Source organism: Heloderma suspectum, chromosome 3 (genome assembly GCF_057233095.1).
Source record: "Heloderma suspectum isolate Gila_16-S chromosome 3, 16-S_ref, whole genome shotgun sequence".
In the NCBI taxonomy this organism is placed as follows: domain Eukaryota; kingdom Metazoa; phylum Chordata; class Lepidosauria; order Squamata; family Helodermatidae; genus Heloderma; species Heloderma suspectum.
The window spans coordinates 123,266,989-123,411,167 of NC_139460.1; the positions used below are offsets into that span (position 1 = coordinate 123,266,989).

A 144,179-nucleotide genomic window follows, 5' to 3' on the forward strand; every position below is an offset into this window, starting at 1 on the left:
GGTGGGTATATAATCATAGATTTGGAAGGAACCTCAAAGGTCATCCAGCCCAACCCCCTGCCAATCCAGGAAATCCACCACTACAGCATCCCTGATAGGTGGAGATATATTTGCATGGCCTGTATAGCTTGTCCGCTCATTTTTCAGTCCAAGTTTTAAGAGCATGTAATTACACTTGTCTGCATTCTTTCCTTCATACTCTTGGTTTTTCCTTCCATCCCTCAATTGTTTTCCACATTGTCTTAGATCAGGGGTCCCCAGTGTGGCACCCGTGAGTGCCATGGCGCCCCCAGGACCTCTAGTGGTGCCCACAAAGCTCTCCCCTCCCTGTCCCAGTCACAAAAATTGTTTGAAGAAAAACCTTGGAAAATGTTGGGGCAATCTTCTTTCCCTCCCCTCTACCCCTTTGCGTTGCTGTTTCCCCCTACCACCCAGCCGCTAGCCTGGCTATTCCCCCCTCCTCTTAAGATACTCTTTCCTCATCCTAACTTCTAGCCTTGCTCTTTCTTTCCCCTCTATCCCGTTGACTTGCTATCTCCCCCTCCCTCCTAGCCTCACTATTTCTCTCCCACACCCCTCTTTAGCTCACTTTTGATTAGCCAGGTCCCCATGGCATTATGTGGCTAGCCACATCCTCCATGGGAGCCATTTTGTGGGGTGCCCACAGCAGTTTCTCAAATTCCTAAATGTGCCCACAAGCCCAAAAAGTTGGGGGGGGGGCTTTCTTAAATTGTAAGCTCCTTGCAAGTAGAGATCTGCCTATATTGTCTTTGTCACTCTGTTAAGTGCCATTCACATGCATATATATATTGCTTAATTATCTAGTACTACAGTACCTGGGTACAATAGATGGACTTCTTTACATTTCCTCCTGACTCTGCCCAGATGAAAGAGTCAGGAGAGCATTTCCTGGACATTGAGGAACAGACAGACCACCCCTGGACCATTGTATTGAGGACAGAATCCTGAGAAGTTACTTACTCTAACAGTTGGGACCACAAAGAGATATTCACCATCCACCCAGGAATCTAGGGACAGATAGTGTTAGAAAAATAATCCCCAAAGCTTACTTTTCAGTTCCCTGGATGGCATTTGATTGTACAGTATACTGTCAGATGAGTGGGCCCTTTGCTATTGAAAGGGTGCTTACAGCTTCTAAGCAACATGATAATCCATGCTAAAGTTTCAGTCCATGCTATCTCCAGCCCTGGGTCCCACAACCTTGTCAACATTACTTGTTTTTCATTTATAATTACCATATACATAATAGGTTACCCGCCTATTGGCTTCCTAGGTGCCAAGTCATATTGTCCAACGCAACTAATGGTTGTCCCCGCAGCATTGTGGACCATGTCAGTCAACAGCACTTTCTAATAGGCAATGTGCTTTCCAATCCTTCGATCACTACTGTTGTGGGGTAAGTCATCATTATTGCCATGTGACAGGTTTTTTAAAGTGTGAGGCTGAAAATGTGATTTGCCCAAGGTCTTCCAGTGAGTTTATTATTTGAACCCGGGTTTCACAGGCCCAAATTTGATGTGCTATATTGACTGGAATATATTGGCTCTCTATGGGCTCCTTCACATGGAGTTTTTATCCTGTGATTGAGATCGCTCCTTCATGGAAGTTTGCAGCTCTTTACATAACGCCGTGATCATCCAAGGCATCTCCTGCACTAAATGCCCTGTGCTCCATTTTTAAATAGATCACAGATAATGAGCTATCAAATTACCCCATTGTGTTCCGCTTGAGTTCCCTCTGTGAAAAGAGGAAAAATGGCAAGAAGAGGAGAGAGATCAATGAAAGATAATGGAAGACTCAGATACAGGGAGAAGGAGGGGGAAAGGGGTGGGGGGAAAGGAAGCACATGAAAAAGGGAGTCGTTGTGATCCTGCATTTAAAACAGAAGCAGAAAGCCCCATTTTAAATGCAGGTTTTTAGGCTGGTGTAGAGATGCCGGATATCTTATATAGCCTCCGCATTCTCAGGTTGTGAATGATTTTCTTCTTCTTCTTGAAGAGAGGCAGCCACTTCCCCAAATAATGGAACTCCTCATGCAAACTCACCTAAGTTCATGCCTGAGCATCTTTTAATAAACCTACTTGCCTTTGGGCTCCGGGCCGAGTCAGGAAAGGGTGAGGAAAATTCAATTAAGTTTTAATTTAATTTAATTGTATATTTTGCTGGAGGGGGAGTTGTTTGGTTGCTTTTTGTTTTGTTTTTGTTACCCACCACAAGCTTTCAGTATGGGGTGGCCTATGTATCTAAACCAGTCTTCCCCAATCTGCTCCCCTGATGTGTTGTATTACAACACAAAATGCAACAAAAAGGCTTTCTTCAGATACCTGCATAGTAAAAGACAGAGGAAATAAATGGTTGTTCAGCTGTTAAATAAGGATGGCAAAATGATAACAGATGACAAAGAAAAGGCAGAGGTGCTCAATTCCTACTTTGGCTCAGTCTTCTCCCAAAAGAGGGTCTATGACCCCCCTGGCAAAGGCGAAGTACAGGCTGAAGGGGCAGGATTGCAGCTTGAGATCGACAGGCATATGGTCAAGGAACACCTCATTACTTTGAATGAGTTCAAATCTCCAGGGCCAGATGAACTGCATCCTAGAGTAATAAAGGAACTGGCAGAAGAACTCTCAGAACGGGTGAAGTGCGAGATGACTGGAGGAGGGCTAATGTTGTCCCTATCTTCAAAAAGGGTAAAAAGGGGGAACCTGGGAACTACAGACCAGTCAGTCTGGCATCAATCCCTGGGAACATTCTGGAGCAGATGATAAAGCAATCCATCTGGAAGCGCCTTGAAAACAAGGCAGTGATGACTCGAAGCCAACATGGATTTGTCAAGAACAAATCCTGCCAGACTCATCTGATCTCATTTTTTGATCAGGTCACCTCCCCTGTGGACTGTGGGAATGCTGTGGACATAATATACCTCGACTTCAGCAAAGCTTTCGACAAAGTGCCCCATGATATCCTGATGAGCAAACTAGCTCAAAGTGGGCTAGATGAAACAACGATCCGGTGGATCCACAGCTTGTTACAGAATCAGACTCAAAGAGTGCTTATCAGTGGGATCTTCTCCAACTGGGGAGAGGTAACGAGTGGGGTACCGCAGGGCTCATCCTGGGCCCAGTGCTCTTCAACATTTTTATTAATGACCTGGAGGAGGAGGTGCAGGGAATGCTGATCAAATTTGCAGATGACACAAAATTGGGCGGGATAGCTAAAACTTTGGAAGACAGAAACAAAATTCAAAGTCATCTGGATAGACTGGAGCGCTGGGCAGAAAACAACAGAATGGCATTTAATAGGGACAAAGGCCAAGTTCTGCACCTAGGAAAAGGAAACCAAATGCACAGTTACAAGATGGGGGATACGTGGCTCAACAACACTACAAGCGAGAAGGATCTTGGAATTGTTGTCGATCACAAGCTGAATATGATCCAACAATGTGATGTGGCTGCAAAAATGGCAAATGCTATTTTGGGCTGCATTCATAGAAGCATAGCTTCCAAATCCTGAGAAGTACTAGTTCCCTTCTATTCAGCACTGGTTAGGCCTCATCTGGAGTACTGTGTCCAGTTCTGGGCACCACATTTTACGAAGGATGCAAACAAACTGGAGAGGGTTCAGAGGAGGGCAACAAAGATGATCAGGGGACTGGAAACAAAGCCCTATGAAGAGGGACTGAAAGAACTGGGCATGTTTAGCCTTGAGAAGAGAAGACTGAGGGGAGATATGATAGCGCTCTTCAAGTACTTGAAAGGTTGTCACAGAGAGGAAGGCCAGCATCTCTTCTCGATCATCCCAGAGTGCAGGACACGGAATAATGGGCTCAAGTTACAGGAAGCCAGATTCTGGCTGAACATCAGCAAAAACCTCCTGACTGTTAGAGCAATACGACAATGGAACCAATTAACTAGGGAGGTAGTGGGCTCTCCCACACTGGAGGCATTCAAGACGAGGCTGGACACCCATCTGTCAGGGATGCTCTGACTTGGATTCCTGCACTGAGCAGGGGGTTGGACTCAATGGTCTTGTAGGCCCCTTCCAACCCTACTATTCTATGATTCTATGAAATCCCATCACCCTCAGGCAACATGGCCATTGGCAGTGCAAAACAAACAAGGCAAAGTAAAAAAAAAAAAGTTTTGTTATGTTTTGAATGAGTGAAGGTGTGAGAAGGAAATCACAGCTGAAAGCTAGCCTGGAAAACAGAGGTTATTTAACTTGATAGGGGGGGAGTTTGTCACATTTTTTTTAAGGTGGTAATGAGTGCATTCTATTCCGTCTGCCAGCACATTCCGTCTCTTTCTGTTATAGTCTTCCAGGTTCAGGTCTGCCCCGTATTCAAGTCCTCGTCTTGATTTGCTATGAGATACTTCAGTCTGCCAGAATGTACCAGTTCCTTTCTGACCAGGCTGACAACTAGGGTGCATCCAGACAAGGCTTTTACTGTGCAATTGCACTGCCTCCTTCACAGAATTTTACAGGGGATCCAGATGATATTGTCTTCAATTTGTAGCCCTTCTGTGTTTTCTACTGGTTTGTCTGTCTTTGTTTCTTACCAGAAAAAAATCCCCATTAAGGAAGGAAGGAAGGAAGGAAGGAAATGGCTGCACAATGCAGTTTTATTGTTAGCAATAGGAGCTCTCTTTCTGAAACTCTTGGATAGGAACTCCACATGCTTCCAGACACTAGGGGGAGATAGAGAATGTGTCTTGTTCATCCCCATTGCTGTTCTGTAACCTCATCAGTTCCTTTTTCCTGTTCTCCTAGCTTCTTCCTCCTCCTCCTCCTCCTCCTCCCTCTGCCTCTGCAACAAGCAAGTGCTATTTGGTCTCCCCAGAGAAGAAGCAAGTAACCATATCTCATGTCTTGGCTCACTTAAGACTTACAAACCCTGCTCATAGTTAAACAGTGTTAGATAGCCTAAGCCTTGTCTGACAATGTGTATAAAAGCACTAATAAAGTAAGTTGATCTGAACTTCTTTTAAACTGGCCCTAGCCTGCATTTATTGCCTCCAGTGCTAAATGCTGTGTTGCCAGAGTTTCTGTGTATAAAGCAACTCTGCTGTAAGTCATACCAACAGGAAGGACACCTAGACACTAGGCCATTGGTACAGTGTATCTGGCTCATGTGTATCTGGCCCAAGCCATTTTGCTACCTAAGGCAAAGATGGTGCCCCTCCCATTCCATATACAAAAACCGACTGGGCTGGCAGTTGAAACTTTCTTCAACACTAACGATGGGTAGCATCCTCCACCATACCTGAGGGCAGCAAGCTAGCTTAGGAGGCACAGGGCAGGTGACACGGCACACAAGTCTCTCCTCCAACACCGTACTGCTACCTCCCGGCGTTTGCTGCCTGGGGCAACCACGTCACTTTGCCTAGTGGTAATGCCAGTTCTGCCAAGTCTGCAAGGAGACTGAAGCAAACATCTGGAATTTCCTACCAGATCCATGACCAGTGCTCAAATTACTGAGGGACCAGAGGAGGACCAGTCCCCTTACCTTTTGTTGCAGACCCCTTAGTTACTGTTTTTAGAAGGCTAACAGTGAGCCATGATGTAGCTAAAATTGGGGCAGGAGAAGTCAGGGGCAGGACTTCTGGATTTAATCAAGTGTCCCCTATTTTTCTCCTCATAATTCAAGCACTGTACATGATATATATTTTCAATAAGGGATGGAAAATAGAAATGCATAGAGGTCTATTTTCAGATACTATGCACCATATTGATTTCCCTGTTATTATTTTTGATATTAAAAATTATTTCAATGCCTTACTGACACACGTTCTCTTATGCACTTTTCTACCCCAATAAATAGGATAGTAAAATTCACTTTTCTTTATGCCTCTCAGTAATAAAGTACACCAATTCTGGGAAGTGTTGCAGTTCGAGACCTGAGTGCCACGTGACGGAGTGAGCTCCCGTCTTCAGTCCCAGCTTCTGCCAACCTAGCAGTTCGAAAGCAAGAAAATGCAAGTAAATAGGCACCGCTTCGGCGGGAAAGGTAACAGCATTCCGCGCACCTCAGTGTTCAGTCATGCCGGCCACATGACCACGGAAGCATCTTCGGACAGCGCTGGCTCTTCGGCTTAGAAATGGAGATGAACACCACCCCCTAGTCGGACACGACTGGTTGGGGACACTTTTTTTTTTTTTTTTTTACCTTTTTAAACATTTTCTTCCCTTACATATTTGTTTGCTTTTTAACCCCCTTTGCTCAATTCCACACTAGAAACCTTATCATAGCAATTTCTTAAACTATATCATACATTCTGGCATTTGTCCAGATGCTAATATTTTGCCTAAGCCTGAAGTGTTCCATTCAAGCTGTTGTTCCCGAAACTGGTGTTACAAGCGTTGCTTGTGTTTTGAAAATGCTTGGATACATTTTGCCATATTGATAGCATAGGAAGAAGAAATAAAGTGCTGATTCATGGAGACAGGCTGATAGGCTGGGAAACATGAGATCTTGTTTCTGAAACTCCCATTCCAATCACTCAGTGGGACTAATAATGTTCTAATCTTATGAGTCATTCCATCAGCACACCAACACATAGGATCATGTTTTAGGAACCCAATGGCAGCACCATACCACATCTAATAGCTTTGCGCTAGATGGGTTATCACTGCCTTCCCAAGCTGGGACCCTCCAGATGTGCTGGACTGCAACTCCCATAATTCTCAGCCACTATGACCAATGGCCATCCTGTCTGGGAATTATGGGAGTTGCAGCCCAGCACATCTGGAGGGTGCCAGGTTGGGGAAAGCTGCCATACCAACATCCATGGGGCCATTCAAGCCTATTTGCTGGAGTTGCAGATAGAACTGGGGGCAGAGGGAGTCTTAACTGAAATGTAGGTAAAGTTCTACATATAGTCAGGGCCAGAAATATTGGAACAAGGATAACTGTTTTGGCAGTTGGCCTCTGTACATCACCACATTGAAGATGAAAGGAAACACACCCAGATGGAAGTGAGGTCAGGACTTTCAGCTGTAATTCAAGGGGTGTGACAGAAGTGGGGCACTACCCATTCAGGAAGTACAGCCAGTGGCATACACACACACCCATCGTTGGTGGCTCATAAGTAATGGAACGAATGGCTGACAAGCAGCTGCATGGCCAGGTGTGGCCTGTTTCCTGGGTACCCCATGACCAATCAAGCAGATAAAAGGCCTGGAGGTGGTTCTGAGTGTTACATTTGCATTTGGTAGCTGTTCACTGGAACTCCCAACATGAGGTCCAAAGAGGTGTCCATGAGAGTGAAGGAGGCCATCATTAGGCTGAGGAAACAAAATAAACCCATCAGAGAGATAGCAAAAAACAGTGGGAGTGGCCAATAGAACAGTTTGGAACATCCTGAAAAAGAAGGAATTAACTGGCAAGCTCAGCAACAGCAAAAGGCCTGGAAGGCAACGGAAGGCAACTAAAGTGGATGACTGCAGAATTCTGCTCATGGTGAAGAGGAACCCTTTCACAACATCTAGCCAGATCAAGAACGCTCTTGCGGAGGTAGGCATGTCATTGTCAACATCTACAGTCCAGAGACGGCTTTATGAATGTAAATACAGAGGCTTCACAACAAGGTGCAAACCACTAGTAACGCTCAAGAACTGAAAGGCCAGATGAGCCTTTGCCAGCAAACACCTAAAAAAGCCTGCCCAGTTCTGGAATAAGATTCTTTGGACTGATGAAACCAAGATTAACTTGTACCAGAATGATGGGAAGAGAAAAGTATGGAGAAAGAAAGGAACAGCTCATGATCCAAAGCAGACCACATCATCTGTCAAACATGGTGGAGGCAGTGTTATGGCATGGGCATGTATGGCTGCCAATGGAACCAGGTCACTGGTGTTTATTGATGGCCTGACTGCTGATAAAAGCAGCAGGATGAATTCTGAAGTGTATAGGGCTATACTTTCTGCTCCGATTCAGCCGAATGCTGCCAGACTGATAGGACGCTGCTTCATATTGCAGATGGATAATGACCCAAAACATACAGCAAAAGCTACCCCAGAGTTTCTCAAGGCAAAGAAGTGGGATGTTCTTCAATGGCCAAGTCAGTCCCCTGATCTCAACCCAACAGAGCATGCCTTTCACTTACTGAAGACAAGATTGAAGGCAGAAAGACCCACAAACAAGCAGCAGCTGAAGGCAGCTGCAGTAAAGGCCTGGCAAAGCATCTCGAGGGAGGAAACTCAGCATTTGGTCATGTCCATGGGTTCCAGACTTCAGGCAGTCATTGACTGCAAAGGATTTTCATCCAGGTATTAAAGGCGACCCTTAAGTTTGAAATGATGTTGGTTTGTACCATTACTTATGAGCCACCAACGATGGGGGTGTATATATGCCACTGGCTGTACTTCCTGAATGGTTAGTGCCCCACTTTTGTCAAATCCCTTGAATTACAGCTGAAAGTCCTGACTTCGGTCCCATCTGGGTGTGTTTCCTTTCAACTTCAATGTGATGGTGTACAGAGGCCAACTGCCAAAACAATTATCCTTGTTCCAATATTTCTGGCCCTGACTGTAACTGCTTAAGCAAGAAAAAGAATCCCATTGGCATTATGCAACTGCAGCATTAGTTGGCTACACTCTCAAGAACTAAGAATCCCTTAAGCTTGCATTTGGGGCAATATTAAAACTAGCTTGATAAATTATTTTAAAGTGACTGTTATATACTCGTATTCACAACAGGAAATTCGCTACTAGTATGAATGTGAGCCCCTTGTAAAGTTTAGGCACTGCAAGTCATCCTCCAGATCATTTGAGGACACAAGCCTATGGATTTTCCTCTGGCTTGTTTTCAAAGGTCACCTCGCACAGGGCTTTCCTTCTGCTACACATTCTTGCTGGCACTGAAACCCATATTTAGGGCTGACAGAATGTAACAAGGTAATGATTGCCAACTAACCTAAGGCTGCAATCCTATCCACACTTACTTGGGAGGAAGACCCATTGAACTCAGTGAGATTTGCTTCCAAGTAACCATAGTAAGACTGACCTCTTAGCCAGAGGTAAACTACAAGATCAGTAGCAAATACATTTGGGGCACGGAGAGATAAAAGAAAAGCTAAATTACAGATAAATGTATTCCTCATTAATGTTAACATTGATAACAAACACTAGAGAGGGAAAAACATGAGATGGTGGCTCTATTCATGTGTTACGTGACTAGCATATACATTGTGAAAGGGGCACTGGGGCTGTGCATTTAGCCTACCGACCCCTCTAGCTGCACCATTTCTTCTGCCCTATCGTGTTCAGCATGAAGTCTGTACTGGGGAGCCTCCTGTACTTGTGGAGGTTCCTCGTGCAGTTTACAACCCCAATTATGCAGGGCTCTAGATGGCATAAGAGGGAGGATAAATGCACAGCCCAGCTGCTGTCCCTTTCACCAGGGATACGCTACTCACATGAGGAACCTGGCTATGGATATGAAGCATCAGAGGACTTGGGGGAAGGGGTGCAGAAGAGTAAGGCACCTTTAAGAGATGGCCTGGGAGGAGTGATTTGAAATATATTAGAAGTGAAGCAGTGTTGCCAGCAGCAGGGGGGGGGAGGGGGGGAGGGGGGGAGAGAGAGAGAGACCTAGAAAGTTAGCTAAGATGGAGTACTTTTGTACTAAAACACAATAAAGTGCTTGTGGTTAACAAGGCTGGCCCAAGACAATTTGCTGCCTGAGGCAAAGGATAAAAGAGTGCATACAGAAGTTGACCAGAGTGAAAGTTGGATCTTACTCCAACAGTGGCAAAGACACAGCTTCCTTCACACCTGAGGAGAGCAAGCTAGCTTAGACAGTGCGGGGCAGGCTCTGCAGCACCCAGAGGTCCCTCCTCCAACACCTCACTGTTGCCCACCACATCTGCTGCCAGAGGCGGCTGCTCCACTGTGCCTAATGGCAGGGCCCACCCTGGTGGTTAAACACACCAGTTTCCAGTAGTGCTTCCTAATACAAGGAAAACCATAGGGTGGCTAGACCAGCACACACTATATGCCCAGACGCAGGCCAGTGGGGTCACACAGTTATTCACAGTTGTGTATCAAATCTTTCCTTCAAGGAGCTCAGCCTGGTAAGCATGGGTGTTCATTCAATATTATCCTCACAACAACCCTAAGAAGTAGGTTAGATACTGCTGAGGCCATCAGAGGGTTAGGAAATGGCAGTCAGGCACCCCTCCATTGTGCCTGGATATAGCTCCAGCTGAAAGCCCCCTCCCTGTTGCTACCAGCTGTCACTGCTGGAGAGGAAGAAGTAGTCAGGCACCATTGTGCCTCAGTATGTATGAGACCATCAGGGGGAGAGGAAGCAGTAGGCTTTGCATTGTGTCCATGACCTGCTGAACTTTACAAATAAGAATCTGGTGCCTGAATTTGCTTTTTTCCTCCTCCCTTCCAACCCCCTTTCCTTTTGTATTTTACAAAAGCACATATTTCCATACCTCAACAAATTCTAATGAGTATGTTGTTTCAGGCAACAAAGCTCCAAAATGTCCTTTATTTTAGACTTTTTTGCCTTTTGTTAACTCACTGTAAAAGCCGAAACCCATAAGAAGATTCTCCTAGCCCCCACCTATTGTGTTTATGCCAGGAAACTGTCCACATGTGCTTATAAATTATATATATCTATATATACGTTGAAGCTTTCCAGAAAGCTCAGTTGTGATCTTGGTAGTTGGTATGCTCCCCTCTCCTTGTAGCCTCAGAGCGACACCATCTGAAACTTCACAGAGAATGTTTTTCTAGAGGTGTCTCCTTCTTTCTCTCAAAACCATGCAACTCTTACAAATGTGCCAGGCTTCTCCACTGCAGTAGTATATGATGCAGTTTGCAAAATACTCAATCAAAGTTCAAAAAAGCACAAACTATCCCCTACTTTCTCTCAGGGGTATATATTATGTTACATTCAGTATTCAAAATGTGGCAAAAGGCTGAAAATCCATGGAAGTCAACAGGACTTTAATGTGCTTGTCAGCATTCACCGGTCTGCATCTAAAACTTGGGATATAAGAGGATTACAGAAGAGAAATTTATCTAAAACCTCCAAAATCCAAGTTAAGGGCAATACCTTAATTAGGCCAACCAAAATGTCACAAAATTGTGTGCACGCACAAAAGCTTGCACGCTTTTGTGCCATGTTTGGTTATCACAGGATGGCACAGCAAAGGAATTTTCAGTCGCCCCGATTGTGGAATCCCCTCCCCACGTGGCACCTAGATTGTAGTATTATTAGGGTGAGATGAAGACCTTGTATTCTCCCAAGCATTTTAGTTGTTCAGTTTTTGTTGCTTTAAAACATATTGTTGTATTCCTAGATCTTTTCGCTGCTGCTGGCCTTGGGTTTCATATTGTAGCTTTAAACTTTTAAAAGTTGCATTTTATGTTTTATAACATGCTTTGTTATTGTGTCATATTTTAAGGTTTTATCTGTTTCGAGCCACTCAGAGAACTTTGGCTACTAGCATAGCAATGTAACAAATAAAAAAGAAAATATTGCCTTTCTTTGCCCCCTTCATGGCTCACACAGCAACCTTTTGCCATTTTCTGTCGAAAACTGTTGAAACGGGAGGCTTCCGCTTCATGGTATTATGTACGTCATGAAGCGTGTGGAGGGTTTATCTGCACTCGCGTGTGGCTGTCAGCCTTTATTTACGCATTTTGAGGCATTCGCTGAAACTGCATTTACTTGCGCACGCTGCCTCTTGCCTCTGCCCGATACCTGCGCCCAATTCCCGCCCTGCTGCTGGCTCCCCGGCTCCCGCCGGCCCCCGACGCCGCCTCTCTCGACAAGCGCTCGCTGCGCCGCCCGCAGCTCTGCTCACGCGCTCGGCCCCAGATTCCACGGGCAAGGGGCACGCCAAGGACAGGCGAGGAGGAAGGCGGCGGCAACGACGCACAGGGCGAGCGCGTAGCAAGGCCCCGCCCCTGCCTCCTTGCCACCGACCCACCCACCCAGACTCTATGGTCCGGGCCCTGCAGAGCGGCGGAACGCGCGTGACGGCGCGGCGCGCTGCCCCCTCCCTCGCCGCGCGGTGCATGCTGGGCCATCCCTCCCTCCGCGCGAGTCCTCCGAGGCTGCGCCGCGCCGGCATCCGTGTCTGTGGCCTTTCTTTCTTTCTTTCTTTCTTTCGCCTTTTCCCTCCCTTCCTTCGCCCCCCGCCCCCCGCCCCAAGATGGTGGCGTGGGGCCCCGGGTGATCCGAGCGGAGCAGGCGGAGGCGCGCGCGGCCCTGCTCAGCCCGTGCCGCCCTCTCGACAGCCGCGCGCGCGCCTAGAGCGCCGACGGCCTTCCCCTCCCCAGGCCTCGCCCGGCCTAGCGCCGTCCCCGCCGAGCCCTCGCCCGCCGCCCCGCGCGCATCGCGTCCCTGCGCCGGCACCACGGCCTAGCCCAGGCAGCGGCAAGCGGAGGAGGGACCGCCGCCGGCCCATCCCCTCGCCGCCCAGGGCTGCCCGGCCTTGCAAGAGCCTGCTGGGCCCCGGGCGGGAAGCGACAGCGACAGGTAAGCCGGAGCCCGGGCAGGTCCCGCGCGCAGCCCGCCGCACGCCGCCCTCCCCGCCCGGGGGACGGCGAGGGGGCGGCGGAAGATGTTCTGCCCGGCCTGGCCCACACAGCCCCACTCCGAAGGCCTCTCCTTCCCGTGGCCGCCCCCGGCACTCCCGCCTTTATCGGGAGAGGCCGCTTGCCCCTCTGCGCAAGGAGAAGGGGGGGAGGAATCTGGAGGAGGCCGCTTTCTTCTCTGCTAAAATGCTTCCACGCCGTGTCGTGCTGCAGCGAGAGAGGGGGGGGGATAGGGAAACCCCTTGAAGCGCCGTCGGGGGCTGGTTCCCTATGGGCAGCGCGATCTCGACTAGTGCCTGGCAGGTGAAAGGAAAGAGACGTCGAGAGAACTCGGAAGTAGGAGTGTAGGAGGTTGTGTTACTTGTGCACTCTCAGGCTGCTGTCCTGCGCGTGTTCATCTGCAGATAACCATAACTGCGCACAGTGGAACTTCGGAGTAAACGTGCATAGCATTGGGCTGTAAGAATGGGAACACTGCACTACGGAATCGGACCAAAGGTCCATTAAGTTCCCACCCCACTGCCTTGTCTCCTGACACCTAGATACGGGTGAGTGGGTGTTTGTTTACAGGTAGATATGTATTTGGCTTGTCAAATCTGGCCTTTCCTTTGTTCTTCCTCGTACTGAGTGTTTTCATCAAATATTTGGGTGTAGCTGGCTCTAAGGATTAGGAATAGTTTGCCCATGGGCTTCTGCTCCGCATGGACATGTTGATTCGATTGTGCTTAAGTGTGGTGCAAGTGGTTGCATCAACTTTCAGGATGCACGAACATTGTCTAGGTCAGTTTCCCAGTGAAATTAGAAATTAAAATATACGCATTTTCACAAGTATCAGCTATTGCAGCTTTATCTGGTGACTAGAAACATATTCCCAGTCCCTAGTTTAGTTGAATAAATGACTTTCTGCAAATTTGACCAACTTTTCATTATCAAAGGCTTCGTACTGAAACCTAAATATTCATTCGCATAAAGTATTGTAGCTGTCATTCATATGGCTGTATAAACAAATATATCAAAACAAGACTTGCGTACGATTAATGGCAATCCTTTTTTTTAATGGCAAACTCTAGGCAATTTGCATAGATTCAAAGTGGTCGCCTTGGCAAATATGTGACTAAAACGTATGATGGTCATATTCATACCACTTCTGTTACTTCTGAACTCTTCCCAGTTGACGAGCAAGACCTTCTTAGCTCAGGTAATCCCTGTTCAATATGTGGTCAGTATTGAATATGGTAGAATATATAGTCAGTGTTGACCCTCTCATACCTTTTCTGATTCCTAGATTATAGTAAAAGAACTTCTTTTGTTCCCCATTCCATCTTCCAGTTTTGCCTCCCAGTCCAACTTCTACTAAACATGATGTTCAGTAATAATACGGTGATTTACTCTTACGTATAATTCTTTTTAAAGAGAGCACTTTCAGATGTCACAAAATCAACTGCAAGTTAGCGCCAGCACCACTGTGCTTCTTTGTGGTGGTTTCTTAAAATCCACTCAGTGAACTCCCCAATGAACTCGGGAACTCCCCATTTTGTCCCAGCATTTGCTCTTGCTAGTCCCACGTCCTCCATTGTATTCCCATTGGCCAGACTATGCTGCCTTCCACATATTGGGGGTGAAGTGGGTAGTCTGCTCTATGTGTGTAGACTCCCTGCATGATTTAGAACCCTGATTGTGCACTACACATGTAAGGCAAGCTCCCTGCTTGGGTTTTAGTGGCGGTGCTTGCTGAATGCTGATAATATTTATTTACTTATTTAAATGAATGCAACTCCCAAATGGAGTCTAGGGTCTTCAGTTCAGACAAAGGAACTGATAGTAGAAAAGCCATTTCCCTTCTCCCAGCCTGATCTACACCACACTAATCTTGGTTGCTGGGACAGTCCTGGTTGCTTGAGGCTAATAAGCATACATTGTCCATGGGATAATTTTGAGAGGAAAACAGTTACTTATCATCCTCTCCAGTATTCTTTGGTAAGGATAGAATCACTACCATCATTAAATGCTCCAATCTAGTTTGGATGACCCCTTCCTCCTGGCATGAAGAGCTAACTATGTGATGAATCTGAAGCACGATGAAAACAGAATTGGTCCATAGACTATTTGGTGACTATTTTGAAACGGGAGTGGATTGCACTGAATCTGGAAGACATCACAATAGCAATTTGGGTTATGGACACAAGATGTGGGTTGAAATGCCAGTGCTTCCAAGAGCTTGCTGAGTGACCGTCGACAACTATCATGCTATCTTGTCTTAAGTTTTCCAACTGTAAAATTGGAATAATGGTTACTCTCACAAGATTTTAAAACTTTTTGATAGCTTTATCCCATTCATTCTTTGGGACTTACAGAATGACTTCCTTGGTGATACCAGGTTGCTCTGATTGACGCATTGTCCAGGCTGCGATGTGCTTTGATCTAAAAATGTAATAGTGCTACAAGATAGTTGTGTGAAGAATCAGGGTATTTTATTTACCTACTTTTAGACGTATATATATATATATATATAATCTAAATATATAATATTTATAATCCAGTTGGGTCCTCAAGTTAGATGCTATATAAAACATTTTCTAAAGGGAAAGCAGACTGATTGAACAAGGGAGATCTGTGTACATAAGTAGCTATAGATGCTTATAGATGATTATCTGGATATGTGTGTTGATAGAAATGTGTATACTGATTGAGGGTAACTACTGTTATACAGCTCAAGCAACTAGAGCTGGATTGGCGCTATAATGTCAAATATTCAATATTTCAAAATAGTACAGGCAATGAGCTTGTTCACATGTAATGCTAAACCATAGTTTAAAAGCATAAGAAAAGTCATGCTGGATCAGACAAAAGGCTTATTTAGTCCAGCATTCTTTTCGCACAGTGACCAGTCAGGTGCCCAAGGGAATCCCAGAACCAGGACATGAATGCAATGGCACCTCCTACGTGTGTTCCCCAGCAACTATCATACAGAACGGTATTGCCTCTAATACTGGAAGTCATATTTAGCCATCACGACTAGTAGGCATTGATAGCCTTATCCTCCACGAATTTGTCTAATCCACTTTTACAGCCATCCAAGTGAGTGGCCATCACTACATCTTGTGATAGTGAATTCCATAGTTTCACAATGTGCTGTGTGAAGAAGTACTTACTTTTATCTGTCCTGAATCTCCCATCATTCAGCTTTATGAGATGACCCTGGGTTTTAGTATTATGAGAAAGAAAAACTTCTCCCTATACACTTTCTCCACACCAAGCACTCCAATCATCTCTCCCCATAATCAGTTTTTTCTAAGCTAAAGGCTTGTGAAATCCTTTTGGAAGTCCAAGTAAACAATGGGTCTATTTGTACAGCACAACAGCCCACCATGGCTGAGGCTCCAGTGCATGTAAAGTGTGTGTGGCTGCCATTTTGAATATGCAAGCCCCACTTGGGGGTTGTGTCATGCGAACCCAGCTAGTGTGGGTAATGCGAGGGTTAAATGACCCTCGCATAACCCATGGCCTGTTTTAGGGTTATGTGAGGGTTGTTTAACCCTCACATAACCCACGCTCACTGGGTTCACCGGACATGACAACCCTCGAGCAGGGTTTGCATATGTAGCCTGGCGCCACTGCTTGTCTTGGGTTAAATAACCCACAGCAAGCTGTGGCATGTCATCTGAACCCGGTCGGTGTCTACCAGATCATCCCTATCCACATGTTTGTTCTTATTCTCAAAGAACTCTAAAAGATTAGTGAACCAGTAGCTTTGCAGAAGCCATATGGATTCTTTTTCAGCAGGATACATCCTCCTATATTAAGAGTGAACAATTTTAGAGGGGCCGAGGGCCAATTTCCCAGCCCTGAAACTCACTGTGGGCTGTACACATATACCCCCGCCACCCCCAAATTGCTGGCAAAATGCAGCACCAGAAAAAGCACACATTTTCACTTTAAAACAAGGAGTGCTTGTTTTGCTGCCATGCCACCAAAATTTGGTGGTAATTCAGCAGCAGTAATTGAGGGAACACAAAAACGACTGGAGGTGCCAGGTGAAGACCTTTTTATTTTCACAGGTATTTTAGCATTTTAGCTTTCTAGACTTTTAGCTTTGCATTTCAAATCTGCATTTTAAATCTTTGCATTGCTGCTAGGTTTTACACTGGTTTTATTCTGGTTGTATTTTTATATTGTGGTTTTTTTATGTTTTTATATTTTATATTGTTTTACTGTGTGCTGGCTGGTTTTAATTTCTGTGAACTGCCCAGAGAACTGCCTATTGGGGGGATATAGAAATGAAATAAATAAATAAGCCATATGTTGTCCATCCCTGTTCTGTAGGCTTGATAATTTTATCTTTAGTAAAGCTTTCCAGCCATTTACCCAGAATAGGTGTTAAGCTAACTCTCCTGTAATTTCTGGAATTCCCCCAGGCCCCTCTTTAAACACTGGTGTTACGTTGGACACTCTCCAGTCCTCTGATACAGAGGCCAGTCTTCTTGGGGCCATATTACATATTTTTATTAAAAAATCAGAAGCAACTCTTGGATGGATACCATCAGGGCCCAGTGATTTGTTAGCTTTCAATTTGTCAATAAGGGCTAGAACTGTCTCTTACCACTATTTGCCTCAGTTCCTCAGGATCCCTTCCTGAATATATCAATTCAGGAGGTACTGGTATCTGCCCTACATGTTCTGCAATGAAGACTAATGCAAAGAATTCACTAAACTTCTCTGCAGTCTCATTATCCTCCTTTACTGCTCTTCTAAATCCATTGTCATCCAACAATTCAAGTTTCTGAAGAAAGTCATCTTTTCTCAAATAGTTCCTTAACCTTGCTTGTTAACCATGCTGGTGACCTCTTGGACTTCGTGTTACTTTTCCTGACTTGCAGTATGCATTCTAGCTGAGCTTCTATTATTGTAGTTTTGAGTAATCCCCAAGCATTTGGAAGAGATTTGACCCTCTTACCTTTTCCTATCAACTTCCTTTTTACCACTTCTCTCATTTTAGTAAAGCTTTCTCTTTTGTAGTCAAATACGACTGTTTTTTCCACTTAAATATAAATTAATTCAATAGCACTGTGGTCACTGTTTCCAGTTGGTTCAACAACACTCACATCTCACACTAGGTCCCCAGGATTAATTCCAGTATTATCTCCCAGTCGGTCAGTGCCGTGACCAACTGTTCTAGGGCACAGTCTTTACCTTTTTTGTCATGACCACAACACACATTTATCCAGTCTATGTGAGGGTAATTGAAGTCAACCATTACTGCAACCTTGGATGCCTCACTGATTTCATTCTCCATCTCAAGATCAGCCTGAGCGTTTTCTTCAGAGGGACAATAGCATGTCCCCAGTACTGAATTATTTTTAACAACCTGGTATTGTTACCCACAGCGATTCTGTGGGTGACTGTGTCAGCGGTTTAGCACACTGAGAACATGCCTAAGTGAGCCTTCCACTCACATGCCTCTCTGTCCTCGTCTGGTGAGCCATGTTGGTGCTGTTTCTTTGCTGTTTTTATTGTGTTTTTTGCTGTTAAGATCATATCGATTTTTATTGTGTGTTTTATTATTGTATGCTGCCTTGGGAGGGCTTCTGCCCTGAAAGGCAGCCAAGGCATATTTTAAATAATAAATAAATAAAATAAATGAGGAATTTGGAAGCTTTCGCTTCCATTTGTGGCTTGCTGTAATACTTATATGCAACAAATTGTGGTTAATCTTGACTATGGTTAGTGGAAATAAGCCAACTTCAAACCATGGTGTATGAAGTCGGCTTGTTTACACCAACCATAGTTAAGATTAACTATGTTTTAGGATTCAGATGACATGCTATGCTGTGGTTCATCGAAAAGAGAAACAGACGTTTCCAATCTTTTCCTCCCAGCCCTGCCAATGCTGGAAGGGACAGCACCCAAGCCCAAGACAAACTGCAGCTCATCCTCATAATGCTAAACCATGGTTTAGCATTACATGCATATTTTTGTGAATGTTAATCTAAGCGCAGTAACTGTAAAGGAAAAGGTTTTGGAGCCTCACATCCACTTGTTAGAAAAACCCTAATGCAACTAATGGCTTTGCTGTGAAAGAGCCGTTGCACCACCTTCAGTTTACTATAAGGCCTTTCTCCATTCCCATGACACCTCTCCTCTCTCTCTCATTGTTGGCTCAGAAGCAGGGGCCTGTGCTCCCTGTGGCAGAGAAAGAGAACTCCCAGTATTATGATCATTTCCCAGTTAAGCAAATTAAGAAACATCCTTCACTTCCTTAGGGTTAGAGTTTTATTTATACATCAGTGACTTTGAATTGCCTGGTACTAGTGTACTTCTGTGCAACCATGCATTGGTGTAAAAGGGTGCTTATGTGGGAGTGAAGGAGATGTTCTTAGGCCAGGGTGAGATACTCAGTGTCCTGCTTATTTAGAAAATGTTACTCTCTCAGACTCAAAAGCGGCTTTTGCAAATACATTTTCTGTTGTAAATTAATTTCTGTAGTCTTCTCCTGATGCTTCATGTATCTTCATGCATTTGTTTCAGCGGCTCTGCTGCCAGTTTCATTTGCTGTTTTGAGTGTTTTTGGAGAAGCTCTTATAAGCAGCTACTAGAGTGAAATTTCTGCTGACAGAAAATGGGGAGGTTCAGAGTAGATGTTGAAGTCCCTAGCAGATGCAAGGTAAAAGTATGTCCTTTTGATTCAGGTGTGGTTGCATTTCAGTGGCTCAGACAAAGGCTCTAATCCAGCTTTAACAGCTATCTGTATCCAAAGATATGATCAGTGAGTTGAATGGAGCTCAGATGATCACAGAAAGTGGGTTTGCAAGACACAACAACCCATCATGGGTTGTTGTTTCAAACAAGCCACGATGGGTTGTCATTTCATCTGAACCTGGCCCACTTCCCACAGGGTGGCTTGTTTTTGGACAACAACCCACCCTAATAACCCACAGCTTGTTCTAGGGGTTGTTTTACCCACGATGGGTTGCCTTGTCATCTGAACCCTGCAGAGCCAACCTACCATGGGTTGCAGCAATTGGGCAGCAAGCCACTCAACAGGACCAGCAAAAACCCCTACCGCTCTTCTGAAGTGATCTCGCCCATGACAGCCCCTCCACCAATACCCAAACAGCACTTTGGAGGGGCTGTCACTCATTCGCCAACCCCCTTCTTTTTCATTATTTTTCGGCCCCCATGATTGCACAAATTGGGCCATAATGTATATATATTTACTTTTTTCTGCTGCAGAATTTGTGCAGATGTCTTCATTATATATATGTGTGTCAGTCTTCCACATTTGCACAAGTGCACACTTGTGGCTGTGAAATATCATAGAATAGTAGGGTTGGACGGGGCCAAGGCCCCATCCAACCCCACTATTCTATGATATTTCACAGCCACAAGTGTGCACTTGCGCAAATGTGGAAGACTGACACACACACACATATACATGCATATATTCATATATATAATGAAGACATCTGCACAAATTCTGGAGCAGAATGGAGCTCAATGCAGGAATCCAAGTCGGAGCATCCCTGACAGACGGCTGTCTAGCCTCGTCTTGAACGCCTCCAGTGTGGGAGAGCCCACCACCTCCCTAGCTAATTGGTTCCATTGTCGTACTGCTCTAACAGTCAGGAAGTTTTTCCTGATGTTCAGCCAGAATCTGGCTTCCTGTAACTTGAGCCCATTATTTCGTGTCCTGCACTCTGGGATGATCAAGAACAGATCCTGGCCTTCCTGTCTGTGACAACCTTTCAAGTACTTGAAGAGTACTATCCTATCTCCCCTCAGTCTTCTCTTCTCAAGGCTAAACATGCCCAGTTCTTTCAGTCTCTCCTCATAGGGCTTTGTTTCCATTCCCCTGATCATCTTTGTTGCCCTCCTCTGACCCCTCTCCAGCTTGTCTGCATCCTTCCTAAAGTGCGGTGCCCAGAACTGGACACAGTACTCCAGATGAGGCCTAACCAGTGCTGACTAGAGGGGAACTAGGATGTCCCAGGATTTGGAAGCGATGCTTCTATGAACGCAACCCAAAATAGCATTTGCCTTTTTTGCAGCCACATCACATTGTTGGCTCATATTCAGCTTGTGATCGACAGCAATTCCAGGGTCCTTCTTGCTTGTAGTGTTGGTGAGCCACGTATCCCCCATCTTGTAACTGTGCATTTGGTTTCTTTTTCCTAGGTGCAGAACTTGACATTTATCCCTATTAAATTAATTCTGTTGTTTTCAGCCCAGCACTCTAGTCTGTCAAGATCAGTTTGAATTTTGTTTTCTGTCTTCTAAGGTATTAGCTATCCCGCCCAATTTTGTGTCATCTGCAGATTTGATCAGCATTCCCTGCACCTCCTCCTCCAAGTCATTAATCAAAATGTTGAAGGGCACTGGGCCCAGGACTGAGCCCTACGGTACCGCACTCGTTACCTCTCCCCAGTTTGAGAAGGTACCGTTGATAAGCACTCTTTGAGTCCGATTCTGTAGCCAACTGTGGATCCACCGGATCGTTGTTTCATCTAGCCCACTTTGAGCTAGTTTGCTCATCAGGATATCATGGGGCACTTAGTCGAAAGCTTTTCTGAAGTCGAGGTATATGATGTCCACAGCATTCCACAGTCCACAAGGGAGGTGACCTGATCAAAAAATGAGATCAGATTCATCTGGCAGAGCTTGTTTTTGACAAATCCATGTTGGCTTCGAGTCATCACTGCATTGTTTTCAAGGTGCTTACAGATGGATTGCTTTATCATCTGCTCCAGAATTTTCCCAGGGATTGATGTCAATGTACACATGGTTTACGCAATATATATAGCCTTGTCTTGTCAATATCCTTGTATGTTTCATCTGTCAAAGGGAACAAAGTACAGTATGAAACTTACAAGGAAATTTACAAGATGAGACTGCATATAGGCTGATTTGACAGCTCTTGACAGTGACCACTTAGCAAGGTCCCCTGCGTCCATTCCACACTTCCCCGACGCTCCAGCAAGTCCTTTAAAGAGAGATCTAGGGTCCAGCTCTTTTTCGCTGCTTCCCTCTCCTCTGCCATTACTGTGAATGGGAGCCACAAAAGGGTGTGGACCCTAGATTATGGTCCCATTTGCACAAATCTTTGGGGACGAAAAAATAATTTTAAAAAGCCGGGGAATGAAAAGAGGCCATGATCAGAGCAGGGAGGGGGACAGGACAGGCTGACAAAGATAGGTTCTGCCGCTCAGGACCCTGGAATACTGGGTGGAGGACTGAGGGGGAAGGAGGGGGAGAACAACCCACGGTGAGCCCCATCATCTGTCAGTGACACCATGGGTTGTTCTGGCAATAACCCACACTGCATGGCTTATCCACAAGTGGGTTGTCGTGTTGTGCAAATGCAGCCAGAGTGGATGGGACAAATCTCCCTAGTTGAATTGGGACAAAAATCATTTAGTGGAATTCCATGCACTATATCCCAAGGTTTAGGGGTAGGCAATCTGTTGCCTATAGGCTATAGATGCTCCAAAGAATAAATTCCTACCATTTGTGGATTTGAATTCACCATGTTATTTCAGCTCATTATTTCTAAAGGATATGGATTAACTATATTTCTCCAACTTCCAAGATAATGCCACTGAGGGCTTCAGTACTAAACAGAGTGTCCACCCAACTGAGCACTGTGTGGTGGGAAATGGAGGGTAATTTGTATTTGCCTCGCTGAAAGCTCTTGGAAAGTCATGGCATGAGTCATACGGATATTTGGTGGATATAATTGTTTTAAGAAAGTGACATTACTACACTGTTGCTTTAGGGAAGAAAAGAGGGGTCCTCTTATCTTCTTCTCCCCCTGCAAGTTTTTCTCTTTTCAAAAAGAAAAAAAAATAGTGGTTGCATGGCTGAAAACAGGATTTTGATATATAATTAACAGTATGGGTCAAGTGGTGTCAGTTTGCTGCTTTGTTAATGGTTCTAGGTTCACATCCTCATGATGGACTGGACTTTTACAAGTATTCTGTAATGTAGTATTCCTTTTCTTTGAACACTGAAGCTCAGGAAAGAGCTTAAAACCTTGACAGAAGAGTTCAATAGGAAAAATATTCTCCGATTTTTCCTTAAATTCCGATTTCAAAGCTCTCTTTTGAAGTACACTTTACTAAAGCTAAGATGATATTGTTTTTCCAGCTTTATGTCCTGTAGGTATCATGCACATAAATAATTATTAGTATTCTAGACCACTTCATCTGTAAGACATCCTGTTTGTTGCTTCACTTTGCAATATGTGTTATGGTAGTTAGCCATCATAGCCCGTGTTTTCTTTTCTGTTCACCATCTTATTGGAGCAAGTCTACTTTTTGAGTCCTGTGAGTTTTCAGTGAGTCTTAAGAGAGAAATCTTTCTCCCATCTTCAGTTGTTTGTAAACAATTTGGAAATAAACTGAACAGTTATCTTTATTACTTTCCCCCTCTCCCCCAAAACCCCTGCCCATAAACATACATGGTGTCTCATGTCTTGAGGTCATCATCAGGAGAGGCCCTGTTGCACTTTCCTCTGAAATTTAACAGGTTGGTACTAGAGGCAGACTCCTCTATCATAGTACCTTTGTAAGGAGCTCTGTTTGGTAATTTGCTTCAGGCTTAGAAGGGGAGTCAAAATGCTTCTTTTTTAGAAGGGCTTGTGTTGATTTGGTTGGCAGTAGTACAGATTTAAATAATAAAAAAGAACTGGCCTGTCTTTGTCTTGCAATTGTGGTTTGTTTGTTTTTTAATGAAAGGGTTTTTTTAATTTGAAACTATTGGTTTTCGCTTTTTCAGGCTGTTGTGGGAACCAGTTTGGTTGAAAGCTGGAATGTAAATGTAAGAAATAAATATGGCTGAGTATGCCTTTCATCCAAATCCTTATATGTGGGGTTGTACATTGGTCTTTCTACTGAAGGGATCTTGTAATTGTTGCTGTGATGTTACTGGATCTTCAGGGAAGACTTCTTTTCCTTGTTCTGTTCATTTTCTTTCCTTCTTAACAGCCATCTGTGCTTTCTTTAGGAGGCCAATTTATTATTCTAACAGATGAGGTCTTATAGAATGTAGATTGCATCTGGCAGTATAACATCCAAACTGCAACTTGGAACTTACTTTATTTTGCCTTGTGAGCCCTAGTTTTGCAATATGCTTTCCTCTTCTTGTTATTTATTTATTTAAAATATTTTTAAGCTGCCCTTCATCATTGCAGATACCAGGGCAGAGTACAATGAGTATGACCAAAACAAGTGATACAAAAGCAAAATATGTAATAAAAGAGTAAAAACAAAATCCTGATAATAAAACAGTTGACAAGCTGGTAGAACAGAACAGACTGACCAACATAGTCCCACTTTAATTGCCTGGGCCAGCAAAAAGAAAGTTTTGACCTGCTGCCAAAAAGATTGCAAAGTCTACCTCTGTGGGGTGTCTGTTCCACAACTGAAGCGCCACTGCAGAGAAGGCACTGTTCCTATAGTTGTCACATAACCTCTTTCTCCTCACACTCACCTCCCCCCTTCCTTCCCCCGCATGACTGGCGAGGGACTTCTTCCGAGTTTAGTTTCACATTCAAAGAATCTTGGCTTAGCATTACATTCAAAGCAGGAATCCTGGTTTGTTTGTTTTTTAATGGTTAGTTAAGCAAGATAACTTTTGAATCCATAGTTTGAAGTTGGCTTTTTTTTAGAAATTGACCAGGAGTTGTTTTAAACCAGGGTCCCTAGTTGGACTGTAATGCTTAGCCAAGATTCTTTTAAAGTGAAACTAAACTCCGCAGAAGTCCTCTCAGCCATATCAGAGGAGGAAAGGAGATGGGGGATTGTGTCTTGGACTCATCCACATAGACCTGGTTGGCACATCACCAACAACCCATGGTTAACAAACCGTGAGTTGTTGAAAGTGCAGCAGGAGTGCATGTGCTGGTTCCCACATGCCCCCACCCACTTCCATTGCAATAAACAACCAGGGACGGGGTGCCGCTGGATTGTTTATGTGATGTCTGAACCCAGGACTTCAGGTTGTTGAGGACAAACAACTGTGAATTCAAATTCATGGAGGAAAACCAGGAGTGGATTTTTGTGTGAAATGACTTGTGAACTTGATTCTAGTACTGATCACAAATTCCTGGGCTGAGCGTAAGCTCAGAGGTACTCTTTTCCTTAATTATTAGCATATGTCTTCCAGTCTGAGCTGCTATTTTGCACCTTGCTCCCATCTGTGGACTACAGGATTTGGGGGGGGGCCACAATGTAGACCCCACAAGACTGATGTCTGCTCATCCCTGTTCTAAGAGATGAAACACCCTCTACATGGGAGATACATCTGTTGCTTGCAAGAATTTCCCTACCTTTGAGAAAATACCTGTAATAATTAAAACAAGCAATAATATTAGAACATCTATAACTACCCTATAACTAAGATGGGGTCTTAGATGGGACTGCACTCCCCTTGAAAGACCAAGTGCACAGTTTGGGAGTCCTCCTGGACTCTGAGCTAACTGGGGAAGCCCAGGTGGCTGCGGTGTCCAGGAGTGCTTTTTACCAACTTAGGCTGGTATGGTAATTGCAGCCTTATCTGGAGAGGACGAATGTTGCCTCAGTTATCCACGCACTAGTCACGTCCAGGCTGGACTACTGTAATGCTCTATACGTGGGGCTGCCTTTGAAGACAGTTCAGAAGCTCCAGCTTGTGCAGAATGCAGCCACCCAAGTATTGGTGGGGCGAGGAGATTTGATCATATACTGCCTATACTGCGCGAGCTGCACTATTCACCAGTGCTTTTCCAAGCCCAATTCAGAGTGCTGGTTTTGACCTTTAAAGCCTTAAGCAGTTTGGGACCAAGTTACTTGAAGGACCGCCTACAATATCAGCCTGCCCGCACTTTAAGATCAGAAAGAGAGGCCCTTCTCATTTGCCCACCCATGAGAGCAGTCAGGAGGGTGACCACACATGAGAGGGCCTTCTCTGCAGTGGCCCCACACCTTTGGAACAAGCTGCCATAGGAGGTCCACCATGCTCCGTCATTGCAGACTTTTAAGAAGGCCTTGAAAATATATTATTTTACCTTGACCTTCTATTGATATGACTGCTATTGTTGCTGCTGTTAACATCACTGTTGCTGCTTTTAACATTATTGTTGGTTTTATTGTTGGCTTTTGTTGTTTTTTATATTTTATCACTTTTAATATTTTAATTGTTTTTATGTATTTTATTGTTGTAAGCCACCTTGGGAGGGCTTCGGCCCTGAAAGGCAGCCAAGAAATATTTTAAATAAATAAATACCCTGATTTTACATCGAAAAACAGAAAAAAACACAAATTGTAATGCTGTCATATAAACTGAGCAAATTTAGGAGCAATCAGCAGTTACCTGTTTTCCAATTGCAATTATCCATGCTAGGTTTTCAAGATATAGGGGAGCTGTATTTAAGAGGGACAGAAGCAATATTGTAAAATGTATGCTATCACAGGATAGCACCAGGGGAATATATTTATGCACTTGAAGTTTCCCAGGTTCAAGTCCAGCAAAACACACCCTGCAATTCACTGGCTCTCAAAATCTTGATTTCCCTCTGTGTGAAGTTCATTACTCTTAGGTTGAGGTGCTATGTGTGTTTGTGTCAGTAAGTTCCATAGAAGCGTTCTTTCTGAAGTTTGTAAACCCACAATTTCTTTTTCCCCGTAGCTTTCTGGCATAGTACTTTAGAGTCATAGTGCATGCACACTGGGTTGATTTTAAATCGGTTTCTCATTGGTTCTCCATCTTTTTCCTAAATGATGCTGCATACTACTAATTGACTAATCTATTTATGAACGTTAGTTGTAAATTAAATAGAACACCTGCACTATCTAGCAGGGTATATGCATTTCCTGGTTGGTCCTTTCTATTTCACTTCTGCTCCTTCTCCTACCCTAGTCTCACTGCAGAAACACAAAGCAATTAACAATCCATAACTTTTGCTCACTTGGGCCTGTGTGTCTTTGCCTGCTTAGAAAGATAAGGCTCCAGAACTTTCCCAAACCAAGGTTTGGTAGTTATAGAGGAGGACAATTTATTTTCATAAAATGAAAAAGAAACGTACTTGCTTGTTTATAGAGGATAAGCATTCAAAATGAGAACTGAGCAAATTGCAGAGCTGAGGTAAAGAACATAAAAATAGGAATATTCAAGATCACTGAGGTAGATACAGTGGATGATCCTCTAAGTCAAGGGTGAGCAACTTTGGGAGGTCCCCGCCCCCTGAAAGTAACAAGGAAGCAAAAGCTTCCCATTACATCTGATCCTGGACTCCTGTTTTTTCAGTCCCCTAACAAACTACAGCTATGAAGCCTGTTCCTGGTTTGTTGTGGGAGCGACAAGCCAGGCTCCAGGTTCAGATGTAATAGGAAGCTTTTGCTTTCTCACTTAGTTTCTGGTTAGTTTAGCCACTTCTGCTGGTAGTAGGAGTCAAGCATGGGCAATCAGGCAGCATGCACAAACACACTGTTCGTGAAAGATGAGCCAAAATTCTCAGCAATTCTGGCTTATTGTTAGGTCTGAACGTGGCCATTGTGTTTGATAGAAGACTCTTTGTTCCGTTTCAACATGCTTGGATCTAGAACTGATTTTAAGCGGACTGTTTTTAAAAACATACTTTCCATACTTAAAATGTTTAAAAGAGTAAACATTCAGTTAATGTTTTAAAAAATCAGATGTCAGAAAATTATTTTTTGTTAACCTTGAGTGGGGTAATGGTATTGTCTAATGAACCTCCCAAGAGATGGTGTTAATTTAATGTACTTTATGATCTTAATGTTATACTACCATTTCAAAAACTGATGTAAGATTTTTGTATACTAGGTCTACAGCCAATCAAAGGCCATTTGGCAAAGTGCAAGAATAACCTGCTGAAGTGCTGGAATAACATGGTATGTAGAATAGTCACACCTTGTATGTTGTATTCCTAGCAGCAACATTTATTAGTTTTAATAAAACTATCATACAGAAAGCCTAAATCTTAAATACTTAAACAATTTAGTATCATATAATGTGCAGGTCTCTTGAAAATTTGCAATTACCAATAATTAATAGACTAAATAAATGAATGATGTAGCATGTGAGTTGCTCCACAAGCCCAGAATAACTCGAGTACTGTATGCTAGATCTTTGTGGATGGAATACAAATTGAGCCAGCTTTTGTTTTATCTTAACTGCTGAATGAACTTTCAGTATGCATAATGGATTGCATACCTTTTGTAAGTCTTGACAGTCCATCTGGTGTATGTTCTGTTCCAGTACCATATTTTTCTCTATTGGTTAAATAAGAAAATTCATGTTGCTACTAGGTTCCTGGCAACTGTCCTCATACTACCTTTGCAGCTTACATTAAGTAACTCCAGTTTTGGTCTGGTTTTAAGTGGAAAGAGGCACTAAAAAGTCACAAAACTGGATAATCTTTAAATTGCAGTATGATTTCATTAAGTTTTCATGTATGATAAAATGCATGCTGAAATACAAAAACACATTGCTTGCTTTGGTAGTTTTTAAATACACGGTACAACAGCAACATTAAGTTCGGTGTTTCCCTAATACTTCTATATTGCTAGTGGATTACATCCTAGTGAGGCCTTATAGTAGGAATTCTAAAGTCCTACCCAATTATTTTCTTTGCACACTAGTTTAGGGACAAGATGAATAAGAGGGTCAAAACCAGTTCATTTACACCTTCTTTGTAGAGTTATCCCTATCCCGAGACCGAAATACACTCTACACATTTAAACCTGTGCATCGAAGTGTTCCTTCCAACCCACTTTTCACTGCAATGAATGGGCAGCCTTTGCAGGTAAATTCCATGTCCATATAGCAATTGAAGATTAGAAGAGCCCGCCTGGATTAATCCAAAGGCCAATCAAGTCCATCATCTTGTTTTCACAGTGGCCAATCAGATGCCCATGGGAGGGCCACAAGCAGGATATGAGGGCAGTAGCCCTTTACTGCTGTTAGCAACTGGTATTTTTCAAAGGCATACTACCACTGATCCTGGAGGCAGTATATATGTCATGACTAGTTGCTATTGATAAGCCTTATGTTCCATGAATTTGTCTGATCTTTTAAGGCTAATTTGGTGGCCATCACATCGTGTGGAAGCAAAAAAAAATAGCTTGCTAATTGGCATGTGTATCTTAGCAGTAAAAAATATCTTTTGGGCTTGGAATGTTCTTTAAAATGAAAACTGTTGGAATGAAGTTAATGAAAGTTGAACTCTAGCTGAATTTACCCCTAAACTGTTCTGTATCAGTTGCTTTCACATACATAATCTGTCAATTCTTAGAAGATTTCTAAGATTGCAGCCACAGATGGCAGCCAATGACTGCTCAGCTACTCTTGCACTCACAGTATCTCTGGGCCAGCCCACCTGCTTTACTGTCCAGAACGTTGCTCTCAACCTTAAGATAAATAAGGATAATAAATGCCATACATGCATTCCTTTGACAATCTGAACACTTAACTTGTGGATTTGAAAGTGTAAAGGTGTTGTATGCCTTGTATTATGAAAATAATGGAAGGGTAAGATCCTTGATTGACCTGTTGTATGATGTAATTGTAGAGCTGAAACATGTATAACAACTGGGCCAACTGAAGATGATACAATATAGGATACGTGGCTCATATGAACACCATGTTTTCAAGCATAAATTCCCCTCTTGGAAAATATGCTCGTTGGCAGAATGAAATGAAAGAGAAGATTAAATTTGGCTTTTAGCCAAGTAACTCATGGCAGTTTAAAGTTTCATTAGTATATTTCATCATGCCTTAAAGGCATCACATTTTACACGTAGAGAACAGCCAGCACAGGAATTTTAAATGGGTAACAGCTACATGAAAACAGTTTAAAATGAAGGCTGGATTATTCTTCTGAGATACTGAAACAAATAATAAATAAATGTGTTTAAGAGGACTAGTTTAGTTTAGCCAAGCCCCTAGGTACTCCGTATTGGGTAGACAAAAACACTTAAGTCCCTTGTAACTGATGAAACAGTGCCGTCTCTGAGACAGAAGGCATTTTGCTATAGAGTACTCAGAAGTCTTTGTTTCTCTTCTTGACTCATCCCTTGTGCATTAACATAAGTTAAGACACCAGTGGGCAGAAGATAGATCAGGATCTGCTGATAATCTTTGGGTGATTTGCAGTAGATTGGCAAGAATTTCTTACTCCCTGTTGTTTAACAATAGCAACAACAGACTTAATTAAAAAAAATAGGCTGCTGAAATTAAGACAGCTTGAGGGAAAAGCAATGATTTTTTGTTTGAACAGATTGTGAATTCTGTTCTGGTATGGAAAACAAACTCCTGGGCTGAGTATGTGCTCAGAGGCTTTTTAATTCCAAGGGTTTGTCCAGTCCCGGAGCCACTACTTTGCACTTGGCTGTCGTTGGTAGGCATTGAGGTTCTAGGACAAAAATAAAATAGATCCTGGAACGCTTAAAATATATGCTAGAATTTCTAGTAAGGTCAATTTAATCTGTACAGGTAATAAGAGCATCAAGAAATTCATGCCACACAGCACTGAGAATATGTTTCTAATACAGGATATCAGCTCTTGTGAAACTTTGAGAATCTGCTTCTTATTTTCTTGAGAGTACAATTGTCTAGCTATCATAATTGCAGTGAAAGATAGATTTTTAAAAAAACTTAAAACCCATGGACAGTTTCTACAATACTCACAAAATGTGGGGTTGAGTGGAGCTTCCAGTTGTCAATAATCCTACTCTTTTCCCATAGCCTTCAGCCTTTGCCTTCTGCTGCTGCTCTTTGCATCTCATTGTTCTGCAAAACGTAATATTCCTTCCTGTGACAAAATTTGAAATAAATTGCACATTTTACATTAAAATGTGTGCAATCAAAGTGTCCAAATTAAATATTAAATTTAACTGGTTCCCATGATTTATTGATCTTGAGCACGTTGTATTTTCTATTATACGCCTCCAGATCTGTGGCTATTTATGTATTTATTTTTATTTTAGATTATTTTTATGCAGCATACAGGATAAAAACAGTGCAAATCAAATCCAGTAAAATTCAGTAAATATTCAATAAAAATTCAGTAAAGACAGATATCACCAATAGAGCCTGCAGACCATGGAAAGACCAATGAAAACAGGTGGGTCTTCAGAGCCTTCTTACAAACCTGCAAAGAAGGGACCTGACAAACCCCTGATGAAAGCCAATTCCAGAAGTGCAGGGCCACCACTGAAATGGCCTTCTCCACTGTACTCATCAGCCCAGTTGCCCATGTCCAGTCTTGCAACAGTGCAGTCATTGTATAGTACCATTCCCATTGACAAAAGTTCATACTACAATATTTAAAAGCACCTAAACATAAAATATTAGTATTCATGTGGGCGTATAGCCAATCTTTAAAAAATAAAGATGACATAATGCCTCTGCATATAACAATAAACTGATAAGAACTTTTTTTATCAGCCTCCTTCAGAGGTACTTGTCACTATCCAGCTGCTCCACTGTGTAAATGAGGAGGTCTGATGTGCACATACATAGCCATCTTGAATGTTGGAGCAGGCAGTAATTTAGTTCTCATACATGTTTTTTGTCCAATCCACTTCTGTAGTTTAGAATTTTCTGATGCAAAATGCTTTAACTCAGTTTTAAAAGTCTGAGGTGAGAACTGAGTGATCTTTAAGCCAAGGACTTAGAATTTTGTACTTAAATGCAGATAAGATCAGATAATAGAAGTAGGTAAGACATGAATTGGTTCCGTTTCAGCAATGGAAGTCTTCAGCTGGAGAGCAAAAAGCCAATGGGTGGCCTCGGGGTGCTGTGGGTACGAGTGTTGCTGAATAATCACTGACTGACAGCGACATGACAGAGTAGAAGATCAGCCTTACATCTTATACCAGTGAAGCCAGATCACAGGAAACAATTGACAGGTAAAATTTTGAAATGGAAATAAAAATTGCAGATAGGATTACTGAAGAGAATAGTCCAAGTATTGTAAATTGCATTACATTTTCCTATGGTTTTCATTAGTTTACTCATAGGGAAGTTTAGAACAATGGCTCCCCATCCTTGTCATAGGGCTAAAAGGTAAAAAGGAAGGATATGAGGATTACTGTACATTTCATGGAGGCAAAACCACATTTTCCACCAATGTACACTCAACAGGAAGTTGCAGCCAACCACAATTCTCTGATAAACTTATTCCCAAGCATATGTTTCTTCAGTCTCATACTCAGATTTTTTTAAAGTGTAGGCCCAGAAATGTAATGTGTGGAATGGTCCTGAAGTACTTGAAAGTGTGATATGATGGGTATTTCCAAGGAGGGGACTAGCAGGGCTCAAAAGCCCATTTTTAGCACTAGGTAGTTGCCAGTTAGTCATCCCATGTCAGTGGGAACAGAGTCCATGTAGCTGTTGATATTGCTCTAATTAGTGGGTCAGTGTTCAACCTGCTAGTTAGCCCACTCATAACACCTCCAAAAAGAGATCTGAGAAGGGAGGGGAAACTGTTGCATCTCCCTTAACTGATTATAGAGTCCTGTCTCATACATTAAAAAATATTAGGTCGAGGTAGGTAGGCAACCTGGTGTCCTCCAGATCTTTTGGACTACAGCTCTCCATCCCTGACCATGGGCCATGCTGGCAGGCTGATTGGAGTCAGAGCATCTGGAGGACACCAGGTTGCCTACTCCTACTTTGGGGTAATGTACTACAGTCTTCCCCAATCCAGTGCCTTCCAGATGGTTTGGAGTACGAATCCCAGCATTTCGATCATTGGTCATACTGGTTGGGGCTGATGGGAGTTGAGGTCCAAAACATCTGGAGGTCACCAGGTTGGGGAAGGCTGATATATTGTACATAATATGCTGTAAATTTCCTTTGCAGTTAACAGGTTTAGCAGCCACTAAAGTTGAATCTAGTGTGGAAATATTTTGTTGGTAAATTAATAAATAATTATGATAGCATTGTGTCATGTGTTTGAAAAATAGCTACAGATAAATAAATGTGGTTTGTAGCAGCCCTATATCTTAGGCTTGGATAGGTAATGTAAAAAACACCCCCCTCACAAATACTAAATCTGACCTTCCTATCACCCTACTCTTAGCCAACAAAGGCCAGATTGTATAAACGGTCATATACCACTTCAGAAAATGCTTTCACTCTCTGTCTTGGTGGTTCTCAAGGGCAAAATTACAGGTTAGCCACCAACAACAACTCTTATGCATTCCGTTACAGTCCTCTAAGTTGGCCCATAAACAATAAACTTAAAAAGACACTCTTAGGGATCACAGTAATATGGAGGGTGGCCTCTTGGGTACATTTGGCCTGCATTATTCAGTACTTTATTGATCATAACCAGCAACCAGAATTGATCCTGAATGGCAATAGAGAAGAAATGCGGTCACTGAACCCTCAGTGTAATGCGCTTCCTGATCATCTATCTCCATCACAAGGCAGGTTTCACATTTTACACCAGCTTAAGCTTTTGAATCATTGTTAGGGATGCCCCTCAGTCGAGTACATGAAATGCTGAAGGAATGCAAGATAGTTATCAGTGGAATTGATAGAAAGCACTCTTAGCCACAGCTGCAATGCAGGCTTCCAGATGCAGCAGTAAACCAAAGGCTGCAAGCCTGAGTGGCCAGACATGGCTGAATCCTATCCACAATCTTCTCTGTTCTACAACTGCAGACACAAGGTTTGTTGGCCATCATTATGTCAGCCTTGCTTGGATTTGGTTTCAATAGTCTCAGCTACTTAAAAGCACTTCAGACTATAAAATTATATGATAGTGGCAAAATGTGTATCTTGATATAGGACATATCAATTATCACAGTTCATTCAGTTGTGTGGCTTAGAACATGAGTTTGAGGATGTTTAACTAAGCATGGATGTATGTATTTATTTAGCACTATTGAGCCTATGCTTGGCCCAGCACAAGAGGATTGGCGAGAACCTATTTTTAATCAACGACACAAAATTGTGATCACCCCAATGTCACCGAATGGCCACAGCTTGTAAAAGGTAAATATTAAGATCATCCTGCACTTTCATGAATTAAGTATTTCAAATGCAAGGAATGCTGTGGTGGGGAGGGGATTCAGAACTGCTTAATTAGTAAGTAGTCTTTAGGAGGACACTGGCAAAGGTAAGTAAATTGGATGTGAGCATCCTTTCTACATTCCTTTGAATGTCCATGTTAATGTTCTTTAAAATGTTATTATCCCTGAATTGTTGTTTTGGAGGGACTGTTCCTGGTCCAGTAGATGCCCGATGGAACCCACTGTGGTCTTTAAAATTGGTTTAACTTAAAAAAAAAAAAATGGAAAAACCTTCATAGTATCTTACTCAGATGGGTTCATAGTTTGCGTAAAAGAACTTGGTAATCTTGTTAAGAGCAGCAGACTTGCAAACGTTTGCTTCTTCTCTCCTAGGGAGTTACAGTGGAGGTAAAAGGGGTGGCTTACAGAATGGAGAAGTTGCTCTAAGGGTTGTTGGAAGTGAGCCACCATTTGAAATTGTTGTTCATGCTGCAGTGTTCAGATTAGTGGGTGTGTGATGTGACCACATTTTCTGCAGTGCAATTCAGGACTAAAAACTGGAACATTTATGATGAAATCATAGTAAATAAACACACCTTTGGGGGTTTTAGAGGTTTTATACTTATTGATCGCTTTGTAGTTCTGTAGTGTCTTTGGATTGTTTAAATATGAGCTAATATTTAGCACTGAAAAGCTTCTGTTCAAATCAGCAAATGTAGCTGACCAACTTACGATATTTGAACACTTTATAAAAAGCTATTATAAACTTCTAACAATAAAGCATAAACTGAGCTTCTGGAAATCTAGATATATGGACTTGTTGGAATCTAGAAACATGCACCAGGGACCACTTCTTTGTTCGGTTACACAGGGATTAGTATCATTTACCTGAGCTGATACTTAGGGACTAACATGAAAATAAAGAAGTGGCAAATTCTTGTGTCAGCTGAAAGATGTGGGTATGCTAAAGACAATGATTTTAAAGAAGTATTTGACATGTGAATGTAAAGTACTGTGTAAAAGAAAAATTCCAAAATCCATAGTAGGGAAGTACCTTTATTAGGCCAACCAAAATGTCACAAAATAGTGAGCAAGCTTTTGAGTTATTCAGAGCTCTTCTTTAGGCTAGATGTTAAACAGAGCAGAGGAAGGGGAAAGGAAAGAGCTGGCTGTAGTTGAAGCCAGGGAATCTGCATTATTCATCGTCTTAAGGTGGAATGTGGAAAGTGGTAGCAAGTGATTAAATTAAGCTCTCCTAGGTGATATTAACAAAGCTAGATAGTAATTTTAGGTAGTGGAGAGTACTGGAGAACTCAAAAATGTGCTCACTACTTTGTGACATTTTGGTTGGCTTAATGAAGACACTACCCTATGACAATATCCTCAGTTCTTCCTGTCAGTAATTAAAAACAAAAAACAAATTGAGACCTATGTACATTACAAGGCATGTTGTACTGCAGGGCAGTTTTGGTTGTGCTTTAGACATATTGAGTGGAAGAAGAGTTGAAGTTCAGTCTTTCAGACCTGTTGTGGCTCCACGGATTGATGCATGAACTTCTGTCACTCAGATCCAATATTCAGGCTTCTTTGAACATTCAAGAACAGAAGTAGGCTAGCCAGCTTTTACACTGATACTTCAGTCAGGGTAGCTGCCACAACTTTATCACATATTTACTTCAGATATATAAGTATTCCCAGTTAATACACTCACGGAAATACCTCAGACAGATGTGACATCTTACTCCAGCCTTCCCCCAACCTGATGCCCTCCGAATGTTTTGGACTTCAACTCCCAACAGCCCCAGCCAGCATGGCCAATGGTTAGGAAATCTGTGAGTTGTGGTCCAAAACATTTGGAGGCTACCAAGTTGGGGAACACTGTCTTACTCCTTTAATTAACACAGGGGTTTCTTAACCTCACCCCCACCCTGTTAAGAAATACTATATAAGTGACTTAGAATTCAAGCAAGCTGTTTATGTGGGCTTAGGCCAAAAATTTAAAGTTTTTTTTTATTTAGATGTATAGCCTGCCCCGTCTCAAAGGCTTGGAACCGGTAACAAAACCAACTAGCAAATCATTAATAAAAAAAAATAATTGAAAATTCCCCACCCTTTGACTTAACCATGATCCCTAAAGGACTCCACAAACAGATAGTTTTTGCAGTACTTCTGAAGAGTACTCCGTCTTGGAGACTTCTGTGGGAAGGAGTTCTGCATCTGGGAGACAGTGACAGGGGATACTTCTCTTTGGAACAACACAGGATATTCGGGAATTTTTTTTAAGGGAAAAACGGTGTTTTGAAAGATCAGAACAGAACCATATATAATAGCATAAACATAATCTTGCTGCTATACTGTCCTAGCTTAGATGCTTTATGCTAAATAACACATCAGGTGTTTTAGATTGACCTTTGGTAACAAAAGAAACTGATTTTTTTAGGCATTCCTTAGCACTTTTAGCCATTGAGCACAACTAAGCCTCTCTGTCTTCTATGATTTGGCGTGTTGACTTCCAACAAGTATGTAAGACTGAAGACCAAAGAACCTTAAAGGGAGCCAGAACCATCTTTAAATAGTATTTTAAAAGTTCAGGTTCCATGCCTAGTAACATCATGGGATTTAGCACCAATAAAAAGTATGAGCTCAAATTTAGAGTACTTTAGAAATTAGCAATCATGAGCAGGAAGATTTTTCCAGTAGGCATCAATTTTTAGGAACTGTGTGCAGAACGGTGTCTGGCATAACAGAAATACAATGGATATTCAATCTAGATCAAATGTGGGGAATCCATAATAGCCAGGTGCGAAAGGCTGTAGCTTAAACTTGAGTTTCTACGATCATATGAGTTACTTTATGTGTAATATTTCATGTCCTTCAAACAATGGTTTGGAGGATTGGAAACAGGCCTAGTGCTTGTATGCTGCTGCCTTCTGTCATGCATTCAGTCCATTAGTTTAATTGTGATTTAATCATCTGAACCAAGAACTAACTACTTGACTGAAGATGTGCTCAGTGCTTTCTCTTCCCCTTACAAGTTTCATTCCTGGTCCTCCAAACCATGCTTTAGAGGATCAGAAACATTAACATCTGAACTGACACACTGGACATGTTTGCATATAACACTAAATCATAGTATAGTGCTTATGAATAAGCCTTGGGCTGCTGTGCTCCTCCCTCTCCTCTTCTGGCATGGCTGGAAGGAGACTGGAAGCATCCACTTCCATTTTAACTAACTGCTGTCTGGTTAGTTTAAACTATAGTTTGTCCAAACAAACCAAGATCAAACTGTGGTTTCTGATCCTGGCTTGTTTGGATAAGCCATAGTTCATACAGCTATCTAACTGTAGTCCTCAGTTTGGACAAAATGACAAACTGTGGTTAGATGAAAATTAGGCAGGTGCTTTCAGCCAGGTTGGAGAAGAGGGGAGGGGGAGCAGGCTCATGCACATAATGGTAAACTGTGGCTTAGTGTGCACTGAACCAGGTTAGTATGAATAAAATGTCAGTCTTGAAAAACATTACAAACTTAATTTTAAACTTCACAGAATCCTGTAGTTAGAAGGAAACATGTAGATTATCTAATCCAAAAATAGACTGGTGTTTTTTGTTCAGTAAAAACAAAATGTTATTTGTTTTGACCATAGCGCTATACTGATCTGAACATTTTAAATTCTGTTAGGAAGGCTTCTGGGGCATTTTTCTTTCATATTTTATTGTTGAATTCTGAAAACTTTAAAAAAGTTTACACTTGCAAAAACAGAACCTTGCTTCCGCCATATATATATATGGCGGAAATATTTAAGTATAATATTTAAGATACTGATTTGTATAGTATCTTAAATATAGTATTTAATATTTAAATATTTAGTATAATACTAAATTATAGTATTTAGTATAAATACTAAATATTTATACTATAATATAATATTTAAGATACTGATTTGATGTGCTATCTAGCACTGAATAAAACTATAGGCAAACCCTTATCTTCCTTCGATCACACCTTGTTCAAGGAACTGGCAACTAGTAACTAGTAAATTACTTTTGTGCATAATAGTGGCATGGAACAATGGCCAGGTTCATAGAATCAGTGGGGCAAACAGCGCAGTATGGATTTTTTTCCCCACCTCCGCATGTCCTGCTCGCATGACCGGCATTTACCTAATTACCCGTGCTGTGGGTTGCCATGTCTTCCGAACCTGGCATACAGCACTGCTGGGATAGCTTCTAACCCACCCCACAACCCCTACAACAAGCCATGGATTTTTGGGTGGGTTAGAAGGCAGCCCTGCTGCATGCTGAGTTTGGACGACATGGCAACATGCAGCGTGGGTGATTAGGTAAATGCCAGTCACATGAGTGGCACACGCTGGTGTGGAAGATACTACATTGTTTCCATACTGCATTGTACCCATACTGCATTGTTTCCTCTTGAGATGGTGCGAACCCAGCCAATGACTTAAAAGAATTGTAGTAATCTGAATGGGCTGGGTAGTTAACTATTTCTGAAAGCAGTCCTGTAACATGATAGACTTGCTGAAGAATTATCGTTTGCCAAAAAAACCTCCTCTGGTTCCAGTGTGGAAAGAGAAGCAAAGATAGGCAGTAGCTTTTCTTGCTTCTGTGGTAACACTCTGTTTCTAAGTAGTTGTGCTGGTGTATTTGCCTTAAATACTAGCATAATGTTGTTGTTTGTAGACATTGGCTGTTCACGGAACACAGTAACCCACACTCAGTGGTTGACCGTGGGTTGTTTTGAACTGTGGGTTGTTTGTTGAACCATGGATTATCGTGTTGTCTGAACGCAGCCAAGGTGGCTTGTTAACCATGCAATATGGCTTGTTAACCACCCTGAACAACCCAACAACAAACTATGGGTTCTCAAGGTGACTTGTTTGACAACATAAGTGACACTGCATGGTTAACAAGCCACCCTAGTTGTATTCAGACAACATGCTAACCCACAGTTCAACAAACAAGATATGGTTCAAAGCAACCCACTCAACCATGGAGTGTGGGTTAGCGTGTCCAGTGAACAGCACTTGACTTGGTTCACATGACACACCAACCCACAATGGATTGTTTTCTGAAACAACCCATGATGGGTTAGTGTGTCATCCGCACCATTTTATCAGTGGGTTGTCTTTCCCAAACAACCCACCCTGATAATCCATGATCTGTTGTAGTGGTTGTTTTACCCATGATGGATTGGTGTGTCATAAAGGGCATTGGGCAGTGAGCCTCTGGACAAGAGCAGCAGAAACCCCTGCTGCTCTTCCCAAGCGCAGCTGCAATCACTTTCGCAGTTGCGACCAAACCGCTGCCATTGCCCCGTTCCCCTTGCCTGCGGCAGCCCCTTCAAAGTGCCCAAACAGCCTTTGGAGGGGCTGCTGCCGCCCCCGCAGCCCCCACCAAGCCCCCCCCATTACAATCAGAGCTCTTTTTTGTTTGTTTGCTTGTTTGTTGGTTGTGCAAAAGCAGGGCTGGGATAGGGGGGCCCATTTTACATGTGCAAATGCCCCTTTATTCTTATTTTTAAAATTTGGTTATCTGCAGTTGTGCACTTGTGCAACTGCGAGTATCCAAAATTTCGGGGCTTGCTGTGGCTGCCCCCTTTTTTGTCAAGCATACATTTGACAGGTGGGGAAACAAGATGTAGATCGACCCACTAGCAAGGGTATCTGCAGGGTTCAGTGCATTGCCCTGGACCTTGGGGGTGCTCTGATAGGAATCCCCACTGGCCTGAGTCCCCAGCAACGGTTCTTAAGGGTGCCCGAAGTGCCACCCCCTTTTTCTCTTCAGATCACTCTGCTTTGACAGCTGTCTAGCCATGCGGGAGTTTGACAGCTGTCAAAGAAATTGTCAAACTCCAGCTCAGCTAATGGAAACGGGGGGAACGGCTCGATCTGGTTGGAAACGACTCTCTAGGGTGGCCTAGAAGTGGGCACCGTGTTTGTGCCAAAAAAAGGCTCTGATTGGGATTGCGGTCGAAACAGGGATGTTGGCTTGGCGGCAGACAAGATGGACTCTGCTGCCAAGTCCCCCTGGATGCCAGGCGGAGCTGGCTGGAGGACCAAGGGAGGACGCACTGTGGGTGGTGCGCCTGATCGTCTGTCAGGCGCACCAAGTATGCACCTTGGGTTGTTTGCAAAACAATCCACAGTGCGTAGCTTGTCACCCATCGTGTGTTAGCATGTCATGCGAACACACTCATTGAAACTACATAAGCAGCCAATGTTCAGTCATCTGAAGCCCTGCTGTAGGCAACAAATGCTTAATACTGTACAACAGCTGTAAACAAAACCTTCTTGAACTTGCCTAAGATTTCCTCTCAAATACTGACCATATTCAATATCAGTCTGTTTGATACAGCTTGGTTATGTAGGAAAGAACACTGGACCATCTAGCCTGCTGTTGTTTACTCCGGCTGGCAGTGGCTTTCTTTCGTTCAGGCATTTCCAGCCTTACGATCATAAAATAACTGCTTAAAATACTTGGTGCCTGAGATTTAATCTCTACACTTAAGAGTTCTTACTAGAAGCCATTTTCCCCGCAAAGTTTTTTTGGCTCATAAAAGCAAGTTTTAAAGTGGATAATTGTGAACAATATGATGAACAGCTTGTATCTATCCTTCTCTGGTTTGTAAGCACCCTTACCTGTAATTAACATTCATTTGAAATTGGTAGGACTGACTTTTAAGAGATTGTTATTGGGGTATTAATGGTACATAACCGTCACATAGTATACACTTTTCTCTTAACTACATGCCAAAGGGCTTAACTTTTTATTTAAACCTTTCAGATCACCAGGAGAACCTCACTCTGAAAACATTGAAGCTAGCCGAATGTAAGTATAAGCAGCACTCAAAAGATTGCATTTGGTATATTGTGTGTTACAGTCAGACATCACATCAGGGTTGTATTACTTCAGTTCTTTAACACCTACGTTTAAGTTGGATGTGATTATTCAGTATTCAGACTACATTGTAGTTTGCCTAGAATGTGGGTACATTAAGAATCCTATTTTTCTATACAATCTTGGGGTTGTTTTTTATTTATTCAAAAGATAGTAGGATAGTACAGTATCTGAGTAATATTTTGATGGCATATCAAATCCTACTGACTGTGAAGTAAGCATTTTATGCACATGTAAAAAGAAGTATATGTGCTACCACAGATCTCTTTGGTGTTTTTGCTGTTGCAACCCTCACAACCAGTACGGCAAGCTGCTTCTAAAGCTGAGCTTGCTGCTTTGGCAGGGGAAGCTGCACTAGTGAAAAGTGCCACATCTCCCACCATGTGCCCATTCTTTACAAGCATATAAATGACTGCTGCGGTTCAAAGCCAGAGTCTTCTACGATTCATTATTCTCCAGTAAAATTCAGCCCTGTCTAATTATTTAGTGATACAGAAAATATTAGATCATGCCATGGATGGAAGAACTGTAAATAATTTGCTTCATTATGCTTGTGCTTTCCATATTTATTATTGCAACTTGTAAGTTATCTAATTTTTGAAGCTACAGCTACAATGTACTAACTCCATCTTATTTATTAAGTCTAAATCATTCTTAGTTCAGATTGTTTTATTTGCTGAAGGTTGCAACTATATTAACAACAAACAACATGGAATTAAACTGTAAAAAGGAGGGAAACAATCCTCTAGAAAGTACTTAAAGGACGAAAACAAAGCTCTTCTAACTCTAACAGATTTAATAGGATAGGAACAACTGACAATAAATATTGTAGATGTGTAACCTGGTTCACTGATAGGAAGAGGACTGAGGAGAAAAATAAGTCCAAAAGATTTGTCATTTGAAAACCAATTTCCTTTGTGAACATTATTTCGGTGTGTGTTTTTGTAATGTTCAGAGCCAAAAGGAATAGAGGTTTGACATGAACAATTGTTCATGTGTTTAATGACTAAACACATGATAATTATATCGCTTAACTTTGTCTAACACTGGTTTATTAGATTGTAAGGATTCCTAATTTGTGCATTTGAAGAATTATAAAATAATTCACATTTGCAACTCATCAAACCTAAAAATACCTGTGTGGTTGTATAATTGCCAGTCCCATAACATTATCTCATGTTGCATTGCCAAAGCATATCTTAGCTTTCCTTAAAACTAGATGACTATTTTTTGTTATTATTTGTTCTGTTCAGAAAGTGATTCTTCCCATGTATTTCAGTGTAACTTTCTGTGTTCCCCAGCATTATGGAGTCACATATGACACCAAAAGCCATTTATATTCTACCTTACTACCAAATCCAATGTGACTAACAATAATAATAAAACGACCTATTATAATAAAACAAGAAATTAAAACAAAACAAGTAGATCTAGCAGCCAAGGACAAAAAACACAAAAAGTGCCACAAAAATTTTGGGCGAACAGAGATAGCTTTGCTTGGTGTCTAAATATTAACAAATCTGGTGCCTGACAAAAATAACTAGGGATGAAATTCCAAAGCCTGGGGTCACAGTGCAAAAAGTTCTTTTCCCAGTAAAATACCCACCCAACCTTACCTATGAAGGTTGAGGAACTTGGAACATGCCTCAGCAGAAGTCCTCAGTATCCAGGTGAGTTCATATGAGAACAGGCAGTCCTTCAGATGAGCACTCCCACAATGATTAGGGTTTTAAGGATCATAACTAGCACTTTGAATTCTGCTCAGAAGCAAACTGATAGCCATGATATGATGAATACAGTTATACTCAATTGCCCTGAGTATTGCAGTTGTACTATAAGGGTGGGGTATACATCATCTTCATTAAATAAATCACACAAATTATGTTTGGCTTAGCTTATTTCCTTCCTTGTGTGATGATTTTAAAAGAAATCTGTATAGTAGCCATGACTTAAAGGAAGAGGAATTTAGATTAGTTTTTCTTAAACAGCAGTCGCCTATACCTCAAGGAAAACTACTTTTGGGAACTAAGGGGAATTTTTTGGGAAGTATTATATAAGTCTAACACTTAAAGGATACTTTTTCCCTTTTGTTTTTTAAACAGCACATACTTATACCATGGCTAATACCAAATAACATTCTCATTCCTTGGCATGTCCTTTGCACGTGAAGTCTTGTTATATGACTATGCCATAAAGATCTGCATTGGGGTAGTTCTTGACGTTTTTATTGGGACAAAGAAACTGGTCTTTGGTATCTGTTTATATTCTTAGTATAGTAAGCTCTGTATTCAAATAGATTTTAAAGCAGAGATGGGGAACCTCAGGTCTGAGGGCCAAATCCCTCTAGAGTTCCCAGATGACCATGTCTTCTTCCCCCAACCACCAGTAGGTTGGTGGCTTCTTGGTTTTGTGCATTTTTTCCCCGTTTAGAAAGGTTGGCATGCCTCTGCTAAGACTTAGTTACTGGCAGAAAGAGCTTTAACCTACAACATGCTGCTATTTGTTTTGTATTTTTGGCCCTTCCGGCTTCAACCCCACTCACCCCTGGAATGCAGCCCTTGAGAGCTTCCCCAAAATTGAATTCGGTACTCAGACCAAAAGAGGTCCACCACTAGAGATGTGAAGGCCTGGGGGGGGGGGAGTAGGAAAATTTGGGGGGAAACCGAGGGGGTTACCCTTTTTTCCAAGGACCGTTTGGGGGGGATTTTTATGAAAAATTGAAAAGCTTTGGATTATGAAATATTTTCTTTTAGAATTTAAGACAAAGTTGTTTATACATTATTACCAAGCCTTTACTCCCCGCAAAATGATTTCTAAAAACTATGTAATAAGAACACTTTTATAGGTAGACTAGAGATGTAAAATGTCTGCAAATAATGAAGCCATGGGGAAAATGTTTTTAAATCCTCCCTGAAAGATTCCCAGCATAGTTATTTCTTTCATACCTTATTAAAATTATCGATCTAAAGTATGTTTTCCTGATAGACATTTATGCTCAGTTTCCCAACATGTGAGTGGAGTTACCATTGTGCATTCTTGACAGTAAATGTTTCATATATTCAGTGTAAAAGCATAGTTTATTCAGACAATTATTACAAAGTTACCAACTGAGTTTACTTTTAAAAGTTTTAAAATATAATGATAATTTAATGAGCAAATGAAGTTATACTTAAAATAACTTTGGGAACAGAAAGGCTGCTTTATGTTTCTAAATCAGCTCTCCCCAACCTGGTACCCTCTGGATGTTTTGGACTACAGTGTGCAGCATTCCTGACCATTGACCATGCTGCCTAAGCCTGATGGGAGCTGAAGTCCAAAATATCAGGAGGTTGGAGAAGGCTGTCCTAAAGCAACAGAGTGACCTTAGATCTGTAAAGAGCACTAAAAAAATAAGTACTGCTTACTTTTCAATTTTTCCCAACATTTCCATTTTTTTTCTGGGGAGGAAATGGGAAAAAAGACTTTTTTCCCCATGGCATCAGAATTTCTGGAAATTTTACATCTCTATCCCCCTGTTTTAAACTATTTCATTTTATAGTCATATAAACATGCTAGAATTTGACATATTTATTGTGCATCTGAGTATAATGTGTTGGATCCAGGCCTACTGTTCGACGAGTGGAAGGGCTCATTCTGTTTGTGGAAGTGAGTCAGATTCAGCAGAGGCTTTCCACTTCTCCACAGGTGAAAATTTTTGCCAATTCCCTCTTCTCCCTCAGCCCCAGTGCCCCCTTCCGTACTGTTCTAGAAGGTCTCCCAACCCTCCAGAGCAGATTTTTTGGGTCATAGGGAATTGCATGTAGGAGAGGAAATCAGCAAAAATTCCCTCTTCTCCCCTCCCCATTCCACCCAGAGGGATGTGCAGTTCATGGTGATGTGCTCTTTGCAACTCTGGATCTAACGCAGTGCATTAAAAAAGAATAGGACTTAGATTTAGCATAAAAGCTTAGTATGCCTAATAACTGAATGACTTATGTTTGTACCAAACTGCTGCAAGTCTTGGATGTGACCCTTTCCTAGTTATGCACTTTAAATTCCATTGCTTAAAATCTTCAGGACTGACATGAATTTGGGCAGACTCTTGCTCAAGGGCCATAATACCGATTTCTTAGATATTATACATAAAATAACTGGAAGACCAGTTTACACATTTACAAACTAAATTGTGCATTGGATTTTTTTTTAATTTGATTGGCGCATCTTATATTTCAGGATCGCTTAATGCCTAATATCTCTTAAATTGAGAGAGATTACTTCAGAGCCTCACTAATCTGTGCTTTGCTGATCATTTGAACGAGCTTGTATATAAAAGCCATACTAATCCTTGTGCTCACTGTTCGAATGTTTGGTACAGGAAGCGAGCAGCTGCAAAGCATCTAATAGAACGCTACTACCATCAGTTAACTGAGGGCTGTGGAAATGAAGCCTGCACGAATGAGTTTTGTGCTTCCTGTCCATCTTTTCTCCGTATGGATAATAATGCAGCAGCCATTAAAGCCCTCGAGCTTTATAAGATTAATGCAAAACTCTGTGATCCTCATCCCTCCAAGAAAGGAACAAGCTCAGCTTATTTAGAAAACAATTCCAAGGGTGCCCATAACAACTCCTGCACTGACAGAAAAATGAACAAGAAGGAAATGCAAGGCCCAAGAGATGACTTTAAAGGTAAGGCATTACAGGATTTCCAGCAATAGTGCAATATTGTTTAGAAACTTTTAGAGTTCTGTCTGCATTTATCTTATAACAGAGCAACTGTTATAGTAATGAATTTGCCATCTTGCTCACCTGTTACGATGTTTGGAAACTGGATATTACAAATCATGGCTATATTTCGAAGAGTAACAAACAACAATCTTGCTGTCCTTGTATAGTGACTAGTGCCATTTGACAGGTAGTGTAGAAAAAAAATCAAGGCCTTATATGACAGGTTAGGGTCAGATACTTGCTCCTTTGTTCAAAATTGGTAATCTGAATTCTGGCAGAAGATTGCAAAACAGCAGGCTAAGATGCACGGCCTTGTCTTCATGTCAAATGGTTCTTTCTCCTGTGACAGTTGTAATACTGTTGGCATCATCACAGTTGATTTTGCAAAGCCTTTTAATTAGAACATGCTTGCTCAGTCATAGAAAGTTGTTTAAAAATGCTCACAGATTACCCACCATAGTCCCTACCAGCATCTAAGAGTGTAATTCCATTTTCTGACACAAGGGTCAAATTACACATTATTTTAAATTTAGGCTGGCTACATCTCTGTTTACAAAAAGCCACACAAGGTCTCAATCTAGACTAGGACTACAGGTGGAAGGAGTTAACTTTTCTCTACCACCACTACCCCATGCCATCTTCCCACCCCCATCTCTGCTTGATATTTGCCCTGATTTTAATTTTATTTAAATTAGGCCAAATAGGTTAGGAAGGATGGGGTGGGGGGTAGGAAAATGGCACGGGGGAAGGGTTAAACTTCCTCCCCTATATTGTGGCCCCAATCAGGAGTCCTGCACAGCTGCTTTTTGTAAACAAAGTTATGTGACACCACTAAGCACATTTTTTGAATTGCATGCTTAAGGTCACATCTAGTTTATCCCTAAGTTGATACATGTAGCTGCCACAGTATTCCACTGTGTTTTTTCCAGGTAAAGAAATGTAGATGAGCACTCTGGCTGCTTTGTCGACTGTGGGAGAGGGAGAGAGAGAGAGAGGTATACTACCCAGACTGATCTTGAAGTGTCCCAGTTTTACCTAGCAAGCCAGCCATAAAGCCACTATGGCTTCTTGTGGCTGCTGCCTTTGTGGTCCCTCTCTCCTGCTCCCTCCTTCTCCTGTCTGCGTGTCAGCAATATCCTTCTGTCTTTGGAAGAGAAGAGAAGAGAAGAGAAGAGGAGACTGAGCCCAGACTGACAGCAGCAGTAGCATGTTGTCACGTTTCTTTAGCCTGCTTCTGTTTGCTGCTGCAGGAGCTCTTGAATCCTTGTCTCTGATTTCAGTCATGGTGAAGTGCAAAAGCTGTATGCCAGCTGGAGATGGTAAATAATGGTACTTTTAATACCTTCTTTAGTAGATGTATTTAACCTAAAATCAAGAAGTTTGTTCTGGTTTTGTTTTTACATTTCTAGATGTGACTTTCTTAACGGAAGAAAAGGTGTATGAAATTCTTGAACTATGTCGAGAAAAAGAGGACTATTCTCCTTTAATCCGTGTCATTGGGAGAATATTTTCTAGTGCCGAAGCATTGGTACAGAGTTTTCGGAAAGCCAAGCAGCATACTAAGGAAGAATTGAAGTCTCTTCAAGGAAAGGATGAAGATAAGGATGAGGATGAAAAGGAAAAGGCTGCATGTTCTTCTGCCATGGAAGAAGATTTGGTTGCGCCATCATCATCATCATCAAGAATGGGTGATAACGCACAGGGGGATAACAACCTACAAAAATTAGGCCCAGATGAAGTGTCGGTAGACATTGATGCAGTCAGACGGGTCTACAATAGATTACTTTCTAATGAAAAAATAGAAACTGCCTTTTTAAATGCACTTGTGTACTTGTCACCCAATGTGGAATGTGACTTGACTTACCATAATGTGTACTCTCGAGATCCTAACTATCTCAACTTGTTTATTATTGTTATGGAAAATGGTAACCTTCATAGTCCTGAGTACCTGGAAATGGCACTGCCATTGTTTTGCAAAGCAATGAGTAAGCTACCCCTTGCAGCTCAAGCAAAGCTGGTCAGATTGTGGTCGAAGTACAGCGCAGACCAGATTCGACGAATGATGGAAACATTTCAGCAGCTTATAACCTACAAAGTCATAAGCAATGAATTCAACAGTCGTAACTTAGTGAACGATGATGATGCCATTGTTGCTGCTTCAAAGTGCTTAAAAATGGTTTACTATGCAAATGTAGTGGGAGGAGATGTGGACACAGATCACAATGAAGAGGAGGATGAAGAGCCAATCCCAGAATCCAGTGAGTTAACCCTCCAAGAACTGCTGGGCGAAGAAAGAAGAAATAAAAAAGGGCCTCGGGTAGACCCACTGGAAACTGAACTTGGTGTAAAAACTATAGATTGCCGAAAACCACTTATCCCCTTTGAAGAGTTTATCAATGAACCACTGAATGATGTTCTAGAAATGGACAAAGATTATACATTCTTCAAGGTAGAAACAGAAAACAAATTCTCCTTTATGACATGCCCTTTTATATTAAATGCTGTTACCAAGAACTTGGGATTGTATTATGACAACAGAATCCGTATGTACAGTGAACGTCGTATTACTGTACTCTACAGTTTAGTTCAAGGACAGCAGTTAAATCCATATTTGCGACTCAAAGTCAGACGTGATCACATCATAGATGACGCACTTGTCCGGGTAAGTGGCATAACAGTGTTAAAAAACTGCTTGACTATCCACTGCAGAAAAAAATTGCTGGAAACCAGTACGTTACTACATGGTCACTTAGGTCTCCTGGGTTTATTCAAGATGATATGTATCTGATAGAATTATTACAAGTACTGAGATTGCTGCCACTTTGGGTCTCTCTACTCTAATTTGTGAATAATTGGCCCTCTGCTCCAATAAGTCCTCCTACTGTATATGGTTTCTCTAATTATTCTTTTGAAAACCACTTTCAAACCTATACAAAACATTTGCATATGACTTTTCTTTGCTAAAATCAGAGCAGTTCACTAAGAATTTTAATCTATGCACAAATGTTTCTATAATATTTTGAGTTTGTACACTTAGTCTAAAGGTGACCTTTCAAAAAGATATTTGATTTCTGGAAGTTCACTGATGTAAGAATTGCACTGCCTGTTGAGGCAAATGGGGGAAAATTGTTAGTTTTATTTCCTCTATGTGTTTGGGCTGTATACAGTGGGAATGTTTGATTAACTGCTAATATTATAGCCTCACTATAATCATAGAATGCTCATGGACAATTGCCACATAAAATAGTTAATGGTATATAAAGAGTAAGAAAACAAAATGGAGAACACTATCCCCTCATTATAAGTAAGCCCTCTCTATAACTTCTCATTATAGCCATATTTTGGTCATTCACCCCCCCACCACCACCCATTGGATTGATTGTTAGTTGTTCATTCCCACAGACAGTTTCTACCACCTCCATTACATCCATACACTTATAGAGGGGAAAGTGTATCCTACTGTAAAACTCTAAATCTTTAATTGCAAGGGTTTTCCCCTCTTATTTTGGCTATTTAGAGCTTAACCTACAGTTCAAGAAACCATTAAGAAGCTCCCAAGTCATGTTTAATATGGCTTAAGTTTCAAACAGCTGATGTACATGATAGCATTTGTGTCTTCAGACTGTAGTAAGAGAACCTAATGTTGTCAGCACACACCTTTCGAGTAAACTCAGCTTGACATCTGGGAAATGCATACAGCACTGAACTTTTGACATCTGTTGTATACCAAAGCTTAGTGACTTGTTTTTCAGTAACTGTCCAACAGTGACTTCTGGAGTTCAGTCTGAGGAACAGAAAACCTGGTTCGTTGTGTCATGCTATTTCATCATTTAATAAGCAGTTTCCCTGCTCTATGTTAGGGAAAATGAGTAGTGCCAGATAGGGGAAGGAGCTATAAAATTAATCTGCTTAGGCGTGTGTTTCACCTTGGTTAAAGAGTCTTTCACAGAAATTCCAGTAGTGATACTAGTATCTTATATGTATGCACAATATACAGTTGCATCCATGTTGTGTTGTAATTATATTCATTTGACCTGACTTTATTTAATTGGTTCATAACTAGGTTAAGCTTGATTTACATTATTATTTATACAGAGGTGAAAACTTAATTTGATCAAGTTTCATAGTGTAAGGGTGCAGAATCAGGCTTGATAAACATCAAAGATTTTTTAATGGATTTTTAAAAATTTAAATTGGATTTTTTAATTTAAATCAGATTTTGAAATTTCCTTAAAACAAATTATGTTAACAGCAGTTTATGAAGATGGGAGATAACCTGATCAGTCCTATTCTGCACTGCAGGTAGTGTACAGAAGTGCATGAACTCTTGTTCTCTGTCTCTCGGCCTTGCTTCTCTCTAAGTGCAAAGTTAGAGAAGGTCAATGAATAGAGAATTTGGGCAGATGGAGTAGATTTGAACAAGGAGGAGGAGTCTGAATATAAATGCAAGGGATAGAAAATAAAACCAAAAGTGAACAGAACAGATTCATGCAGTCCTGACTCCCGAGGAAATGTCTCCTGCATGTATCCTCCGTTGTGTACCTACTTTGTAATGATACATCTCTGAATATGTATTAAGGTTATATTAATCCATAATGTACTTCTTCTAAAAATGTTGATTAAATAGAATCTCCTTCAGCAGTGATCTAAACTGTGCTTTAAATCATTAAAATTGAGACCTTCAGAGAAGCAATTTGAATCATGATTTAAATCAATTTGATTTAAATTAAATCAACCCTGTGCAGGATGGATTGCAAACTCTGGTGTTGTCAGTAAAATCCTAACTGAGAAGTTGAAGAAGTCAGCTCCTGAGGTAAAGAGAGAAAAATTCTGGTTCTGCCCGAAATGGTAACTTTCCACATGTGTGAGCAAGTTGAATCTATTTATTACTTATTATTGCATTTATATCCCGCCTTTTTTCCTCTTGCAAGGAACCCAAGGCAGCTTACATTATCCCCCTCCTCTCCATTTTATCCTCACAACAACAACCCTGTGAGGTAGGTTGGGCTGAGAGTCTGTGACTGGCCCAAAGTCACCCAGTGAGCTTCCATGGCTGAGTGGGGACTAGAACCCGGATCTCCCAGCTCCCAGTCCAACACTCTTACCACTACACCACACTGGCTCTTTGTAGTGATCTAGAAGTGTAGATTTTAAATTTATTGTATTTCACTTCTATTTCATTTGAAGTGGACAGTCTCTCAATTACATATGTTCCTATGAGTGTGGTAGTTTGGCCCTCCATTCGTGTTTGAATTCAAGAAATATTGGTAGGAGATGCTACATGATAACTCTGTTGGTGGCTGAAAGAATAGCCATGGATTATTTTCCCCAAATTTAGGAGCTTTTGTAGCTGAATCAGAAAATCGTATGTCTGGAACACAGCTAATATTCAATTCTTGCAAACCCTAAATTTGAGTTGATGATGTTCCAAACTCTTATGAAAGGTTTTCAATTTTAGTGTGCAAATAAAATTGAGCATTGTGTTCTATAAAATCTAGTTTTAAGACTGTTTTGTTGAAAGTGTCAGTTTAGTTTGGCTATGCTGTATTCTGTAGTACACTAGAAGATGTCTGACGTACTGTTCTCAATATTTAATTGCTCAGCAGTGAAGTTGGAAATACACTATCAAAAATTCTATTCCTGTTCTGAAAATAAATGTTTACTCTGTCTTGGTTTTTAGCTGCCTTTTGTTAGGTTCCCTTTCATATGTAACACTTTTGCTGCAGTTAAATGGTCAAGTATATATTGTGTACCTTATGGTGTCAAATATACATTCTTAAACAATTACCTTTTCTGGTTATGCAACTGCCTTATTGCTCTGAACGCTGATAAAGCATTCTTATAAACGTTAATGCTTATGCACTTGTGGTCAGACTCATTTCCATTTGCCAATGTGGCTTCATGTATAATTAAGGAATATCTAGTTTTGTTGAATTCTACAACCTTGTAACTTCCTCGAGAAGTAATCTTTCTCTAAATTTTATAGATTGAATAGGTTAGTAAAATAAAATGCATGTGTGAGGTGGGATAGGGGATAGATTTTCACTTAGTACAAGAGAAGGCAATTTGTGGCCCTCCAGATGTTTTGGCCTACAACTTCCATCAACCCTAATCAGCATAGCCAGGTGTGAGGGAGCATGGGAGTTATACACCAAAATATCTGGAGGGCCACAAGTTGCCCACTCCTAACTTAAAACATATAGATTATATTGTCTGCCTGAAACATTTTGCCTAACTGCTTGATTTGCACTCCACAAAACTCTTAAGTCTTGTAAAAATGACTAAAGCAAATCTAGTATTTATCACCTCTTTGTATTTAATTGCCCCTATCATATTCTTAGTCTTTGATTTAATTACTGTGTTCCTGGTACCTGATTTAAATGAGATCTTCCTGTAATATAAAAGTAAAACTTTATCCTACTTTTGCTTATACATGTCATGTCTTAAGTTTTCTTCTTGGGGCTGCCATGAAAGTTAGTACTGTTCTTTGTTGTCTCTGTGGAATCTCATTTGTGGGATCTGAGCTGGCACAGAACAGCAAAAGAGCCTGCAACCCCTGAGAAACCCAGTCCCCTGCATGGTTCACAGGCAGAGGCCAGTTTCTTTTGTACCGCCACTTGAACAGCACAATACAAAGCTTTCTCCTGAGCTTCAGAAAATTTCTCCTCATAACAGTTCCTTGAAAAATAGTTTACCTCAAAATTCACTGGAGGTGGGGGGTATCTTTTTATCGCTTTCCTTCCTTTAAAGAAAAAAAAGGACAAAGGTATCTCCCTTCAGTTTCCATCTCTTTTTACCTCTGTTTGCTTGAGCCTTCTTAGCGAAGCATGTCAAGATGGAGGGGGGGGGTGGCTCTGTGGTTCTCTGGCTATAGGTATTAAACGGCTTCAAGCCTGCATCTGCACCAGTCTGATGCCCCCATCTTCCCAGTGTGGCCCCAGTGCTATTGCAATAGTTCCCAACAGTAGAGCCCCAGGTGCTCGTATAAACTCCAGAAATATGGTGTATGACATACGTATTTCCTTGAGTAGATGCATCTGCTTAGCTGTCTTACTGGTGTTTACTGGAGATCAATTTGAACCTTGTGTCTATGGAACATCTGTTCTTTCATCATGATAGAGGTTGTGCATGTGTGTGTCCTCACCATGGAGATGAGAGGAAGTTTGTGCTCATTCACTGTGAAGGGATGAGCAAGTCTACTTCTTACTTGTATAAATGCTACCCTGGAATGACTGGCTGCTTCTCAGCCTCAATGTGTCACTGCTGCAGTCCATTGTGATCTCTTATTTAGTCTTGAGTGTACTCTCTGGAATGTTGACTGTGACACGTGCACATTCTCTATTTTTGTGGCTTTTTTCTGTGCACGCTTTCAGACATCTGCTAAACTCCATGTTGAAAGACTATACTGCCATCCCACCTTTCTGTGCGTGTGACGTTTACAGCCTCCTTCAGTCAGGCTACAGACCAGCCTTAGTGATTTCCTCCTTGTACACACACCTCACAGATTTCTGGACCTACCTCTGCCTATTATGGCTTCTACAATGCATGTTCTGGCCAGATCCTCAGCCCCAGAATGTTGGTGAAGGCAGAAAATTCCCATTTCATAGATGTATCAGTGGGCAGGTTCGCATGATCATGGATGGACAATTATTAGCATAGTTTCCCTTGCCAGGCACGCCATGATGTCTGAACGCAGCAAGGATGGATGGCTGGAGTAGTTTACAAACCAACCTGAAACTAGAGAATGAGCCATAGATTTCAAGGTGGTTTGTAAACCACCCAAGCCCCACCAGGTCCAGACTTCATGGTAGCCCGTGCCCAGCGAGAGTAATTTTGTTAATTAGGCAGCTTGCAACCAGCACTTTCAGGGAGGCAACACAAGCCACAGTGGCTTATTTTCCTTCCATGATCGTCCGAACCAGTCAATGTCTTCATGCTGAGCTTAACTAGGCCCACATTGTGCAACAGAGCAGCTAAAAAAAGCCAGCAAACTTGTGGTCTACACATACATTCAAGAGTTCTATTGGGTTTTAAATAGTTACTAGATACTTCGCCTAAGTCATGGCTTCTGATGAACTGTTGAGTTCTGGGTTCTCTCCAGTGTTCTGTTTAGAGTAGTCCCATTGAATTGCAGGGACTTAAGTTCGCCATGACTATCTTGACCCATACATTTCAATGGGTCCACAGCAAATAGGACCAGCACTAGATGCAGCCCTCTGTGCCTATTTTCCAAGTCCCCTAATAAGGCTGCTGCAAAAGGTTAACTGCTAAGATGTTCTCCAAGATCCTGTAGGTTATTTTTATGTTGCAACTTAAGTTTTAAAATTGTTCTGTGCCATGAGGTGGTGCAGGGAGTGAGGAGGAGGAGATAGGTGAAACCTGCAAGGATGGTGCAAGGTCTGTGACACTGCTGCAGGAAGGTTAGAAATAGTTGTGGATGGCTGCATCCTCTCGACATCTGAGCCCAAAGTGAAAATTCTGGAAGTAGCAGCTAGAGGAAAATCCACTTGGTCCCCACCCCTTAGAGCAGTATCTAGAGCATCTTGTGAATCCTATTGCCTCCTTCCTATGCTTTCTCCATCCCAGCTTCACAAATCTTTACCCATCCACAAGATTCTCGCCCATCGATTTCAGCCCCAGCTAATGTCACCCCCTCTTTTCTTGGTTAAAAGTGGGTTGCCTTGTCTATGCCATCACTGTGAACCTCATTATGTCCCCTGCTGTTCTCTCTCTCTGAGTATAAATATTTCTATGACAGGTATTCATTTTGACTGTTCCCCTTGAATCAGTTTTAACAAGCGACTTCTTTTGTCCTGAATCTCAGTATTCTTAATATGCCCATTAAAATACTTTTGTAATGTAAAACGCTGGTTTTCAGTTTTGTTAAGCTCTTTATATCTAGTGTGTGATGATTTATAAAATAGATAACACTAAAGGACTATTTTGTTTCTCATCCAATAGTTAGAAATGATTGCCATGGAAAATCCAGCAGATTTGAAAAAGCAGTTGTATGTGGAATTCGAAGGAGAACAAGGAGTTGATGAAGGAGGAGTTTCCAAAGAATTTTTTCAGCTAGTTGTGGAGGAAATCTTCAACCCAGATATTGGTATGTAATTATCTTTCTGTGCAGATGGTTTGTATGTCTGTTTGTTTGAGTGTTCTGTCCTCTAACAGAATCCTGAGGGAACCTGGCTTTCTTGGTCCCAAACTGTGTAGTTGTCAGGAGCGCCTTGGCGGCCTCTCTCAGGAGATTCCAATAGCCAGCTCAAGACACAGACTAAAGGATTTCTTTTCAAAGCTTTAATCCTTTTACAACTTAATGACTCTTTCAGATGCTAATCACTAGTGACTAAAGCAAGGAACAGCAGAGTGGCCTAAGCTTCAAGTAGGCAGTTGATCCCCATTTGAAAGAGAGTCACTTGAAGACCCAGAACTTATGGGCTAGGGAGAGATCCTCCCACTTTCCCTTGGGTCCATGGGAGGCGGCCATTGCTTGCGCGCCAAGTGGACGCTACGCCTCCTTTCCGCACCCTCCATCACTCGTCGCTCTTTGCGTCTGCGTTGAGCGTCTAAGAAGCCCCCCTCTCACGCTCCCTCACTGCCAGGGTCACTATCTTAGGAATGCTGGCAGGAGGAATCTCTGCCAGGTGCTGAACCTGTGAGGGATGAGCTGGCCCCTCTCCCATGGATTTCTGTTCCTCCTCAGAATCTGAACTGCTCTGAAGCTCTCTGGGCTCAGTTTCCACCCTGACAGTAGTTGATAAGATAGCTAACAAGCAAGACTGAAACTACTAATTTATATACCTCAGGAAAGTTTCCTTAATTCTGTCAATTCAGTAGTTTTTGTTTTGTTCTTCTTTGTTTTTTACTCCTAGCTTTTGTGATCCCCACCCATCAACACAATCTTGTGGTAGTTCAGCAAAATCACATGATAATAGCACTTCTAGGACTCTACGCCACTTTAGCAAGCAAGCCATGATTAGGTTTGAATGCTCCCCTCCATCAGAAATTCCTTGCACATAGAAAGCTAGCTCTAGCCCTAGAGTAGTTGTCTGTCTGAAGTATTTTTCTTGCGCACTCAGTTTTTGACATGGAATATTCAAGCATGCAGTTTCCCTTCACACTCCCTTCCAGCATGGTTTCTGCAGGTGTAGAAAAGTTCCAGGAGAGTTATACTGTGCGACTTTTCTGAATGTAGAGTGCCTTTAAGATGCATGCAAGAGCCTTATGTGATTGTTGATAGGATTCTCAACTCTTTGAAGCAGAGCCTTGCCAATACAACAAATCACTATTTATTTGAAGCCCTCTTGATTTAAAATGGATTTTAAGGGAATATGGTGGTGGTATTAATTGGGGCTTTTATATGAAATGCAAATGAAGCTACTGATTGTGCTAAGCTTTTCTGTGAATGAAACTATGACTAAATAACAGATGGATTTCTAAACTGAAGTTTTCATAATTAGAAAATATCTTACTATTTTGTAGTTTCCATTACATCAGTAATCATTTAAAATCATTTTTATAGGAATGTTCACTTACGATGAGTCTACAAAATTGTTTTGGTTTAACCCATCCTCCTTTGAAACTGAGGGACAGTTTACACTGATTGGAATTGTACTGGGTCTAGCCATTTACAATAACTGTATTCTGGATGTCCATTTTCCAATGGTTGTCTACAGGAAACTAATGGGCAAAAAAGGAACTTTCCGTGATCTGGCAGACTCTCACCCTGTAAGTTCAATATTCCTTTTTCAATTTTCCTACAGTTTGGAAGCCTGTATTTCAATTCTCATTTAATTTTATGTGTTGACAATATAGCACTTTTCTCAGTGCTCAGTATACATTATCTTGGTAATCCTGACAACAGCTCCATAAAAGGAGGAGTCATATTATAGTCTGAATATCATAATGAGGGCTGAGGCTGTGAGAGAGTGGTTTGCCTACTGGTTCATGGCTGAGGCAATCTTTGAACTGGTGATTTCAACCTCATGCTGTTTGCCTCTTCACCTGCACCAGCTCTCAGTCCTATGAAAGTTAACTTGGTGAGCAATCCTATGGCCGTTAGACAGCGGCTAGACAGCCATAGGATATCTGGTTTTCCGGGAACCAACTTGGGAGCCTGTGCTCTGAGGTCAGTTCCCAGAGAACAGACCTCCCAGAATAGCCTTGTGCTCCATGCTTACAAGAGGAGCGCAGAGCAGCCAAAAGGGGTATACCCAGAGGGTGGCCTGGGTGGGGAGGGCAGAAATGCCTGTACAACACATCCAATGTGTCATACAGCAGCCTCCTCCCCTGCTCTGCCCTCCAGTGGCTAGACAGCAGCATTCAGCTGTCTAGCCAAAAATGCAGGGCAGGAGAAGCGCAGAGGGAGCAAACCCCTCCATGCTTCTCCTGCCCTGCATTGGATAGATGGTCGCCTCTGAGTTCGGAGGCGGCCACCTATCTGAATAGGATTGCTGCCTTAATGTAGATTTTAGAAATGCCAGTATCGAGTAGCGCTTGTTCACCTGGTAAATATACTCCAGAACACACTGTCAGAACATTGAAAGAGACAGCCCCGCGCTTGTTGAGGGCCCTCTAGCCTTAACACCAGTATTATGTCAATATTGGAAAAAAATGTGTGGAAGGGGAGGGGCAGGAGCACATAGCCTGTTTGTGTCTTTACCTAATTAGTCAGGCTCAAATGTTTAAATTTATAGGTGGTGTTAAGTTATACTGAGAGCTGAGCTTTATGGGAGAAGATCACAAAGGGTTCAGAGCTAACTTTCTGAAAAATAGCAATGCAATTGTGGGGAAAAAATGCCTGTAATGTTTTCAGTGAAATTTTACTAAAAGAAAGCTTATATCTTGTTCAAATGTTTCCTTAAATATATTTGAAAATCGAATGCATATAATGTATATTAAAAGAAGGGAAGCTTCTGCTCCTACTGAAGAGCTTTGTCACAAAGGTCTGTTTAACTTGAACATTTATTTGGACAATTTGGGCTCAAGTAAATGTTGCGAGTGTAATTGCATAGAAGTCTCCCAATGTGTGTGAATTTTTAAAAGCTGTAGGAGTCTGTGGAATGAGTGTTTTTAAACCTTCCCCCCCCCCCCCCGGACTTTTTCAGTCGGAATTGCCTTCCCCATATTCCATTTCTACTTACAGGGAAAAATAGGCATCTTTTCCCCACACGTGGAGAAGCGGCTTATGAAGAGTGATTTCCAGAAGCAATCACTGAAGAAAGGATTACAGCACTCCCACCACCCACCCCACTGCTGCTCTGATGAAATATACATCCTCCTGTAGCTGCTTTTCATTTTTAAAAGATCTGACTGTTACAGGACAGGGGTGGGGGTGAGTGAGTGTATGAGAGAGAGAGACAGAGAGAGAGAGAGAGAGCACGTAGTTTGGCCCTTAGTGTTCACGCATACTGTGTAATTATCAGCTTTGTTGCTGGGTTTTTAAGGCTTGTGAAATCTCTTTCATTTTAGGTTCTCTATCAGAGCTTAAGAGACTTGTTGCAGTATGAGGGAAGTGTGGAAGATGATATGATGATAACCTTCCAAATATCTCATACAGATCTCTTTGGTAATCCAATGATGCACGATTTAAAGGAAAATGGAGATAAAATCCCTATTACAAATGAAAACAGAAAGGTAATTTGATAGGGAATGCCTCATGTTGTACAGTGGTTACATGAGCAGTATTCTAGAACAGCATATTAATTATCAATTCTGCAACCTGTATGCATTGTGCAAATTCAGCACATATTTGCAAGATCTCAGCATGCGTAATTTGTATTGTTTTACAAATGTATTCAACCAAACTGTGGTGAGGGTCAAGGAGCCATTCAAGGCACTGAAGTATCACTGCAAACCACTTGAATCCTATTTATTCATGACCTTGACAAGTATTGCCCCCACACTTCCAAATAGTACTATTTGATTTTGTGGAATGAGTGAAGTTAATCTTCTATAAAGATCTGCATTTATTACATCTACTTATTAAACAGAAAAAAGACAGAATCGATTTTGGGGTGGAGGGTTTCCCATGACATTTCTGTAGCTACTTGCTCTTTGAGACAGTGGTTCATACTTGACCACTAAGAAAGCTGGCATTGTTTCTTTTCATTGAACAGGAATTTGTCAATCTGTATTCTGACTACATTCTCAACAAATCAGTGGAGAAGCAATTCAAAGCCTTTCGAAGAGGATTCCACATGGTAACCAACGAGTCTCCTCTAAAATATTTATTTAGACCTGAGGAGATTGAATTGCTTATTTGCGGAAGTAGGGTAAGGCAGCTCAAATGTGCAGAAGAGAATAAATTGCTCTTGCTGCTTGATCGTAAAGTGTGAGGTATGATACAATGACTTCTTTTTACAGAATCTAGACTTTCAAGCCCTAGAAGAAACTACAGAATATGATGGCGGCTATACCAGAGACTCTCTTATTATTAGGTATGGGATCTAAGCTTTTCTGTGGGTAGGTGTCGAAAACTGTGCACCTCAGAACAACTGCTGTGAATAGCCAAATAGGATGCAGATATGACAGTCTTAAAAGAGAGAGAGACCCAGTTTGCATGATCAAACAAACCATGGTTAACAAACCATGTGAGCCACATGGGCTTGTTCTGTAAACTCTGGGTTGTTCAACCCCTAAACAACCCAGAATTTCTGGGTTCAGATGTAACTATAATAACCCAGGAATAGGGCATTCCTGGGTTGTTTAGGAAAGTGGAAAAGATGAGCGCATGGGAACCAGCATGTTTGTGTGCTGCTGTGCAGCCACAACTAACTATGGGTTAAACATAATTAACCCATTGTTACATGCAAACCAGGTCAGAGAGAGAGAGAGAAAGAATGTAAAGGTTTCCAGAATCAATGGGACTTGAGGTAGTCATGACAAGTTCTGGATTTAACCCTGTATATCTTGTTCTTTTATCCACCCCATGTTTAAAACAGGAAATCTGATGTGATGGACATAGGTGATGAAATGGCATGTTATGAGGTTGACTCCAAGGGTACCGAGGGGTAGAGAGGACTTCCTCAAAACATTTCCTGCTCCCCCGCTTTCAGTCACAGTATATTAAAGTCCAATAAATAATAGATTAAATACTTGCTCCCCTCATAATGGTCTTTGACACCCCCTTTGCTCCCTCAAACGTCTGAAAAATTCTGGTAATCTGTTATAGTCCAGTCATAACAGACACACGTTTAGATGCAAGTTCTACTTTGTTTAGTATGACTTGTTCCCAAATGACGGTGCACAGGATTAAAGTCTTAGCCATCAAGTAAGTGATCTTGTTTAGTACCTTGCATAAATTCATGCCTTATCTTTGAGCAGACATAATTGTACAGTACAAAAGGTTGTGGGCTGCATGGCCACTGGTTGTACATTATGCTTTTTGGACACATGAATACTATTTTGTTGCAAATCCACATGTTTTAATTGTTAGCGCGACCAACATTGTGTTTCTCACTGTTGCTAATGATCAGCCTAAGGCTCTGCGCATGCAGCTACCTGCTGCTGGATAGAGTTTTGTAGGCGCTAGGAACTGTGCTCAGTTCCTCATCCAGCTAGGAATATATGTGCAGAAGCATCCATATGCCCCTAGCATCTGCATGTATCTGGGGTTGGTGCATTTGAAGTGACAGAAAATAATGTTTTGGTACCATTCGCTTGTATTTGCTTCTTCTTGGGAAAATGACAAAAAGCATATCCAGGTCATCTATAGACAGTATGAGATATACCTTGCACCCGTACCCTTGATTGTTCTTGCTCTGCACAGCTTTTTTATATTTAATTTTCTCTTCAACAGGGAATTTTGGGAAATAGTCCATTCATTTACAGATGAGCAAAAAAGATTATTCCTTCAGTTTACAACAGGCACAGACAGGGCACCAGTAGGAGGACTTGGAAAACTAAAGATGATTATAGCCAAAAATGGTCCAGACACAGAAAGGTAACTTCCTTTGTTGTATTTTTTTGTTTAAGAAATAAGTTGGAATTGTAGTTAAGCAAATACGTTTTTAGCCTCTTTCTGAAATAGTCCCCCCACCCACTCCAAATAATGTTACTATTTTGATAAAATAGTCCATTAAATGGTGAGAAGTAAAATATGAAGTAAAGCTTACATTTTGTTTCAAGGAACCAATCTCAGAACTAATGGAAAAGTAGGGTATTTTTCAAGGACAATTATGGTTTGTGCATTTTGGTCTGCTCTCCCGGGATTTAATTCTTTTCTCCTCTTTCCTCCCATAGGTTACCTACATCTCACACATGCTTTAATGTCCTCTTGCTTCCGGAGTACTCCAGCAAAGAAAAACTTAAGGAGAGATTGTTGAAGGCCATCACATATGCCAAAGGATTTGGCATGCTGTAATGAAATAAATAAAATAACAAAAGGGATAAAGAGATTGGTGGTGGTCCCTGTCCAAAACTAAATAAATAAAATAAACCCCCACAAAAGGCCATAAGATATAGCGAGCTACAGTAGTCACCTGTGTTTGTGCCTCCCTTCTTCACTTGGGGACATTGGGCTGGAACAGCAGATTTCAGCTGCTTCTATGAACAAATTATTTTCTTTTAGCGTGAAAGTGTTACATATTCTTTCACTTGTATGTACAGAGAGGTTTTCCTGAATATTTATTTTAAAGGGTTAAATCACTTTTGCTTGTGTTTATTACTGCTTGAAGTTGAGCCTTTTTGAGTATTTACAAGAAAACAAAACTGTACTCTCCCAAGGAAAATATTGCCATCATTTGTAGATTGTGTAACCTTTAAGTATGTGCTACATTTTTGTCCCAGTTATCGAATCAAAATCAGGAACTGTACTTTTTTGAACAGTTTTGCTTTTGAAACTTGAAGTCTTGGAAAACAAAATGGTGTGATGCAATGACTGCTGTTCTAGCCCCCAAAGAAATTTGTGGAAAATCTTTCGAATCAATAAAGATGGAAGGGAGAACTTGGAATGTTAAACTGCAGCCTTGAGAACTTTTCTTTAGTCACAGCACAACAATTAAAAAGAAACTCATTTCACTATATATGTTGTTTTTCACATGTCTTGTCTTGTAGCATACTGTGTTTTTAATTAGCAAAGTTTCTAGCTGTATGGAAGCGTAAACATAGTTAGTTTGGGCTTTTTCTTATTTTAAAAAAAAAGTTTACTGGGAAAAGTGCATTTTCAGCCAAACAGCATTTAGAGTAGGGTGAAATGTGTTGTGGGAGAAATCAGAACATTGGGTCTATAAACAAGAGCATGTGAAGTGCACTTAAAATGAAATTTTAATTGCCTATTATGTTGACATTTTAAATAGACAATCCAGTCTTCCCTGCAAGTTATTTTAATTAATTATTCTTTTATCAAGGCATACGATCAGTGCTGCAGCAAAGGGATGCCTTTTTTCCTCCTCATCCAGCAGTAGAGAGGAAATAAACATTTAAAGGACAAGTTTGCATTGTAATGCTCCCAGCTATTCACTGTATGTGTAGAAAGCAAATCATCAGTCACTTCTGTCTTTTACATAACATACCATAGGTTTGGAATGTAAATCTGTACCGCACATCAGAGGATCGCTCACCTTTCTACAGATGTCCCTGCACACTGGTGATTGCTGCTGTTACAATATAAAACAAAGGGACTACATTTTTAACTGACACAATGTAATTGGCATACCTCTTCTTAGTGCAAGTGACAACTGATGTGCAGAACTGAGCTTGTGCCTTGGTGACTGCTGTTCCTGACTACTACACAGCAAATCAGCTTGATTTGTGCAAAATTGGCTTTAATTTAAAAGGCAAAATTTTGAAATCATTGGAAGGAGAAATATGTCTTTCAGGATTACTTTATTAAATTCTTTTTAGTAATAGAAACAGGCAACTGTTATGTAACTATAATGCAAAATAAAACAGTGATGTTTTCCACAATGGTCCAGTGACAAAGAAGAAAAGTGATTTTTCTTAGTTTGATGTTAATCCTAGATATCATTGGAATTTCTTGGTGAGGAACTTTGGTTTAAATGACTCTGTATGATGACATTAATATAAAGCCTTGTTAAACAAGTCAACTGAAACTGAACGACAGCTTTTACCATTCAACAAAGAGTCTTGTGGAACCTTAAAGACTAACACATTTATTCTGGCTTAAGCTTCGTGGACACTCTCCACTTCATCAGATGCATGAAGTGTTAACCTCAGATTGGCAGATTTATGTACACATGCTGGGGGGTGCGGGGGGTTGTGGGGAGAGAGATGTAATCTATGCTGTCAGTGGGAATTAAAATGCAAAAAATACAGACCATTTACCATTCAGAAGTTTCTTGAAGTTAGTGGGATTTTTACTTACTGATGAGAGAAGAAAAATGCTAAGTATTTAATTTCTTTGATTATTTGCTAATAATTTTGAGACATGCACAATTTTAAAACAGGGAGTCTCAAGAAATGGAACGAAATGGCTAGAATACCTTGCTAGTAATGTTCATATAGTGTAATACCTTCATTAGGCTAGCTCAAAGACCACAAAAAATGTGCAAGATCTCCAGATTGCTTCATCAAGCAAGATGTTATAAAAAGCAGCTGGGGTTGGGAGTAGGGGGAGGGGAGAGACTGACTAGATGTTGTAGTAAGGATGGGTTCACAGTCAGCGTCTTAAGATGATATGGAGGAGAAGGAGGGGTTGCAGACAATGAAATTGAAGTCTGTCAACCTGCTTCTAGTAACATGTTGCCTGATGAAAAGATCTGGAGATCTCAAAAGCTTGCACATCTTTTGTGATCTTTGAGTTGGCCTAAATAACGGTATTACTGTATGGATTCTGGCGTTTTTCTTATGACCAACACAGCTGCCTTTGTTGTTTTGCTAGTAAAGATATCTCTTAACGGTTGCATATGCTTTTCTTTCATAGAAGTAGTGAATGCTTCTAAGAAGGCACTGTAAGGTACACTGTATTTATTTCCTCTTAACAATGTCCTATGCCAGTTTACTTAGAAGTGCCACTGTGTTCAGTGTGACTTACTCCCTAAGTGTGCTTAAGATTGCTGCCAGAGCCATCTTTTTCATACATTGGTTTTAAGTCCTTATGCCAGGTCTTTTTCCAGTACCATAAATCTGTTAACAGAAACACTCCTGTTAAGAGGGAGGACACACTGCAACCTTTTGTGGCAGATCTTACTTGTTGGTCTTCAGCAGTATGTGAACTGAGAACTACCAGAAGTACAAGCTGGGTTTCGAAGAGGCAGAGGAACTAGAGATCAAATCGCCAACATTCGCTGGATCATGGAGAAAGCAAGAGAATTCCAGAAAAACGTCTATTTCTGCTTCATTGACTACGCTAAAGCCTTTGATTGTGTGGATCACAACAAACTCTGGCAAATTCTTCAAGAGATGGGAGTACCAGACCACCTTACCTGTCTCCTGAGAAACCTGTACGAGGGTCAAGAAGCAACAGGAAGAACCGATTGGTTCAAAATTGGGAAAGGAATACGACAAGGCTGCATATTGTCGCCCTGCTTATTTAACTTATATGCAGAGTACATCATGAGAAACACCGCGTTGGATGAATCACAGGTTGGAATTAAAATTGCCAGGAGAATTATCAACAACCTCAGATACGCAGACGATCCCACCCTAGTGGCAGAAAGCAAAGAGGATCTAAAGAGCCTCTTGTTGAGGGTGAAAGTGGAGAGTGCAAAAGCTGGTCTGAAACTCAACGTTAAAAAAACGATCATGGCATCTGGCCCCATCACTTCCTGGCATATAGAAGGGGAAGAAATGGAAGCAGTGACAGATTTTACTTTCTTGGGCTCCAAGATCACCGCAGACGGTGACTGTAGCCCTGAAATTAAAAGACGCTTGCTCCTTGGGAGGAAAGCTATGGCAGACCTAGACAGCATAGTAAGAAGCAGAGACATCACCTTGCCAACAAAGATTTGTATAATCAAAGCTATGGTTTTCCCAGTAGTAATGTATGGCTGTGAGAGCTGGACTATAAGGAAGGCTGAGTGCCAAAGAATTGATGCTTTCGAATTGTGGTGCTGGAGAAGACTCTTACGAGTCCCCTGGACTGCAAGGAGGTCAAATCAGTCCATCCTAAAGGAAATCAACCCTGAGTGCTCATTGGAGGGACAGATCCTGAAGCTGAAGCTCAAATATTTTGGCCACTTAATGCAAAGAGAAAACTCCCTGGAAAAGACCCTGATGCTGGGAAAGATTGAAGGCAAAAGGAGAAGGGGACGGCAGAGGATGAGATGGCTAGATAGCATCACCGATGCAATGAATATGAACTTGAGCACACTCCGGGAGAGAGCGGAGGACAGGAGGGCCTGGCATGCTATGGTCCATGGGGTCATGAAGAGTCGGACACGACTTAACGATTGAACAACAACAACAACAAGCGTGGGCACCTATCCTAGATACCTTCGCTTCTAGCTTTGCACTGTCAAAGAATAAAATACTTTTACGTTAGGCACATATAGATGAGGAATCCTATTTGGTGGGGTAAGTTTAATATAAGATTGTGTACAGTAAATATATTAACAGAATAAAAACATCTGCTATTTTCTTTTACAAACCCAAGCATTTCAGTTGCCCCATCTCAAAACAGCTCAACTATGTTATGGGAATTCTAAGCATAGTTTTATAAAATTTATTCTTGAGTCAGATAGTTTCTGGGCTCTCCTGTTATGCTTTTGGCTACATTGTGTTACTTGAGAGGGTTTATAGGTCAGTGTTGGAGTGCATGCTCTACATGTAGAAGGTCCCAGGCTCAGTAATGAGACTGAGAAAGAGTTTTGCTCGAGACTGGTAAGCTGCTACCACTCAGATAATACTGAGCTAGATGGACCAACGTTCAGATTTGGTCATTCGAAGCAGTTAAAATGGATCAGAAAGAGATTCTCCTCTTTGTGTAGCATATACCCTTTTTCTTATAGAAAGTTGATGTGAAATCTAAAACTATGGGCATTATTCTGTCTCAATATAAGAAACCAAGAAGGTCCTGTTGGCTGGCCAGCTCTATCAATTTCCCTTTCTAGGGTAACACACGAGATAAGTTAGACCTACATATCAAAAGGTTTTAGACATTTTACTCCAATACCAGGACTTATCCAGGGGCAAACTTTTAACAGGATAGACATTTCTAGCAGGAGGTGGCCCATTCCCATTTTTAGCACATTGTTCTAGCATAAAGCACCATTTGGCTGAAAAAATCAATGCTCACAAACTTAACGTTTTAAAATTATTGAGGGAGCTGGAGACCCCAGCCGCTTCCTATCGTATAAGTAAAGGCCAGAAGGAGAAGTATAACCTTTCCTGACACTTGTGCATAACAGAAACAGGAATACTGCAGCTAATCCAAGAGTGACTACAACAAATGGCAGGAACTCATAGAATCAGGATAGTAGGGTTGGAAGGGGCCTATAAGACCATCAAGTCCAACCCCCTGCTCAGTGCAGGTATCCAAGTCAAATCATCCCTGACGGGGCTGCCCAGCTTCATCTTGAATGCCTCCAGTGTGGGATTGCCCACCACCTCCCTAGGTAACTGGTTCCATTCTCATATTGCTCTTAACAGGAAGTTTTTCCCGATGTTCAGCCAGAATCTGGCTTCCTGTAGCTTGAGCCCATTATTCCGTGTCCTGCACTCTGGGATGATCCAGGAGGAGGAGTGCCCAGAATCCAGCAAGCACCATTGCAGTGAAAGGTAACAGGCATGATAGACTTGGGCCGCACACTCCCTCCTTCACAAGACTAACCTAGATATACAACCAAACTCAACTACACTGCAATGTCCTATAACGTTGATCTAAAGACACTAGAAGGCAGTGGGATACATTAAACAAAGCAGCTTAATGGGAAGGGGTGTGTGTAAGGAAACGAGAGAGAAATAAGACACAGTAGTCCTGTGTGCATAATGGCAAATGGAAAAGAAATTTTCTACATCAAATGGCCTGTGCCAAAGTTCCTAACCTAGAAGAGTTGTCTTTATCCTAATATATCTAACATGTCACTGACTCTTGAACTGCCTTGACTCCTATTAGGGGATTTGATTACTAGTATATGAAATATTTGGCCATATGTATTCAAGTTACTTGTATGTCCCAAATCCCGACAAAAAAAGAACTACAATTGCATTGTTGTTCAGTCATTAAGTCGTGTCCGACTCTAATTAGCAGATGTGCATACATACTAAGTCTGAATGATTTTGACAGCAATATATACATTGGGTTTGAAATTTGTTTCCCCTTGATGAACTGCCAAAGGAAGGTTGGAATAAATGGAGGGAACGTACCCACTTGGGTGCTTAATATTCCTAATTTAATTGTATTGTGAATAATGTCCAGCTCCTAGAACTTCCCTTTGAATTAGGTTCTCATGTTTTAAACTACTACCAGCGCATGCATTTCTTTGAAAGTATGAGGGCTAAATACTGTAGTGACAGGGAGTGGGGGGCGATGAAAGACAATCTTGAATATGTGGCCAACCTGCATTCTGCATTAGATGTCAATTTTCAGTGTGTGAAACAACCCTATTATGCAAACATCCAGAGCTCCCTTGGCTATAGGACTTGACTTTAAGTCGCATACAACTCATTTAAAGCCATGACAAGAATCAGGAGAGCTGACATACCAGCTTTCTCATAATTTCTGGAAAATATTGATGCCTAGTCATTTACAACAAATGGCTAAAATGGGAAACTGAAAGCCAGTAGAAGAGTTTTGCGGAAAGGATGGTTAGTGCACGTTTGTAGAAGGCTTTATTTTAAGAAGATTGTTTTGGATATATTGCAACTAACTTTTAAAAAAGAATGTCAATATAAAGCATTTAAGAAGGATCTCTAAACCTTGGCAAAGCCACTTCCAGAAGTACATAAACAATTCAAGCATCTTAGAGCTGGGGAAGACATTAGCAACTGTGGGGTTGGCATCACTATCATCTGGAAAACGTGCCATTTGAGTCAGGACGGTCATGTAGTGAGTTTCCCTGCCCCTGCTCCATGTTATTGGTAGTCACCAGAGTCGGGAGGAGAAGAAATCCATTACTGACAGTCCTGAGTTACATGGTTGTTTCTACTAAACAATACATGATACGTTGGGAAACTTGCTGCCGTGATGCCAGTTCCTGTAGTAAGTGTTAACATCTAGCCCAGGTTCAAGTCTGGGCTGCTTCCAGACTTAAGTTTTGTCACACCATTGTCACAAAATTGGGGGGGGGGGGAGACAACTGCTTGTAACCACCACCACCCCGGGTTTTCCCACCCCTTCTGTTTTCTTACCACAAATCCATTAAGGAGAAAAATACAGGATAGCTGCACTATGCCTTCTAGTACGAGGAGCCCTCTGTCTGGAAGGACCCTAAGAAACAAAACTCTCCAAACCTTAGTTTGTGATCAGTTGATAAGGGTTATTGTTTGGCCAGTTTCTTTCTATTAGGTTCTCTTTGGTAAGTATCTCATTATAATATTCCCATATCAGAATCTCTAAAGAATTGTCCTTTCCTGTAAAATTCCTGTCCAGTTTCTTTATTGTAATGCTTCGGTGATTGGTTTCTGGACCTACTGGAGTCCATTTGCTCTGCTCCTTTTCAGTATTGCATAGGAAATCATAATTTACCTGACACTTCCTCCCTAACTTTTCCAGCAGTCGTTCAGAGTAATAATCCTGTAAAGGACAGCCTTGCTCCTGTTTCAAAGCTGTGACCTTCTGGATAAAGAGTTTGACTTTCTTATTTAAAAGGTCATGATTGTTTACAGTCATGTGGTTGTCCATGCTGAGGTATATTCCCGATGGCGTGTTGTCCAAGCCCAAGAAAAGATTCCTAGAGTTGGGTCTCCATTTGTGTCTTCTTTTGCTCTTACTACTCTTACATTTTTGCTCCAAATAGCCTTCTTTCAGTGCTTTATCTACAAGTCCTTCGGGGATCAAAGACATACTAGGTTCTGTAGTCTGAGGTGCTGGATGCTGTGGCTGTGAAAGGAACTTCACAAAGAGCTCCTGATGTCTAGAACTGGACAGCCTGTCACCTTTCTGGTGATTGGTACTGTAGGGTCTTCTGTGTGTGGAAAGGCTGCCAGATGCATTAAAGGCTGGCTGTCCTTCAGAAATTGGAACCTTTTTAGCACCTGAGGTATACCTCCTCTGATCCCCTGTTTGTGTATCTATTTCCTTGGCGGCTCTGAAGGGTTCCTGCTGATCCTTAATCTCTGCTTCCTCACCTTGCAAGTCTTTGTAACTGTGGTTTTTGGCAATGGAGACTGGAGCCAAATGGGTCTGGATTTGACACGGAGCTGAAATAGCTCTAGAGGTTTCTGCATTCTGTAATATAACTCTCACAGCCTTCTCGCTACCATCCGTCACAATCGTATGCAAACTTGGAAAGAGGCTCTTGGAAAGCCGTTTGACGAATTCTCGATTGCCGAGCAGTTTGGCATGAGCCACTTCTGATCTCCTGAGCTTCAGGGTGAATCTGTTGTACAAGATCCTTTGATTCAGAGTGAGGGAGTTTTCTGCCTGTTTCTTCATGGACTCCAGGAGTCTAAGCTGCCTGTCTAACAGTATCTCCTCTTTTGCATTGGCAGAGAAGGCCAGCTGACATTTCCCTCCATCTTTGAATTTAGTTCTTTCACCCATCATGAAAGAGCAGGTTGGAATCTTAAATCTGAAGCCCAACAAGTGCTTAGATGTTCTTCTCTGGCTGTTCTTTCTCCTTTTTACAGTAGATCATATTTAGCTTTCAGGGTATCTCTTGCTGGACTGAGCAAGATGTCTTTGCGTTTACTCCAGGGGTGTTCATCAATTTCAAGAAGCCTTGAAATGCTACACCAACAGTCAGGTTTGTTGATGAGATCAAGTTCCTCATCTGTGTTGTTAAGGAAGCAACAATTAAAGCCTTCTATTCAAATGTGGGTATAACGTTGAATGTTGGCTTTATTAGTTTGGTTCTTGCCATGAATGGCCATCTTAAGCTGTGTAAATATATTTTGCAGGTCAATACTACAGTTTCTATAAACATTAGATTTCTAAAGAAGCAAATTGCTCAGAGAAGGAAGTCAAATGTCTAGTGAACTGGAACCATTTTATTGAACTAAGTTGTTGTTAGCACAGTCAGAGCATATAACAATATATGCACAAGTATAAGCAGCCACAATGCTTCCCCCCACCCCACATCTTGTTTCCCACTCTATATGGTGGTGCTTTAGGTACCTAGGGTTGTGTAAATTCTGTTCCGTCTGTGTTTCACAGATTGTCAGGCGCCTTTCATTCCATTATCCGCCCATCAATGGAATTGGATTTTTTTTTTTAAGAGTCCACATTTGCGCAAATTCACACATGTGAAAATGCACAAATTCATACAAAATGTACAAATTCCCCCAAAATGCACATTTTCACTTTTGGGGGAAATGCACATTTTCATTTTTGCATACTTTTCTATGACGAAATTTGTGCAAAATTCCAAAGGTTAGAAAAACCGCCTGCAAGTCCACAGAATCTGCCCAACAGGGGCAAAGCCAGTCCAACAGGGGGAAAGCCAGTCCTCTGCAGAAGCCACAGGTCAGATTCATAAAAATTGGAACTCTTTTGGTTCCATCGTGGATTTCTCTGGCATCCCTGCCTATGATGCAGATCAGCCTTCTCCCGACTGGTGCCCTCCAGATGTTTTGATCTTCAACTCTGATCAGCCCCAGCCAGCATGGCCAATAGTCAGGAATGCTGGGAATGGTCATTCAAAACATCTGGAGGGCACCAGGTAGGGGAAGGCCAATGTAGATTTGGACCAGGGATGTGGGACCCATGGCCCTTCCAATGCTGTTGGACCCCAACTCCCATCCAGCAGATATGCTAAAGGAGCCGAGTTTTAATTCTGATGCTTCCAAAGCAGTCACCTAGAGGGCGGTGCCATTGCATCTGAAGACACTGTGATGGCCCACAGAGAACAATCATGTTTCTGTACTGCCGCAAATTGTGCCAACGTATACTGCTAGCTACTGTAACAAGGATGGCCCCTCCATGCATTTTTCTGATTCATAGTGGCATGTTTGTTTCTGTGTACATTATTTGGATTGCTAACAAAATTAGAAAAGCTGGCCTATGTAGCCTTAATATGTGACAGCCCGTGGAGACAAACATGTTCTGCTCTGATGTACCACAAAGAGGATTACCGAGTGACAAGGCAAGCAAATGAAACAGTGCTGGAGAGTCTAATCTTGTTTTTTATTGGACAAAGGCCACCATGGCCTGGCTCCCATATGCAACATTTTCTTGCGAGTTGCCATTTAACATCAATGCTCAGTGTGGCTCTTACCGCTGTACTATCATGAGTGAAAATTGTAAAATATAAATATAAAATACAGTACAAATATTTAAAAGAATAAAATACAATATAATGCAAAACATTAACAGTACAAGAATCGATAAAACAGCCATTATAACCTAGAAATGCCTAGGAGAAAAGTCTTTGCCTGGTGCCAAAATATAACAATGTAGGTGCCAAGTGAACCTCTTTGAGGAGTTTATTCCAGGAGTGGGGTGCCACCACTGAGAAGGCCCTCTCTCTTGTAGCCACCTGCCTAGCTTCCTTTGGTGGGGGCACCCGGGGGAGGGCCTCTGAAGATGGCCTAAGCTTCTGAGCAGGTACATGTTTGGGGAGATATGCCTTTATGCTCTGGTCCCAAGCCATTTAGGACTTTAAAGGTCAACACCAACGCTTTGAATTGGGCTTGGGAATGGACTGGAAGTCAGTGCAGCTGACAAAGCATTGGTGTCACATGGCCAAATCAGTCAGTCCCAGTTATCAGCTCTATTTTGAACTAACTGAAGTTTCTGAACCATCTCCAAAGGTAGCCCCATGTATAACACATTGTAGTAGTAGTCCAACCAAGAGGTTACCTGAGCATGGATAACTGTTGCTGGGCTATCTCTGTCCAGATAAGGTTACAGCTGGTATATCAGCCTAAACTGATAAAAGGTGCTCCTGTCCACAGAGGCCACCTGGGCCTCAAATGACAGCACACCCGAGCTGTGTGCCTGATCTTTCATGGAGAGTGCAACCCCATCCAGGGCAGGTTGAATGCCACTCAGCCAGGCAGATGAACCATCCACTAACAGTGCCTCCATCTTATCTGGATTGACCTTCACTTTGTTGGTCCTGATCCAGTCCATTACTCTGTTAAAGTACCAATTCAGGACATCTGCTACCTCACCTGGGTTTGAAAAGGAGAGGTATTGCTGGGTGTCATCAGCATATTGATGGACCGCAGTCCACATCCCCCGATAACCTCCCCCAGAGTTTTCATGTAGATGTTGAATAGCATGGGGGATAAAATTGAGCCCTGTGGAACCCTGTGACATACTTGCCACAGAAGAGAGCAATTATCCCCCAGCACCAACTTCTGGAAGTGACTGTCCAAATAGGAATGGAACCACCGTAAAGTAATCCTCCCAACCCAGACAGAAGCTCCAAAAGCATACCATGATCAATGGTATTGAAAGTCACTGAAAGGTCCAGGACAACCAACAGGGTCGCACTCCCCCATCTCTCTCTTGGCAAAGGTAATCCCACAGGGTGACCGAGCCAATTTCTGCCCCAAAACTGGGCCTAAAGCTGGATTGAAATGGATCTAGAAAATCACCATCCAAGAGTTGATCAGCAACCACATACTCAAGCACCTTGCCCAAAAGGGGATGTTAGAAACTAGCCTATAATTGTTCTCCACTTCTGGGTCTAGGTTAGGTTTCTTCAGGAGTGGCCTGATTACTGCCTCTTTTAAGGAGGCTGGTTCTGCTCCCTCTCCCAAGGAGGAATTTAGAACCTCCCAGACCCAACCGACCATCCCCTCCTTATTAGTAGGGATGTCAGAGAATTCCACCACGGATCTCGGTGAGGCCGAATGCCAGTGCATTCAGCCCCCCGAAATCTGTGGTGGAACGAAGCCCTTGCCCCCCCACCCCACGAAAGGCGCGTGAAATGGAGCACTTACCTGCTGCCGTCCGCGCTGACTTGCGAATGGTGGCCTCGCTGCAGCCACCATTTGCTTCCTCATCATAGCTGTGATAGGCTACATAAATAATTATGTAGCCTATCACGGCTAACACAGGGATGCCATTTGCGTCCCTGCAGAGGCCATGATAGGCTACATAAGTATTTACGTAGCCTTTCACGGCAATCTAAAAAAAAAACAGCGCACGCAAATGGCGGCTATGGCAGCTGCTGTTTGCGTTCCCTTTTTTTCGCTGTTTTAGCCTACGTAAATATTTATGTAAGCTGTTACGGCAGAAAAAAGGGGAGCGCAAATAGCGTAGTGGGTGCTATTTGCATTCCCTTTGTTTTTCACCGTAATAGCTTACGTAAATATTTACAGAGGCTAAAACGGCGGGGGGGGAGGAACGCAAATGGCGCCCACTACGCTATTTGCGTTCCTCTTTTTTTCATCTCAATAGCTTACGTAAATATTTACAGAGGCTAAAACGGGGGGGGGGAGGAACGCAAATGGCGCCCACTACGCTATTTGCGTTCCTCTTTTTTTATCTTAATAGCTTACGTAAATATTTACGGAGGCTAAAACGGGGGGGGGAGGAACGCAAATGGCGCCCACTACGCTATTTGCGTTCCCCTTTCTTTTGTCTTAATAGCTTACGTAAATATTTACGGAGGCTAAAACGGCGGGGGGGGGAAGGAACGCAAATGGCGCCTACTACGCTATTTGCGTTCCCCTTTTTTTTCATCTTAATAGCTTACGTAAATATTTACGGAGGCTAAAACAGCTAAAAAAAGGGAACACAAATGGCGGCTGCCATAGCCACCGCCATTTGCATACGCTGTTGTTGTTGTTTTTTTGCCTGCAGGCTGCCCAGCGGCCAGATGTCCAGCTGTGGGCGGTCTCAGCCAGCTGCTCCACGGAATATCCGTGGAGCAGAGCCGGCCGGATTAGGATTTCGGGGGGAGGTGCAGAGCGCCTCCCTCCCACCGCGAATCACCCCGTCGAAAAGGTAAGTGACTTTCGTACATCCCTACTTATTAGATATAACAAGCCAAGAGGGTCGAGGGTTCATCATCCGAGTGGCTCGTCCAACTTGTCCAAGTGCTTTGTCTGCATCCCCATGCCTTAACAACCGAAACTCCCCTGGACCAGATGGTGCTCTGGACATCTCCATTAAAGGAACTGCACAAATAGGGGAGTCTAAGTCATGCCGAATATGAGAGATTTTATCTTCAAAGTGTCATGGAAATTTACCACAGAGAGCTGTTGAGGGTGTGACCAATTCCCTGTCAGGGTCAGATTGTAATAACCCCTCCATCACCTGAAACAGCTCTGCTGAGTGACACTGGAAGATGCAGCGGAGATGGAAAAGAACTTCTTCTTTGCTGCCCCCGCTGCCACACAGTAGGTCAATAAAGAGCTCTAACCAGGGTTCGGACAGATTCAGCACAAGTCTTTCTCCACTTGTATTCTAGCCAATGTCCTCTTGCTTCATTGCTCTCAGCTCCAAGGTCTACCAACGAGCTAATTTGGCTCTGCCAAGGTGGAGAGGACACTTGGGTGTGATCGGGCCAAGCGCTTCGTCAATTCCACATCCCATGGCGTGACCAGGGTTTCAACAGGAGCACCAGTCATACCACCTGGAAAATCCCCCAGAGCCCTTTGGAAGCCACTTGGCTCCATTAGTCTCCAAGGGCTGCATTTCCCACAGCAGACAGCCAGGTTCCTATGGGACTCTGGGAAGCTGGATGTGAGCACATCAGTGCCCTCCCGCTGCTGTTTCCCAGCATCTGCTATTCAGAGACTTGCTGCCTCTGACTGTGGCAGTAAGCATCCAGCCGTCATGGTGAGCAGCCACTGAGAGCCTTCTCTTCCACCCGTGTGTCTAATTTTAAAGCCGTCCACATCAGGGGCCATCCCTACGTCTTTGTGGCTGTGAGTTCCATATGTTACCTAGGCACTGTGTGGGGAAGGATGTTGCTTTTGTCTGTTCTGGACCTCCCACCAAGTAGCTTCATGGGATGATTCTGGGTTCTGGTGTTATGAAAGGGGGGGGGACCACCCCCGCTCCCCCTCCCTCCACAGCATGCATTACTTACCAAGGCCCTCACACTTCTAAGGGCCCCACTGTCGAGACCTTGAACCCTCCTCCTGGGTATCCCTGCCTGATCACCTGTCCTCTGTGCTCATGCAAGCAGTGACCAGAGCGAACAGATGGAGCAGCTGCATCCTGCGCTTGCCTTGCACTCTCCCTCTGGGTGCTTGTACGGATCGAGGACAGAGCAAGCAAATGAACAGCAGTGACAGTGGTGAGAGGGCAGCCCCTTCAGAAAGGGGAGCCCGTGGAGTGTCTCTTGCCCAACAACCCCTCAAAACCTGGAGCTGATGCTGCTTAGTCATGTCCCTTATCTGCCTTTCTTTGAAAAACCCAAAAGTCTGAAACATCGTCATCTTTCCTCTTAGAAAAATTGCCCCTTGATCATTTTGGCACCTTGGATAGCTCCTTTAGAGTTCTGACTGGTTCTGACAGATTCACCGCCCCACTGAGATCAGAGCCGCCAGCCTCCGCTGCATTTTGGTTTCCCATTTCTGCACCTTCTCCTGATCTGCAGTATCCTTTTTGAGAAAGCAAGACCAGGACTGTGCACAGGTCCCATTGGCTCCATGGGACTCAACAGTGACTATCCTTTGGGTACTGCTTTCTTATACTTCAGGAACTTTTAGGTTTTTTGCTCTTTATATATTGAATCTGAAGAGACAAAGCAACATGAGTTGTTCAGTGCTGAACTGATGGTTTATTTGCCAATGTCATACACTTTGTAGAAAGGGATCCCAAAGGGATTCTTGATGAAATGCCAGTCTGAAGCACTGAAACCAGCAGGGAAAATGTCCAAGAATATTCTTTAAATGACAGCTGGATGAAATATATCAGTTCATTAAATAGAATGATTAAAAATGAGATTGTAACCCATCAATGTGACAGAGTTATTCCACCATATGGTTTGCTGATGGCCTCTTTGAACTGGACATACATGTTACAGTGACCGTGTGAACTGGATTTGAAACCACCTCTGTATGATCATCTTTTCATGCAGTGGCTGTAACATATGAAGATGTTTAACACTTGATATCGCCCAACTCATCATATGCTGAGTCTCAGTTTCACTGCCGGAAGTTGCTGGTGTTGGCTGATGCTGGCATGGCAACTCTCTGTGTGAACAAAGGTGCAGTTAGTCTCTCTTTTACAATCAGCAAAATTGGCACCAGGGGATCATCACACACATGCACAGTCATTATTTCAAGGACCTTCCATGCGCTGGCTGTGATGTATACACCAGTTTTGCATCTCTGTCTTAATTGGAATTTGTGGAGGACTTTTACAGATATGTAAGAAAATTTTAAGTATAATATATGCTAAACGCAAAGTACCATGGGTTGAACTTCTGTGGTGACTTCTTAAATCATTACGTCAGTCTGCATCCTTTCTCTTGTTGGTTACTATGTTGTAAACAGCTGCAGTAATGTAAAAAAAGAGAGGAAAGTCTTCTGATAAGAATATGGCCAGAATTCACTGATAAGATTGCATTAATAAAATAACAATGCAAAATATCAACCTTCCCTAACCTGGTGTCCTCAACACGTTTTGAACTACAACTCCCATCTTCCCCACTCAGCATGGCCATGCTGGCTGGGGATGATGGGAGTTGTACCACTATATCTCTGGAGGAGACCAGATTGCAGAAGAGTGTACTACATTATAAATGGAAAAGTAAGTATCTTGGACCTGGCAAAGAGCTCTGTACTTTTTTTGTTTAATGTTCATGTGTCCTACAGATGTTAGTCTGTATATAAGCAGGGCTGCATGTGCTCTGTGTGAAACATATTTCGATTCTGCAACCTAAAGAAGTGTAATTCTGCAAGCTGGTTAAATTATTCAAATTCAGCCAAGTCGCAACATTTATTGCATCTGCTTCTGATGGGGAAGCTTGAAGAGCAGCAAAGCACTGAAGCCCTGCCCAACAGAGAGCTTTCTCAGCTCCCATTCTCTAGGCTTCTGGGATCTCACAAAATATGTGCCACACATATTTTCAAATCCATTTTTATAACTGTCTTGTTTGCCTTGAAATGAAAGCTGAGATTCTCTGGATGCTGAATCCCATGCCAAATATAAAATTCTGTGAACAACTTGGTCCAGTCTTTAAGCACTGTGAGGACTCATTCATTTCAGTGAAAAAGACATAAGCGTGTTCTTTCACTCTCCTGTGTGTACTGAAAACATCATCAGAGTGATCTCCCGTGTTAATCTGCACATGCACTATCATAAAATACACACAGTTATTAAGATTACAGATTTTCTGTCACTTTAGTTTGAATTGGTGATCTCTCTACAGAAGAGACATATATCTGAAGATAATATGAAATGACAGTCAAACATAGATATATTTTTCTTGTTTTTTAAAAAATCTGAATATATCTGAACATAAACTTTCCCACAGATTACAAAATAACAATATTTAACATCTATGTAGTGCTTTCAAGTGTTCAAAGCATTTCATATCATGCATTATCTAGTGAAAATCCTTACAACAACCCTGTAAGGTAAATCATTATTATCATCTTCAATTATTGCAGATGGGGGTCGGGGGGGGGGCAGCTTACCTAGGCCAGTTTGTGAGTTCATGGCAGAGGTGAGACTCAAACCAGGGACTTCCTGATTCATAACTCAGTCTCTTTTGTGGCTACACCACACCTCCTCTCTTAATAAACCCCTGAGATATAGCCACTTTACAGCCCAGGAAGACGTTACTCTGCATGAACACACAAGTGGAATGGTGTTTGTGCGGATGGATCCAATTTCTTAAAAAAGGAACTCATTTGTTGTGGCTGATCTACCCTACAGCAGTGTCCGGAGAGAATGCCAAAGCTAGCCCAGATCATAGGAACCCCTGACTTCCATTGCACATTAAACACATAGCAAGAACTCTATAAATTAGTATCTTTTGTTGAAAGGGGAGACAGCTTGAAAAGCACATAAACTGCATTTTGTTCAAACAAACGTGAATTTTAAAGTTAAGAACAATGAACACCTCACTGGACAGTATCAGGATATGGGAAGAAAGCACACAATCATGCGGAGTGGATCTTTGTAGAAGGTCCATTTGTAGAAGGTCCCAGATAATGGCGATGATGGGGTGCTCATTAGTAGCCTGTAGGATCTCAGCAGGTTTCTTCCAGCCACAACTCCTATGTAGGGGTTGATCAAAATGTACATGTACACATATGGTATAGTCCCCTCAAATTAATTTACCACTTCAGAGGGCATGTGCTATTTCAAAGTTCACTCACATCTCTTGGCTATCTCCCTGATGTCTAAACTTTCCACATGCAGAAAGATTTTGTACATGAGAGGACTATACCACATTAAGAGCCTGCACATATTAATTGTCTCTATAAAAGGCTAGTAGGCAAAGTCTCAGCACAAAATGCTAATATTGCCAACTCTACTTCTCATCATCATCTCAGACAGGGCCTGTAGTCTTAGAGTGCCTGGGCATGGTGCGGAGAGGATACAGGCAAACTGACTGAAGCTGAATCCAGACAAGAACAAGAACTGGCTCATGAAGGTTGTTAGATGTCATAACCTAGAGAGGACAGGGTTGATAGCAGTCCCTATGGCTGGTGGGTTTTAATCTCTCCTGGTGACACAGGTTTGCGGCCCTTGGACACTCTTAGAACCTTCATGTGATCAAATTTGCCTTTGACTGCCTCCACTTCATAGGAAGGCTGCCGCCCTTGTTGTCAGAGACAGCTGTTCATGCCTTTGCAACCTCAAAGCTAAACCACCACAGTGCACTTGACGTGGGGTTGAGCTTGGTCGGTGTTCTGAAGCTTCCACTGATATAGAACACAACCACATACCTCATTTCAGAGGTGAGTTATGGGAGATGTTACAGTGAATGCAGTTGGCATGCTGTTGTCTTCTGGGTGTAATTTGACGTTGCTAATTTTGATCGATAAAGCACTGAATGTGTTGGTTCTAGCATATATGTGAACTCTAGTTCTGTAAGAGTTAGGATTCTCTAATGGAAAGTTCTCCCCATCCCCATGAAACTGCGGCCTGGGTTATGCTCCATTAACAGATGGGGATCTGAAGCAAGGAATGGAAGGAGTTAATGAGCAACCTTTCTCCATGGGACTTATCCTCCACAGCCCAAACACCATTATTTACTTTAAAAGTGAGAAAGACCTGTGCAGATGAACAAATGAGTAGTGCTCCTAAAAGGTGCCCACTTACACATTGCCAAAAAGATAGGAATGTATCACCAAAAAAGAGGGCACCAATTGGCATGGGCAAAAGTATATGTCTAGGTGCAAATTTAGAAATAATGTCTAAAATTTCAATAGAAATGCAGCGCATCTCAGTATAGCCTGCAGTCTTAGAGTGCCTGGGCATGGTGCGGAGAGGGCATGGTGGAAGACTGACCAGGTGACCTCTGTGCCAGCCTGTTCAGTCTGCTCTCCAAGTGCTCACGGTGGATGGGCAACTTCAAATCTCTGCTCTCCCTCCTGATGGCTCTTTGATTTTCCACCAGACTCAGACTGCACACCTGTCAGGATTCCTTTTGCCCCCACTTAACTTCAAGCACCCAAGCATACACAGACAAGAGGCTTCAGTCTACAGCTTTTAATCCATTACTTCACAGGGTTATACAGATGCAAATTCTCAGTGACTCTCAGTCTACAAGGAAATGCCTTCAGGGGGTTCAGAAGGTAGTTATGAAAGTTGCCCGCTGTTTGAAGAGGGAGGCGGTCTCACTAGCCTAACTTAAGTGGTGGGGAGGTCTCCCTCTCTCCCTCTCCCTCTCCCTCTCTCATGAGGCTTCTAAGCGCAGCTTTTCATGCAAGGTCAATTGGGTAGACCGCCCCTGCCTTCTCTCTCTTTGCTCTGCACCTGTGCCTGGCGTCTATTAAATCACACTCCCCAAACCCCACCTCCCCTGTTTGCTGTCTCTCATGGGGGGAGGGGGTGAAGAGAGACCCTCATCCTCCGCTAGGTGGACCTTTGAAACCTGAAGAGCCTGCCTAGTCATGTCTGGACTAGCCTAAAAAAAACACCTCCCCCGTGTCTGGCAGTTCTCCTCCGGAACCTGAACTGCTATCCCACTCCCTGCGCCCAGAAACACCCCTGACAACACCTCTTTGAACAGAGGACGCCTCTTCAGGGAGAGGCCTGGCTTCTGTGAAGTAGGATATCTGGCCATGACTCCCTACAATGATTTCCCATTAAACGAGGTTGGCTGTGCTGGTTACAGGGTTTGGGGTGGGGGAGTGGGGGGGGTCAGTGACCTTTGGTCCATGTTCAGCCCCACATCCTCATCTTTGCTGCTGCTGCTGCTGTTCATGCGCTTGCCTCTTTCCCAGGGCCCAGACAGCACCACCACCCAGAGAGAGAGGCCAAGGGCTGCAGAGAGGATAGCTCCTTCTCCTTGATCCTCTCACACCTAGCTTGCAGAGGGCAGATGCTCAGGCAGCAGCAGCAAGGAGGTGGGGCAGCAGGGCCAAGAGGCTCCAGGTCCAGCTGGGCCCTCAGCAGCTGCCCAATGATTCCAGCCCTTGGCACTGGGCCTGAGGACTGGGGGAGGCTTCTTTTAAAAGGCAGCGCAGGCCCATAATACCGACACACACTGGTGGATGCCTCAAGACTGTTTTTTCGTTATTTCTTTGCAAGATCATTGCTAAGATAACCAGCACCATCCTAAAATGGATAACCTCCCAGCACACCTATGCAAACCCTGCAAGATGATGATACAGAGCAATCATAAGGTGGGGATCTGAAATGAGACAGGATGTAGTCTAATATCAAGGCACAGCATCGCTATTTGACACACGCTTGGGGGAAGCAGGAAACATCACAAAAGTTGACTCTACACAATACAGAGTGTTCTCTTATATGATAATCTTGAGGGTGCCTACAGACACAGCTAAAGACAGGGGTACGAGTCTGTCTGTCTGTCTGTCTGTCTGTCTGTCTGTCTCCCTCTCCCTCCCTCCCTCCCTCCCTCTCCCCACCCCTCTCTCTCAGCCCAGTTCCCCTTGCCTTCACACACTACAAGTAACAGATGTAGCTGCAACCAGTACAAATACTTATTCAGTCTTTTCCCTTCCCCTGTGTTTAAAGGCAAGCTGTCTGCCTTTTAACAATTGTTTGAAGTTTCACTTGGTGCAATTAAAATATAATTCAGTGCCTTGTTTATTAAGAAACAACAACAAAAAGATCGCTTCAGAGAGAAGGAGGAAGTGGGTTCGTGATATCACAGGCACTGTGCACAGCCAGCTGCTGATGTGAACAGCAGAACCAGTTTCTACTGAGATTGATCTTGGAAAGATTGTAAAACTGAGCAAACTTCAGTGATAGCACTTCCACAGCAAGCCCACTATTCAAATTATGTATATTTATACGTTCCCTGAGAGAGAAAAAACTTGGTATTCCATCAGGCCTTTCCCATGACCAGAGAATATCAAAGCAGAGAGATACAGTTTTGAGATTTGTGGCAAGTAAGTATACAAATAGTTCACAGTGCAACCGTCTGCAAGTGCTAGATAAATTGTGTGTTTTTAACCAAGTTTCTTTAAAATGAGCAGAATGAATTACTCTGAAAATGGAAAATTCTATTCCTTTTGAGGCTGCTATCATTTCAAGGTAGAAAATGTGCAAGTACTATTATATGCAAGCATCAGTTTCATCAGACAATTATTATTAGTTTACACAAGATTCCCTCAGCACCAAATACATTGTGAAAAGTGATGACAACAAATGCGGTCAGACCTTCACAAGCTACTATCAAGGAGGTCTGATCATGACTCATAAGAAACCTGTAACTAGTACAAAATGAGCAAAAGAAAAACGGAGAAGTGAAGTTCTGTTTCTAAAAATATCATAAAATGTAAGAATGTCCTATTTACAAGACAATTAAAAACTCTACAAATTCATTGCTTTTGGCCCATATAAAAAACCATGTTTACATATTTGTATGTATATTTATCTGTTATGATGCCATTTTCTGTGCTGACTGAAGATCAAAATGCGCACCTAATTCTTTTTCTCTTCCCCTGGTTTTTCAACCTCATCCCCTGCATCTGACAAGGCACCACTTCCATATTTCTTGACTTTGGTCTCCACTTTCACAAGTCTCTGCTTGACTTTGGCTTGAGCTGCAGTGTACTCTGCTAGGAGCCGTGCAAACCTGGTCTGGAGAATGTCTAGAGCCGATTCAATTTTATCTATTTTCTCTTCCAAATCTTTGGCGTCCGCTCCTGCTTTTGCTGCTTCTTCGTCAATGAGATTGTCTTTCATCAAAATTTGCCGTCCTTTTTCTTCCAGTGCCTTTTTGGCTTCAGGATACTCTGTGAGAGCTTCCATCAGGTCATCTTTTGACAAACAAAACAGATCAGAATAGCCGATGCTCCTGATATTGGCTGTCCTTCTGTTACCAGATTTGCTGCCTTTGATGTTTAAGATGCTGATTTCTCCAAAGTAGCTGCCATCACTTAGGACCACAAACTGTGTCACACCATCATCAGCCACCACAGCCAACTTCCCTTCTTTAATAATATACATTTCTCTTCCGACATCACCTTTCTTGCAAATATAATCTCCAGGACTGAAGACTGTAGGTCTTAGCTTCAACACCAACTCAATAAGGAGCCCAGCTTCACAATCCTGGAAGATACGCACTTTCCGTAGCGTGTCCAAGTGGACATTAATGGCAATTTCAGCCCTCAGTTTGTCAGGAAGGTACTTAAGGACTTCCTTCTCTTCTACTGTTTTTTTGTTTGTCCAGAGGTAATCAAGCCATTTAATGACTCTGGCTTCCAAGTCTTTAGTGACCTTTCGGAAATGCAAGTACTGTTTGATAGAATCAACCTTGGCCTGGAACTCTGCCTTAGAAGCATTCATGTTAGAAATCATAGAGCCTACATTGCCAACAATGGTAGCAAAGATAAGCACACCCACTAGGAAGTCAATGACCACAAATAGATACTCCTCATCTTTCACTGGAGGTGGCGTTTCTCCAATGGTTGTCAGTGTCAATGTTGACCAGTACAAACTGTAAATATACTTTCTGGACAAACGTCCATGTTCTGGATGGGACACATTGGGATAGACCCAGGTGTCTGTTCCAAATCCAATTTTCTTTGAAATGGCAAAATATATACATGCATTCCAGTGGATAATGATAAGAATGTACAAGACAAGGTTCCCAATACGGAACATGTTTGGGTAGTTTGTTCTCGTTTCTGTGCGGTCAAAGAACTCAAGGAGCCTGGCCAGCCGCAGCAACCGGTTAAACCGCAGCTCGGGACAGTTCAATCCAAATTTTAAATAACCCAGGTCTGTTGGAGCAAGAGATAGTATGTCCAACTTGAACTGTGAAGTTGACTGATAATTTCGTCTTAATTTCTTTTCATCTCGAACTAGCAGTCCTTGTTCAAGGAAACCTTAAGAAGCAAAGCAAAAAGAAAAGGCAAGATTTCTTCAGCATTAATGTTTATACCAAAAAGCTTGTAATATATTTGCAAAGGTAAGAGATATTGTTGTACTCATCATGTTCTTCTTATGTTACACTATACTCCTCCCGTACAGAGAACCTAAGGCCATCTTCTGAGGCTTTCTCTGGGTGCTCCTGCTGAATGGTTTTCATTTGTAGTTTCCCAGCTAGGCAATGGAAGCAGAATACCCGAGAGAGTGCCTTCTCTCTTATCAACCTGCCTGGTCACTGAAGTCATCAGAGGGCATCATCGTGGTGATTCCACATGGACTTATGGCCCAGCTGGAGTCTACCCAGGGAAGAGCCTTCAGTGTGGTGGCCCCCCTCTATGGAATTCCCTGGATCCTATCTTCGTATCTTTTATTTTTCACCACTCCAGAATCTGTCTAATGTGGGGCAGTATATAAATGTTGTAAATAAGTAAGGACGCAATCCTATGGCCACTAGTCAGCAACTAGATGACCATAGGATAGGTCAGTTCCGTGAGAACTGACCTCCAGCCCCTCCTGCGCCACCTTGTAGGCAGCGTGGAATGGCCCCGCACTCCACACTCAGAAGAGGAGCACAGAGTGGCAAATACAGGGCATTTCTGAGGGCTTGCTGGGGTGGGGAAGTTGGAAATGCTAGTATGACACATCCTATGTGTCGTCCAGCTGCCACTTCCCACGCTCCGAGGTCCCATGGCTAGACAGCCGAAATCGGCTGTCTAGCCACAAAAGCCGGTGGGGGGATCACAGCTCGTTGTGGGTTAAATAACCCATGACAAGTTGAGGTGTGTTGTCTGAACCTGGTCATTGTGTCGGAGTACTACTGCTCTAAGACTTGCTTGTTTTCCATGGCCTCCCCCTGATTATGTTTTATTGGACTGTTCTGCTTTGTACCTGCAACTGTGTTGTAGATTTTAGAACTATCTAGGCTAGATGTTTTATTCCTGATGTTTGTTGTTCTTATAAATTTTTGCTGTTTTATCATTGTATATGTTTTCATTATATGTGATTTTATTGTTGCAAGCCACCTGGCCGGGGCAGGGGGGTCGGGGGGGGACCGCTCTGTAAAATGGCCTAGGAATATTTGTAATGAAAGAAAGAAAGTCTTAAGTCAGAGGGTTGTACTAGAGCATCCTTCCCCAAGCTGGTGCCCTCCAGCTTTTTTGGATGAAAACTCCTATCATCTCTTATCATTGGCCAGGCTGCTGGGGGTGATGGGAGTTGGGAGTCCAACACATCTGGGGAGCACCACACTGGGGGAGGCTGTATTGTAGGATCTCAACAATTTAATCCATTGCTATGATTCTGCTCTTTTGATCCACTATGGCTGACAGTCTTAAGGAACTGATTCATCATTGGTGTAATTCCATGGCAGAAAATTACTCACCTGTCCGGAATCTGACAAGTATGTCCATGATGTACACAGCATCAGAGGAATAGTCCAAGATCAGCCAGAGTGTAAGGTGTTCCATTTGAAGCTCATCAAAACAGGCTCTAAGCCAGCATAAAAGAACAGAAGATATGATTAGGGCAAACAAACTGCTCCTGACAGATTTTGGTGGGAGAGTTAAGCACATGCTAATCTTCCCATTGAAAATAATAGGACTTATGAGTGTTTAACATTACCTGGATTGTTCATTTATACTATGAAGTTGGCACTGAGCCTTTGCTTGTCTTCCTGGTACTGAATGGTAGGGAACGCAAAGAACAGATACAAGTTAAGCTGCTGAAATGGAAGGGAAAGGAAAGGTTCCTCCTGTGCAAGCACCAAGTCATTGCTGACTCCCGGAGGGACACCTCTTTCGTGGCGTTTTCATGGCAGACTGTAGCGGGGTGGTTTGCCATTGCCTTCCCCAGTCATCACTACCTTTCCCCCAGCAAGCTGGGTGAACTGGACTAAGTGATTAATCTGGGGAAAATGGATTGAAGAGTGCAGCCCATTAAAAAGACTATTCGTGGCTTGCAGATCATGGCTCTCCTGAACCCACCAGATGGCGCCTGCAGGCTGTTGCAAGCATGGAGACTGCTGCAAATCAGGGATGAAAAAAAGAATGCTGTTCCTGCTTCAGAAAGATCTATGTATGGATCAAGCTGGTTTGCTTGCTACATGCATAGAACTGTAGGGCTAATATGAACCGCTGTCAAAAGATTTGCCCATAATAGGTAGGGAGGGAGGGAGAGGGAGAGAGAGAGAGATGATAGATAGATAGATGATAGATAGATAGATAGATAGATAGATAGATAGATAGATAGATAGATAGATACGGATGGACGTAGAATGACGGAGGGTGTGTCTACATTAATCCAAAAACCCACATCCTTTCCGGAGCTTCCTGGTTTCGGTTTCTTTGCAGGATTAGGAAGGGCTTCTTTACACCACTGCCACATTGTTTGAACTGAGAGAGTATGTTCCTCCCTCCCTGGCATGTGTGCAAATGAGGGGGGGGGGTCTTGTTTTCGTAGCTTAACTTCTGTACTGTTTTCTTGCAGCCCCCAGGAAACCTCTGACTAACTTCTGAGTAGACATAAAATGTAAGATTGTGCTGTAAGTCTGCAACTCTTGGCACACTTATGTGGGTGTAAGCCGCATTGAACTCAATGGGACTTACTTCTGAGTAGACATAAGTTCACTCTGTAAGTCTGCAACTCTCGGCACACTTACTTGGGAGTAAGCCCCATTGAACTTAATAGGGTGCTCTGAAGCAAGAGAGGACGTTGCTTCTGAGCTTGGTGGGGTGGGGGATCAGATGTGTCTCCCTTCGTTGCAGAGAGGCATTTTACGCTCTTTTCCCTCCAACTGAGAAATGCCGAGGCAGGAGTCGCAATCGGCAAGCGATTCTTGTTCTTGTGCCTGTCAAATCTCATCCTGACCAACCCCAACAACTGAAAACAAATGCCGACAGCAGGCAGGCACAGAGGTTTCTTCCACTATTGGAGAATTTCACAGGGAGGTCATGGCGCTCCTGTTCCATGGGCTGGAAAAAATACCACCTTTTTTGCATTTGGGAAAACATGAGATAGGCTGGAGGAAATGGCGGGAGACACCCTGGAGGGTAATGGTGTCATCTAAGGAGCCCGCAAACTTCCAAGAGAGAGCCATCACACTAGCAGGATAAAAGCTCTGTGTGATGAACCCCTAAGGAAGAGGACCAGTGTGGTGGAAATGGGCTGGCATTCCACCTTTCATAGTAATTTGAGAATGTGTGATATGCAAAATGACATATTGCAAAAATGAAGGGTTGGACCCAGATTTAGTCATACTTAGAGTAGGCTCATTGAAAACAATGGGATTTAAGTTACTCATGACAAAATTAGATCTCATTGATTTCATTAATGGCAAGTATAACTAGAGCTGGATCTGACCCAATAGCTCAAGGGTATACATTTTTTAAAACTATTTTTTTAATTAGTTTTGTTTCCTTACAAAGTGAACAGGTTGTGACTTAGTGGGACTTAACCATGGCTAGTCTAAATCCCATTGGTTTCAATGGGTACACTCTAAGTATGACTACCCCAGTATAAATGAAATACGGAATAGAAGATGTTGGATTGAAATGATATATTGAGGAAAAAAACAAGGTAATGATGTAATACCTTCCTGGGCAAGGTGCTCAAATGGTGGTGGTGAGTCAACTCCAGATATTCTTGAATGAAATGGATTATCTAGATCCATTTCACTTGGGCTTCAGGCCTGGTTTTGGATTGGAAACTGCCTTGGTTGCCCTGTGGGATGACCTCTGTCAAGAGAGGGTCAGGAGGAGTGTGACCTCAGTCCAGATAGCCTATCCAGAGGTATAACATGGTTGACAGTTCTGGAAGTTCCTGAGAGGGTCAAGACTTCTGGACAGGCTATCTGGGCTGGGTGCTGGAGATACTGTATTGTTTCTGCTCCTACTTGGATGGCCAATTCCAAAAGGGGGTGCTCTGGGATTACTGCTCTGTGCCTTGACAGCTTTGCTACGGGGCTTCACAGGGCTCTATTCTATCCCCCATACTATTCAATATCTACATGAAACTGGTGGGGGAGATTATCCAGAGGTGTGGGCTGAGGTGTCACCAATATGCAGATGACATCCAGCTCTTTCTCTCCTTTTCATCAAATCCAGGTGAGGCAGTGGATGTTCTGAATTACAGCCTGGGTGCAGTAATGGACTGGATGAGGTCCAATGAACCGAGATCAGTTCAGACAAGTTGGAGGTGCTATTCGTTTGTCTGCCCATCTGAATGATGTTCAGCCTGTTCAGGGCAGTGGGGAGGGTGGCACTCTCCCTAGAGGATCAGGTTTGTAGCTTAGGGGAGCTCTTGAATTCAGCATTGTCACTGGAGGCACAGGTGGCCTTTTTGGCAGAGGGCACCTTTTATCAGCTTGGGCTGTTATACCAACTCATACCCTATTTGGCAGAGATAGACTGGGTTCAGACATCATGATAACCCACGATGGGTAAATTAAGCGATAGCTTAATTAACCCATTGTGGGTTATTGTGTTGTCTGGTGGGAGTTTTTTAACCCACAATGGCTTATTTGGCCAAAATCATAGAATCATAGGGTTGGAAGGGGCCTACAAGACCATCGCGTCCAACCCCCTGCTCAATGCAGGGTTAACCCATGGTTTGCAGAGTGGGTTATTTAATTGATTCTGGGTTATCGTGTCATCTGGCAGTCACCATGAGTTGTTCGGGCTGGCTACAGAGCTGTGCAGGAAGATAGATCTAAACCACTGCCACTCTGCTCTTCGCTAGCTTAGCACTTAGGAATCCATTAAAGCGACCAAGCCAGCAGTGTAAATGGGGGCGGGGGGGGGGGAATGAGCAGGATTGGGACCAAACCTCATACCCAGCCTCCCCTACTCAGGAGGCACCCGATGCATCATCAAAATCTTTTTAGACAATCATGTAGACTGAAATAGCCATTTGAAAAGAAAAAGAAACATGTCCAAAACCATTTTCCTTTAAAATATGTTATACAAATACATATGAAGCTGCCTTAAATGGAATCTTGATAGACTGGAGCACTGGGCAGAAAACAACAGAATGAAATTTAATAGGGATAAAGGCCAAGTTCTGCACCTAGGAAAAAGAAACCAAAGGCACAGTTACAAGATGGGGGATATGTGGCTCAACAACACTACAAGCGAGAAGGATCTTGGATGTCGATTACAAGCTGAATATGAGCCAACAATGTGATGTGGCTGCAAAAAAGGCAATGCTATTTTGGGTTGCATTAATAGAAGTATAGCTTCCAAATCACTTGATGTACCCTCTACTCAGCACTGGTTAGGCCTCATCTGGAGTACTGTGTCCAGTTCTGGGCACCACACTTTAAGAAGGATGCAGACAAGCTGGAGAGGGTTCAGAGGAGGGCAACAAAGATGGTCAGGGGAATGGAAACAAAGCCCTATGAAGAGAGACTGAAAGAACTAGGCATGTTTAGCCATGAGAAGAGAAGACTGAGGGGAGATAGGATAGCGCTCTTCAAGTACTCGAAAGGTTGTCACAGAGAGGAAGGCCAGGATCTCTTCTCGATCATGCCAAAGTGCAGGACACGGAATAATGGGCTCACAGGAAGCCAGATTCCAGCTGAACATCAGGAAACACTTCCTGACTGTTAGAGCAATATGACAATGGAACCAGTTACCTAGGGAGGTGGTGGGCTCTCCCACACTGATGGCGTTCAAGATGAGGCTGGAGAGCCCATCTGTCAGGGATGCTCTGACTTGGATTCCTGCATTGAGCAGGGGGTTGGACTTGATGGTCTTATAGACCCCTTCCAACCCTACTATTCTTTGATTCTATGAATCATTGGTTGATTTCAGCCCAGCCCAGCCATTCCCAATGATGCGTCCTCCAGTCAGATGTGGAAGATGAAGATATAAGAGACTGAAACCAAAACCAACCTATTAACGTCTCATCCTTACCTACACACTAACAAACACCAATTATAGAATACTGGAGTTGCAATGATTGCCAACCACCTGTAGTACATATTGCTTGAAGGATCCATCACAAAGACGTCTTTCTTCTTCCTGAAAAGTAGAAACAAACATACAGATCTGTATGTACACAGAAAGGATCACCGATCCATGTTTCAGAGAGATCACTCTCCCAGGAGCAGGCTGTGATGGCTGAGTTCAGTAAGGAACGCATTATGACTTGGTACTGACCCATCTAGTCTGACCCAACACAACACCTATATCAACCCTCTCCAACATGGCACCTTCCAGATGTGTTGGACCGTGACTCCCCTAATTCCCAGCCACCATGGGCAATGGCCATGCTGGGTGGGAATTATGAGAGTCACAGTTGGAGAAGGCTGACCTTCATGTACTTTCATAAATTGAAAATGGAGAGTGTATCTTATCATCAGTCACCAGGACCAGTAAAGTACTTTAATCGTATGTTTAACTCTAAAGTGCTCCACAGCACTTTGAGGCTTCAGCTGATCAGGGTATCAAATAGATTGCTATCCATGTTGCCCAGACAGATGCGAAAGCCTTTCCTCATCAAAGTATCACATTAATCCTACCAGTGGAGACTAGTCGCTCCGATTTTGGTGGGGCTGTGATTCCATTCTGGGTTTTAGTCAGAACAAGTCAGAACTCTAAAGGAGCTATCCAGGCTGCTGAACCCTATCCACAAAATGGGCTCAGCATGTTGGATAGCTCCTTTATAGTTCTGGCTGGTTCTAACTAAAACCCGGAGTGGAATTACCATAGCCCCACTGAAATCAGAGCCACCAGCCTCCACTGTGTCCTACCTCAAAAGTGCTACATAAATCCATGCCAGCATTAAAGATCTCAGACCTAAAATAGCAGAAGAGTGTAGCCATAGCAAATAGAGACCGTCATGGGTAACAGGGTGTTTCTATTTTCTTCCTTTCATTTTTTTCACCAAGGTCACAACACTGTATCACAAGGTGCTTTTTACACTCTTCCTAGTAAATGCAGGGTAGGGCAAAAATCAGACAGAGTATTCTTAACCAAGTTTACTACTAGTGCACTAACTACGATCACAGTACTACAGTACTACAAGTTTACTACCAGTATACAAAGTGCACTACTACCACTATTTTATTATTATGCACGGTAGTGTACTACACGCACTTGGGATGTAATCGTTGCAACACACTTCTTGGTACCAATGTTCATGTTGCCTTTAGTGCACTCGATTTCTTTTGATCCCTTCTTTTCATGAGTTTGCTTGGAAACAAGCCCTCATCAATGGGCGCAAGCTTAAGGATCCATGACTAGGGCTGCCATCTTCAGCATGCTTACAAAGGAGTTAATCCCATTCAGCTAAGTGGAACCACTGAGTAAACATGCTTAGGATTGCACTGGAAGGCTGCAGTCCTGTGCACACTTACTTCAGAGTAAGTCCCATTGAATGCAGTGGGATTTAAATAAACATGCATAGGCTTGTATGGCATAGGATTGCCATTTGTTTACTGATGGTATCCATGGCAGTCCATCTGTTCATGCCAGCAATAAAAGTGGCCTTAGTATTAGATGCTGCAGCTGTCATCCCTAGCATTCAAAGTTGGCTTGCATTCAAAGTTGGCTGGTAAATCATTGATCATCAGTGGCATGATGTGGCAAATCCTCCAGCCTCGGTGGCCAGTTAGGCCAGCACAAGAAGCCTAAATAGTGGGATTAGCTGGATCTTACTTCCCATAGCACACCACTACTTCTACTCCCAGCTCCTTTTGCTGCCATAACAGGCCACTGCAATAAGAAATCAGAAAGAAAGGCAGACACAGGGAAACTGGGGTAAAAGGTCACTTCTTAGGGCTTCTTAAACCATTCTAGGGCATCAACCAGAGAACACGGGCTTAAGTTTAAGCATGTCTGACTCATGTTCTTTGCATATTACAGCTGTACTCTGGGAGCCATGTTTCCGTGGATTCACCCCATGACACTGCTGTAGCTTTGGAAGGACTGTAACCACATGGATGGAGTCAGTCACAGGAGTCTTTCACGTGAGGAGGGGAAGATTCGCATGATCAGCCCCATCTATGTGGTTGCAAGCCTTTCCACCAGCTTTCCCCAACCTGGTGCCCTCCATGCTGGCTGGGACATGCTGGGAGCTGTAGTCCAACACATCTGGAGGGTACCAGTTTGGGGTAGGTTGTGTTTACACATGACCATGAAATAATTAGGCTATCAAAAAGCAGCATATGTGGTGCAGCTATAAGCTGTAAAAGGCACTTCAGTGCTACATGGGGGATGAGATGTTTGTGCACATCTGTAGCCACCAGAGTGATCCCATGTTTGTCAAAAGATTATGTGGGGGTTGTTGTTGTTGTTGTTCAGTCGTTCAGTCATGTCCGACTCTTCGTGACCCCATGGACCATAGCACGCCAGGCCTTCCTGTCCTGCACTCTCTCCCGGAGTGTGTTCAAGTTCATATTCATTGCATCGGTGATGCTATCTAGCCATCTCATCCTCTGCCGTCCCCTTCTCCTTTTGCCTTCAGTCTTTCCCAGCATCAGGGTCTTTTCCAGTGACTTTTCTCTTCGCATTTGGTGGCCAAAATATTTGAGCTTCAGCTTCAGTATCTGTCCTTCCAATGAGCACTCAGGGTTGATTTCCTTTAGGATTGACTGATATGTGGGGGAGAGAGCCCTAAATTGCCCTATCTAGTAGCAGGTTTCCTGAGCAGCTGCAGCATTCTAGAATGTACAGTTGGATGGTAGGTTTTGAGATGACAGCTATTCAAGACCTGGATAACTTAGGGTGCTTCCAGGCAGAGGACTCCTTGTCTACCAGTCAAATGATGTTGTGCCATTATTCCATCTTTCCCTGCTTAATAGATTTTTAGTGACAAGAAAAAAAAGGTGGAAGCAATGGGGAAATGGGGGAGAGTTACAAATGGAAGAGCACGTCATCTGGACCTCGTTAAATTCTGTGAATTAGGTAAGGTGATTGCACAATAAAAGCCTCATGTGGAAGCACCCACAAGTCGCCATTAGTTGATTATATTGGGCTGGATCCAGGATCTGCCTTCTGCCAGAGGAAGGGATTTCCTCTTGGAAGGTTCCCCCACCCAATCTTTGGGGATCCCCATTCCACCCACTCCACCTCCCACAGCTCACCCCATTCAGCAGGACCATCTGACTCTCTGTGTAGCATTTTCAGGGGGCTGCAGGAAAGGAGGGGGTGGGGAAGTCCTCTTCCGCCAGCCCAGTTGCTCATGCTGAAATCTGGATCCAACCCATTGTGTTCAATGTCCTATAGCACAGGAAGTGTGTTGCAAAGATATAATCATTCTAATTCATACTTACTCTTCTTCCTTCTTTTTATCATCTTTTTTGTCATCTTTTTTCTCCTCTTTCTTTTCCTCCTCAGCCTCTTTCTTTTCTTCCTTCTTTCTGCATAACACAGTGTGTTATCACAGTGTGTTATCTTTGCACAATTCTTGGCTTCTCAGCAGCTGAAGCCTACACACAGGGAGCCAGCCTAAGTCCATACAAAGGGCCACTTGCACATTTAATGCAAAAAAAGGCCGTGTGACTTAGACAGGAAATATCGGGAATGCAGCAATACCGCAAAAGAAGCCGGCTGGTTTTGCAAGAGTTTTGACCACTCTCTATGAATTTGCTAGCAGCTATTTATTGCTACCATGATTTCCTTGGTGAAATGTTAAGTTGAGGCGAGCTTACTAAAGCCAGATTTACTAAACCTTGTGTCATATGATCACGATCCCATCATGGTAACACTATATCCCTCTTGTGCATTTATACCTCGTGGGACACACAATGACATTTGCTGTGGTATATTGGATAATGTGGAATAAAAAGCAGGACATAACACTGCAAAAGTGGTATATTGAATGTGTAATGTGCCCCAAAAGTTATCAGTGCACTTCAATACTGCTATAAAGCAGTTGTGTAGATCTAGCCTTAGTCATCCTGGTTTGGCCCACTCCGCCAAGCCTGGTAAACAAACCCTCAAAAGCCCAAGCGCTGGGCACCATAACTGTAGAACTTCCATACTTATAGAGAGGCAAACATGCAGCTGGTGCCCTGCAGAGTGTGTCGGGGGGCAGGAGTCACTTCAAGGCAACTTAGATTGGAGAAGTGGCAGGCGGGGAAAGGGTCAAACACTTATCTCTTCTTCACCCATCCCACTGCTTCTCCAGTCCAAATTCTCCTTCTGAAATGGATCTTCTCTAAGGAAAGCAGACTTTGGACTTGTTTCTTTGCACACATTTGCACAATTGTGTAGTGGTAAATTAGTACAGGCATAGCCATGCCCCCAAGGACAGTCCGAAGATGCAGGCAGCTGTGTTGGTCCATATGAGCAAACTAGTTTTAGCAATTTTATAACCACCAGGAACAGTCCTTCTGTAACACTAATGGCCCTTCATTGCCCATTCAAGCCCGAGCTACCCTGAGAGACTTTGCATTACAACAGGGAATATATTCTTGTTGGGGACATTCATTTCCCCCACAGCTACTGTGAGGATTGCAGCTAAGGTTAGAGGGAACAGGAAGTGCTCAGGGGGTGGCAGATGACATCAGCATCCCTGCTAATAAAAAAGTGTCAGTGCTGCATGTCTCCAGGCCCTGGCTTCACTACACCACTGCATTTGCAAGAAAAACTAGGCAGCTCTGCAGCCCATTTAGCAACCTTATGACTATCCCCATGCAATTTTCACAACAGGCTTTGTCATCTTTTAAGATACAGAGGGTACATGAACATGGGTACTGTACCACTGGCTTACTGAGACAACTCCTGCTTCTGTACGATTCACACTTGACCGGGGGCAATTCCATGTTTAATCACTCCTGAAAACCCAGAGTAGTTAACTGTTCTTTTTCCTGAGTTCCTGGTAAGAGACATCAACTGGGTTCACTCAACACACTAACCCACACTCAGTGGTTGAGTGTGAGTTGTTGTTGAACCGTGGGTTGTTTGTTGAACTTTGGATAGTGTGTTGTCCAAACCCAGGACATTTTCTGCAGGGTGGCTTGTTGTTTTTTTCTTAATAATTCTTTATTAGTTTTCAGTTTCATATAACAAAATAACAATATATCAAGAAATTCACAGTGTCCACTAGTCCATGTCTTTGTACTGATTAAATGTTCTCAGATCCTGAACATTGTTGCATGAATTTCCATTTCTTTTTCTTACAGTCCTTTTTTCCCCTCCCAACCCTCCCTCCTGCCACCCTCCCTCCTGCCACCCTCCAATAACACCCACCACCTGACTGATCCAACTGTAGGGTGGCTTGTTAACCATGCAGTATGATTTATTTTTCTTGAACAAGCCACCTTGAGAACCCATGGGTAGAGTTCGGATGATCTGGGGGAGGGGGGAGAAGCCATCGTGGCTTCTCCCCAAACCCCTGCATGTGCCACAATGTGCAATAGAGGTCGTAGGCTGGATACGAAGCCACCCAACAACGCTGCACACCAGGTTCGCTCAACACGCCAACCCATGCTGCAGCGCAGCTGATTATGTAAAGATGCAATGCACGTGCAGCACTCACAGACACAGGGGGAGTAGCAATGATGGCTTCTCCCCCCCCATGATCATCCAACCCCCCCATGATCATCCAACACACCCCCCCCCATTTGTTGCTGGGTTGTTCAGAGTGGTTAACAAGACACATTGCATGGTTAACAAGCCACCCTGAGGAAAATGTCCCGAGTGTGGACACAACACTAACCCACAGTTCAACAACAACCCAGACTCAACCATTGAGTGTGGGTTAGCCTGTTGTGTCAACAGCCCCACTGTGAACATTCAGGAAGACGGTGTATCTAGTTCTGTCCTTCAGGACAGGGTGTCCTTTTCAAAAGCAGAATTGCCTATCAGTAGCACAGTTAGATAATTATAGACTCTGGACATAATGGTCTAATGGGGGAGCAGTCTTTAGATGGTAACATGTATGACCTCACTTACTTCAAAATGTGTTAGGCCAGCCCCGTTTTGTTTGGTGCCCCCCACTCATTCTGTCGAGGCCCTCGGCTTCTGCCCCCAAAGGCCTGCCCTGACAGCACCACTGTCACCTTTAGGCCATTACTCAGATCAAGGGCAAGGGTGTACAGGAGAGTCAATACCTTTTTGCATTGCTTTTTTGCTTTGCCTTAGAGAAAGAAAAACAGCTGTATTTTACTCCCGACTGAAATGGTGGTGCAAGCCATACAGATGTGAAGTCATTTATAATTTCAGTGAATATGGAAATAAACTAGTATTGTTTGGAAAGATAAATGCATACACTTCCTGAAATGTGTGACTTTGGGGAAAGCACCCTGCAAGATATTAAAATATATGAGAGAGAGACAGACAGACAGACAGAGACAGACAGACAGACAGAATAATGCATGGATTATATCTATCCATGTAAACATGCACACATCTGGGAGGAACTCCACAAAATCAGCCAGCTTAACCCAGGAATACCAGGACTCAAGGTAAGGAATTATAAATGGAAGGGTGTTGGGGGCGGGGGGATTGATACTGGGGCAGAGAAATTTCATGTTAGCATCATTTGCAACCTCCTAAGAAGGAAAGGGATAGCTTGTAGTCTACAAGGAAGAGCTTAATCTTCTGCAAAAGCATTTATGGCTGAAATAGGGCTGAAAGGGAAACAAAGAGGAAAACCAAACTACAATGGTTAGCAGGGTGTTTTGCAACGGGAGGATTAGGAGGGACTAGGCAAAAAGACAGGTTGTCCATGGTATACTTACTCTTCATTAGTGTTGTTGGAGTAGTTGATGTTAAATCTGGCCAGAGCCCATTGACTACAGTGAGTTAAAGTGAATGAGTAAATGAATGAAAGAATGAATGAATAGGAACATAATATGAAAAACAATGCTAAAACTACTGTTGGCCACTGTATGCATACATATCCTGACCTCCATCATTGATTGAATTGTTAGTCCTTCCTGTATACTGAAAAAATTAAGGAGGTCAACTTTGACCGCAGCACTAAGCTCTCTTGCATAACTACCCAGGGCACCATTTGCCCCTGTTCACGTGCAGCCTGTACATGTTTAGGGCCATGTTTGAAGCACTTTAGCCTGTTCTCAGGTGTATTAATGTTTAACACTTGAGGATCTGGTTATGTATAGCTTCCATTTGTCTGTGATTCTGAAGTGCTCCTGAAGCCTCTCCCGTCATCCTCACAGGAGCATTGCCAAGACTGTTGCAGGAACGTTGACTGTTGCTGGAAACACCACAGCAAATTAGAAGCATGGCTGGAACACAACAGATCAGTCACTTTAAGAAAAGGGAAGGGGTGTTGGGTAGTTGAGAGCCCACTTTGGATGTTTGTCGTTTGGGGGGTTCGCAGAAATGAAGACGCAAGGGAGAGGGAGTCCGCCAGAAAAATCTCTAAGAGTTTTCCCCTTGATAAAGACCAGTGTCAAAACATGTTGGGAATTCAATTGGTGCAGCTGTTCCTTTGTTGATTTGGGGTTCACAGAAACCAGAGGTGCACAACGTTTTCAGCCCCAAGGGCTGCATGTGATATTGGCTTAAGGGTGGGAGACTGCATCTGTGTGTGCATGCACACATGTACATACACACTAGGGTGGCCACGTACAAATTGCCCAAAAAGGGGACATGCATCACTTTTTTTTAAAAAGGACAATGATTTGCATAAGATTCACTTACGCTGATTTAGATGTGCAGATGCAAATCCAGAAATTATTATTATCATTTAAATAGAAATACATATATCTCACCATAGTGTGGAAGACTGTGACCAGGTGACCTGTATGCCTTGCTCAGTGTGCTGTCTAGGTGCTTCAGGGTCCAGCTCTCCCTCCATAAGTTTCTTTATCTTTAAACTGGTCTTGGACTGGAGACCCCTTCAACTAGAGAATGCCTTCAAAACAGAAAACTGTCCTCTGGCAACCCTTCAGATAGACAACTGCTCAATGTAAAAGAGGACGCAGGGCCACCCTAACACACACATACACATACACCCATGCACCCATGCATCCCAGCAATCCTGATACAGATCACCCTTTCCTTACTGCTAGCAGCAGCTGGTCAAGAGTGATCTGTATGAGGTTCGCTGGAGGAGGGAGCAGAGAGCCTCCTCTCCACCCCACATCTCCAGTGATCAGGAAACTGGCCACTGTTTCCTCGCTGGTGCTTTTCCAGCAAGGAAAATGCAATCTGCATCAGGATTGCTGGAGGAGGGATTTGGGGGTGGCAGGGGAGGCTCAGGAGACCTGTGGGGGCTGCAATTAAGGCCTTGGGGGGTCACAGATTGTGCACTCCTGGTGGAAATGTAAGTAATGACCACTTTTGATCCTTTGCTTATGATGGAATGTATGGACCTGGTTCGCACACTGCTAACAACCCATGGTTAACAAACCTGTTGGAAATGCAGCAGGAGCAAGCAAGTGATGAGCAAGCATGCTGGTTCCCATGATCCTGCCCACTTCTGCTGCAACAAACAAGCCAGGGATGCCCCATCCCTGAGTTGTTCACATGACATCTGAACCCAGGGTTGTTGAGGGGTGAATAACCCAGAGTTTGAACCCATGGGTAAACCCATGGTCACAGTCTTCCACACTACACTGAGTTGTACTGTATTTCTATTCAAATGATAATAATTATTTCTAAATTTGCAGCAATACATATCAATTAACATGGGCACATTTTATGCAAATCTGTGCCCTCTTTTGTCCTCTCCTTTTGATTTCTTTTTGCATTTATTATTTCTTGGTGATTCATAAGTGGCCACCCTATTCATCATATGAAGGGTTTCCCACAGGAATCCTGGCCAGTCAGGATTCCCATCTCTATGCTGGAAACCTTAGACATGGTGAAGGCCGTTGTTTGAGTCTCAAGCTGATCATGCTTCAGCTTGGGAGCAATGCCAATGGATGGGTGTTGTAGTCCAGCACAGCTGGAGGGTACCATAAGAACATCAGAAGATCCCTGCTGGATCAGACCAAGAGCCCATCTAGTCCAGCATTCTGTTCACACAGTGGCCAACCAGCTATCGTCAACCAGGAACCCACAAGCAGACACAAGTGCAACAGCAGCCTCCCGCCCATATTCTCCAGCAACTGGTGTACACAGGCATGCTGCCTCTGATATTGGAGGTAGCACATAGTCATCAGGACTAGTAGCCATTGATAGCCTTCTCCTCCATGAATTTGTCTGATCCCCTTTTAAAACCATCCAAATTGGTGGCCATAACTATGTTTTGTGATAGCGAATTCCATAGTTTAACTGTGCTCTGTCTGAAGAAGTACTTCCTTTTATCTGTCCTGAATCTCCCACCAATCTGCTTCATAGGATGACCCTGGGTTCTAGTATTATGAGAGAGGGAGGAGAGTTGGGAAAAGCTGGCATACAGTACCAGGAGAGCCCCTAAGGGACTAAGCCTATGCATGTTTAGACAGAAAAAAGCCCTAGAATGCTGGGTATTGTAGGACTTCTTTCTGTCTAAACCTACATAAGATTGCACCCTTACAGAACTAGAGTTATAGGACTTTTTTCTGGGAACTGTAGGACTTATTTCTGTCTAAACATACATAGGAATGCACCCTACGTCTGCCACCCATTCAGTACTGCGCTAAGTATGCCTCTACTGGAAAACCACTCTTCTTCCTTTCTGAATGCAACATCCAAAGCAAATTTTCTGCACTGAAGCTGTATCCTCTTACATTTTCAGTCCACCTGTCTCTTCATAGTTCAACTGGGCATTACTGTCTCGACTTGAAAAATCTTTGAGCTCTGGCCCCCGGATACGCTCAAGAAAAGAATCAGGCCTTTGGTCTTCATGATGCAAGTGTCTCCTGGCCCAGGATCTCAGTGATAAGACAAACCATGATAACCTGAAAGGAAAAGGTGGTGGTGGGAGGTAAACAGTGCAAACTGACCAGGACAAAGTTAACAACTATATCAGCAATGGGGACCATGTGGCCTTCCAGATGTTGTTCGACTGCAACTCCCATCATCCTTCACCATTGGCTACACTGACTAGGGCTGATGGGAGCTGCAGTCCAACAACATCTGGAGGGCTACGCATTCTTGAACTATATTGTTCAGGATGTTTTGCAAAGCACTCAATGCTCCAACAGATATCACTATAGTTGTTTCACCATAGACTTATTCCTAACTTCTCAGGGCATGATCTGAATGCACATGAGGCAGTCACCTTGCTGAAGCTAAGCAGGTCTGGGTCTGGTCAGTGTTTGGAGGGGAGACCACTTGGAAACCACATGTAGCCACTGTGAGTTCCACTATGGAAGAAAGGTGGGATATAAATGTAATAAATAAATAAACTTCCTAAAACTATATAAAACTGAACACATGGTGGGTATAGAACCAATTGCTTGATTCACCTCATTCCTTCCATCTATTGCATCCATTTGATGTGGTGAGTATGCATACATTAATATGTACCATCTATGCATTTCGAAAACTGAGACAACACATATGTGTATCAGGATATTCGTGCATTTACCGCATCTAGACATAATGTCAAGAAAGGGACAGGGCTTGGGGCAGGGCTAGTGGAATGAGCAGGAGCATGATAGTATTACACTCACCATGAGCTAATGGTGCGAAGGAGCCTTTGCTTGTTCATAGCTCAACTAAGTCCAACGTAAGCCAACAAAAAGCTGTCACAGTCTCTGCTCTCCACCATTAATGTGGAGACAAAGCTATTTTGCTGACCAAGTTTTGCTATTTTGCTGACCAAGTTCTTCATGCCTTAACAGTAACAAAGCTCTCTCTTTCACCTGATCTTAAGCTTCTTATAGGATCATGGCAATTTTTCATCAAAGTTGCATGGGGAACATTTTGCTTTTGTCCGAATGATATTCTTATAGAAAGAAATCTTCAGTGGTGGTAAGAGGGAACTGATTCAGTATTTGACCAAAGAAATTATCTTGTGCCAATATTTACAAATCTGCAAGCCCATACCCCCACATATGTTCCAGTCTTACCCACAATACACAACATGTTGAGGAGAACAGAACATGATTTAGTTCTGCTTCATACATCCACATTTTTAGGTGGTGATGAGGCATGCTTCCTCATGCTTTGATACCTGTCCAGCTCATGGCTTGCCCCCTCTGAGAAAACCTTTGAAGTGGTAGCTATGCTCGATATCAAATATGACCTTCTAGCTCTGATAGAAAGCCAAAAGACATTTTGCAAACCATATCAGATTTCTCTCACACTTTTACATCCTCTCACTGAACTCAAAATAATGTCCTTTCATATCTCATCTTGACGGCCCAGTGCAGCACACCCCAAAACTGGACTGACATATAATAATGGTATAGATCAAGGTCAACATTCCCTTCATGTCACTTCTTTTATCATCATTTGATACAAAGTGAGTCCATTTCATTGACAATATTGTTCATCGCCCTCATCCCACCCCTTTGTTTCCAATACAAGAGACTGCTACCCTCTTGCAATCCTGCTATCCTCTTGCCAGGCCTTGGCATCTTGGAAATGAAGCTTACCTAGCCATTGCTCCACTGCCTGTGAATGAGCTCGTTCGAGATTCAGACAGGCCGCCTGTCTCCATGGAAATGACTCTCTGCAATTCGGAAGACGTGTCCTCCTCACACAGCGAGTGGGTCCTTCCAAATCGAATAGTAAAAAAACCACACACAAATCAACAACACATTTAGTCCCTTTCAAGGTGCATTTGCAATTCCTCAAGCCCTTCCAATTAGGCAACTGTGAAGGAACAGGCATTCCTTGCTCAATCACCAATGCTATCACTGTCAGGAGTGACGTTGTGAAATACGCAGTCCAGTAATCATCTTCCGCCTGAGTTCTGCATCCTGTGATGTCAAGCAGACATTCGTCAGACAGAACTTCCTTACAGATGCACTGTCTCTGTATTTCTTCGATTTTTCCATCAGACCCATTCCAGATGGACAAAGCACAGAACAGAAGCAGAGGGGAATTCAAATGTCCAGTAGGAATCAGAACCAAGAGAGGTGAGCTACGTAGCTCAACAGATGCTACAATGCACTCTGGGTTCACGAGGGAAGAGGACAAAATCCACTGAATGACTAAGATGTGCATGAGTAGACTGGCATTCGTATATATCAAGGGTAAACAATTTGATGCTCTCCAGATGTTTTGAACTACAACTCCCACAACGCCTGACCGCTGGGTATGCTGGGGGGCTTATGGAAATTGTAGTCCAAACGTATCGGATTGGATTGAACATCATAATTCTGCCAGTAGAACAGATACTGTGGGCAGAATGGGACTTGCCTGTCCTCTCCCCCCACCACACTGCAGCCCCCTGAACACCCTCCAAATCTGCTCCAGAGGGTTGGGGAACCCTCCAGAGGAGTTTTGGAGGGTGAGTGGGGGATTGCAGAGGGGAGAAGAGGACAGGGAAGTCCCATTCCACCAGCAGTTTCCATTCTGTGGCAGAATGATGATATTCTATCCAACCCCTGGACGGCAGTAGGTTGCCTACATCTTGTATATATGATCTCACATAATACTTTTAATATTCAAGGAGTTTTATATTCTTCACATTGTTTCACCCTCACAGTAACCCACTAAGAGACAGACCCACTAGCATTACCATTTTACAGATACAGCTTGGGACCAGGCTTCCTGAAAGACCACCTTCTCCCATATGAAGCTGCCCAGGTTTTAAGATCTTCAGGAGAAACCTTTTCTGTACCTCCACCTTCAAAGTCATGTGCGGTGGTGATGTAAGAGGGTGCCTACTCGGTGGCTGCACCCAGACTGTGGAACTCCCTGCCGAGGGAGGCTAGGTTGACTCCCTCTCTGTTGTCCTTCTGCTGGCAGGCAAAGACCTCTTTCTTCAAGTACGTCTTTGGCATGTAAGCAAGTCTGTTGGATTGGGTGCTGTTTTTATTCTCTTGTTGTGTTTTTAATGTATTTGTTTTACATTAAAGTAAAATGTAAAACAAAATTTACAATAAAACAATAAAAGTATTGTTTTAATCCAGTTTTTATTTATCTATGATTGTAAGCTGCCTTGAGTGCTATTTTCTTGATAGAAAGACAGGATACAAATCAAATAAATCAATAAATGAAATACAGATGGTGAGCCAAGACTGAATGAGAATAAACCTCCAACAATTTAGTATCACATAAGCCATAGGCTAGATCTACACTACTACCTTATATCAGCATTGAAGTGCACTGATAACTGTTGGGGCACATCCCACAGTCTGTATTTCGCTTTTCTAGAGTGATTTCCCACTTTTAATTCTGTATTATCCAAAGTACTGCAACAGGTGTGATTGTGTGCATTACAAGGTATAAATGCACAAGAGGGATATAGCGACACCATGATGGTATTGATATGACATGAGGTGTAGATCTGGTCCATTTGGGGGTATGCAACCTGGTGCCCACAGGCACTGTGGCTCGTCACATGTTAAATAACCCATGATGATATGTGGCATGTTATCTGAACCGGGTCAGTCTCTTGGAGGCAAAGGAGTGCCTATGTCTCTGATGTGTAAAAAGCAGACACAACAAATGATCATAAAATGCTAGACATTTTGGTGATTTGGTCTAGATATATCCAATTTCTGGCTTTGTCAACTTCCAGTAACACACACTGAAATTTCTTTGGCATCTGCCCATCAAATGCCTGAGATGGCACCCCTGATAGTATACTGCTGCAAGAGCAACTGCATAGCTAAGGTAGCAGGCTTTCCTAGAATTCAGTCATGATAAAGTCTGAACATTGTGTTAATTATAAAATTAAGATGTTTCATTCTATCAATATAAGTTTAGCATGAAGACTACCTGGTGAGAGAGATAAACTGGCGAAATTTCAGAAACAAAGAAGTTAAGAATGGCTAGGTCTGATGAAAATATGTTGTGCATGCCTAAAGCTATGAGATTTCAAAGTTCCCATTTTAGGAGATGTACTGCATGCATGTGCAAGAGAGAGAGAGAGAGAGAGAGAGAGAATATATATATTCACATCAATCGAGGCATAAATGTTTTCTACATACTCAATTCTATGACTCTGCATTGCATACTGTGACTTCAATTGAAATCTGTGCTTTGGTCTGCTTCCTCAAATAATCTAGACTGCATGTGTATTGAGATCTCTCATAGATTCACTACAAATGCACCCTCAAGTCTGGCTCACTTCCTTGAGTCATCTGCGGTGTTTTTGTAGATCCCTGTTCTAGTTTCACTTGATCTTCTGTTCCTGGACTGGCTCACTTCCTTGAGTGATCTTCTCCACATTTGTTTTGAGATCTCTGCCACATTCACTTGATTTGCAGTCTGTGATAACAAGGGTGAACTACGTTCCACAGTTGCCATAAGCAACTCTGAGCTTTGTCTCCTCCTGACGCTTGTGTCAATATGGGGGATAACAACAATAGACTTCTTGAACCATTGGACAAGCTACGATGATTATAATATAGGGTTAATATGGGGACAATTTAAAAATTGCCTCCTTTAGAGGACTAGTATAAAGGTTATTCAGATAATACATGTGAAATGCTTCCAATACCTTAAAGTACAGTAAACACTGAGGGTTGTACCCAATGTTAGTCCTATTTAGAGTAGACCCATTAAAATGAATGAGATGTAAGGGAGACTAACATTGGATACAATCCATTTTATTACAGATCTGCAGAGGAGTTAAATTCCTTTTCCCCAACCTGAGAGGTTTTGTGTAATTGAATGAATAACTGAATTCTGTTCCTTTTAAAAACAAAAACAAAACCAGGAAATTCTAGGATCAAGAGTTACAGCACATACAGATTAACTCATGCACCCCAAACACCAAAGCTTCTCAGAAGCTGTTTTTTATATATGATAAACACCTGGTACTTATATGATGGCAAAATACAGGATCCTCTGAAGACAGTGCTCCAAAGGTTCTCTTACCCTGACCCAGCCAGGGCAACTCCCTATGTGAACGCAAACTTCTGCACATGAACACATAACCTCTGGCCCATGGACATTCTTCATCTAACATGTGGGGCCTCCTTGGGCTCTTCTAGGGGGCAGGACATGGCCCTCAAGCCACAGCCCCTGAAGCAATGCCTCCTGCAGGAATCCCCCTTTATTCCCAATCTGAGATTGGAAATAACAACAGGGATGCCAGCGCTGGGAGGAGCCTGGCTAAATGATGAATACTGCCCACAATCCGATGCTGTTTGTGTGTTTCTCTTCTCTGAACCAGTAGCCACGACTGCACATATGGCAGTCCTGGCTATTGACTATTTCATTTGGAGGGGGAGCAAACAGGGGGTGGATTCAGCCCCCCTCTCCTGCTCCTTCTTCCTCACTGATCAGTGGGACATTAACTTTTAAGAAGAGGCTCTCTGTGCTGCCCTGGCTGCCCTGTGTGCACTTAGTTGGAATGAAATTATTCTTTGCAGAAGCCTTAAGTAGGGGCTACGAGGATTTCACTAAAGGTAAATGAGAATACACCCAGGGGACAAATGTAACGTGGCTACAGAGAGGAACTACTTCATCATAATGCTATAAAAACAAAACCTCTGGCCATTCTGAGCAAAGTAGATGGGAAGTTGTCAAAGAAAACAAGGACAACCCAGCAAAAGGGTTGTGAATCCTATTCATTTGGGTGGGAAAGATTAAACCTGCAATCCTATACATACTTACCTGGGAGCAATCCCGAAAGAATGAACTCAGTGGGGCTTACTTTTGAGTAGACATGTATAGGATTGCAGTGTAAAGGACATGTTTATTTTGGTTGGACTGGAAGTTATACTCCTACAGCATTTTGGGTTTAGGTTTTAATTTTGTTCTGTTTTCTTTTTCTTTTCTTTTTGCTGCATTGAGGGAAACCAAACATTACTTGTTTTGAAGCCATTACCTGGTCAATACATTTTCAAGTCTATCAGTCTCATCATTGATAGCCTTCACAGATAGCCCAAGGACAGCAGGACAGGAGTGATAGGTGTCAACTTTAGCCATTTTGCTTTACATATCAGCCACTAAGCGGCACCTGAAATACAGGAGAAATGTATTGTGAATCCAGTATGACAGAGAAGAAATTGAAGTTAAAGAGAACATTTTTTAAAAGAAAAAGACAGTAAAGGCATGAAAAGAGGAAAATCTATAAGAAGTCTGTGAAAACTCTGGAGAGAGATCCTAAGCATGTTTTCTTAGAAGTCAGTCCAATTCTGTTCGAAGGTACTTATAGCTCAGTCCTTTAGAGGTCTATTCTGAAGTAAGATTCATTGAGTTTTGGACTGCTGCCCACAGATGTGGTTAGATTCCTATTCCCATCATTGCTGACCACTGACCTTGCTGGCTGGGATTGATGGGAGTTGGAATCCAGCAACAACTTCTGATGGACCACAGGTTCCCCCCACCCAGCTGAGAACATTTGAAACAGCACAAGCAGAAAAAGGTTGCACAACTGGATATAATGGATGGAGAAATGTACTGAAACCCTGAAACTAACTATTTGTGCTTCTGTGTCCGTGCCTGCACAGTGCCAAAGAACATCTTGCAGCAATAATGGTATGATCGAATAGTTCATAATATGGTGCTGACCCAATACAGCCTATCCTAAACTGTAATTTGTTAACATAGCAAACCTTGTAACTGGGTCCTAAATGATATAATGGATAACATTTTTTCCTATATCTAAAATTTGATAACTCCATGAATACAGATTGCGATAAAATGCTATTGTCTGTGCCAAATAGAATTTCCCAATTGACAGAATTGGTTATAAAGAAAAACAGAGGTACTTTTATAACTTGTATTGCTGAATTGTATACCTGTTTACACAAAGTGTGGTGAGGGGGGAACATAGTAATCCACAAAACTGTTATATAGGAGCATGAATGGCAGGTACAGTGTCTTGCCCCCCACCCCACTCCATGAAAGCATTTTTTTGCAGAAAGACTCTTCTTACAGAATAGGTATGGATAAATGTGTTGGGGTGGAGGGTGATGATCAGACGGTAATTCCAATACTGGTTTCATCAAATCAAAAGCCATTCACCAATAGGTTCGAACGTGGTCAGGACTGCATCCCAAAGGAAAGAAAATCTAAGGCTGTCATCCTATTGCATATGTATTTGGGGATATGCCCTGTTGAAATAAGTGGGATTTACTTCCATGTAAACATCCCTAGTATTGCACTGCATGGGTGCTATCCATATCCCATTGAAATCAACAGCAAACTCTCATTGACCTGGTTCACACGTAATGACAACAGAAAGTATGGTTTGGGTATGGGTTGTGTTTGAATCATGGGTTGTCGCTATATGTGTACAAGGCCATTGGTTTTTTAATCCTCCCACACGCTTATGCACACTTATGCACACTTTAATCCTTCTGCACACTTATGCACACTTATATGAGGATGTTTCAATTAACTCAGTGCACTTTATTTCCAAGCAATGCCATATAAAGGTCTTTGTTCAAGGTATTCACCTGTCACACAAAATTATCAAGGTGACTTGTTGTCAATGTGACCTTGGTTTGACATAACCTGCAGGTTACTTTAGGTCAGTAAAGAACAGATATATTTGATACAAATCTTGAATTTAGGCATTTGGAGTTGGAGTCATTGGGACCCAGATGAAGTTAGTCATTCAATGGGGCTTAAGTCATGACAAGCGTGTCCCGTCCATTTAAATGGAACTACAGCATGACTAACTTAGTCTAGATCCAATCCATAAGGTCAAGACAACAAACTGTTGCAAAGTTGCCCTAGGTCAACAGGGGCTATACACTTTATGACCTAGGGATTAAAAGGCAGTTGTTACATATTTTATGACCCATGAAGCAAACATAAACCAACATATTTGTTTTTGTTCATTTGTTTTCAAAATATATATACAATGTTTCTGAACAGTGGTGATTTACAATAACAAAAGATGCAATTTAAAACCAGCAATGTAATATGTCATTCAACAATAACATAAGAAACAGCCACGGGGGGGGGGGGGATATATGGCCAAACAAAAGACTGAAGGAAGATGTGCACCTCACGTTTTTAAAAAAAATCAGAAGGTATCTTTCCATACCATTTCAGGAAGAAGATTCCACAAATATAGGGCAATTTCTATAAAACGAACAAAAACACAAAAACACCCACATGGTTTCTGGCTATCATTGCCCAAACTTGCCATAAAGATGGCGCCAACCACAAGGCCTGCTGACTAGATCTCAGCTGGTAAGTGGGCTTATATGTGGAGAGGCAGTCATTAAGTTATGAAGGTCCCAGGACATGATGCAAAACTTAAAAACATTTTTAAATGGCATCTTGACTTAGGCCTGGAAGCAAATTTGCAACCACCACAGCTGGCACAAAACAGGTTGAATATGTGCTGCTTCCCAAACCCACCTCCTAACTTGATTTGTGTGGTATTGTAATATATCCGCTATTCTTTACTTCATGTCTAACCTTAAATAAAGTCTTCTGAATAAAGCCAGCTCATTTTAGAGTGCAATCCTATGCACATTTAGAAAGAGAAAAGTCCTAGAACTCCCAGAATTCTCCAGCCTGTATGCTGCCTGGGGAATGCTGGCACTTGTAGGACTTTAAACATGCATAGGATTTTGCCCTTAAATGTATATTTAAAGTCTGTGTCTATATATTTGTCTGTGTGTTTTGTCTTCCATAAGGAGGGGATCTAGTGCTGCGTCAGCAGTTGCATACCTTGGCTAGAACACAGGGATCCATGAAGACAACCCTTGGTTTGTTGTTGGGTTGTGAACTCTGGGTTGTTCATGCATAACAAACCATGGGTTGTTAGCATGGCTGGGTTCACACATCACCATAACCCACAATTCAGCAACAGCCCACGATTCAATGGCAACCCATATTCAACCCATACTCTGGGTTTTCGTGTTGTGTGAACAAAGTGACTGTATCCCTGAGAAACATGTGCTCTACCACAACATTCTTAAAAACACAAGTTTTAAGCACATGTCTCCACCATTCGCCCTGGAGTGGCCACTTACACATTGCCAAAAAAGAGGAAATGCATCACCAAAAGAGAGGACAAAGGAGGACACAGATATGAATAAAGTTTGAATAAGCTGGTTTATATGTATAGGTGCACATTAAGAAATACTTACTACCATTCAAATAGAAATACAATACATCTCACCATGTATTGGGGAGCTAACAGTTGGTGGGCAACTTCAAGGCCCCTCTGCTCCCACTTTGTAGGGTTCTTTATCTTTAAACCAGATTTGGACTAGAGAGCTCTTCAAAGAGAGGACTGTCCTCTGTAAAGAAGGATACATGGCCACCCTAATTAGCCCCTTCTCTGCCCCATGCATAGGGTTTTCAGCCAGGTATGTGCACAAGGCCAGGCAACTTTATTTCACAACCGTTCTTCATCCTTTGCATGGGACATGTTGTCGCTCCCATCACCTCGGGCAGCCGATTATGAATTGTTAAAAAAGAGGGCATGCATCACCAAAAGAGAGGACAAAAGATGACACAAATTTGCATGAAATTTGCATGTGCTAATTTGTGTGTATAGATGCAAATTTAGAAGCAGTTATTATAACTTCAATAGTGATTCAGTACATCTTACCGTCGTGCAGAGGACTGTGACCAGGTGACCTATGTGCCGGTCTGTGCAGTCTGCTGTCCAGCTGCTCACTGTGGGTGGGCAAGAGTTCTCATGGTTCTTTATCTTTAAACTAGGGGTGTCAGAGAAATCTGCAATGGAAGTAAATGAGTGCAGATTTTGATGAATCCAGCCCATAGATTCTGCAGTGGAGCAGCTTGCCCCCTGCCAGGCAGATTCCACAGACTTGCAGACCATTTTTCTAACCATTAGGAAATTTGTGCAAATTTCATCATAGGAAAATATGCAAAAATTTAAAAACCCGGCTGAAAATGCTCATTTCTCTTATAGGCCAAAGCGTGAAAATGTGTATTCAGAGGGATTTGTGCATTTTGTGGAAATTTGTGCATCTTTGCGCATGCGAATTTACACAAATTTGGAAACTGAAAAACAACGGAACAAAAGGCGCCTGACAACCTGCAAAACACAGACAGATTTTACACAGTCCAAACATCCCTACTTTAAACCCAAATTGGACAGGGCAGCCCTTCAAAAAGAGGATGCCTTTAAATAGAGGATGGCCCACTGGCAGCCCTTCAGATGCTGTAAAAGAGGACACCTGCCCACCCTATACCACTACGACTACCCTCTGACTCTATCCGTGCAGTGTTCCTGCTAAATCTGGAATTTAAAGAGATTCCAGTTTGTCCTTTAAAAATATCCTCCATGTGGTGGCCATAATGTGTGAGGCAGCCTGTTCTTACAGAGGTGATTACGCCTGTTCTGAACCCATTTGAATTAAAGGGCCCAAACACTGAATAGGATTGCAATTTAATCAATGTTTTTAAAAGCCACTATATATTCTGTTTCATATTCATTTGTGCAGTGCAATCCTACAGTAGATGTCCTGAGTATATGTCTACTCAGAAGTAAGCCCCATTATGTTCAATGGGACTTACTTTCAGGTAAGCACATATAGGCTTGCAGCCTAAATATTTTTGTCCCCTTCCCAAAATTTCAACTACATTTCAGTTGGCAAAATGTTTTTCTCCATTATAGTAGGATCACTGCCTTGTTGTGACAAAGGGGCTTGCGTAACTCAGTGAAGCCATAAGCTATGCCATGCAGGGCCACCCAAGACGGACAGGTCATGGCAGAGAGTTCTGAGAAAATGTGGTCCACTGGAGAAGGAAATGGCAACCCACTCCAGTATTCTTGCCAAGAAAACCCCATGGAACGTATCACAAGGCTAAAAGATATGATGCTGGATGATGAGCCCCTCAGGTCGGAAGTTGTCCAATATACTACTGGGGAAGAGCAGAGGGTATTTCCAAGTAGCGCCAGAAAGAGTGAAGTGGCTGGGCCAAAGCCGAAAGGACACTCAGCTGTGGATGTGTCTGGTGGTGAAAAGAAAATCCGATGCTGTAAAGAACAATATTGTTTAGGAACCTGGAATGTCAGATCAATGCATCAAGGTAAGCTGGAGGTGGTCAAACATGAGATGGCAAGACTGAACATCGACATCTTGGGAATCAGCGAACTAAAATGGACAAGCATGGGCGAATTTAAAGTATTTAAATGCTAAAGTAGGAAGTCAAGAAATCACCGGGATAACAGGCAGGCATGGCCTTGGTGTACAAAATGAAGCAGGACAAAAGCTAATAGAGTTTTGCCAAGAGAACACGCTGATCATAGCAAACACTCTTTTCCAACAGCACAAGAGATGACTCTACACATGGACATCACCAGATGGTCAATATCGAAATCAGATTGATTATGTACTTTGCAGCCAAAGATGGAGAAGCTCCATACAGTCAGTAAAAACAAGACCTGGAGCTGACTGTGGCTCAGATCATGAGCTGCTTCTTGCAAAATTTCAGCTTAAATTGAAGAACATAGGGAAAACCACTAAACCATTCAGGTATGACCTAAATCATATCCCTTATGAATATACAGTGGAGGTGACGAATACATTTAAGGGATTAGACCTGATAGACAGAGTGCCTGAGGATCTATGGACGGAGGTTTGTAACATTGTTCAGGAGGCAGCAACGAAATCCATCCCAAAGAAAAAGAAATGCAAGAAAGCCAAGTGGCTGTCTGATGAGGCTTTACAAGTAGCTGAGGAAAGAAGGGAAGCAAAAAGCAAGGGAGAAAGGGGAAGATATATCCAACTGAATGCAGAGTTCAGTACTACTGGAGAAGAGCAGAGGGAATTTCCAAGTAGCGCCAGAAAGAGTGAAGCGGCTGGGCCAAAGCCGAAAGGACACTCAGCTGTGGATGTGTCTGGTGGTGAAAAGAAAATCCGATGCTGTAAAGAACAATATTGTTTAGGAACCTGGAATCTTTTCAAGAAAATTGGAGATATCAAGGGAACATTTTGTGCAAAGACGGGCATGATAAAGGACAAAGAAGGCAAGGATCTAACAGAAGCAGATGAGATTAAGAAGAGGTGGAAAGAATACACAGAAGAACTATACAGGAAAGATCTGAATGTCCCTGAGAGCCATGATAGTGCAGTCACTGAACTTGAGCCAGACATCCTCGAGAGTGAAATCAAGTGGGCCTTAGGAAGCATTGTTGTTGTTGTTGTTGTTCAGTCATTCAGTTGTGTCCGACTCTTCGTGACCCCATGGACCATAGCACGCCAGGCCTTCCTGTCCTGCGCTCTCTCCCGGAGCGTGCTCAAGTTCATATTCATTGCATCGGTGATGCTATCTAGCCATCTCATCCTCTGCCGTCCCCTTCTCCTTTTGCCTTCAGTCTTTCCCAGCATCAGGGTCTTTTCCAGGGAGTTTTCTCTTCGCATTAGGTGGCCAAAATATTGGAGCTTCAGCTTCATTATCTGTCCTTCCAATGAGCAGTCAGGGTTGATTTCCTTTAGGATGGACTGATTTGACCTCCTTGCAGTCCAGGGGACTCATAAGAGTCTTCTCCAGCACCGCAGTTCGAAAGCATCAATTCTTCGGCGCTCAGCCTTCCTTATAGTCCAGCTCTCACAGCCATACATTACTACTGGGAAAACCATAGCTTTGATTAGACGGACCTTTGTGGGCAAGGTGATGTCTCTGCTTCTTACTATGCTGTCTAGGTTTGCCATAGCTTTCCTCCCAAGGAGCAAGTGTCTTTTAATTTCATGGCTACAGTCACCGTCTGCGGTGATCTTGGAGCCCAAGAAAGTAAAATCTGTCACTGCTTCCATTTCTTCCCCTTCTATATACCAGGAAGTGATAGGGCCAGATGACATGATCTTAGTTTTTTTAATGTTAGTAATGAAGCATTACTAACAACAAAGCTAGCGGAGATTACAGTATTCCAGCTGAGCTATTGAAAATCCTGAAAGATGATGCTGTTAAAGTGCTGCACTCAATATGCCAACAAATTTGGAACACTCAACAGTGACCACAAGACTAGAAAAGGTCAGTTTACATTGCAATTCCAAAGAAGGGCAATGCCAAAGATTGTTCAAACTACCGTACAATTGTGCTCATGTCCCATGCCAGCAAGGTGATGCTCAAAATCCTAAAAGCTAGGCTTCAGCAGTATGTGAACTGAGAACTACCAGAAGTACAAGCTGGGTTTCAAAGAGGCAGAGGAACTAGAGATCAAATCACCAACATTCGCTGGATCATGGAGAAAGCAAGAGAATTCCAGAAAAACGTCTATTTCTGCTTCATTGACTACGCTAAAGCCTTTGATTGTGTTAATCACAACAAAGTCTGGCAAATTCTGAAAGAGATGGGGGTACCAGACCACCTTACCTGTCTCCTGAGAAACCTGTATGAGGGTCAAGAAGCAACAGTAAGAACCAGACATGGAACAACCAATTGGTTCAAAATTGGGGAAAGAGTTCAACAAGGCTGCATATTGTTGCCCTGCTTATTTAACTTATATGCAGAGTACATCATGAGAAACGCCGGGTTGGATGAATCACAGGTCAGAATTAAGATTGCCAGGAAAATTATCAACAACCTCAGATACGCAGATGATCCCACCCTAATGGCAGAAAGCAAAGAGGATCTAAAAAGCCTCTTGTTGAGGGTGAAAGTGGAGAGTGCAAAAGCTGGTTTGAAACTCCTTGGGAGGAAAGCTATGGCAAACCTAGACAGCATAGTAAGAAGCAGAGACATCACCTTGCCCACAAAGGTCCATCTAATCAAAGCTATGGTTTTCCCAGTAGTAATGTATGGCTGTGAGAGCTGGACTATAAGGAAGGCTGAGCGCCGAAGAATTGATGCTTTCGAACTGTGGTGCTGGAGAAGACTCTTACGAGTCCCCTGGACTGCAAGGAGTTCATATCAGTCAGTCCTAAAGGAAATCAACCCTGAGTGCTCATTGGAAGGACAGATACTGAAGCTGAAGCTCAAATATTTTGGCCACCCTAATGCGAAGAGAAAACTCCCTGGAAAAGACCCTGATGCTGGGAAAGATTGAAGGCAAAAGGAGAAGGGGACGGCAGAGGATGAGACAGCTAGATAGCATCACTGATGCAATGAATATGAACTTGAGCACACTCCAGGAGAGAGCGCAGGACAGGAAGGCCTGGCATGCTATGGGGGTCACAAAGAGTCAGACATGACTTAACGACTGAACAACAACAAGTGGGGCAGTGGGATATTATAGATCAGTACGATCTTGTCCTACAGATGTGAGAATTTTATTTTTAAAAGATATCCAGTTCTAAATATAGCATTCCTTTCCCCAAAAAAAAGTCCGGGGTCAGGCATAATGCCATCCTGGCTATCCTAGAAAAAAGGCAGGCTATCTTGCCAGGGATTCAAGTTGAATTCCACAGCTGCCAGCATTTCCAAGAAGCACAGTGTAAATTTGTCACTGAGTTTGGTGTTTTATCACACATGTTTGGTTACAAGAGTTCTAAACTAAGCAGTTGAAGCCAGGGTGGCTTTACCTGAGCTAGGATTAGCATAGGAATCTGCTTTTAATTCCAGGGATCACCCTGGCCCCTATGATGTAATAATAAAGAAGAACATGATTTCAAGCATGCATAGAGTTTCTTTTCATCACACCAAATATCCACAACTAGTCATTATATACCTGGAATTAGAAGTACGGTCTACCAGTTCAGAAGATGTGACTACTAGCCATACCTTATGAGCCTGGGCTGTGCTGTCATTGTAGAAATGAAGGACTGGAAGGATTGGGATAAACCTGTGAACTTTCTATATAAAAGCCAGTTCACATATTCCTTGTATTCATAATGAACCCATTTCTTTTTAGTCTAGACACAAAATATGTATAAAGTGCAACGGTCATGTGGCCAGTTTGCCATCAGCACTACTTTGCCCACAGCTAGAAATGTCCTCCAGTTGGCTGAGTGATAGAAAACTGAAAATATAACCTGCACTTGTTATAATCTACTCATACAATGACTGAGAACTGAAAAGAATTAGATACAGAGACCATGTGAACTCCCCCCTCCCCGCCCCGAGGTTTCCAAATATTGGTAACACTGACAAAATTTAATAATTATTTGGGACATTTTTCTAAAGTGTCTCAACATCAGACAAAGAGAGATTTTCACTCATCATCAAAGCGGCCTAAATTAGCTTCTTGAGTGGGAGACAGATAATCGTTTATAAGAAAATGAAGGATTTGATAGGACCATTGTTACCCATTGTGTACTTGCTTGTTTCTTTCATGCTACTTATTGTCTCTGGTCAAACAGATGGCAAGACAAAATAATAACTTAGACATGAAGAAAAACAATTATTGGGCCCTTTGGAAGAGTCTGTTCTAAGCATGGCCATCCATTTTAGTAGCTTCCCAGTGTCTAGACAGACAGACAGATAGATCATTTGCAGTCACTTGTCAACTTCTTTTTAAAGAAACAGATGCCTTCTTTTACATCTTAGTTGTCTCTGCTAAAATCTAATATGTGTAATGTGAGCACTCCACACCACTACTTCCAATAATGCTAATTAATATCCCAGAAGTCCACACAGTGCACTGGCCAGCTCCTGAGCTCCATTCCCTCCCTCCTCTGGTGTTCTGATTATTGTGAAAGCAGGCTGGCTTTGGCATTGCTACCAGCCCACCTTCACTCCAGGTCAAGTACCAGGAGGAAGGGAGGGAAGAAGGGAAGTCTGCCCACCTCTCATTCAGTAGAAAGCAAACACCTGTCTTCCAGCTCCCTTCCCTGAGCTCAACTTGCATCAGTAGCCTCTGTTCCAAAACAGCACTGACAGTGTGTGGAAAAGGCAGGGGAACTCAGCTTGCTGGTGTCAACAGTGCCTTAAACCAAGGTCTGCAAGGTGCAGAGGTGGAAGTTGCCACTGTCTTGACAGACTCACCTCCTCCTCTCCCCCCTCTTCCCTCCACCATGCACTCCCATTTCAGCAAGATGGCAATGGCAGTAACTTTAATGAAGGGCTCTGAGGCAGGGAGGTGGGGGGGGGGTAAAGTCCCAAATAACCACAGACAAGATGACAATTCTGGCAGCTGCAATAGAATCCAGAGCTGTTCCTTTATCTCCCTATGTCACAATACCCCCATCCAAGGCATCACTGTCAGTGCCATCTTGCTAAGAAGTGGGTGCAGGGGTGAGTAGGGTAAGGCCCTCTCAGGCTTGCCCCTGACTATTGTCATCACCCTGTCCCTAGTTCAGCTACTCTGAACCTAGATAGATAAACAGACAGACATGTAGAATGTTTGTTTGTAATTTTGACAGGTAGCAGAAGGGCTCGCACATTGCTAGGACCACTGAATGCAATACCTGGGGCTTTGGCTGTGCCTGGCTTCTGTTCAACTGTGTTCCCAAACTGCTGCTCATTTGTTTAGCCCCACAGAATTCAATGGCACCATTATTTATTTATTTATTTATTCCTTGGGAATGGGGTCAGCCCTGAGCTGCATAGCTTCATCCATTCATCTGTTTAACCTTATCCCAGGCTCCATTTCTTACACAATAAGACAGAGTGACAAAACAGAACTCATGAACTTTTAAAATCTGGTATTTCATAATAAATCATGCATTAAATCACACATCAAGCACAAAATCAAAATCCCTATTTGGGAAAGCCATTACATGACTTGCCTACACTTCTGTAATGATGTCATTATGATATGACAGCGGAAGTGCACAAAGCCAAGAGTCTGAGGAAACTCAACATGCTTAGTCACAGAAGAAATATTAGGCCCCCCACATGCACACTTCAAGCAGTTCTGCGACTTCTGTGTTCCAGGCGTCTGTCTTAAGAAGACCTGCATCTGCTGCCATTGGTACTTGCTCACCCATTTGTGTCTTCACTATGGAAGAAAGGTCAGAACTGACCCTGGATTCCTGGACCTGTTCTCCACAGTGATGTGGTGGTGCCAGGGCTCACAGGGACCCAGTGCCGACACTTGTTTATTAGCAGAGCTGCTGGTGTCATCAGCCACCCCTCAGCATTCCCTGTTCCCCCTGAGCTTAGCTCAGAGTTTTACCGAAGAGCTGCTCCTGGTGGAGATGAAAACTGCTAGAACAGGTTTGTTGATAAGGATCAACAGAGCTGCCTGAATTTTTGGACTCTCCTTGAAGGTGTGGCTATGGGGACTTGTCATGATGCATGCCTGGACTACAAAATGTACCACTACACCACTGGTTCTCAGCACACAGAACAGTGAAACTTTTCAGTGTATCTTCAGACAAAGAAACTGAAAAAAAAATGGCATGAGAGAAGCAACTTTGAGAAAGAATCCAATTCAGTGGTGCATGCACAATTACTAAGGAGATCCACAGCCTGAAATGTTTGCCGGAACTAGTCGTTTTAAGGCTGCAGGGGGGAGGCTAGAAGCAAGCCACATTTCAGGCTAAGCACAGAGAGAAAGGAGGGGCAGCAGTGGAGGAGGCTGAGGAAGCTCTGGGCTCTGCATGACAGCCCCAGTGCCTGCAGCATTAAGATTACAGAGAGAGAGAGAGAGAGAGACTAAGAGTAAGTCCGGCTAAAAGGAAAAGCAGCTCTAGGCTTTTGTTATCCTGTTAAAGTATTTACAGGGATCAAAATATCAAGCAATTGGCTTGCTCTGGGCACATTTCTGGACACACCAACGGAATGGGCTTAGATGCTCTCCCTGCCTGGAGAAGGATTCTGTGTAGTTTGAGGGGCTTGCCAACCAATGCTTACTTTCCAAAATAAAATTTGAGAAGACTTACGTCCAAGCTCTTACACAATTCCTACAAGTGTGCTTGTATTGATTCAGTGATGAGAGAAAGGCACTTTGCATATGCTCAGAGGCACTGTCTTCTTTTTCATTGCTTCAGATGCCCCAAATCTGAGCCCTAGCGCTGAAAGCAAGTTTCAGAGGTGTTTCCTATGTAATGATAGTTATCATATGAGCCATGTGATTCTTTTTCCCACTTTGTGGAAAGAAGAAGAAGCAGCAGCAGCAGCAGCAGCACGGATGGTGGCACACCTTTGATGCTCTCAGCCTACCGCCCTGGTCTTATTTGCCCACAATACGGCCGAGAGACCCTCCGTCGAATGTCTCGCGCCCGTAAGTGGGAAAGCCCCGCTCGGCTGACGCTCGTTGACCACGGCTTCGCGGAGAGTTGTCGGCAAGTTTCCTACCTGCGCTGGTTTGGGGTGCGCAGACTGCGGGGGCAGCGCGACCGTGGTCCCTTGGAAGGAGGAGGAGAAACAAAACCCGCAGAGAGGGAAGGAGCCGCGAGATAAGAGTAAGCCGAGGGCCGCCCTCAGAGCCGCCCGAAGGCAGCGCGTCCCGCCGGGTCCATCCGCAGCGCCGCGCTCACCGTTCCCGCCGGTGCGCTGCTCCCATCTCCAAGTCCTTTCTGGCGAGGTCGCGTCAATTCGCTGCTCTGGGAAGTCGCCGCCGCCGCCGCCGCCGCCGCCGCGCCGGTGCCCGTTGCCCGGGAAAGTGGCGTCTCCAGCCGCCCGCCCTCTTTCTCCGGTCCCGGGGGCGGCGGCGGCGGCGGCACAGGGTTCAGCACCAGAGGCGCGGACAGCTCCGAGCGAGCGGCGCGGCGCGGCGCGGGCTTTTCAGCCGCCTGCCCAGCGCCCGCGTCTCTCCTCCCCTCCCGCCTTGCGCCGAACCCGCCTTCCCCGCCGCTGCTCGGGCGCCTTAATCCGCCTGAGGAGCGGAGCGCGCCGCCAGCGCGCCCGCCCGGAGCTCGCTCCTGCGCCCAGCCGCGTCTCCCGCACCCGGCCAGCGAAACTCTGCTCCCGCGAGGAGCCTCCCTGCCGCCGCTGTTGGGGGGCAGAGTTGGAGCCCCCGGGTCGACGTGGGCGGGGGGAGGTGGCAGGGCCGTAAGCCTTTTCGACCAGGAGTGAGGGAAGGGGGGAGAGGAGCCCCGTTCAGTTGGCTTCTGTGGGAGGGGGTGTTGCCAGAGCTAAGAAAGCGACCCAGCCTGTCACCAGCCGCTATTTACTTTTTATTTTATTTTTACACTTTATTTTTACATTTATAGCCTGCCGTTTTTCCTCTTGCAAGGAACCCAAAGCGACTGATGTAGTCCTCCTCTCCAGTTTATCCTCACAACACACCTGTGAGGTAGGTTAGGCTAAGAGTCAGTGGCTGGCCCAAAATCACCCAGTGAGCTTCAGGGCCAAGTGGGAATTAGAACCCAGATCTCCCAAGTCCCCATCCAACGGTCTAATCTAGGGGTCCCCAACACAGCACCCACAGGCACCATGGCACCTACACGGACGTCCAGGGGCACCCACAAAGCACTCCCTGTTGCCTTAAAAAAAATTAAAAATAAAAACCTTGGAAAATGTTAGAGTAGTCTTCTTTCTCTTCCTTACTAGCCTCTAGCCTCACTATTTCCCTCCCCCACACCTCTTTAGCCCACCTTGGCTTAGCCTGACCCCCACTTTCGGCCATTGTGTGACTAGCCACATTCTCCATGAGAGCCATTTTGTGGTAGTGCCCTCAGTTTCTCAAATTCCCAAATGTGCCCATGGATCCAAAAAGGTTGGGGATCCCTGCTCTAACCACTACACAACACTGACTCTTATAGGTTTGGCAGCAAAAGTGCACTCAACAGGGAGGTGCAGCCAATCATGGCTCCCTGATGAAAGGATTTGTAAGGTGCCGTGTTTGCAGACATGGGGGGGGGGTGGCATGCACGCTTGTTATGTATTTGTGCATTTTTAAAGTTGCATATACTTTAAAACATCTTAGTGTACACCTGAGCATTATCATACATGAAATGGCCCTATGTTTGTTCCAGTGGAAAGTTAGTTTTCTTCACTGTTCAAACAGCATGTGGTGGCTGCAAGTCTGTTGATTACTGGATCCCACCAGAAAACTGCCATTTCAAAAAAGTCCAGTTTGCTTGATGAGGGGACATGGGGTGTTGCTGTTTAAGGCATTTGCATCTATACCACAGATTTCAGTGCTCTCTGGAACAAAATATTTTTTTAAAAAAAATCCTCACCGATAGAAGTTAGGCTTGTAAAGAATCTTACTATACTCTTGCTGGTCTCTCATTTGGGGGAGAGTAGCATGGCCAGAGCTTTCCCCACTGGCCCATGTAATCTTCTGCAAACTACCATGTGGCAACTACACTGACTGGCTGTTTTAGTGGGGGAAAGCAAAGAAAAACTTTCTCCACCAAATATGGTTTTAAGAACATAAGAGCCCTCCTGGCTCTGACCAAAGGTCCATGTAGTCCAGTATTCTGTTCATACAGAGGACAACCAGCTTTCTGGGAAGCCCACAAGTGGGACATGGGTGCAAAAGTACCCTCTCATTCATGTCCCTCATAAACTGGTGTACATAGACATACTGCCTGTGGTGCTGGAGGTAGCATATAGCCATCAGGTCTAGTAGCCATTGATAGCCTCCTCCTCCATGAATTTGTCCAATGTTGGTGGCCATCACTACATCTTATGGTAGCAAATTCCATAGTTTAGCTATGCACTGTATGAAGTACTTCTTTTTATCTGTCCTCCTGAATCTCCCACCAGTCAGCTTCATGGGATGACCACAGGTTCCAGTATTATGAGAGAGGGAGAAAAATATCACCCTATCCATTTTCTCCACAGCATGCATAATTCTGTATAACTCTATTGTATCTATCATGTTTTAATATTGGCCTTACCATTACCTTCCCCCTTTTATTGCAAACAACTCAACTCTTTATCCGTAGAAGGTGAAACACAACTGAAGACATAGAACATACCACCAAAACAGATAATAAACCCAAGCTATTTATCCTCTTGGTAAGGACTGCAACCTCCTCTTTCCATGTTTTGCTTACTGATTGAAGATGCATTTACTTTTCTCTTCAGGACAATCGTTTATTATTACACTACTTCTTTTGTAATTGTGCTGTTTCTGTTCCAGCCACATCCTTTAATGACTCTCAAGCTACACAATGACTCCTGACAGAGACCACTTTCTCCCTTTCCACATTTGCAATGGTGCTCTCATGCTCATGTGTCATAAATTTAAAAGGAGAAGCTAGAAAAGCACTGGAGATAGAGGGTCAGCTATTTCTGGCCAGGACGACAGAAATTATTATTCCAAATTCCAGCACAATCTGTGCCATGCCTTCCATTTTCTTTCTCCCAAGGTGCACAGAATGACAGCTGGATCTCTCAGAGCATTTAAAAGTGATGTAATACTGTATTGCTACTAAGGCCATGACTTGCAATCATAATACCAATGATAAACCAGTTTTTGTTAACTTGGGCAAAGACAATGTACTTGGTGCAGAATTTCTCAGCATGTTCTTCTTCATACACAATTATTTTTAAAGTTAGGAGAGAACCCAAATACGTTAAGTTCTTTTCCAGTCTTCACACTGAAGCCATATCCACCTCAGTTTTGTGCAGCTTTTGGTTTCCTTTTTAAAACATTTTATCCTTTTAGACTCAAGCCAGCATAAATTACAAAATCCAACATGACAGCAGAAGGTCTAGCCATCTTGACTCCCTTTTCTGTGGCAAGAAAAACAAGTGCAACAAATCAAGGATTTCCAGGTTCTGCACCAGGACTGAATAATAATCCCCAGCACCACTAGACACTCAGGCCTGCAAACTGGCAGCATCAGCATGATCAAGCAACTAAAGTGATGGATTTAAGCTTGATTCCTGAGGAGATCTGACTCTTCTGGCTTCAGTTTGGATTCACTGGAGTAACTTGAACACTCATGGCAGCCATCAGCTCCTTAGTAATTAGCTTATACCCACGCAGACAACATCATCACAGAAAGACTGATTCAATCATTCACCCACTTTCTTTTATTTATTTACTTACTACATTTCTAGACCACCCATCACTAAAATGTTCTCTGGTCGGTTCACAAAAATTAAAACCATGAAGTATAAAACAAAGACATAGAATCTTAAAAGGTTGAAACAGCACCAGAAGAAAACCAGAAGAAAATCAGGAACAGGAAAAAAAATACTGCAAAGAACTTTAAAACCACGAAAACAAAGAAATCTGGGGAAAGGAAAAGATCTTCACCTAGTGCCGAAAAGACCACAACAGAGGCACCAGAGGAGCCAGGGTGCGACCACTGAAAACACCCTTTCCCAAGTAGTCTCTCATTGCTCCTCATTAGGTGGGGGCACCCAGAAAAGGGCCTGTGATGATGACCTGAGGGTCTGGGCAGGTATACATGGGGGGGGGGGATGACACAATCCTTTAGGTAACCTGGCCCCAAACTGTTTAGGGATCTAAAGATTAATACTAGCACTTTGAATGGGGCCTGGAAACGGACTGGGAGCCAATACAGATGAGCAGCCTAGAGTAAAAACAGATACGTGTTACATCTTTAGCTTCTTCTGAAATGTGCAAAACATTCCTCAGAGTTGTCTGCTCTGTCTGGACTTTATTTCAAAACATATGGCAGATCTCACTATGGATGAGATCCATCAGTACTTTGGACATCAGATTATTACTACAGAAAGTCGGGAACAAAGAGATAGCCTGAAGGCTGCTGACTGTAGGATACATCTCACCACCACCATCATTGACCTCAGGTCATTTGGTCTGTTATGGGCACCCCTTGAAAATCAGATCTGAAAGTGCTGTTACTGATTTCAATAAATGATGCACACCTCCTTATGCAAACTAAATCTAATTCATGTTCAAGACTGAATACAATTACCATAGCATATGAGTATTGTATGTCTGGAAAATAGAATTTGATCTTTCATAATTTTGACAGCTGAGTTGCAATGCAATCCTATATATGTCTACTCGGATGTAAGCCCTGATGAATTAAATAGGGCTTCCATCCAGATAAGCGTATGTGGGATTACAGCCTTGGCATTTGGTGCATAGAACAAAGAGATGTAACTTGATCGATCACCACCAGGTCTCTTAAGGCTGCAAGTTATTTCTCTGGAGGCCCAGATTAAAATTCCCACTCAGCCATGATGCTCGCTGGGTGACCTTGGGCCAACTGCTATCTGTTAGCCTAAATGACCACACAGAGTTGTTGTGAAAATAAAAAGTGGGGGAAGCCATGTATGCTGTCTTGAGCTCCTGTAAAGAAAAACCAGTGTATACATGCAATAATAGAAATGTAATAATGTACATTTAATAGGGGTGTGACAGTAGTTGGTTTCTTACATAGGCAGCAGTGGTAAATTTTGAAGTGTAAGTACTCAGCATGGCAGTACCCATACATGTCTCTCTCTCTCTCTCTCTCTCTCTCTCACACACACACACACACACACACACACACACGTCCAAATATGCAGGCTTCTATCTTCTGCAGATCTTTTGTAAAACTAATGGGTCTAAATTGCCCATTCAAGACCAGTCTAACCGAAAATACTTTTGCATTACAATAAGGATAGCTCAACAATGTATTATTGCTGGAAAAATGCATAGGGGATTGCAGCTAAACTCTGAGGGAATAGGGAAGGGGGAGGTCAAATGATGTCATCACCTCTGCTAACCAAAACATCCTGGCACTTTGACCTTATGAGCCCTGGGCCCCACTACACTACTAATAGGCAGGATTTAGACTAGATGGCTTTTGAGGTCCCTTCCAACCCTACATTTCTACCATTCTATGAAATTATATATACAACTAAAATCCTGCTCCTTTCACAAAATAGCCATTACCTCCGGATTATTAAAGTAGGCAGTTAGCTTCCTTTCTTTGCCATCAGCAGCCAGATAATACACATTAGAGATGTCATGCATGTGCACCCGGCTTCTCCGAGTGCTGAGACTTCAAGGTTACAGCACTCGTCCTGTCTTCAGTTCCCTTGGAAAGAGATCATGGGAGGCTTGTGGTGATTCTGTGACAGAATATTTATTTACCCATATATACAGGCTGTGTATAAGGTGGGAGTTCAAAGCATTAATTTCAATGGAGTGCCATAGCACTGGATTCTCACAGAGGGCAAGTCAGACCTCTATGCCTTTTTCAAACTCTGCTCCAGACCTGGGATCCTTGAGCCAATTTCTTTGACCTTCCCTAACTAGCATGTTCCTTAGGGGAGAGGAAGGGGAAACCTAGCTGGGTCATCTTCCCACCCTTTGGGCCCATTTACAAAAGTAGAGCTAAGCTGATGAACACACACACACCCCTCCCCTTTGACATAGGACATGCCTTGGCAAGACCTGGCTAAAAACCTCATAAGGAGATAGAGGAAATATGGTATGATTTAACAGTCTAACTAACTTCAATTTGTCTTTGTGGCAACTTGCCTATATGTAAAATGTGGGGAAAAAAACAGTAGAAGATATTGCTCTGGTTTGCATGATCACGGCAGCCCACTGTGGCTTATTTAAGTCATGATGAGTCATGGCACCAGCAGGCACCAGGTTGCCTATTCAAGCCTGGTTGTGGCTTGTCATGTTTCCAAACCTGGGCAGCAGGGGTTGTTCAAGGGTTATACAACCCTCAAACAACCCATTGTCTGTTGTAAGGTTATCTGAGGGTTGGTAAACCCTGAAACGACTCCTGCAACCCAAGTTCAGACAATAAACCATGGCAACCCCCTGCTGGGGGTTGAATATTCAAAATGGCCACCCACATGCACTGCAGCCACCATGGCTTAAATAAGCCATGGTAGGTTGCAGTGACTGCAAACCAGTCCATTTGTGACTGACTGTTACAGTATTTTCCAGTGACAGACAGGCAGTTTTCTCTCTATTCCAAGTTTTAGTTTGTCCTTTGCCTGAGTAAACTGAGTAAACATCTAGGATAGGGGTGCAAAACCTCAGGCCCATCGTTCCCCAGATGACCACACCCCTTTCCTCTGATCACTAATCATTTGGAAGTTTCTCAGCTTTTGTGCACTTTTCCCCCCCTTTCTAAAAAGGTTGAAATGCCTCTCCTAAGGCTGAGTTACTAGCAGGAAGAGCTTTAAACTACAATATGCTGGTATTTTTGCATATTTTGCCCCACCCCTTTTGCCTTTTGCCCTGCCCACCACTGGAACGCAGCCCCTGAGAACTTCTCAGAAATGGCAGTTGGCCCTCAGGTTGAAAGAGGTTCGACACCGCTGTTCTAGGAGTAAACAAATATCTCTGGCCCAAATCCTTACCCCTGACTATTAGACTGAGTATGCAGAAAGGATCTTGACTCTGTTTTCTTATGAGAAATCAGAGAGAGAACCTAATAGTTTATCCCGCTACATCAAGTTGATGTTTTGTTCGTAGATGGAGGATGTGGCTGGTTGGCAGACTTTTCATTTTTTGGCAGCTAAGGCTGTAGTCCTAAATACTTTTACTAGATAAGGGAGTAAGTTTTATTGAATACAGTGGGACTTACCTCTGAGTAAACATGCATAAGATTGCATAGTAAACTGTACTTGGGCCATATCAATGAAATTTGGTTGGCTTTCCTGAGTTACACTCTGTACTATGTGAATCAACCCTGTGTCTTTCAATACTATCAGAACCTTGAATGTTAATATCCATGTGACAATCAATAAAGCTTAATGATTTGATTCCTTCTGAAGCCGTGAAGGTCATCCTTTTCTGGGACAAAATAGACAATCACTGTTATAATTGCATTATGTGAGAAATTCAATTGACTATTTGAAGAATTTACAGAGCACTTTTTTGCTGTTATTGATTGTAGAGAACTGGTTGGCCATTGCACATAATTAGAAGTGAGAAAAGGCCAAATATAACAACATATAATGAAGCTAAATTAATGATTCCTTAGCTTCCTGGGTTTTCTTAAGTAACTTTTTTATCAAGTGGGTAATAAGAATGCATTAGGTACTAAGAGTTTGGGAAGAATGCTTCCAGATGACAACTCCCTCTAAAAAATTACCCCCCAAAATATTTGGTTTATATAGTAGCACTAGCCCCTTCTGTGGTAACAGCACCATCTAGTCCACCCAAACAGAGAGAGATTGAATACATTTCTATTGTCACAGAACAGCCATAGCTGCAGCTTCCATAAGACACACCTGAGATAGGCTGCTATCCTATATACCAAGGGTGGGCAATCTGCAGCCCTCCAGATTGATGTTGTTGGACCACAACTTCCATCATCCTTGACCATTGGCCATGCTGGCTGGGGCTAATAGAAGTGGATGCCCAACAACATTTAGAGGGCCACAGCTTCCCCTACTCTGCTATACACACTTACCTGGGAGTAAAGCCCCACTGAGTTCAGTGGGGCATATTTCTGAGTAGACATGTATTAGATTGCCCTGTTAGTGTTCGTTTTAAAAGAAAAGGCTCCAGATGTGGAGAAAAGGTGAGAGGAAAGTATCTGAGTAAGGGAAGGTTAGTGCCCATTTAATGAGGTACTAATGTGCACACTAAAAACGAAGATCCCAGAGGTGGAGCATTAATTCGGGCAGGATGTGGGATGAGGTGTGGACTGCAATAGGGCACATGGGACATTGAGCCAACAATTATTCACATGAGAAATCGCTGGTACAGCTCTAGCTAATGAGCAACTGTGACAGTGAAGATATGATTTCTGGAACAATCCCTAAGTAGCTACATGCACCGTTGCTCTACAAACCTGTTAACGCTGAGTTAATGGATTGCACTGAAGGTAAATTTTGTTCCACCATTATAATAAAGTGTGGGCCATCAACTACAATAGCATGAGAGCAGTAGAGGAGGGGTGTGTGTGTGTGTGTGTGTGTGTGTATAAAATACTGATTGCAATGGCAAGAGTTACCCATCTAACTTCATAAATCTACCCACCCCACCCCCACAAAAAAATGTAGAAGACAGGCAACCTACAAGATAAATGGATGCCCCTCTAAAGATAAAGGAAATCGCTCATGGGTTGATGAATGTAGCTGACAAGCAGATTAACATAAATATATTCCATGAATAGACATTCAGATCCAATACATCAGAATTAGAAAATAGAACATTCTAACTATATGGATGGAAGCTTAGCGCATCATGCAAGCACAATCTCAAGTTATTATAAAACAGAATATTATTGCTAGTAGGGCTGGATGAATAATGGCAAAATTCCTTGTTACAAAATATATTCACGAGTGTCTTGATGTGTGAAGAGCCATTAAAGGAAAATACACTGCCCATGACAGAGGACAAAGAAGCATTTACTGTTTAAGGATTATTGTTATTAATAACTCTTTCCCAAGCACTTCCCAGGGAACAAAGTGCCTCACTGTTCCTTTCCTATGCTTATCAGCAAATAAAGGATGTCATACTTCACATTTATAATTTGTTTAATCATCTTTAATTCCAACCCAGAATTCTATGTGTTCCTCATAATGTGGGAATCTACTCCCCACATGCATTCTTTTGAATGAGAGGGGAAGGACCATAGCTCCAATGCCCATAAGCAGGATCAGGGTGACTGAATGCTGAGGTTGCTGTATAATACCTATTTTACAGGTAGGGAACTGAGGGCAAGAAATAGTTACTTGCACAAAGAACAACAATTATTTGAGGACAGCTCTACTGTAGCCTAGGCTGAATGCTTGGTGGCCTGCTACGTGCTTCCTTGTATTTCTGGTCCCATGCATGCTGATGGGAAAATTAGGTTTACTAAGTTCCTGATGGACCAGACCATCCATCAGTGGCTGGTGGTCTGCCTCCATTTTGATGGGTTACAAGTTGTGCAGGCCTACTCTAGCCACTGCATGATGCTGGTTGATATTTATCCCCACAACCTTCTGAGATAGATTAGACCAAGAGAAAGTGACTTGCCTAACACTACCCAGTGACCTTGAGTCTGGATATGGAAAAATTGGGTTCAGATCCCAGCTCAGCCATGAAAACATACGCAATGTGAGACCGCTCAATGTTTTATCCAGGCAGCTCCAATGTCAGTGGGACTGTAAATCCTCTCTGGTTTTCGGTCAGAACTCCAAAGGAGCTATCCAAGGTGCTGGACCCAGTTTGGGACATGGTTCAGCACCCTAGCTAGCTCCTTTGGAGTTCTGCCTGGTTCGAAGTGAAACCCAGAGTGGCTTCACAGCCTCACTGACATTGGAGCCACCAGCCTCTATTGTCTCCAGAGGCCATTCTCCCAAAGGTAGAAGCTCTGTTCTACACCCAGTTCCATGCAGACCAGATGGGAGGCCCACCCCTTGTAGTAATTAGGATATATGGCGCTGTTCCCAGCAGGCTCCTGAACGCTTGAACGCTCCATGATGGACAGTCATGAGACAGGTGAAATTGTTCCTACCATGGAACTGGTGCCATACGAGCCTCTACACCAGCTATGTTGCTATCTGTCGAGCCACTGTCTGAGACAGCCTTTCCCAACCTGGTGCCTTCCAGGTGTTTTGTATTTCAATTCCCATCAGCCCCAGCATGGGCAATGGTCAGGAATGCTGGGAGTTGCCATCTCATACCTCTGGAGGGCATCAGGTTCAGGAAGGCTGGTCCAAGGCACAGGAGCCCTGCCGCAGTGGCCATTTGTCAACCCCACCTGTGTTTCTGTCCCTTTCAAGACTGATGCCATCCTGCATGCTGATCAATAAAGCCTATCACACTGCCAAAGGAGCTGTTTCTTTGTTGCTGGGGCAGGGATAAATATTAAGGATCCAGCATGCTTGATGTATAGCAGCTTTCCCCAACCTGTAGCTGTCTGGGGGATGCTGGGAGTTGTAGTCCAACACATCTGGAGGGCACCAGGCTGGGGAAGACGGGTGTATAGGTTGCTCTAGCCAAGTGCACATGACAGTCGATCCATGCAATTCCTTTTCCCCCCCGAAATAATTGGGTACACGGTGTTAATGTACAGGACTAATCAACTGCAATTTGTCACAGAACAACACTCCATCAGGATCCCTGTGTGAGACTGAAAGAAAGCTATTCGGCAGGCACACTTTGTGCCTATTCCTAGCCATGTGAAATAATGCTATGAAATAACAGAGCAGTTAACCGCTGAATTCCTCAAGCTCTTAGTGAAAGACAGTAGAAAAGATGTGCCTTCCCAATATGGCCAACTCAGTGACAAACAAGAACTACAGCCACACCTTGGATGAAAAGAATAATATGAAATCAAACTAGATGGAATAGCACTGCTGAACAGCAAACATCAACAGGACAAATGCCTTCTGACTAAATGACTAATTTCTTTGGAAATGCCACAACAAAGAAAAACTGCTTACAAACCCCCCACCCCAGGAATTAATACTGTGCAATACACAGCCATTGACATGAGTAGCGATTTCAGTAGAATACAATTCTCCCACACATTACAATCGTGGGAGAATATCTCCATAGGTTGTACCTCCTTTGTTTACAGCCTCCATCCTACGAACTCAGTGGGACTTGCTTCAGAGTACACATGTATACGGAGTGTGGACTAGCCTCTTCTGCAAGACATCCGTTTTCAAATTTCTGGTCAGTTGTGGGAGAAAAAGCTTGTATAAGGCCTGAACCAAAGTATCAGGCCTGAACCAAAGTCTCCAGAAGGGAAAAATACAGAGAATATTGTAACAGAGTAGCTGAGAAAAACAAGACACAAAGAACTGCGTAAGAGGGTAGAATAAACATTCCTGCACACAGATAAAGCAGGCTCCAACTTCTATCTCATGGGCAATGGGTAGGCAAAAACCCGTTCCCTACTGAGATAAGGCACTGCCTGGCAGGAGGAATTTGCAGATCACTGTGCCCCAGCTGTGTTTAGGGGTATATTCATGGTTAGGGAGCACTGATGCATATGTGAGCACCCCCAACCCTAATGTGATTGGATATAGATAACATATGTATCTATTGTACATTGCCCAGAGTGGCCAGGTGACTGGCCAGATGGGTGATTAAGAAATTTAATTAATTAATAAATGTAAGCCTTTAATTGGCTAAAGTCTTTCTCTTCATATTTTTACTATGTACTTTGTTTTCCTTTTTTAAAAAAAACATGTAACCTGTTCCCAAATGGTAGTTCCTTTGCAGGCTACCCGTGTATACACATTCCAGTAATAAAGTATGATTTCAGATACATTGACCACCAGCCTCACTCCTTGGGCAGGGGTGGTTCTCATTCCGTTCTGGTTCCCCACAGTTTCCCCCACACATTCCAGAGCACACGTGTAGGACTATTTGGTAGAAATGGTAAGGAATCAAATTTGGGCTAAACATTAGGAGAAACGTCCTCGTGATAAGAATTGTTCAACAGTGAAACAGACGGCCTTCAAAGGCTACTAGTCCTGATGGCTGTATGCTACCTCCAGTATCAGAGGCAGTATACCTATGTACACCATTTGCTAGGGAACTTGGGCAGGAGGGTGCTGTTGCACTCATGTCCTGCTTGTGGGCTTCCCGTGGGCAGCTGGTATGAACAGAATGCCGGACTAGATGGACCTTGGTCTGATCCAGCATGGCTCTGCTTATATTCTTATGCCTTAAGAGGTGGTGGTCTCTCCCTTGCTGGAGGTATTTAAGCAGAGGCAAGATGGCTGTATTTGCAAGATTCCTGCACTAAGCAAGGGATTGGACTCAGTGACCACCAAGGTCCCTTCCACCTCCAAAATTCTCTGCTTCAATTATGCGACCTGTGTCTTAAAGGGTTAACCTTGGGATGACAGGAAGAAAGGTGATGGCCTCATGTGAAAACAGCTTTGGAAGTCAAAATCCGTTTTTCTGCATTACACCCTGGCAAAATGGAACCAAACATCAATACATCAAGGTAAGTGAACGAGCAAGAAAACATATTTGCGAAATGATAGAGCCTGAACATTTGTAGAGTTTCTCAAATCCTTGGACTTCCCCAACCTGGCCATACTGGCTGGGGATGATGGGAATTATAGTCCCAGACATCAGGAGGGCACCAGGCTGGAGAAGGCTGTTTGGTGGCAGGATTGAATACCATTCAACACACCTTTTCACAGGGTACCAAATGAAAATGCTATAGTGGGTTTGATTCCGCTGTATCATTAAAATCAAGGTCAAAACTCCTATTGATTTTTGTAGGAGTACAGCCATTTTTAAATGTGCTGTTTTAAAAATAATTTACTCTTTCCTTTCTGCTTACCAGGTTAGAACCACTTCCCCAATCCAGGTGCGCAGCCGGTTATGGGAAAGCACTGTGGTAGCTAAAAACCCACACTCCTGCTCTCATTCCTTTGCCTTTCAAATATAGGGATACACTTCTTCTAACCAATGTGCCCAACCCCATTGGATGTGCCTTGCATTCCCACACAGTAAGCCCCTAAAGAGATGTCCCCAACTAAACCAACCCCACCCCATGGATATCATAATCTCTATCATTTTCTACAGACACTGATTTTTGGAAAATGCTGAGTGGAACCCCACCCCGCCCAGATATAAAATAGGATAATCCAAATGTCTCTTCCATTAGTTCAAATATCTGAAAACAGTATTTTATTAAAATATATATTGGCGGTCTATGTTGCCAATCCCTTAGAAGAAGCGGAGCTGAACTTTATAATGTTTTATGAAGGAGATTGCTGTCCGTGGGGCACTGAACTTCAGTGTTAATGAGTCCTGGGAAATCAAGCTAATGCATTGTAGTCAAATGTTGCTGTCATCTCATCTCCTGTATGAGTTCATAAATTCCATGTGTGAAATCTAAACAACTACCAAAAGAATTAACAGGTGGTTAGATCAAATAGATCAGGAGTAGGCAATCTTTGTGGGCCCATGGGCACATGTGGAAATCTGAGAAACTGTCCTGGGTACCACAACAAAATGGCTCCTATGGGAGGCATAGCCAGTCACTACGGCTAGTCTCCATGGAGCCCAAAGGCATTCATTGGAATGAAAATGGCAGCTGCTAGAGCCCTTCAGTTTGCTTTGAAGTGATCTTTCAGTTTGCTTTGAAGTGATCTCAGTCACCAGTAAGAAAATATATTTTTAAAAGGTGGTAGGAGTAAGGCACCTTGGTGGGCACCAAGAAAGTCATCATGATGTCTACCCATGAAATAGACCCAAGCCTCTTCCTTTGAATAGCCCCTTAGTTCACCCTACATGCATTCCAAGAATGGGTGGAGCATGCACACTGGCTCCACCCCCAACATCTCTCTCCCTGCCAACTCCACCCATTCTTTGCACATTGGGTGGAAGCCCTGAAAGGGGAAACTGTCTGGCTGAACATACATAGGTTCCATCACTTGATCAGGAACCCTGAGATGGCTGGCACTTCTGTTGGAGTCCTGAGGTGGAAAGGGCTGTGAACACAACCACTCCAGCTCGTGGAAAAAATGGTAATGGATAGTTTCTATGGTGGCTACCAGTCCAGAGCTGAGCATGAGTCACCAATCATCAACTCAAAACAATTGCTCAAAGTTGTTGATTTAATGACATGCCTCCAAGAAACACCACTGGCATCTGCTGGGCTTGCATCCTTCAAACCATTTTATGGTCAGTTGCCTCACAGTCCATTAAAACCCTGGGTAGAAAGGGGACACAACCCAAACAGATCGCTCTTCTACTCCCTGATTATGTACAAACTTGGGGGGGGGGGAGGTTAATTTTATAAACATAGAAAAAAGAACTACAAAGGAGATTGATTTCTTATACTAACATAAACAATGAGTAGAGATGACATATCATGCTGAGAAATTCTAGAAATTCACACACTGACCACTTCCTTATAAATTTATTTTCATACATTTGATACTCGTGAACCCAAACACAATATGTAAATGGCATTATAGCTATATCCCAAGTACTGGAGAACAAGGGTGCAGCACCTCAAGCCCAGGGACCAAATCTGGCCCCTTGTGGATCCAGGGATCCCCAGAAGGCTCCACCCCCTTAACCTCAACCACTGTTCGCTTGGTGGTTTCCTGGTTTTGGTGGAGTTTTTTCCCTTCATTCTAAAAATTAAATGCCTCTCTTAAGGCTCCGTTGCTAGCAATAAGAGCTTTATGCTAAAATATGCTGGTACTTTCAGTCTTGCCCTTTTTGCCCTGCCCGCGGCTGCACGGCTGGAAGAGGTTCAACACCCCCGCTGTAGAACCAATCTGAGAGAGGCAGAGCCACTTTCTTTTTCCAACACATCGCAACAGACATTTTCACTGCTGTTAGTACATTAGTGATCATCTCAACATCAGCTATGCCAATGCACCCTTCCAAATAATTTAATTGTACCTGTAATGGTTCATTTGGAATATTATACCCTGCAATCTGTTCCATATAATACAATACTAACTGCCAAAAGCTTTTCATTGTTTCACAGCTCCAAAATACCTGCATAGAATCTGCATGAGCTTTCCAACATCTTCAGCAATTGTCCTGAGATAAACTGTAAATCATCTTATGCCGTGTCAAATACTATTGATGCACTGTTTTATAGACATTTTCTTTCAAATTTGTTGCTATCAGTCTATATTCTCTCCTAACCACTACCACATTTTTTTCTGAGACAGAAATACCCAGTTCTGTTTCCCATTTCTTTTGATAATTCATAGGTCCTTTACTTTGCACTTCACTAAGAATTGTATATTTCTTCCCATCCCTGTTCTACTCATGTATAGAGAAATTCATCCATTGCTGTTGAATCTAATACAGCAACATATTTCCTAATTAATTCATCCATGGCATGTCTTATTTGAAAAAAAAATGCAGTTTAGGAAGAAATGAATTCATCTTATCCCTTAAACTCAAAATATACAGTCTCTATTTCGCCCCCAGAATCTTTCAACACATAAAATCCATGAGCTTCCCAAGAAGACATATCCCCTAATATTTCCTTCTGATTAATCTGCTTGTTATATATACATGATGTATATAGACAGTCCTGGACAGGTTTTTGCTCCATATTTTTCCCACACCACAAATATTTCCTGCACACATTGATTCTGACATATTATTTCCATATCTTCCTTTACATGTTATCAAGCCATGTCTTTCAAACATGGATAGGCTCCATGTCCAAACAGTGGACATTACCCAATGTTAGTCCTAGAGTAAACCCATTAAATGAATGGGACTTAAACTAGTTGTGACTAACTTAAGTCTCATTCATTTCACTGGATCTACTCTATGTAGGTCTAACATTAGATACTACCCTTGTTAACCCAGCTTTATGGAAGTCAAACTTGGCCCCACCACTATCACTATGTTCAAAGACTGCAAATTAAACAAGATACATAGTACAACTAAAAACCTAGGAAAAAACTTTATTGCCGGGGAAAGGGTCATAGTACTTCTTCCTATCCAATTGCGAAGTGCAGATAATGAGTGGCAAGGCTGATATACAGTGATATCCGAAAGAGGTCCTGTAACATATTTACAGGACATAGCCAGGGCATCAAAACATCAGTGCTGCATATTAATTTATTAAAGAAGTGGATTTCCCATGATGCTGAGGTCATTCAACCTAATTCTGTGCAGCTAAGGAAGGGGCCAGAATTGCCCAAACAAGATGCATCATATATCCACCATTTGTGGGCCAATTACAGCCCACTCAAATTGTTGATCTTAAGAAACTGATAAACTGGTTCAGAGATGTCTTCTCAGTATATTCTGCATGCACATCAGTGTCCCGCATGTGATAATGACAGGTTCTGCCCCAGGCCTTCAGAGTGTCACTGCGACATCTACTTGTTATATTGTGGGACCCTGTTCATCATGAAGTACATGAGATACTTAGAAAAGGCATGACTGAACCATCCAACAGTGACTGATGGAGCCCCATGGTTTATTGTTGTTGTTGTTCAGTCGTTAAGTCGTGTCCGACTCTTCGTGACCCCATGGACCATAGCACGCCAGGCCTTCCTGTCCTGCGCTCTCTCCCGGAGTTTGCTCAAGTTCATGTTCATTGCATCCGTGATGCTATCTAGCCATCTTATCCTCTGCCGTCCCCTTCTCCTTTTGCCATCAGTCTTTCCCAGCATCAGGGTCTTTTCCAGGGAGTTTTCTCTTTGCATTAGGTGGCCAAAATATTTGAGCTTCAGCTTCAGTATCTGTCCTTCCAATGAGCACTCAGGGTTGATTTCCTTTAGGACTGACTGATTTGACCTCTTTCCAGTCCAGGGGACGTGTAAGAGTCTTCTCCAGCACCACAGTTCGAAAGCATCAATTCTTCGGTGCTCAGCCTTCCTTATAGTCCAGCTCTCACAGCCATATGTTACTACTGGGAAAACCATAGCTTTGATTAGACGGACCTTTGTCGGCAAGGTGATGTCTCTGCTTCTTACTATGCTGTCTAGGTTTGCCATAGCTTTCCTCCTAAGGAGCAAGCGTCTTTTAATTTCATGGCTGCAGTCACCGACTGCGATGATCTTGGAGCCCAAGAAAATAAAATCTGTCACTGCTTCCATTTCTTCCCCTTCTATATGCCAGGAAGTGATGGAGCCAGATGCCATGATCTTCGTTTTTTTAATGTTGAGTTTCAAACCAGCTTTTGCACTCTCCACTTTCACCCTCAACAAGGGGCTCTTTAGATCCTCTTCGCTTTCTGCCATTAGGGTGGTATCGTCTGCATATCTGAGGTTGTTGATAATTCTCCCAGCAATCTTAATTCCGACCTGTGATTCATCCAACCTGGCGTTTCTCATGATGTACTCTGCATATAAATTAAATAAGCGGGCGACAATATGCAGCCTTGTCGTACTCCTTTCCCAATTTTGAACCAAATGGTTGTTCCATGTCTGGTTCTTACTGTTGCTTCTTGGCCCTCATACAGGTTTCTCAGGAGACAGGTAAGGTGGTCTGGTACTCCCATCTCTTTCAGAATTTGCCAGAGTTTGTTGTGATCCACACAATCAAAGGCTTTAGCATAGTCAATGAAGCAGAAATAGACATTTTTCTGGAATTCTCTTGCTTTCTCCATGATGCAGCGAATGTTGGCGATTTGATCTCTAGTTCCTCTGCCTCTTCGAAACCCAGCTTGTACTTCCAGTAGTTCTCGGTTCACAGGCTGCTGAAGCCTAGCTTGTAGGATTTTGAGCATAACCTTGCTGGCATGTGAAATGAGCACAATTGTACAGTAGTTTGAACACTTTGGCGTTGCCCTTCTTTGGAATTGGAATGTAAACTGACCTTTTCCAGTCTTGTGGCCACTGTTGAGTGTTCCAAATTTGTTGGCATATTGAGTGCAGCACTTTAACAGCATCATCTTTTTGGATCTTAAATAGCTCAGCTATTATAGCTCAGCTGTAATCTCCGCTAGCTTTGTTGTTACTAATGCTTCCTAAGGCCCACTTGACTTTGCTCTCTAGGATGTCCGGCTCTAGTTCAGTGACCGCACTATCATGGCTATCAGGGACATTCAGATCTTTCCTGTATAGTTCTGTGTATTCTTTCCACCTCTTCTTAATCTCATCTGCTTATTGTAGTAATGCCCAAACCTAATGGTACCATTCAGATGTGAGTGAAAGCTCACTCACTAAATAAAGTCTCAACATTTCAGTACATCCCATGGAGTTGCTGGACATACTTGGTGAAGCACAATACCTCTCGTTGCTTGATTTAACAAAAGGCTACTGGCAAGTACCTCTAACTGAATCTCATGAAAGATCCGGCTTTACAACACCCAATGGCCTGTACTAATCCCACTGAATGCTGTTTGGGTTGCCTTGAGCCTCTTCCACTTTCCAGAGGCTTGTGGATAAAATATTGGCCCCACATCTGGCCTACATCGCAGCATATATTGGTGTCACCATAACCTTTAGTCAGGGTTAGGAGGTGGTACACCAGCCTAAAAAAGGCAGGCATTACTGCCTATTCCACCCACCCTGGCTGGAAAAAAATGCTTTCTAGGGGCATGGACTGTTACTTATCCTGCACATCAGGTATGGCAGGGGGTTAAGAGAAAAGGCCCAAGCCAAGCTCATACCACAGATGAAAAAAAGAAGTGCACCATTATTCAGGTTTAGCTGGATATTATCTATGATTTTTTCCCCTTGGTTTGCCCATCAGGCTAGTCCCCTTACCAACCTGCTTAAAAAGATAGCTCCTAATCCAGTCCAATGGACAGTGACAGCTGAGATGGCATATCAAGATCTACGCACCAGCCTAATGCATCTTCCTCACTTGTCTACTCCCTATGACAATCAACCTTACCATCTCTATACCAACATGTCCAATTCTGGGCCAGGATAAGTGTTAGCTCAGGAGTTTGAGGGAACAAAGCAACTGATTGCTTTTATCATCCAGAAACTTAAACCTGCAAGGAAACTATATTCTAAAATCAAAAGCAGGTATTAGCCATTCAGTGGGCTACAACCACATGCCATTATTATTTAGTGGGAGTCTACTTCACTGTCATCAGCAACCATGCCCTTGTTCAATGGTTACCACCACTGAGACATTAAGCCATGTTTGTGGCAGTGGTATCTCACCCATAGGCTTTTACTGGATGCCATCAGACAGAGCAGATTCAGCAAAATTCAGATGCCTTCTATAGGATTTATGAAGTCTCCTTTACGTATAATGGGGGGGTAACAGGGCTGTACTAATGGGGGCCCCTAGGTTTACCCAGGCCATTTGACCCCCAGTATTGGTAGAACATCCGTTCTTAAGGAACTACATTCCTACTGTGACACATTCAAGGTGCTGGTGTTTATCTTTGAACCCTAAATGGCTTGAAGCCCAAACTGATAGGGCGCCTCTTTCCATATCAGCCTAATCATGCATTAAGGTAAGCAGAGGAGGCCCTTCTCCATGCACCATTGTTGTAACAAGTGTGTTATGCATTTATGAAAGAGAGATCCTCATCTCTGGTGACAGCCTGATTTTTCCCAAGGGAGGCTGCTGGGCGCCGTGATTGAGGTGTTGTTTAATTTCTTTATGTTGTTTTGATATTGTATTGATTTCAAAATTTTATGTACCTGAAATCCATTTTTGGATGAAGATGCAGTTTATAAATTCTTAAAATTCAAAATGCCTATTTTAGACAACACCGTAGTGATTTGCCTCTTCATTTGCTTTGTCCAGCTATGTTTAAATGTAATTTATTTCCAATTTCCTTGTTTTTTATTCAGAAAATTCTCATATTTAAATGCATGGACAGCATAAGCTTCTCTCTGTGTGTCTTCTGCTCATGCCACAGAGTTTAATATCAGCAGTAACCTGCCATAAGATTGCTACTACTCTGCTGATGCCTTTTGGAAAGTCAAGTGAAAGATGGCAGTGCAGCCAACAACAGGCAGAGACTTTCAGCTCTGGTGCTGCACTTTACAGAGCTAAGGTAGTCCTCTGTATGAAGGTTTCCTCTATTTGATGGGCTGCCCCAAGTCTAGTTTAAAGTAAAAAAACTAAAGCTGGGAGAACAGGAAGGAGTCTTGAACTTGCCCAGCAACAGTTAGCATCTGGACAACTGACTGAGCAGGCACAGAGGACACTGGTCAGGCTTCCTCACTATAGCGAGATGTACTGTATTTCTATTTAAATTATAGTTATTATCTCTAAATTACCATATGCAAATGAAATGCAAATTGGTGTCCTCTTTTTTGGTGATGCATCTCCATCACCACCACCTCCAAAATAGCCCACTTTCTATTTCACCGGGGAAGGAGGATGCACTGGAAGACCAACGGTTCAATAAGTCCTTAGTCCAGGTTCTGTCATAACACTGACATACACCTGGAATTACCTTTCTTCCATGAAATAAGTCACATGTTCCAATACCCATCATAGGATTTTTTTTTAACAGAAAATCATGCAGGCACATCCCCATATCAGAAGGCAAGTGAGAGACACATGGTCCAATCCTTCACCGGATCCAGTGCCCCTGCACATCCACCTTTAAAACAGAATTGAAAATATCTACCCATACGTTGCTCTTTAATCACCCTAACTGGGGATCCAAAAGGGAAGTTAAAGTATTAAGGAATGCTACTAAATACATATTTAGCACCAGAGCTATGCTTGCTAGAGAGTAACCAGTCCATATGGACTGATCTTAAGCACACATCCCACCTATACTATCCCTTTACACATATAGAAGACAGAATGGCTGTTCCTAAGATTTGTTTACTCACCAGAGAGAAACAGCAGCATGGAGTGGGGGTAAAGAGTATATGCAGTGAGGAAACAGCAGGCAATGGAAAGAAAATACATATTAAGTAGGGATGGGAGAGCCAGCAATTTTCGAGCTCGCCTAAATTAACTGAAAATCACTGTAATGCTCGTTTCACCTAGCTTCCATTTTTGACCTGTTTTTCGGCTCATTTGAATGAGAGAAGGGCACATTTCTAATGGGAAAAGCATACATCTCTGTGGGTATTTTTACAAAGTGCACACTTTCCACCCATTTTCTGAGGTGTAAAAATGTGTACTTCCTGAAAAATGCACATTTCAAAATGCACATTTTAAAAAAAAATACGCATTTTTAAATGTGATTGCAAATTCAGGAAACTGAGAACATTTCTGGAAAAAAGTGCTCTTGCTCGCATTTGGGATTCTGAATGGGACATGTTTGCATGATTTGTGTACAGAAATGAAATTCTCGTATATCGTTAATATCAAGTAACACCCTAATAGCCAATGAGGATTCTGCATAACACTGAAGGTTTCATCTTCCCATTATAGCATGTTTTTAAACCTTTTCCTGGACATATGATTGCATGAACCCACTCCTACCCTTTAGTGTCCATTGTTAGTATCTTCACTGAGTCTGTCAATTGCAAACGCAAGGCAGGAGAAGTGCAGAGGGAACGATCCCCTCTTGTGCTTCTCCTGCCCTGCATTGGATAGGCGGTAACCTCCGAGTTTGGAGGCAGCAGCCTATCCCCATAGGATTGCACCTTTAATTGCCCTGTTCTGCACTTTTTCCAGCTCTCAAATGTGTGTGTGTGTGTGTGTGTGTTAGGTGTGGTGACCAGACTGTACACAGTATTCTAAGTGTGGTCACACCATAGAATTGTATAAGAGCAGTATGATCTTGGCAGTTTTATTCTCAATTCCTTTCCTCCTTATGCCTAACATGGAGTTTGCCTTTTTTACAGCAGCCACACACTGGGTTGACATTTTCATCGGGCTGTCCACCACAACTTCAAGATCTCTTTCTTGGTCAGTCACCACTAGCTCAGATCCCATCCGGCTATACTTGAAGTTGGGAGTTTTTGCTCAACATGCATCACTTTACACTTGCTTACAATGAACCACCTTTGCCATTTAGATGCCCATTCTCCCAGTTTGGAGAGATCCTTCTGGAACTCCTCACATTACATTACATTTTTTTACATTTATTACATTTATATCCCACCTTTTTTCCTCCAAGGAACTCAAGGTGGTGTACATAATCCTCCTCCTCCATTTTATCCTCACAACAACAACCCTGTGAGGTGGGTTGGGCTGAGAGTCTGTGACTGGCCCAAAGTCACCCAGTGAGCTCCCATGGCCGAGTGGGGACTAGAACCCGGATCTCCCGACTCCCAGTCCAACACTCTCACCACTACACCACACTGGCTCTATCACTGGCTCACAATCCCTTTTTGTTTTAACATAAGAGGACCTCTTCTCATATTCCATGACTATTAAGTTTGCTCAGGAGACTTTGGTGAGGGACTTTGTCAAAAGCCTTTCGGAAGTCCAAGCAGACAACCTATGCAGATTTGGGACACGTGCTTACGTGGCTGCTGTACTCTGTGTCTATACATAAGGTATTTTGCTTTCATCACATGGCCAGATTTTAAAAGATCTCCTTACAAAGATCTTGTGATGGTGTATCATTTTAATATTAAAAGTTTAATATCAAATTAAATGGTTTATTTAGTACGGATATAATACAGTTTCATAACTGACGACTTACTCCCCACCCTCCTGGTTCACCACTTGTGCCATGTTTTATTTGCAACCGGCAGGGTGGCCTTTCCTTTGAGCTATATGGTACTGCTGGAGACGTCTTGCCAACTCTTCCACCTGCTCAATGCTTGAAAGGGATACGTCGTTGCTACTGCTGCTGCTGCTGCTGCTGCTACTGTTGAAAGTGTTGCTAACAAGATGAGGGGCGCTCTGCTGCCGCATAGAAGTACCATGAGAGCCACGGAGACTCTTAGGGAGCCTGAACTCGGAAGAGTTTGAAGGCAGCCACTGCTTTCTACGCCGCAGAGAATGACGGCGCGGCGAGCCAGGATAAGCAGCTGCTGGCAAAGAAGAGGTTAGGAGAGAAGGTGAAGGATTTGGTGAGATTCAATGAAACAGGCACTCTGCCTGGTAAACATACAAAAACAACAGAACACACCAGCAACAACAAACTGTCCACCTACTTTTTTTAAAAATTAAGTGATTGGGCACCAGTGACCACAGATGTGAAAAGACACAAGTCATCATCTGACGACTTGTCCCAATCTTAAAATCTGCAATGGGCAGATTTTTAGAGGTGATGATATAGACATATATATAGAGATACACACACAGTAAAGAACAAAAATGAATATATTTTTAGTTTCAAATCACCAACCCTGGAGTTGCTCCTCCTCTCCACTGTTGCAATCTGCTTATTCCCTTGCCTCTTGCCCTGGTGCAGACAACGGTGGTGGTAGTGGTGGTGGTGGTGAAATGGAGGAGCAGGAGATGCCAGCACCACCTGGCTCACTGGCTCTCCACCAGTCAAGAAAGTAAGTGGTGGCAGTGATGGGAAAGAGGACGAGGGGCAATAGCAGCTGGTGACGATGGTCGTGAGAAGGCAGACTCACTGAGGGAGGAAGTCCATGGAAGGTGTTTTGCCCAAGGGTCTTGCCAAGGGCCCTCAGCCAGCATTGAGACTATGAATTAGGATCCACTGATGGCTAAAGATGCAAACAGGCAAGTTTAAGAAAGCACATATGTAGTGACTTGGGATGAGGAATTTCATATGAAACACCACAAGAGCAGGAGAAGGGGATTAAGCTGTTAAAGCTTCCAGCAAAGGCTGGGAAAACAATACCAGCAGGAGACAGAAGAAAGACAGTCCCTGCAACTCCCATTAAAGTCCACTTCTTCCCCCTCTCCCTACCCAGAACTTATTACTGAATGCAAAGCTGCTTCAGGCTGCTACCTTATGCACACTTACCTGGAAATAAGTTCTATTTAACTCAGTGCAACTTACTTCTGAGTCGGCATGTATACTGTGCACTGAATAGGATCAGGCTCTCTGAAACATTTCTTCACATTAAATAATAGTCTTGCATAGGGGGGAAATTACAAGAGAGGTGGTACATTGTCATGGACCGATTTGTAGTTAAAAAACACTGGCTATGCTCTAAAACAGGGGTGCAGAACCCCCATCCCATGGAGCCTGCTGGGATTCCTTCAGAGTGAGTAGTCTGGCCTCCAAGCCCTCCAAGATGCTGGGTGCCACACAAAGCCAGGGACTCGGCTGGTTCTGGGAGGAGCAGCTGCTCTTCCCAGTGCCAGCCAAGTCCCTTACTCCATGCTGAGAGAAGCACAGAACTTTGTGCTGCTCACAGCAGAGAGAATGCTGAAATGGGTGGCAGGGATGACATCAGTGGGTGTGGCCATGCCCACTGACATCATCTGGCCCACATAGGGCCTGGTAGGGGGCAATCTGGTCCCCCACCATGACTGCATTGTGCACCCCTGCTTTAAACCAAGGGTGGGCAAAAGGTAGATTGGGATCTCTGGGTGATTTGCAGTAGGTCAGCAAAGGTTCTTCTGACTCCCAATAATGTAAACAATAGCTAGTAAAATGGCAAGTATTTTTTCTGCTCTGCAATGGCTGGCCTTCCCCAGGGATGGGGAATGTAGGGCCCTCCAGATGTTGTTGGACTGCAACTCGCATCATCCTTTACCTTTGGCTATGCCGGCTGGGGCTGATGGGAATTGCAGTCCAATAGTATTTGAAAAGCCACACATTCCCCACCCCTGTAGTAATCACTTATCATCCTCAGTGTTCCTCTCCTGTAAAAAAAATATGGATATTAATTGGTTGCCTTTGCAGGCAACCAGGTCTTTGTACAGCAATTTGCATTCAAATCTCCAATCCATAGTAACTCAGATGCAGATTTGCACTGGTACATGCAGGTTGTTCCAGTGGCAGGTTGTTCCAGTGTATGGCTTATGGGACGCAGACGGTAACTGGCTCCACCTCGAGTCACCATTCTGCACCTGGCTCAGGTTGGTGAACCTTGGAGTTCTAGTAAAAACTCAAAGTAGGTCCCACAAGCCTGAGGTCTGCCCACTCCTGCTCTGAAATTCCAAGAGTCACCCAGAGCTTTCCCTCAACATCAGGGAAAGCTCTGGACAGGCCTCCTCAATGAGCATGTGGAACATCTGTCAGATGTGATCAGAAGAGAATGAGGTGGCCCCTCCTCATGTGGAGCACCTCTGGTACACTGGAGTCCTCAAGTGGACCCAGAACTGCTGGATCACTTATTGATGATCTGAAAGCACTGATGCCACAGAAACCTCCAGCACAGATGTTAAGACAAACACAACAACAGATGCTATTTCACGGTGGTGTTCCATGTTCAAGTTGTTTGTTACCATCTCTTTAGAACAAGAAAGCACAAAAGTGCACTAACTGGATGACAAATAACCCAAGACCTCTCAACTGGGGCTAATGCAGACCCTTCAGAAGACAAAATAGTGAATGACGAGTGACAGCAACTAAACCATTTAACAAAAAAATGTATTTTACAAAAATGGAACACATTTATCCATCTCTAGTATTGTGAAGAGATGGCAAGAACAGAGGTCATCATAGCAGTTCCTTTCGCACCAGTGCATCCAGGAGACAAGCTTAGCTTAGCTCTTTTCAGGCAGTTTTGTCAAATTAAATTGAAATCAACACGTTAAAATATGCTCAGTAGGGTCATAAGCACCAGATTTAGAAAAGCAGCCTAAAGAGCCCCATGTATAAACATATCCTGAAAGCTTATTTTGAAAGGTTTTAAGAAGCAGCTGTGACAATCTGGCAGCAACATTTAATTATATTGGTGCACTGAGCTAAATGTACAAATGCCACAGCATCAGAGAAAGGCACTGCTGGTCCATCTCCATAGAGTACATATTCTTTTTGAGAAGGTTTATCAGCAGCAACAAGAACAAAAGTAACATCATTTGTCTCACGCTTCCTAGTATCTGCATAGAAACTGCATTGGCCCAAAATAACTTTACTATGAACTACCATACACCCCTCCCATTGATCTGCTCTCCACTAAGAAAGATCTCCTTGTTGGTTTTCAACTTTTATTTGAATGTAGAGAGAGGGTGCTAGGAGGGGGAGCATATTTACGGAGAAGCCAGGCCCAGCTTTATGCTTTAAATTAAAAAACCCAGCACAGAGGCTTTGATTGGATTACAGCTGCCATAAATGGTAAGAGCCAAGCCTAAATGAGCCAGAACCATCTGCCTATTTAACAAACCATGACCAGCAGATCGGAATACTCAGTTATCAACATTATCACAGCCTTGTCCAAAAGCTAAGGGATGTCTTGGGTAAAAAGAGGAATGAGATGGGCCCCTGGAATCAGGATGGATTAATTCAACCATTTTTGTTTCACTGCAAAACCATTTGTCCTCCAGCCACCTTATAAAAACACCCATGTGTCTGTAGGAATACTCTAGCCTTCCCTTGGGCCACAGGCCAACATGACTTTGTCCAACTTGACTTTAAAATCAATCTTACATGTGCTTTTTTAGAATAAGCATCCTTGTCTCCCCTGAATGTCGAAGGCTTACAGAAGCCTCATTGGATTTCACTAATGCCAAAAAGTCATAGAATACTCAGAATAAGCCTAAACAACAATTCAAGGGGATAATAAATGAAAATCAGAAGAAAGGGAAGTCCTCTGGAATTTAGAAAAATAAAATCTGTAACATTTTGCACATAAAAATATTTAAAAGCAATCATGACAATGGATGCACACTGAAATATTTATTCATCTTGTTTTATTGAAGCATTACCTTATGATTTATACATACAATATACACTAATGGAAGGCTCATGAGAAGGAGCTATACCAACAAAGATAGGTATAGAAGAGGTATAGCTATTCCCAAACTAACAAGAACAAGGGGAATGGTATAATAAAAGGAAATTATTCTAACAATAATTGTGCTAGTCTTTACGCCCTGGATTGGAAATTACCAGTTAATCAAGTAAATGGAAGCTGCACACATTTAATCAAAAAGTCTACTTTAGATAAGAGTTCATTGGTTTGTGGATTAGTATTTTAAAATCTATATTATCCAGCACTTCCATAGAATATTCAAGAGTGGTAGCTAGTGCTTTATCTTGAAGAAAGCCACTATCACCATTCATCATAGTAATTCTGGCTAGCTTCTGAAGACAGTGCTACCAGCAGGAATTATTTTCACAATGTATATCCCATATAAAGACGCACTGACCTGGTTCACATGATTAAACACCTCACAGTTTGTTAACTGTGGGTTATTTGTGAGCATGCGGGAGCAAGCAAATGTGCAACCTCTCACCCACTTCCACTTCACTAAACAACCCAGGAATGCCCCATGTCTGAAACCATGATGTCTGAAACCGGAACTCTGGGTTGTTGAGAGAGAAACAACCCAGAGTTTAACCCAAGAACAATGCATGGGTTAAAACTCTAGGTTGTTTCTCCCGCAACAACCCAGAGTTCTGGGTTCAGATGTCATGGACTACAGCCCAGGAACAGGGTTCCAGGGTTGTTTAGCAAAAGGAAAGTGGGCGGGTGGGAGCCAGTACACTCACTTGCTGCCGTGTGCTCACAAACAATCCACGGTGAACAAACCATGAGTTGTTTAATCGT

General features: G+C 43.0%; 3 protein-coding genes across 13 annotated transcripts in view; 1 reads left to right on the forward strand and 2 right to left on the reverse strand.

The window, feature by feature from the left end:
- Window positions 1–11,981: 11,981 nt before the first annotated feature.
- UBE3A (ubiquitin protein ligase E3A) lies at window positions 11,982–62,507 on the forward strand. 10 transcript variants are annotated; one of them, XM_084844347.1, is made up of 15 exons: window positions 12,040–12,517; window positions 13,647–13,774; window positions 27,391–27,458; window positions 31,315–31,478; window positions 33,459–33,573; window positions 40,392–40,436; window positions 44,860–45,170; window positions 46,619–47,871; window positions 54,171–54,315; window positions 55,735–55,940; window positions 57,684–57,848; window positions 58,331–58,486; window positions 58,578–58,651; window positions 60,013–60,156; window positions 60,456–62,507. In XM_084844347.1, exons 5-15 carry the CDS (start codon window positions 33,554–33,556, stop codon window positions 60,574–60,576), a joined length of 2,640 nt encoding a protein of 879 aa, XP_084700473.1. In that variant the 5' UTR covers window positions 12,040–12,517; window positions 13,647–13,774; window positions 27,391–27,458; window positions 31,315–31,478; window positions 33,459–33,553; the 3' UTR covers window positions 60,577–62,507. The 10 variants fall into 10 exon arrangements, with proteins under 10 accessions (XP_084700472.1, XP_084700473.1, XP_084700475.1 ...); XM_084844350.1 differs by lacking the exon at window positions 31,315–31,478 and adding an exon at window positions 12,981–13,124 and having other exon boundaries at window positions 12,077–12,517; XM_084844346.1 differs by lacking the exon at window positions 13,647–13,774 and having other exon boundaries at window positions 11,982–12,517.
- An 18,748-nt stretch (window positions 62,508–81,255) lies between these two features.
- On the reverse strand, window positions 81,256–104,606 carry CNGA3 (cyclic nucleotide gated channel subunit alpha 3). 2 transcript variants are annotated; one of them, XM_084841780.1, is made up of 9 exons: window positions 104,506–104,606; window positions 100,151–100,270; window positions 98,336–98,506; window positions 95,393–95,446; window positions 93,651–93,680; window positions 91,979–92,065; window positions 88,617–88,724; window positions 84,089–84,195; window positions 81,256–82,664 (listed from the first exon to the last, which is right to left on the reverse strand). In XM_084841780.1, the coding sequence occupies exons 1-9, from the start codon at window positions 104,604–104,606 to the stop codon at window positions 81,256–81,258; spliced, it is 2,187 nt and encodes a 728-aa protein (XP_084697906.1). The 2 variants fall into 2 exon arrangements, with proteins under 2 accessions (XP_084697906.1, XP_084697907.1); XM_084841781.1 differs by lacking the exons at window positions 91,979–92,065; window positions 93,651–93,680.
- Window positions 104,607–139,143: 34,537 nt separating this feature from the next.
- VWA3B (von Willebrand factor A domain containing 3B) overlaps window positions 139,144–144,179 on the reverse strand; it is an 88,996-nt gene continuing 83,960 nt past the window's right edge. The window contains exon 29 of the mRNA XM_084844397.1: window positions 139,144–139,568. Within this exon, the coding sequence (XP_084700523.1) occupies window positions 139,273–139,568 (296 nt within the window). The 3' untranslated portion in view covers window positions 139,144–139,272. The remainder of the gene's footprint in view (window positions 139,569–144,179) is intronic.

Coding starts and splice junctions, on each gene's coding strand:
- UBE3A (XM_084844346.1), top strand. CDS start 33,554: ATGGCCACAGCTTGTAAAAG. Junction 58,487..58,577: donor TGCTTATTTGCGGAAGTAGG/GTAAGGCAGCTC, acceptor TTCTTTTTACAG/AATCTAGACTTTCAAGCCCT. Junction 60,157..60,455: donor AATGGTCCAGACACAGAAAG/GTAACTTCCTTT, acceptor TTCCTCCCATAG/GTTACCTACATCTCACACAT.
- CNGA3 (XM_084841780.1), bottom strand. CDS start 104,606: ATGGCTAAAGTTGACACCTATCACTCCTGTCCTGCTGTCCTTGGGCTA. Junction 95,447..98,335: donor GAGACAGGTGGACTGAAAAT/GTAAGAGGATAC, acceptor AACTCACTGTAG/TCAATGGGCTCTGGCCAGAT. Junction 92,066..93,650: donor CAAGCCACCCTGCAGAAAAT/GTCCTGGGTTTG, acceptor TGTGTTATGCAG/AAAGAAGGAAGAAAAGAAAG.